General features: G+C 37.8%; 5 protein-coding genes and 1 non-coding gene across 9 annotated transcripts; 2 read left to right on the top strand and 4 right to left on the bottom strand.

Annotated features, from left to right (window-relative positions):
* Nucleotides 1–7,215: 7,215 nt before the first annotated feature.
* On the bottom strand, nt 7,216–71,914 carry LOC106904435 (slit homolog 1 protein-like). 2 transcript variants are annotated; one of them, XM_088005817.1, is made up of 38 exons: nt 71,210–71,914; nt 60,060–60,131; nt 56,614–56,685; nt 56,422–56,493; nt 40,557–40,628; nt 40,420–40,491; nt 39,461–39,532; nt 39,220–39,383; nt 38,061–38,208; nt 37,723–37,794; nt 36,526–36,597; nt 35,607–35,678; nt 34,208–34,351; nt 33,250–33,413; nt 32,739–32,762; nt 32,514–32,658; nt 31,847–31,921; nt 31,426–31,569; nt 29,786–29,929; nt 29,538–29,704; nt 29,035–29,173; nt 28,167–28,235; nt 27,495–27,566; nt 25,957–26,028; nt 25,651–25,722; nt 24,537–24,700; nt 21,218–21,342; nt 20,198–20,292; nt 19,248–19,387; nt 19,040–19,133; nt 14,964–15,101; nt 13,742–13,970; nt 13,510–13,640; nt 10,989–11,143; nt 10,676–10,887; nt 9,135–9,259; nt 8,169–8,377; nt 7,216–7,652 (listed from the first exon to the last, which is right to left on the bottom strand). In XM_088005817.1, the coding sequence occupies exons 1-38, from the start codon at nt 71,404–71,406 to the stop codon at nt 7,390–7,392; spliced, it is 4,668 nt and encodes a 1,555-aa protein (XP_087861943.1). In that variant the 5' UTR covers nt 71,407–71,914; the 3' UTR covers nt 7,216–7,389. The 2 variants fall into 2 exon arrangements, with proteins under 2 accessions (XP_087861943.1, XP_087861942.1); XM_088005816.1 differs by having other exon boundaries at nt 10,980–11,143.
* trnav-cac (transfer RNA valine (anticodon CAC)) lies at nt 17,612–17,684 on the top strand. Its single transcript has one exon. It is a non-coding gene; the product is annotated as a tRNA-Val (tRNA).
* Nucleotides 71,915–74,894: 2,980 nt separating the features above from the next.
* Nucleotides 74,895–86,731, bottom strand: arhgap19 (Rho GTPase activating protein 19). Its single transcript, XM_014972482.2, has 12 exons — nt 86,651–86,731; nt 85,281–85,543; nt 85,016–85,096; nt 83,689–83,898; nt 82,669–82,895; nt 81,921–82,007; nt 81,472–81,537; nt 80,794–81,003; nt 79,927–80,031; nt 78,867–78,959; nt 78,619–78,720; nt 74,895–77,503 (listed from the first exon to the last, which is right to left on the bottom strand). The coding sequence occupies exons 1-12, from the start codon at nt 86,692–86,694 to the stop codon at nt 77,447–77,449; spliced, it is 1,545 nt and encodes a 514-aa protein (XP_014827968.2). The 5' UTR covers nt 86,695–86,731; the 3' UTR covers nt 74,895–77,446.
* Nucleotides 86,732–88,230: 1,499 nt separating this feature from the next.
* On the bottom strand, nt 88,231–98,752 carry LOC106906982 (rho-related GTP-binding protein RhoU-like). 2 transcript variants are annotated; one of them, XM_014972477.2, is made up of 5 exons: nt 98,683–98,752; nt 92,002–92,584; nt 91,776–91,834; nt 91,636–91,665; nt 88,231–89,257 (listed from the first exon to the last, which is right to left on the bottom strand). In XM_014972477.2, the coding sequence occupies exons 1-5, from the start codon at nt 98,701–98,703 to the stop codon at nt 88,769–88,771; spliced, it is 1,182 nt and encodes a 393-aa protein (XP_014827963.1). In that variant the 5' UTR covers nt 98,704–98,752; the 3' UTR covers nt 88,231–88,768. The 2 variants fall into 2 exon arrangements, with proteins under 2 accessions (XP_014827963.1, XP_087861966.1); XM_088005840.1 differs by lacking the exon at nt 91,636–91,665.
* Nucleotides 98,753–110,363: 11,611 nt separating this feature from the next.
* dla (deltaA) lies at nt 110,364–118,814 on the top strand. Its single transcript, XM_014972481.2, has 10 exons — nt 110,364–110,969; nt 111,063–111,365; nt 111,594–111,654; nt 111,735–111,992; nt 113,401–113,461; nt 113,547–113,677; nt 115,222–115,391; nt 115,546–115,762; nt 117,761–118,541; nt 118,633–118,814. The coding sequence occupies exons 1-10, from the start codon at nt 110,901–110,903 to the stop codon at nt 118,808–118,810; spliced, it is 2,229 nt and encodes a 742-aa protein (XP_014827967.2). The 5' UTR covers nt 110,364–110,900; the 3' UTR covers nt 118,811–118,814.
* A 5,529-nt stretch (nt 118,815–124,343) lies between these two features.
* On the bottom strand, nt 124,344–142,592 carry zbtb45 (zinc finger and BTB domain containing 45). 2 transcript variants are annotated; one of them, XM_015007674.2, is made up of 6 exons: nt 142,143–142,592; nt 139,251–140,597; nt 138,753–138,887; nt 134,046–134,186; nt 133,016–133,289; nt 124,344–131,803 (listed from the first exon to the last, which is right to left on the bottom strand). In XM_015007674.2, the coding sequence occupies exons 2-6, from the start codon at nt 140,322–140,324 to the stop codon at nt 131,385–131,387; spliced, it is 2,043 nt and encodes a 680-aa protein (XP_014863160.1). In that variant the 5' UTR covers nt 140,325–140,597; nt 142,143–142,592; the 3' UTR covers nt 124,344–131,384. The 2 variants fall into 2 exon arrangements, with proteins under 2 accessions (XP_014863160.1, XP_014863161.1); XM_015007675.2 differs by having other exon boundaries at nt 141,931–142,592.
* Between the last annotated feature and the right edge of the window lie 1,587 nt (nt 142,593–144,179).

The raw sequence follows: 144,179 nt of genomic DNA on the forward strand, positions 1-144,179 counted from the left end.
TAAATTTTTCAAACTCAGAAATATTAAATTCTTTAAAGAAAATTTCTAAGATTAATCTCAAAATTTCAGATTTTTCAACTTTTCAACTCAGAAATTTCCTTAATTTTTTTCTAGGCGTTTTTCTAGATGTTTGGCAGAGATTTTTCTTTTTTTCTATAGTACAGTCATTACATTAGACAGTTCCCACAGCTGCTAAAATCTGCCATTTATTATGTTATTTTGATCTTTAAAATTTAGCACAGATCTTAAATCTTTCTTTCTTTACTCCTGTCTCTCACTTTCTCTGTTTTTCTCTCCTTTTTATTTACTTGCATGAGGAAAAGAGTTAAATATAACCTAAAACATAACATTTACAGCCTTGGGTAATTTACGACCTTTAACAACATAAAACAATTTAAAAACAATCAAACTTTTCCTCGTCTTCTGACCTGATGTCTCATCGTGGTTCTAACTTGATTTTAAAACTTTTCTAATCTGAAAAAAATCAGAAACGCTGCAGAGGCCTGATGTTTATCAAACAGAAAACCAAAAGTTTTTCAGTGAAAACACAGAGAGCATCAACCTGCATCGTTTCTGTCTGGTGATTTTTAGACTTTCAGACTTTAGTTTCTTTTTTTTGAGCCGACGCAGCAGAATTTCCAGCAGAACCTGCTGAAGGCTAAATTTGGGAGGTGTGCGGTTTATATTAACACAGTATGTGTGAGCATACATTAAGAGGTGATGAAGCCAGCTTGATTTATTTATTATTTTAACTTAAAGCTCCCTGGACTCATTTGCTCTTTGAAGCTGTTGAAGCTGTGATTCTCTACGTCAAAATGAGACAAACTGGATTTAATTTGCTTTTCAAAACCCTCCTGCAGAATGGCATCTGACGGAGAGGAAGGCAGATGCTGTATTTATGTTTGAATATTTTGTTTTGGTTCTTTGTGTGCAGCAGATCGTCACAGTGAAGCGTTATTAGAGTCGGGGGGTTGGGTCGGCGCTGCTGTCATGAATTTATCCTTCTAAAGCTCAGAGAGACGAGGGGGAAGGGGAAACATGGTGGAGGAGGAAGGTTTGCAAAGGTGGAGGTGGGGTGATGGAAAGATGCTGCAGCTTTCACTGAAGAGCCAGCTGGACGGTGTGTGTGTGTGTGTGTGTGTGTGTGTGTGGTGGGGGAGGAACGTCGCAGCCGATGGGGGAATATTTTATGTTTTATGGTTATGGAGCGATGCATAAATCACTGTTTCATTAAACGGCTTCAGCCTCAGAGAGCCGCCCCCACCGCAGGACATCCCCCTCTTCCTCCTCTTCTTCACACATCCTCTCTTTCTGTCTTTGATCTCACATGTCTTTAGTTTCCTCCTCTTTCCCATTCCCCCTTTTCTACTCGTTCTCTCCATCACTCTCTCACTACAACTCCAGGGTTCCTGCTAAGATTGGGAAAAAGTATGAATATAATTTAAAGATGTACAACTTTTATAAAATATGAAGCAGTTTTCTGAAAAAATTGTTTTAATTTAAGTCCAGTTATTTCACTGAAAAAGAGAAATGCTGTAAAAAAATTTATATTTGTTAAAACTGTCACTATTCTGACAGTTTAGTTATAACATGGTGTTTCAGGATGATAGTTGATAGAAAAAAGGGAGTAAATTTCAGCCAAAAAAGTCAGAAATTTTAAGATCTCAGAAAATTTCTAGAAGAAACAAGGACATTTCTGAGATCCAAAAGTGAAAAAATTGCTAGAAAATTTTGAGTTTCATCTCAGAAATATTCTAGAAAAAACTTGGAAATCTTTGAGTTTCAAAAGTTGAACATTTTTTGTCCTTTGAAACTCAGAACAAAAACTTAACAGTTCAGTTTCTGTGTCTGTGGGCTGGTTTTATACAAGTACGTTTTATATTTAAAAAAATATCTTTAAGTTTTTAGCTGTTTGTGTCAGTTTCACATTATTTCAGAAATAAATCAAAACAGACGTTGTCTTTAATGTGACAGCAAACATCAATATTTAGCCAACATCTCGGAAATATCACTACAATTACTGCGATTTATGGTAGTGCTTTTATTTTGAAATGTAAGTAGACGTTCTCTGTTTTCCATTTATACTTAAAAAAATGTTCAAAAGGATCGGGAACTCTGGAAACTGCCTCCCAGGATGCATAGAGGTCAAAGGTCAGACAGATAAGAAGCCAGTGGTCGAGGTAAAAACAGAAAAATGAGCAACAAAGGATAAACAACCATTTATTTAAATAAATATGAAACAGAAACAGCAACTGTTGCCTCCCAATCAGAGACTAAACACACAAATGTTGACAAATCGCTGACATTTTTTTAATATGTTGACATTTCCTTCAACATGTAAAAACCCTTAATGACAAAAAAATCACCCTAAGCTTAAAACAACACAATCAGTTAGGATGTTACTGTGTGTACAGATACTACAGTTAATTACAAACACTAACATTAGTTTGATTTCAGCTCATGATAAGTGGATAAAAAACAAGTTAAACCTTCATTTTACTTTTTTTTTTTAGTTTGACATCCATATAAATACCATAACATTATGTATATAAAAGCTACAGTTTAATGTGGCATTTGGCATGATTATCCACAGGCTTTACTCACACGTCAGAGAGAAAAATCAACAGTGGTTTACAGTGGAGCTGCACGTTGCTCTCAGATGGATGTGATGGAGTCGATTTATTTCATGAATCAAGATCTAAGAAGTCACATCCGCCATCAGTTAAAGAAAATCTGATCAATCAGAAATGAAGTTCAGCGGTCCCAGTAGGATTTGAGACACTTTGCAGACAGCAATCAAGCTCCAAATGCTGTATAAAGGTATCAGTAAGGAGAAGGTACAAAAAAAAGTTAGGAAAATCTGATATTTCTGTAAGACTGGTGAGAAGATAAGTAAGGAGTCTGACATTAACTCCAAATGAATACTGTTTTCAGCATCTGACGACAGCCTACAACTGGGCCTTTGTAACATAGAAATGCACTGCAAAAACACAAAATATTACCAAGTAGTTTGGTCTAGAATCTTAGTACACTTGAAATAAGAGAAACTAATTTAGAAGTAACATCTCAGCAAGATATAAGAGCTTGTTTTAAGTCAATATTCCTCAGTATTTATAAAGAAAAATACTAGTTATGAAAGAAATACTCGACCAGTGGAACAGGACATTTTTCCCACACAAGATAAAAAGTACTAGTTTCATTTACCATTTTATTTCTCTTATAACATGGTAAAAATATCTTGTTATAAGTGAATTATTGGCTAATTATTAATGAATTATTGACTTAAAACAAGCTAGTTAGTTTTGTTATTTCAAGTGTACTAGATATTTTCACTAAAAACTAGACCAAAAATACTTGGTAACATTTTTGTGTTTTTGCAGGGCATATGGTAACAAAATGTCAGTTTTGGTGTGTGCAGATTTTTATTATCTTTTTACAGGTTATCTTTTTACAAGCCCGTTGACACAAGGCTCTGATGGCCGCCGTCCCTCAGAGCTGCTGTTGATTCATTAATATATTAATTCATTAATATATGATGACCTGCTGATAGGCTGACAGCTGCAGATGGTTACTCACTTTGCTGACATTCAGAAAACTCTGTTAGTACAGTGAAGTCAGGTTTATCCCCAGAAAAGTCTGGAAATATTTGTTTTATTTATGGCTGTGGGTCGCTGAGGATTTGGAAACTCCTTTGATGATTTTATCTGTCAGCTTGAAGGAAGACACTTTTTTACAGTGCACCAGTAAAAAAGCTAGAAGGCTCTACGGAGATAAACAAGATAAAGTTTCTTGTTAAACTTAAATTTTTGTTTCACTAACGGATCTTCACTGACACTTAACTGCTTTTGAATATTTAAATTACTGAGTCTATATTTTAGCTTCATGTTAATGAGGGACAAATAGAGATTCACAGGAAACTACGGAAGCCCAGAGGGGACGTTTCCCGCGTATCCTTTTTCCTGATGGTTTTCTTGAGGCAGCCATAATCTTGAATCAGGTTTAAGACACACCAATCATCGTGATCTCGAGGAAACCACTGGGAAAAAGTATATGCGGAAAATGGGAAATTAACTCGTTATCTTGAGAAAACCATCAGAAAATTAACTTGTTTTGAGAAAACCATTGGGAAGAAGTACATGTGGGAAATGGGAAATTAACTCGTTATCTTGAGAAAACCATCAGAAAATTAACTTGTTTTGAGAAAACCATTGGGAAGAAGTATATGCGGGAACTCTCAGCTTCTGTAGGAAACTCTACAATCCAATCCAACCTTTTCCAAGCGTCTCATATGTAATCGCTAGCAGATTTTGATGTCAACACCAAATTTAAGGCATTTTGTCAACGTAGATATTCTGTGTTGGTTGGAAAAGTAAAACCCTGTTTTATAGGAACTGCTCTCATAGAGGAGGCCTCTTCTGCTTAAATAACTAATCGATGTTCACAGCTGTAAAACTGAAAAAACAAACTTTGAATAAAGAAGGGAAACTGAGTTCAATCTGCACAACTTTTAGATAAACAATAGTGCTCAGCAAGCGGCTGAGTGAACATTTACTTATGCTAATATGCAAACAATCAGTACTCAGTCATACACATGATGGCGTTACTTACTGTTAGGGAGAAAAAATGTATTTGTATAACCGTTCTCCGTGTAAAAAGTCTAACATGTGACCTTGGAAAATCACCGGGGGTGCACTTAAGCAGCAGAATCTTAATCGTAAACTAGCGACTGTATAATTAAGATGGACGCAGTCACCATCTTGTGCAGTGACACTTGGAAACCTCAAGGTCAGCATATGGCCGAGGCGATGCTGAATGCATTACTAGCATGATCCTTCGTTCAGGTGTGTTACTTAAGAACCTGGCATCTCCTGTTCTGCTGCCACACAAGGACAGAATAATCACCAGCACAACAGTTGACACACCAGGCTGTAAGCAGGTTTATTTCTACTGAAAAGGCAGGCTATGAAAAAAGAAACCTGTGCGTTTAGTTCTTCCCAGTTTCACATTTCTCTCCCCTGGGAGGTCTGTGCAGAAAATGGGAATCTGGTTCATTTCTTATTCAGCCAGACCAAATGGCTCAGTGCAGAACACATGGGCTCGGAATAAAAGACACAGATTTACAGGGTGAGACATTTTTACACCACTATATCTCCACATAATTGACTGAAGAGTGGAGAGAAAGAGAGAGCGCATGTTTTGAGCAGAAGACAGATGTTGGAAGCATCTCTAGGTAACACGTCGCGTTTTTCCCACAGCGCGTTCTGTCTGATAATTTCACCAGATAATGTGAGGCAGATGCCAGGAATCAGATTTCAGTGTTACATAAACTCCTCTTTTTTCAGATATGTAGGACCAAAGGAAACCTGCTGCTGATTAGCATATTCGCTAACATCTTGAAGGGTAACAAGCTGGACACTTGATGCCTGGCGATACTGGAAAGTATCGCCAGGCATTAGATTTTCGTATTTTCTTGTGAAAACCTGATGAATAAACTTGGTTTTGACAAGAAAATACGAAAATCTAAAAGTACTGAATACTTTTTGTTGCAGCAAACATTTCCTATTGTAAGATTTTAATTTATCTGGATAATTTTGTCCTGGTTTGAAATAAAAAAAAAAAATCTCAACCACCTGTGCTTAGCAATACTCCACTGTACTACAGGGATCAATTGTATCATCTTGGAGTCGTGGGCCAAAAAATCACTACATGGACTGCAAATGGCCCGCGGGCCACACTTTGGACACCTCTGCACTAAGGGGTTCTGCAGGTGAGGAGGACGAGGTCGACTTGTTGATGAAGAAACGTCTCAAAACAGCTGGTGAGGCAAATACCGAAAAACAGAAAGCAAGTTTCCTCCTGTGGCGATCGTACCTGGAGCCGGGTTCGGTTCTGGCTTGAGACGGTCTACCTGCTGGTATTGGGTTCTGGGTTTGAGACGGTCTACCTGCTGGCGTTGGGTTCTGGTTTGAGACGGTCTACCTGCTGGCGTTGGGTTCTGGGTTTGAGACGATCTACCTGCAAGCGTTGGGTTCTGGTTTGAGACGGTCTACCTGCTGGCGTTGGGTTCTGGTTTGAGACGGTCTACCTGCTGGCGTTGGGTTCTGGTTTGAGACGGTCTACCTGCTGGTATTGGGTTCTGGTTTGAGACGGTCTACCTGCTGGTTTTGGGTTCTGGTTTGAGACGGTCTACCTCCTGGTTTTGGGTTCTGGTTTGAGACGGTCTACCTGCTGGTATTGGGTTCTGGGTTTGAGACGATCTACCTGCTAGCGTTGGGTTCTGGTTTGAGATGGTCTACCTGCTGGCGTTGGGTTCTGGGTTTGAGACGGTCTACCTGCTGGCGTTGGGTTCTGGGTTTGAGACGGTCTACCTGCTGGCGTTGGGTTCTGGTTTGAGACGGTCTACCTGCTGGTTTTGGGTTCTGGTTTGAGACGGTCTACCTGCTGGCGTTGGGTTCTGGTTTGAGACGGTCTACCTGCTGGTTTTGGGTTCTGGTTTGAGACGGTCTACGGTCTACCTGCTGGTTTTGGGTTCTGGTTGGAAACGGTCTACCTGCTGGTTTTGGGTTCTGGTTTGAGACGGTCTACCTGCTGGTTTTGGGTTCTGGTTTGAGACGGTCTTCCTGCTGGTTTTGGGTTCTGGTTTGAGACGGTCTACCTGCTGGTTTTGGGTTCTGGTTTGAGACGGTCTTCCTGCTGGTTTTGGGTTCTGGTTTGAGACGGTCTTCCTGCTGGTTTTGGGTTCTGGTTTGAGACGGTCTACCTGCTGGTTTTGGGTTCTGGTTTGAGACGGTCTACCTGCTGGTTTTGGGTTCTGGTTTGAGACGGTCTACCTGCTGGTTTTGGGTTCTGGTTTGAGACGGTCTACCTGCTGGTTTTGGGTTCTGGGTTGAGACGGTCTACCTGCTGGTTTTGGGTTCTGGTTTGAGACGGTCTACCTCCTGGTTTTGGGTTCTGGTTTGAGACGGTCTACCTGCTGGTTTTGGGTTCTGGTTTGAGACGGTCTACCTGCTGGTGGTGGGTTCTGGTTTGAGACGGTGTACCTGCTGGTTTTGGGTTCTGGTTTGGGATGGTCTACCTGCTGGTTTTGGGTTCTGGTTTGAGACGGTCTACCTGCTGGTGTTGGGTTCTGGTTTGAGACGGTCTACCTGCTGGTTTTGGGTTCTGGTTTGGGATGGTCTACCTGCTGGTTTTGGGTTCTGGTTTGAGACGGTCTACCTGCTGGCGTTGGGTTCTGGTTTGAGACGGTCTACCTGCTGGCGTTGGGTTCTGGTTTGAGACGGTCTACCTGCTGGTATTGGGTTCTGGTTTGAGACGGTGTACCTGCTGGTTTTGGGTTCTGGTTTGAGACGGTCTACCTGTGGGAAAGTGTTCATCTTCCCGTCCTCAGAGTTACACACACTCCTTGCAGCCACATTCCACAGGCTTCTCCACATCCTGCGTAAACGAAGTCCCGTCGTCACATTCGAAGGTGATCCTCCGCCGCCGGACCCTCAGAGGGGCGCAGCAGGAAACGGCAGCGGCTCCCCGCTCGGCTTCAGCCCGGCAGTGGCCCCGACAGTCGACCCAGGAGAACGGTTTTGATGTCTGGCAGAGAACGGAGCCGCGCTGCAGCCGGTGGTAGTCTCTGACCGGCTCACCTCGACATGGGGTCTCTGCAGGCGGCAGCACAGCGACACGGTTAGGAAATGTTTTCTAAAACCAGATAGAGAAGAGTAACTTTTTGGAAAAAACAAAAAAAAAAAAAAAAAAAAACATGATTTTACTATGCTGTACTTGTTTAACCAAAAATTCACCAGACACTGCTGCAGGTTTTTTTTTTTTTTTTTTTTTTTTTGAAAGAATCGGATTTAAAAACAATTTTCTTTTTCCTCAGTTTGTTATTTTATGTTACTCAAAGCAATCTAGTTGAGGACCGGATTCTTTACTATTTTTAATATTGCATTGATTAAAAAGTATTAGTTCCCTGGCAGATAAAACAAGACATTTTCCCACATCGTAAGTGAATAAATCTGCCAGTGGAAGTTGTATATTTGTCTTGTTTTGTCTGCTACTTTAAAACAAATGTGCATTTCAGTGCATGAAGGAAAATTATAGATCAGTTTGGATGAGGAGTTGAAAAGAATCCTCTAACAGACCAACATTGGTTCTGATCCGTGTGTTATTTTCACCTGTAGCGCAGCTCTCTCCAGTGTATCCCTGGTCGCACACACAGCTCTCTCCGTCCTCCGTCTTTTGACAGCGGCCGTGAAGACACTGCAGCCTCTGGCAGGAGCCAGCGGGCTCCTCCTGCAGGTTGCACAGCGCTCCTCTGAGCCCCTTCTCACACTCACAGCGGTAGGTCTGAGCATCCAGCGCCACGCAGGCGCCCTTCACACACCTGGAAGAGGGAGATCAGTGGAGGATTCTCTTTTAAAACGGATAAACATCAATAACACATCGATGTGACATGATGAGTATATGGACATCTGACAAAAAGATCTGAAATTAGGGCTGCAACTAATCGATTATTTAGTAATCAATTATTCTGACAATTAATCGATTAATCAGATAAAAATGTGCACATTCTTCAGAGTTTTTATGAAAACACTTAAGGTTATTTTAACAATATTAGAAATAGAGTAAATGCAAACAAAAATTATTCAATTCCATTTTTAAATAAGAAAATAAATATTTTATTTTCTGAAATGTAATAAAATAGCATTCCTCTATTGAACGCTTTGTAACAAATACTTTAAACATAAAAATGAGAAAAGCTCAGCCCATAGCCTCAACACATTGTATGGCTGATCTGATTATTATTTGGATAAACTGATCAAAATCTGTGTAGCAGAAAGTGAATTATAGGAGACTTTTTCTTTGTTTAAACAGCATTTGAACCACATAAATCTAAAACTATGCTGCTTGAGGAACTTTGGGTAGAATAAATTTACAGTTAAAGTTTTGTTTTTTCTCTTTAATCCAAAATGTATTCATATTTTGTTTAGTTCTGACTTAATTCCTGCTCTGCTTGTGTTGTTTTTTCAGCAAATGGCCTTTTTTGTGTCTGCATACACCACTTAATCAATTACTAAATTAGTTGAGGATCATTTGAACACTTGATTCAGTCCTATCTGAAATACATGTTAGTGCCTTACTTGTTTCCCTCACATGGGTTGATACCATTCGCCATGGTGACGACGTTGCCTCCACTGAGGCCTACAGTGATTGGCTGGTCACAGTGTTGACCTGTCCAACTTGGCTGGCAGTGGCACTGGGGGCCCTGTGAGAAAAGACAAATTCACTTCATCAATCATCTGGAAAACAAAGCTTCAGTTTAAAATCGGGCTGCGCAATAAATCAACAATATACTGTATATCACAATGTACATGTATCAATGTCAACCGAAAATACATCTGATAGAATATTCAATAAGTTCTCTAAACTCTGATCCAGAACCACAAAGCATTCTGGGAGATGTAGGCAAAGGAAAGACATTAGCTGCTCAACCTCTCATAGTTAGCTAAGCAAAATTGGTGGGATCATCACTGTATGATGTGGACCATCATTTTCCCATGTGCTAAAAGAAATACTTCCAAGGAGGGTGTTTTTAGTTATTTTTTCCGTTTGTATGTCATTGTAATCGTAAAAAAGTATAAAATGTAAAGAAAATGAGAAGTAAAGATAAAATCGGGAAATAGCCTTGTGCAGTCCCACAAAACCTTTACTTAATCTCATAAAAGACGTGATTATCGTAAAAATAAAGGTCGTTTCTTTGGTCCATGATGATTCCATCATCCAACACTTTGTAGATGTACATTTTAAGAATAATCCAGAAGTATTTCTTCACCGCATGAGCAAAGGAGCCAACTGTACAGACCGAGCTTCCAGAACAAACTACACAGTGACAGCGACTAGCTCACTCACTCTTTGGTTGCCAGGCAACTCACTCATTCTTTGGTCACCTAGCAACAAGCTGTTGAGAAACTTCCACAGCTGCAGTTTAAGTTTGGCCTCTGTGCCTCATAACTGCTTAAAAATAAAAACAACAGCGCAGAGTGAAAACTGTGGATAAAACCTGAAAGGTCACACCACCTGGTGGACAGTATTTTAAATATTTAAAACAAAAAAATAATCAATAATTATCTACTAACTGATATGAAACCCTTACATCATGATTTGTGTTGCAGACATTTTATGTTGAATTTTTATAAATCTTAAGTTCTATCAGGTTAGTTTTTGTTTGGGCAGATAGAAAATACTTACGTTATTGTAAAACCAAAATCTGTAATAAATTTTTATATCTGGAATTGTTCAGATTACTTTGGTAACTTTTAGACACTCCCATTAATTTAAGTGATTTCAGTCACTGGAGGGCGTGGTGGAGGTCCTTTGGTTTGGCAAATATCTGGTGTGATGATGGGAGGTTTGTGTAAAATTATATTTTTAACCAATTTTTGAACTTGAAACATCAGATTAGGTTAACTTTCATTTTCAGATAAATTGTAAGAGATTTTTAGTTATCGTTTTATCTATATTTTTGCATATAATTTTTTCAAACCATCAAGTCAGAAGTGTGTGTGAGAACCAAACCGCCTATGGCCTTTTTTGGAACTTTTTGGTTTAGGAACTTTGAGTTCCATGACATCTGGTTTAGCACGTTTATGAGGAATACTGTCACAGCTCTGTGTGTTGCTACCTGTGCACTGTTGGGTTGGCATATGCCATGCAGGCAGTAAAGTTTGCGGCAGGGTTGGCAGCCCGGTACAACCCCTGGCTTCATTTGGCTGCGGGTAAAGTCCTGCAGCTCATGGTTTATGTAGAGGTTCCTGATGCAGCCGTGGAAACTGGACGTGTTGAGGCTCTGAGAGGAGAGGCCTCGAGAAGACGGTATAACCTCCTCAGGCATACCTGGCCAGACAAACCACAGCAGCTCTATATGTGGACCTGCACTGGCTTCAGCAGAGATATTTATGTCTGAGCTGAGGCATGAAGCCGCCCACCGCTCCTACCTCCCACATAAAGAGGCGTCTCTCCAGTCAGTGGCTGGCCACGTCCTTGGCTGTCCAGAGTCGTTGGCTCTCCTCCATCCACAGACAGGTTCACCATCTGATTAAAGGTCACCAGCTCAACCGTGTGGAAATTACCATCGTTTACCGTCTCAGAGCTGCAGAGAAAACCAAACATTTATTTTTTTTTTACCCCCAATGTACAACATGATAATCAAAATGATAATCATGCAAATGGTAAAGACATGTAGCTAACAGGAAAATTTCAGACCTATCGTTATGATTCTTGTGGTTAATGTCACTTTTCTATAAATATATAGAATCAACATGTAAACAGCTGTAAATAACAGCAGATCAGACCTGTCAGGATTACAGATTTTGCTTGAGCATAAATTTTCAATTAATATAACGACAATAATGGCACAACAATGCAAAAACACATTCTGAAAGCTCAGTGAACTTTAAATTCTATCTGACATTTAACACTGGAACTGGACAAGATTTTAAATATCCAAAATAAATAAGCAAAAGAACAGAAACAACAAATAATATAATTAATTCTTTAAACAAAATTGTCCTTCAAAAAAAGGGCTATTTGAGACCAAAACACCAGACTGAAAACTTCTATCTTTCAGTTTTTGGCAGAAAGAGAAAGAGAAAAAAAGATAAATATTGCAAATTAAAACTATTGATTACCAGTTTTTTAAATACATTTTTGGTAAGTTCCTGCTCAATAACTCATTGATCATTGTAAAAATGTTTCCTTAGAGACAGGTACAATGTTAAACTTCCCTACTGCTTTTGGCCTTGTCAGTGTGACCAGAGATATTCTGCTTGTACTTTACTGAAAAATAAGTGAGTCCCAGTGTTTGCTCTTCACCATAAAAATGTAGCACAGTCAGACATGAAGCTGGCCTTAAACAGAGTGAAAATCCTCATAATTATGCAATATTGGGAAAAGATAATATTTGTATGAGTTTGATGAAAGCGGAAAAGAGCTACAAAGTCACAGGAAAAAGTCTTTGTTATTGGAACAAGAAGTTCACAACCAAGTCCAGGTTATGCAAAATTCAATTTCTCACACCTCTATAGAAGGAGGATCAGACAAAGACATTCCTGGCTAAAAGGCAAAGAGCTCTCGGGAGAGAACAGAAACAGACGCGGTGATATTAGCATCATTCAGTGGAAATGTTTCTCTATAACTCGATGATCCTAAATGAAAAACCTTTCTAAAAGGACAAGAAAACACGATTGTGAATGTCCTCAAATGATCTGAAAGCGCAATTAGTAAAGCAGATTTTATCCTTGACGCTGCTTTAATAGAATTTATTCTGTATCCTTAGTAAGATTATGAGTGTGAGAATGTGCCAGGTGGACACGTCTCTTCCTCCTCGTCTGAACATATAGGCTCTCCGCATCTGATTGAGTGGTCTCTTTATCTCAAGTGTCTTTGGCAGCATCTGCCATTTTATTCAGATGACAAAGGCTGTGAGTTCATCTGCTCCTCCCCAAGGAACACAGGATTCTTGCTCTAAGCTACAATATATAGATCATGAATCAACACAAAATGAACTGCTCCAAACTGAGATGATGCTTAAAACTCCATATAAATCCTCTAAATGGGCCCAAAATATGACATTTAGCTTTCTTACAATGAGAATATTATCACCAATGTCCTGATTGAAGGTAAATATGCTTAAAGACAATATAATCTGCTGTTAAGTTTAAACTCCACGACTGTCCAGTCCTCCCAGTGCAGAATTTGGCAGGCCACCCACATGTATTTGGTGACTTCTTTACACATAAAGCAGGTCTTATTTAGATGTGTTTAGCAAAGGTGATATCTATAAGAGACTGCTGGAGAATTTCTTCTCACTTATAATATATTCACTGATTTACAGCAGTACTGTCCTTTACAGGTGTTATCATTGTCCCTTCCTAATGCTATCAGTGTCTCCTGTGTTGTTCTATATATTCTATTGGAACTTTTGATAAATATCTTTAGATGCGTTAGAAGTGCCCAAACCTTTTGGTAGGTAAAGGTAAGGCTGAAAGGGCCACAAACATTTTAGTATTTTTGTTTTTAATCATAATTACAAAAACTATCTTATGCTTTCATTTTTACTTGAAACTAAACATGATGGCAGTCACATTTCTCCAGGCAAAAGATTGATAACACAAAAATGTTTTGCAGGTTTGCCAGATTTAAAAAAAAAGCAAACAACTATATTCTAATGTTTTCAGGTTAATCATATTTTTCTTTTCTTTTTTTGTCTTTTTGGCAACAGGTGCAGTATATAGCTAACTCAAATTGTGTCTTTTTTTGAAAGGCTGCACCTTAACATTGTTTTTAATTCTGTATCCACTTCCTGAACTGGCAAGCCAAATTTAGGCTGTTCTTGAGTTCAGATCAAAGGCCACCCAAAGTCGTTTCCGAGCCACACTTTGGACTCCCTGCCTCATATGGATGGTCACTCAGGGTTGGATTATTGTATTCATCTGTCTGTGTGTTACTTGTACCTACCTGTAAATAGCGGTGGCAGGCTGGTTCCCAGGGTCATAGGTGACCCTTACATGACCCTGATGGAGCTCTACAGCGATCGGCTCATGATCTCCATTATATAGCAAGATGCCATTATCTTCTGCAGTTGACACCTGAAGCAGAAAAGAAGAGAAACGCACCAAAATGTCCATGTGATAGAATGTAAGATGCTAAATATCTGAAGCGTTGTGTTTCCTGACATTGCAGGCTCTACCTGCAACGTGATATTGGACTGAGGCCAGTTTTTCACATCCTGAAGTTCGACGTAAGAATCTCTGTCCACGAAGTTGACGCTAACCAGCTTCTCGCAACTCTGGCCCTCAAAGCCGGGCGGACACTGACAGATTGCGGTCCCCAACTTGTCGTTACAGGGAGCGCCATTCTGACACTTGGCCATCTGGCAGGGTGTCTGCTGAAGATCTGTCACCTCACAAAACTCGCCACTGAGGAGCCAAAATACATCAGAAAGATATTTGTTGCAACAGAAAAATATAGTTGGAAAATTAGAAATGTATTTATTAATAAAAAAAGCATAAGGGGTTGTGTTACTATTGCTCATAACTGTTGTTTATAAGCTTGTACTCATATCAAGAGATGCTTATTTTGTTATCCAATGCAGACAAAAACCTGAGTTTGACTGAAAGGAAATCTGTGATAATAGTCTTTTAGTATCCTATAATATTGAAAAATGTAACAATACCAATATGACTTTTACTCAGTTTATTAGATGATGGGACTAATGTGTGAGAGGTGGGTGTAATAATAAATTTATACTCCTACCCAGTCTTCTGAACATGTAAATATTGTTCACTGTTCTCCTTTTGCTTGCTTTTGTTTAAAATGTATTTTCTTTGTATATAACTTTGTTTATTCTTTTATTACACAATGTTCCAACTCAAAGTGTTACTGTTTTTATGCTTTGGGTTCATTGAAAACATCGATTCCAAATAATATAATAAATAGGTTATGTAGCTACTGGAAAAATAATTACATTGTGTTTCAGTTGAAGCGCTGACAAATTAAATTAAATGTTAATTAGAATTTGAGGTTTATTGATCTTTGAGAATTTGTTCTTACATTATTTTTCTAATACCATTATATTATTTCAAAATAGTCTGAAAACAACAATATTACCATTTAATGCAACTTCAGGGATAATTTATTGCCCAGCAAAATTTGTTATTGTTACTGTTAGCTAGTTTGCAATGAACATCTCCAGATGGGACTTTAATAACATAAATCAATTTAAAAGACTATAAACAGAAAGATAAAATGTCATACAAAACATAAATCCTAAAATTAACTGTAATCATGAATACCATATTTATTTGGAAGATGTCCATACTTAATTTAAAAACAAAACAAACATTAATGTTTCCTTGGAACATTACTGGCTGAGCTTTCATGAGTTCCCCGTCTCCCAGTGCTCCCAGTACCTGAATCCCTGCGGGCAGACGCAGCTGTAACCATCCAGATGGTCGATGCACTGAGCTGAGTTTTGACAGCGGTGATCCGCGCACTCGTTGTAGTCGATGCCGCAGTCCGGTCCCACCCAGCCGGGGATACACACACACCTGGAGAAAAAAACAACAAAAAGAACACACACACAGTCATGTTTTTGTGTCTTGTGGGGACTTCATATTGACTTCACTGATTTTCTACAGTTTAACCTTAACCCGAGCGCTGACCATCACAAACCTAACCCCAACCCAAAAACAGCATTTCAATCATGGGAATCAAGAAAATGTCCCCACAAGGAGCAGTGGTCCCCACAACCCCACATTGTAGAGCACATGTGTCAAACTCAAGGCCCGCGGGCCACATGTGGCCCACCATGTCATTTTATGTGGCCCCGCAGCATTTTATAGGCCGACATTGACTTACAATAGGTTTTGAGCACGAATTGACTACAAACTACATCTCCCACAGTGCATTCCGATTGTTACCAGCTAACATTACGGCTTCTCGCCACTAGAGAGCAGCAGAGTCACCTCAAGCTGCTTATTGATTTTCCCAGCGAATAAAACTGAGACATGGACAAGCTAACATGAAAACGTCCAAGAAAAGAAAAATCGATTTACAAGTAAGACTGTGAATGAAGATGTGTGAGTTGGTGTCAGGGCGGCAGGTCGCGCTAGACGTTATCTTGACCGACAACATAAAAAAAAATCAGTCATGTACTATTTTTATCCTGAAATTACAATCATATTAACATCGACTATTTAGTCGCATTTTATGCAGTTTAGTTAATATTCACCGTGAATCCAGATCCCATCACAAATTAAGCAGATAAATGCATCTACATTTTTCTCGTAGTAACAAAAACCGCCCCAATAACTTTTAATAAATTAAATTAAGCGACTTCACTTAAATTAGCATCACTTCACCCGCTGGGGTCTGAACGCACTTCCTCCTGGTTCCCATCAGCAGAAAAATCTGCGCTCAGTTGGATCTGTCTGATCCAAACAGATCAACTGAACTCTGTGAGTGTTTTACCCTGTGAGGTCCGGTGTGAGCTTTTACCAGGATATTTATTTATTTATTTTGCGTGGTTTCGCTTCTCCGAAACGGACAGATGTTACGTCTGCAGCTCCTCCAGAGCGCCGCTCTCCTGGATTGAACCCAGAAGGCTCCATTTGTTAAATCCGCTGGATGAGTTTCTCCCAGCGGTTTCTAAGTCTTCGCAGCGGTGGAGCCTCGTCCGCAGTGGTTGAGCTGCGGACTGCGCATGTTACAGTCTAATTAACTTTTGCATCGTCATTTATTTCCTCCAGATAAACTACCGGCTCCTCAAATGGATTAACACAACGTTGCATTCTCTTTAGTTTTCTCTGGTCTGTAATGGAGACTTGAATTTAACACGCCATTTCAACCAAAGGTTTGTAATGCGCTTCCTAACCATTTTTTATTTGTAAGTATTGATTTTATTTTTTAGCCAAGCCTCTGTCTCTGCTAATGACATCTTCAATACATTTTTTGATCCCAGGCTTAGTTTATGGACTGAACAGACAGAAACAGTTACCATTATACAGTTTGAACTGTTGATTTTATTTTTGAACCATTTTTTTTATTGTAAAGTATTGATTTTATTTTTGAACCATTTTTTATTTTAAAGTGTTGATTTTATTTTTTTACCATTTTTTTAATTGTAAAATGTTGATTTTATTTTTGAACCATTTTTTCATTGTAAAGTATTGATTTTATTTTTGAACCATTTTTTTAATTGTAAAGTATTGATTTTGAACCATTTTTTTAATTGTAAAGTGCTGATGTTATTTTGGAACCATTTTTTATTTTAAAGTGTTGATTTTATTTTTGAACCATTTTTTTGATTGTAAAGTGTTGATGTTATTTTTGAAACCTTATTTATTTTATTTTTGAACCCTTATTTATTTTGAAGTGTTGATTTTATTTTTGAACCCTTATTTATTTTGAAGTGTTAATTTTATTTTTGAAGTGTTGATTGTCTGAAAGACCTTACACATGAGTTGCCCCATATGGGGTTTGAACCGACAACCTCAGCATTACCAGCACGGTGCTCTAACCTGCTGAGCTAACTCACCTACCTTACAAACTGTTGAGTTTCCATGGATTTAAGAATAACTAACATTATCTTACAATGGAGATTTGATAAAAGTGCTTATATTCCAATGTTTTTCAAAACAACATACATAATATTTTATTTTCCAGAGATTTTGTATTTTGAAGTGTTGATATTATTTTTGAACCATTTTTAATTTTCAAGTGATTGTATTTCAGAGATATTTTTTTATTTAATGTCTTAATTTTATTTTTGAACCATCTTTTATTTGTAAGTATTGATTTTATGTTTTAGCCATTTAACCAATTCTCTGTAGAACCATTTGTCTCTGCTAATGACATCTTTAATACATTTTTTTGATCCCAGGCTGTTTATGGACTGTAATGTGAAATTAGGCACAAGTATAAGTCTGACAGTTTGTTCACCAAGTTACTGTGCTCTCTGAGAGGATCTGTAAGTATTTGACATCGTTCCATGCCCATCATTGACATTAGTCTCTAACAAAATGTGGATCATCTACCAGGAACACTCTAAAGAGCATGAGTTTCTGTAGTGTAGTGGTTATCACGTTTGCTTCACACGCAAAAGGTCTCTGGTTCGAAACCAGACAGAAACAGATTTTGCATGTTCTATTCATCACAGGTGTTTACTAAAGGTCAACAAGGGTTCTGTGGTGTCATGGTCTGTACTCAGAATCCAGGCATCTGAGTGCAAGCCTTAGTTGAAATTTTCATGCGTTGCATCTCACATCATCAACTTTGGAACCTCAAACTGAAACAAAGCAGAGAAGTTCAGTTCCTGTAGTGTAGTGGTTGTCATGTTTGCTTTACACGCAAAAGGTCTCTGGTTCAAAACCAGACAGAAACAATTTTTGTAGGTTATGCATCTCTTGGGGTGCAGTGAGACAACAAGAGCCTTCCTCTTTTGTGATGGTTCATTTGCCAATCGACTTCAATGTAGGCTTCTTTGAAATCGAAGCTACTTTACTTCAATTACCAATTGGCAGTTCTATGGCATAATGCATATTTGTCAAACTAAAGGCCACATGTGGCCCCACAGCATTTTATAGGCCAATGATTGACTTAAAATAGATTTTGAGCACGAATTGACTACAAACCACATTTCAACCAAAGGTTTGTAATGCGCTTCCTAACCAGACGCTCCACAGCGTCCGGTCCATAACTCTTCAACACGCTGTCAGCTCCCGGTCAGAAAGACGCATTTAGTTCAGAGACCATGAGATGATATTCAGAAAGGATTTTTTAAATTAATTGATTTCAGTTGCCTCTGAGACTAAATCTTTGCGTAAAGTCTATAATGTCTGCCCATGTGACTTTTTATTATTTGTTTGCTCACCTTTAAACACTGATTTAAATATTGTAATTTTTAAACTGAGCAGTAATTTTACATCCATGGAAACTCAAATGTAATATTTAAAACTTCAATACATAAAATCAGTTATTTAACAATATGAGGTGGTGTTTCATTTATTTTTAACATTGTATTTTTATACATTTTCCAGAGCTACTATCTGCAGCTTTAGATGCATTCCTTCTCTAACACACCTGGACCATTGACTCATTATAAGCCTCTACAGAACTGAATGAGGGAAGTCAACCTTTTGTCTGGGGTGTTTTAGCAGGGATGCACTCCTGATTTGTACCGTCAATGTGGCCCTTTGAGGGTGGCCAATATGCTGAAGTGGCCCTCGGGGAAATTGAGTTTGACACCCCTGTACAACATTGTGGGGACCCACTGCTCCTTTGGGGACCGAAGTCTGGTCCTCACGAGGGGAAACACTGTTTTTGGGTCAGGGGTTAGATTTAGGACTAAGGTGTGAATTGAGTTTTGGTTAGGATTAAGGTTAGGTATGTGATGGTTAGTTAGGCTATAGAAAATGAATGGAAGTCAATGTAAAGTTCCCACAAGACATGAAAACACGACTGTGTGTGTGCATATGTGTTTTTTTACCTGGGGCCTGTAGGACTGCTGATGCAGGTGGACTGATGCTGACAAGGATTTCTACCTGGAGAACAAACATCATCCTCCTCTTCACAAAGCAGACCTTGGAACAAGAAGCAACAAACAAGGATTAATTAAAAAACAGAGTGCAGATCTTTTTTCAGACATCCAGATTACTTTTCTCTGACTAGTTGATTTGAAAGGTACTACGGCGTACCTCTGTAGTTAGGAGGACACAAGCAGGTGTAGTTGCCTACTCCATCTACACAGGTGGCGCCATTGTCACATCCGTGATCCTCGCAGTCGTCCACGTTGACCTCGCAAAATGTGCCATGGAAACCAAATGCACACGCGCAGCTAAGAGGGTAAAAAGCAAATACAAGTTAAAAAAATAATAACTTGTACAAAATGTAAAAAAAAAAAAAAAAAATTCATCTGGTTGGGCAGTGCATGCCTCCTCTGACCCTTGAAAAATATTTCTCACCATTATCATAAATTTAATTAAATAAGCAAATATGCAAAAGTTTTAAATTGTACTTATTTTACTAAACAAATGCCTTATGATATCTACAGTAACTGGACATAGTTATTATAAAGTTTTATGGTTCTCAAGTAGTGCTTAAAATGCAAAACCACAAAAAATACATAGTGAATACAGATGGCTGAGTAAAAAACGGATTGATGACAAGAAAGGAAGAGTTTTGGAAGAAAATTAAGCAGTTGAACATTTTTTAGATAAGGAAATTCGGCATAACATCCATACAGAAAGCACTATTAATATTATATATATATATATATATATATATATATATATATATATATATATATATATATATATATATATATATATATATATATATATATATATATATATATATATATATATATGTATAGATAGATAGATAGATAGATAGATAGATAGATAGATAGATAGATAGATAGATAGATAGATAGATAGATAGATAGATAGATAGATAGATAGATAGATAGATAGATAGATAGATAGATAGATAGATAGTGGCTTTGCTATCTATCTATCTGGAGAATAGATAGATAGATACGTCTGGCTTAGGGTCTGGGTTCTAACCCAGACCCTAACCCAGACGTTAGGGTCTAGGTTCTAACGTTGTGGTTAGCAGTGTTTACTGCTAACCACAACGATGCTACCTGAAGCCTCCTGTCTGCTCGTCTCTCAGGCAGCTTCCTCCGTTGGTGCAGGGATTGCTGACACAAGCATCGACTGGAGTCTCGCAGTGTTTACCCTGTACGCCCGGAAAACACAGTAAGTATGAAAGATCAGCCCATCTGAAGAACGGGTTAGTAAGAAAGACAGGTAACCGCTAAAAACAATATCCAAGACCTGTACAGGTCCAGGGGTGTCAAACTTGTTTTCGTTTTGACCCGTATTAACACAATTAATGTATTGATAAAACCCATTTACAAGTTGTTAAAATATTAAAAAATAGCTGTCTCTACATTCAATCAGTACTTATTGAAATAAAAAATATGGAACATCTTTTCAAACTGAAAGAAAAATGTGCAAAGATGCAGCAGCGTATTAGGGCCTCTGCAGATGGCAAAAAATGAATCTCCGCCAAAACATTTCGAGATTAAACTCAGAAATATTCTAGAAACTCAGAAAATTTCAGAAATTTCTGACTTTAAAAAGTCACAAATGTTTTAGAAAAATTAATTTTGACATTAATCTCAAAATGTCTTAATTTTTTTTCAGCAAATATTTGACTTTTGAAGTTCAGAAATGTCTTCTTTTTTTCTGGTTTTCAAACTTACATTTCTGAGTTTTTGGACAGATATTCACTCTTTCTCTTCTGTCTAACTACAATTCTGCTTTGTCATAAAAAGCAGCTTTAATTTCACTGATTTACAATTTCTTTTAAACACAAGGGTTTTTTAAAGGCTATTTTGACGCCTCCCTCAGCGTCAACAGGGCCACATAGACAGCTGCGGCAGGCCGGATTTGGCCCCCGGACCTTAAGTTTGATATATATACTCTAAAGTTTACACTTAATGTCATGAAACTAAAGTCAGATTCCTTGTTTGTGAACAATCTTCACCAAAACAGCTGATTCTGACAGTCAGGAAACATGCACATGCAAGATGGCGGATGTTGGGTTGATTATATCCCATCATTTCCTCTAAATCCCACCTTTACGTTTAGATTCATACCGTAAAACCTGACTTGCAGGCGCAGGTGTACTGCTGGGATTGGTGGATTTGGCAGGTTCCCTGGTTCTGGCAAGGGGAGGAAACGCATGGAGTGCATTTGGCCTGAACAGAAATGTCCACTGGACCTGTACACACACATAGGCAGAATTTGGTTTGCTAGCATAGCACCTTTCAACGCACTCAAGTGGCATTACAGTATGAGAGAAACATAACAACCACTCCAAAGAAAATTGTGCATCAAAATATGCAGACCTATCATTGTTCAGTTAATCAGGCGTTTTATTTTTTGATATGCAAATCTTGCTGAAATTATTATTTTAGCGTAACAAGAACCCTATGATTTGGATTCTTGTTGTTTCTCTGGTATATTATTTAAATTTATAAAGTGATTTCCCCCCTCTTTCCACATGTGATTGCTCTCCTCCTCCTTATTTTTGTTTTTCAGGTTTTGGCTCAGAGGCAACCCTCATCTGACGAGTGCCTGAAACTGACAGACGGCGCAATCACTTCATAGCTCTGCTGCTTGTGGATCTGAGGAACACGTCAGTCACAGGAAGAAGTGACTGGCAGGTATGCAATATAGGCTAATGGAAGAAAAACAGAATACAAATGCTTCCTGTAAGGCGATGTGTGGTTGAGGTGGACAGATGACAGGCTGATCCTTTGAAACATAAATAATCATAAAACACAAACAATGGCATAGATGGAAAATAGTGGAGGCAGGAAAACCTGGATCTCATGATTATAATGCTATGGATGAAATTTATTAGAGTGATAATTAGTCAGTTAGTAATGTTATGATTCGCTTTGTTATTGTTTACAATAATTTGACAAATTAAATTGCTGCTTGACTGCAAATTACCAAAGGCAGCAACGTTTCCAACTGTGTTTGAAACTCTGAAGACCAGATCACTAGAGGGCGTTGTGACTGATGAACAGTGGAAAGCCACTGGCATAAACGTGGCCACATATGAAAAGAAAAGTGATTATGGTTAGAAAAGAGCATTACAAAAGAAAACTGAGAATAAATGACTAATTCTTTTCTCTTTTTGTCAGCTGCTACCATTAGGGGGCGCCACAGTAGAACATCTACTCCCTCTCGCTCTGTTTCAAGAACCCCGTCCAAAACGTTCTCTATTTCAGACTTTAAACTGACCTTCTGATAATCTAATTTATAATCCCATGTGTTTGTTCAATCCCAATGAAAATCTTAATATCTGCATGTTCCTCCAAATCAGTCATATTTGTATTATCTCTGACTAGATAATTTTTTTAAAAATTCTAATTATTTCTTCTCCAAATGATCACAAATATAATGTAATGAATAAAAATACATTTAGTGTTTTCAACAAAAAATACAAAAATATCTAAAAATGACTAAGGGAGATTTTTAAATCCTGTACTTTAACTGTACATAAATATAAACTATTCTGCTAACTAAGTAATGAATAAAAAAATGGCAATATACTTAAATGGAGTCCTGTAATTTGGTATGAATATTAGAGATTATATTTCAAGGTCATTTTAAAACATTTCAGAAGGGCATATTATGTAAAAAAAAAAAATAAAAAAAAATAATATATATATATATATATATATATATATATATATATATATATATATATATATATATATATATATATATATATATATATATATTATCAGAATTATTTAAACATGATGGGAAACAGGTAGAAAAATAAGGGATATTTTCAATGAAATATGTGATATTTGTTAAATTAGTTAATTTGCTAATAATTTGTTTGTATACTAGAAAAAATGGCTAAACATAGAACAAGGTAAAACAGAAATAAATAAATTTTGCTCTCCGGGTCCAAAAACTAAAGTGCTTAAAACTCATAAATCAATCATGATGAGTAATCCTGAATTTAAAAATGACAAAAATAAGCAGCCATTATGATTTTTGCTGCACTTGAGCTGCTGTAAAATACCCATTTTTTCTTTCACTGCCATTTTCTTTGGCCAAATAGCCTGGATGTTGTGTTGAATGTTAAAACTTGGTACAGAACAAACACAAAAAGCTTTTTTAAGAATAACACAGAGGCACGAGGAAACTATTCAAATCTAAGGCAAATTATTGAGCAGATCATACATCATTCAGTTTCAAGTTACTTAAAAAAAGGTTGAATGGATGTACATGTTGGATAAATTAAACAGCATAGCAGTGTTTCAATGTTTTAGGAGAATACATACAGCATATGTAAAGAAGGATCAAATAGCTTCTCAAAAGAGCTGGTTTTGTTAGTAAAACCTCATTGCACTGCATGTCGTTTTAAATGTTTTATAAAAAAAAATAGCTTGCAGAGCAGTGCCGCATAACATCCACCTCCAGTAAATTCTGGTTTAATGTGTGTACATAGGCGATTTTCTGCAGATTTCTGTAGATTAGATCTGTCTGCACTGCGGTGTCTGGAGCTGAGAGTGTGTGGGAGTAGCAGCCACCAACTCCTCTACTGAGCCACACCAACTAAAAACATTTCATTAGATTGTTCATTAGGAGGCGTTTCCACATGCATGATCTGTCTCATTCATCCACCAAAAGTGGTCTAGGAAGTTAACCTTTGATTTGGTTCTGCTGAACAAGAATGAGACTTTTAGGTGATGTGGATATGTTTAAAACAATACGTTTGGTCAAACAGTCCAAATCAGGCTGGAAGAAAATGCACAGAGGAAGGAAGATAAAAACAAATGTGTGGTATAAAACACACAGAGGTGGGCAGAGGACCCAAATACCACTCAAGTAAAAGCAGTACTACTTCAACATATGTTTACTCAAGTAAAAGTAAAAAGTGTTTGGTAAAAAGTCTACTGAAGTACTGTGTAACATTTCAAATGATCAATCATTTAATATTTAAAAATTACATAATCAGACGGACCAAAATGTAAAGTTATGTTGAAACCTCTGAGCATCTTGGGATGAAAAGAACCAAAATGACAATAACTTATATAAGTAACAAAAACTAACAAAATCATGCAAAAGAAAAATGTTCCAAATAAGTTTCATTCAATATAATATTTATGAAACTTTAACAAAAACTGCAGCTGTGTCTCTGTGGTGAATTTTTGTTTTTCATTCAGTGGGCAGAGAATCCAAACATTTTACTGAAGAGTAGAAATACTTCATAATAAAATTACTCAAGTAAAGTAAAATCTACAGCGCAGTAAAAATGCTCCTAAAAGTAAAATGTTTCAATCAAATTGTAACGAGCTCCTACCAAACTTTGAAAACATGTATTTAATCACTCCTGGTTTAATTGCAGCCTTCACATGCATGCAGAGGCGCTTCCTGTTCGCTCACCCAGACACTGGAACTTGTCAGCAGGTGTGGTGAGCAGCAGCTTGCCCTCCAGGCCCCGGGGGCCGGCGCAGCGCGCGATGCCCGGCTCCTTATAGCCGCTCTTCACCCAGTCTGACAGCCAGAGCAGCCGGCAGTCACAGTACAGAGGGTTGGCTCCGATTGCTCTGAACAAACAGTAAGACAAGAAGGATGATGAGACACTAATACGAGAAGGAGGTCAAAAAGGAAGCAGGGTTTTCTTTGTCTGCACTGATATGAAGGTTAATTTAAGCTCCATCTGCACAGACAAAGATACAAAACAGATCTGCTGCGAACACTGAAGGAGCTAAGCATGCTCAAGCATTCAAGGCCTCTTGAATCAAAAATGGAAGCTCCTGATTTTTGGCATTTTAATTCTCCCATAGACCTTATTGTTGAAGTTAAATTTCTAACACTGACTTCACTGCAAAAACACAGAATCTTACCACCCAATTTTGGTCTAGTTTCTAGAGAAAATTTCTCAATATTTTAAATAAGATAAACTAACTTAAAAGCAACTTTTCAGCGAAATATAGTCGCTTGTTTTAAGTAAATAATTCCGTAATATTGATGAAAATGTTCCATTGGCAGATTATTTCACTTGTAATGTTGGAAAAAAGTCTAAGGTGAAATAAACTGCCAATGGAACAAATACTGAATTATTTACTTAAAACAAGTCTCGACGTCTTGCTTAAAAGTTACTTTTAAGTCAGTTTTGCACCTTTTAAGGTTATTTCAACCTTTAAAAAAACGGTTGAAATAAGACTTTTGTTGTACAGCTGGATGTAAATTCAGGCACTGGTGTGATATACGAGATAAAACATAGATCCTCTGTTGTCTGCAGAGATATTGGTATTATATTCCATTGCAAACAAATTTTCAAAAATAAATATTTTGCAGTTTTACCAAGTTGTAATTATTGGAGCCTTTGGGTTTATTAGCTCAGTCTCAGCTGGCTTTCAAAAACCGTAATAACGAAAAAGTTCCCCACTCCTGATCTACAGAGACTGAGAAAGGACCAATAGTGAAAATCCTGCTAGACATCTTTACAGGCGGCTCAACAACTGAATGCATGTGCAACATGTGCAGCACTTACAGGTGAGACAGGGAGGCCAGGTCACTGAAGATTCCCTGCTGCAGCTCAGAGATGTCATTGCCATGGAGAGAGCTGGGAGACAGAAACAGTTATAGGCCAGAAAAGGTTCTGAGCATTCAAAGTGAACTCTCGCTGAGCACAATGACTCTGACGGGCAGGAGGTCTCACGCAGCACAAAAAACAAATGACAGCTTGGAATAAAGGAAAGGCGCTGCATACTGATGCTGTGTGTGTGTGTGTGTGTGTGTGTGTGTGTGTGTGTGTGTGTGTGTGTGTGTGTGTGTGTGTGTGTGTGTGTGTGCTCACAGCAGTCTTAGGGAGCGCAGGCCGGCCAGAGCTAGAGGAGGGATACATTGTAACGAGTTGTAGCTGAGGATCCTGAGAAAATGAAATTCAGAATTAAAAAAACTGAAGACACACTTTTATTACAAAATATATTTTATTACACAGAATGAGACAGATAGTCTCTGGGGAAAACAATATATATATATATATATATATATATATATATATATTCAGCCAGTGCTCAACAGAAATGACCAATCAGAGCCAGAAGGCGGGTCTTAGCGCTGTCAATCATAGCAGAGTGCGCACTGCTCACTCCCTTCCCTCACCTCGTTACCATGGCCGTCTATGACAGCAGATTAACGGTTTTCCTGTAACGCTGAGTTGTTTCTCTGCCAATAGCACATTTAGCAGCCCATTCATGAGGTTGATTGGCAGCGCTATGCCCCTCCTTCTGGCTCTGATTGTCACAACATGGTGATAGTTTCAACAATTATGTAAAAAAAACATATTTTTCATAAAAGTTGCAAAGCATGGGTACAAACAGGTCTCTGGAATGAACAATGAACCTAACCCAGGGGTGTTCAACATGCGGCCCGGGGGCCATTTGTGGCCCTTGAACTGATTGTTTGTGGCCCTCTGACATGATTCAACTTTGTCCCGTCCAGTGGTTGATGCAGATGACTGTTTTCAATCAGGCTAAAACTATTAACGACATAATTTTCCTACAATGGAAACTGTTGAGTGCAACATAAAGTATTAATCTTTTTATATAAAAGCTTTTATGAGCAGAACCACATTTATACAGAGACTTTTACTGAAAAGCTGACTTTGCCTCATAAAAATCATCAGCTTTTATTTAATTTATTAAATTTGGCTAAATACAGCAAATGTTTTAAAAGAAAGAGACTCAAATCCTGTTCTTACAACTGAGAATAAATGTTGTTCAATCAAGCCCAAAAGAATTTGATTAGTGTGTAGAATCCTTTCAAGATTTGGATCTATGATGAACAACTTTCATTTCCTACAAAGAAAATTAGAATACTTTATTTGCTTCATTTTAATTGTTTTTATTTTATTTTCTCGGCCCAGAAGTAGTTTTGGCCACCCCAGATCTAACCATAAGTAATAACAAATTGACTTAGGAACCACAAACTCTGTATTTTACAACGGCCATCACAAAATAATGACCTCGAGTCAATTTAGTAGAAACATCGTGGGTAGATTATGAAACAAAGCGGTCCAAAAGCTTGACTCAGATCCACCAGTTCTCAGGAGGAATGGGACAAAGTTTTGGCAAACTGGTGAAAAGTTTGTGGTTGGAAACAATACAGCTTGAAATTCAGTTCCAACAAATACTAAAAAAAACACATGAAAACCTCCAGATTAAAAGTCTCTTGAACAGATTTTACCGACAGTCTTAACTCTTCTGACTTTAGACTGAAATGTCATTTTCAGCACACAGAGCATTTCAACTTTAATCTCTTTATTTATAACTTACTGTTAGAAAAATGATAAAACTAGCTAAGTTCTTAGTGTTTGACTGGGTGTGTACTCACAGAGTTGTGAGTTGGCTCATGTTGGAGAAGGAGTCATTGGACAGCGAGTTGATTTTATTGTTGCTCAGATCGCTGCGGAGGCAAAGGTCAGGAGGGATCAATACGCATTAATGCAACATGCAAGTCTAAAACAAACTTCTTGGAACAACACACACAAACAAAAGCATAAAGAGTTAAACAATGTTTAAATTATTTTTTGAAAATCCTAGCATCTCCTGAAACAACAAAAAAATCTAAGTTAACTCAGTTTTTGATCTGATCACATGAAGGATTCTTCTGGATGTTTGTCATATTATCTAAATATGAAACGTCTCAGCATTGAATCGAGTCTACAGCCAACAGCTCCACCCAGTGGATGTTTGTGGAAGGACATTCACGTCTTCCAACACACGTTACTGTTAAATAACGGCTAATCCTAAGAATAAACTTCTGACTTTCAGAGCACTGATCCGCTTTAGTTTGAAGGTACACTTCTTGAAAACAAAATGCTAAAAATAAAAATAAAAAATAAAGGTCATATTACGTTGGGTCAAAAAAATATAATATTTTCAAAAAGAGCTGCTGTTTACTCAGTTTGTGCCTCCATAAATGCTGCATCAGCAGAGCAGGATAAAAGTCAGTATTATTTTTGTCAAAGTGAATTCAGAACGTGTTCAGTGAGGTTTCTCTTACACAAGCTGCAGGTACTTGAAGGTGGCTAACTCCTTAGGAACGCTGGTGAACTGGTTTCCATCCAGGTACCTAACAAGAGAAAATATTTGTTCTGAAAAACTCTGACTCTGTTCAAAACATTTGCATGTTGCTAAAATCCTATTCACATAAATTCAATGAGAGAAATGATGTCAGAAACATTATTCAATCAGGAACTGTAAAAATGAATGGCAAGTTAATAACTGTTAAACTTCTACTCCAACCAATTAAACACCTGAACCGTTTTCATCTGCAGCCTACTAATGAAACACTGTACTGCATGTGTTTTTCTCGCTTTAACTTTTCAATATATTTTATTCTCAAACCTGCCAATTATCTGTACAATAGATGAACAATAATGTGTGAAGTGATTGATTTAATCTAACAAACTTATGGAAGCTGGTTTTAGAGTAATTACTGGAAAATACACCAGGAAACAGGAAATGGGCTGAAATCAGACAATTTTCTTCATCAACCCTTCCTGGTGATTGGTCTAGCAGAAAGTCAAAAAAGAATATACTTTTCTGGTCAGTGAACATATCACACATAAGTAATAACACAACAATCACACTGAGAGCTGGTCAGTATCAATCGCTCATAGCAGAAAGGCTTCCTAAATACTGACCCATAAAGATATAAAATCTGTAAGGTCAAAGCCTCACCACTAAATTCTGCTTGGTAAATCACTTTTAACTTTATTATCATTATTATTGATCAGGTTATAGGTCTAAAATGCACCCGATCAAACTTTAAGAGCAGCCATGGATGTAATACTGACCAGACAACTGACACATTTCTTATTTTCCCACTTGCTTTGTTTCCCCAGAGGTCTTAAAAGGCGTTTGCTCACAGTTCGGTGATGTTACGTGGTAATCCTCTGGGCAGAGCCTGCAGGTGTTTGTTGCTGCAGCGAACCACTGTGTCCATGCAGGAACACTGACTGGGACACTGAGGCCCCGCTACGCAGCTCCTGTCCTCCAGCACAGAACCTGGACAAACAATTTCACTTTGGAGTCACTCAGTTTAAATTATTCACATTGCATTTGCTAGGGATGTAAGCTAAAAAAAAATTATCCAAAAGGTCATTGAAATTTGCCACTTTGTTTCATTAAAAAATATGTTCAATTTCTTGCTGAGCAAATAAAACAAAACACAATATTTTGTTTTTATAAGCTAGAAAACAAGATTCCCCCTGAGTTATTTCAACTTTAGTATTCTGGTCCATTTTGCAGAAAGTTTGGACACCACTGACCTTAGCTAATTCATTTTGATCTAGTAAACAACTAATTGTTTTCATCTCTAATATTCTCTGATATTTCTCTCCACATTTCAGCGAGTATTAAGAGAAACTACCATCCTCGCAGCGGAAATCAGGGACCGCTACGTCCTGCAGAGGAATCCCTCGCAGGAAAGCCGGGCTCTGGCACCGAGGGTTCCCCGTCACGATCCGGCGGCTCCGGAGCCACGCCCCGAACCAGGACAGGTGGCAGTCGCAGGTAAAGGGGTTGGCCAGCAGGTTTCTGACACACAACAGACAAACCATGAGGGAGGGAATAACATGCAAGGCGAGACACACACTTTGATGCACAAGAGTCACTGACAGAGTGGAGAGGTTGGGCAGAGTGTCGAAGGCTCCAGGCAGGATGGTGGTGAGCTGGTTGTCGTAGAGGGAGAGCAGCCTGACGTTGGGCAGCCCTGTGAAGCTGCTGTTATGGATGCAGCTGATCCTGTTGTTCCTCAGCATCCTACACACACACACACACGCACACACACACACACCCACACACACACACACACACACACACATCCAAAAATACAAACATTACCTATTAAACTCCAACATCTGGTACAATCATTTTCTAAAAGATGAATTATGAATATCAGTTTACAGTTTTACAGTGTGTTACTCTTGTCTGGGTTCTTTCTTTTTATGTGGCTGAAGAGACTAAAAATCCATAATATATTTGTAAAGAGAGTAAAAGAAAATCAAAGGAAAAATAAAGGACATGAGGATTCGGGTCATACTAGGGTCATAGGGTCATATTAATAAAAATTAAAAAATAAAAATAATAAAATTATGAGAATAAAGTTATAATAATGCTAGAATAAAGTTGTAATTAAATCAGAATATGAGAATAAAGTTGTAGTATTATGAGAATACAGTCAGATGAGAATAAATATGAGAATAAACTTGTACAAAAATAAAGTTGTATGAGAATAATCCAATAAATCATGAGAATAAAATCGTACAGGACATTCTTTTTCACTTTTAATGCATAAACTTTATCAACAAAATTTAAATTTCCTCTAAATGCCAGCAGCATTTAGAGGAAATGCTGCTGGCAGTCGTATTAAACCTGCCGCCAGGTGGCGGTGTTTGAATATTTAAGGTTTATAGCAGGACATGCAGAGGTTAAGACTCTTGTTCTTTCAACAACATAACTTTTTATGTTTTGGAAAATGCTGCAGCTGCATTTTGCAGCCTAAAAAATAGTCAAACTCGTCATCCACACACGTAAGAGCAGAGTTTTAAAAGATTAAAAGAAAAACCTCCTTGCAACTTAATACATTTTGATATAAACAAGACAATAAGTGAGATACTATTTACTGTTCATATGACAGATTTATTCTATAAATCAAAATGTTACATTAACAACAATTTTTAAACATTAATTGGCAAGAAAAGATTTTAAACACATATGGTTGCTACCTGATTAATGGAAGCTGCTGTTGTTTACTCAGTTTTGTAGTAAAGAGACTTTGTTTGAGTCCTTGTGTTTTTGTTCATGCGGTGAGTTTTCTCTTTAACCAAGAGTTTAAGGTGTTGTTATATTTCTTTACATTTATTTAAAAAATACTGTGAAAATCGATTGTGACATGTAAACAAATTTATATCTGATTTAAAAGTAACTTTTTGTCTTTGAGTCCAAATTGTTTGAAACATGTTGAATTCCTGTAACGTCTGTAATGACTTGAAAAATGATTAAAAACCAATGAAAACATCAGTTGGCTTGTTGGTACAGAATAAAACAAACAAGAAAAAACAAGTTTTCCTCATTTTTATGACAAAACTTTAAGAAAAGTATCTATATCACAATCAGATTATCTTAACTTCTCTAGTTATTTGATGTACAAAATGCAGGGCTTAATAGAAACACACAGGATGTTTAGCTGGTTTACATGAATAACCACATCATTTCCACATTTAAATGCTAATAAAACTACTGGATTTTGAACTCACAGCATGCGCAGCCCCTCCATGCCTCTGAACATGCTCCCTCGCACCGACTCCAGGTGGTTGGCTGTCAGGTGAAGTTCCCCCACTGACGAGGCGCCCTCAAACGCACCGTCCTCGATCTCCGAAATCTTGTTGTTGCTCAGGTTACTAAAAGGAAAAAGCAAAAAATAAATAAAGCTTTTTGCCATGTGGGTGAAAATTGTTGACTCCAAAAAAATTTAAAAAATAAATAAAATCAATCAAATATTTATTGTTGATTCAAAACTTGAAAGAAACTTTTACAGCAGTCTGCTAGGGCCACTGAAGGTAGAAAAAATGAGTAAATTTCTGCAAAAAAGTCAGAAAATTTTGTGATAGATCTTCCAATTTTCCAAAAATTTCAAAAAGAAAATTTAAAAGAAAATTTTTGGCATTTGGCACTTACATTTTCTTTAGATGAGAAAGACCCTTGAAGGCGCCGGTGGCCTCCAGCATAGACAGGTCATTGTTGTTAAGACGCCTGGAGAAATTATAGGAGACATAAAGATGGAGACGAATTCATTAATATCAAATCCAACAAAAAGACCGATTCAGATGTTTGGACCTGCATCAATGTGTCTTAATGCACCTGTAATGTTTTATCAGTGTGGAAATGAAGGATTTTTCTCACTGTCTCATGAAATCAGGCTAAACCTTTCCTGATTTTTGTCACTTTTCTTTATGAATAGTGAGTTAGATGTCTTAGACAAAGTTTAAAGTTTTCTTCAAATTCATAAGTTAAATAATTTTATGACTAATTTGGTGGTATTCTGACGGTCATTGTCCATTTAGAAGATCCATTTGTGCTCAAAATGTTTCTACGTTATTTGACATTCCTATGCAAATGTGGTCATTTTTACCAAATACTTCAAATCTATTTTTATCTTTATCTGACATGTATCCACAAATTAAGATTTTTATTGTCAAAAATAAGCTGGACCCAAACGGAAGTACAAAAATGTGCAAAAAAGTTAATTTGCATGATAGGTCCCCTTTAAGTGTGGAGGGTGAACCTAAAAGTTACTGTGACAGGACGTAGTGTCTGTGCAATTTTGCACATGAGCGTGACTCACAGCTCTTCGGTGGAGGGCGGCAGGTGCTCTGGGAACTTGGTGAGGCGCAGATTGGAGCAGTCCACCACATTGGCCTCACAGCGACATTTAGCAGGACATACAGGCTTACTGTTACAATCGTAGCTCAGGCGTCGATCTTCAGTGCCTGTATGCAAACACAGGATGCAAATTTCTCCTATTGTTTCTGTGACTGCAAAAATAAAGCTAAATAAAAAACATATTCACCTGGGATGTGGTACTGCTCCTTGGCTGTAAAGAAAAACAATCAAAGAGAAATATGTCAATCAATAAATATGCTTACTTTAGTATAATTTCTGAATGAAAAACAAACCAATGTTTAAACCCAAAATTCACCAGACAAAGACACACACCTGCAGATTTTGTTAAAGTTTCATAAGTTTATAATTAAACAAAACTGCTTTGGAAAAATTTCTTTTGCCTGATTTTATTTTTTTTATTTATATTTTCGTCCGTACAAAAGCCAAAATTTCCTCTTAACTTTATATTTTGTTTTGCCTGATTTTTAAATATTAAATTATTAATTTACTCAGACTTATTACCAAATACTTTTTTTTACTCTTGAGTAATTTCTTAGACGACTACTTTTTTACTTTTACTTGAGTAAAAATATGTTAGTGCTACTCTTCCTCAGTATAATTTTTGTGCACTCCACCCACCACTTCTGTTCATACTTTCAAAACAATCATTATCAACTGAATGGCCGGTAGAGACTTACCGGAGCATCTGAACTTGTGGCTCTTGATCTGAGCGATGCGTTTGTTGGCGAGCCGACGAGGGCTGGCGCAGCGAGCTCCGCTGGTCTCGATGGGGTTTGAACCCAGGAAGTCAGCCAGCCACTTCACATGACAGTCACAGACAAACGGGTTCTGGGCCAGGTGGCTGAGAAGACATCACAAAACGGCAACCCGATCAAACACTAGCTTCTGTTCTGGATTGTCCACATTCGGTGGTCGCCATGGCGACTCGGCCGTCTCCCGACCAGATCAAACTCGACGTCACGTTGCGTCAGCAGCCAAGCTACTGCGCATGTCGCCTTCAGAATGCAGGCAAGAATACATTATTCTAACTTTTTAACTATGTACAGGTTGGCTAACAAAATAATTTACAACTCGTAGCCAGCGCAGATCACCTTACGGGCGCAGGCTGTTTTGAGAGATTTTACTTTTAGCACACTGCGTACCGTTCAACGGCATTTTTAATTTCCGAAGGCTTAGTTTATTACTTGCCTTGATGGAAGCAACTACATCCTCATATTCCCTCTAATTATTGCATTTTATTTGTCCTATTCTGACGCCCTTATTGCTCACCATATATATTATATATGTTCGTCTTATTTAGGGGACTCTACGTATATCATTGAGAGATGATCTTATCGTGAACAAATAGCTAATATTATTTAGTTTTGGTCATCTTCTCTCGTCAATTATCAACTCACCTGTAATTAATGTCAATTTGGTAAAGTAACTTAAAATTACACTGCCATAAACATTTGTAGTATGCTGACAACATGCTAGCTAATGCTAAAACAGCAAGACGAAAGCGAGTAACCATGGTAACCAGTGAGCCCGGTGTTCCAGCGCTTTCTGTAGCCAAGTTGCGCGCGCATCCGCTGCGTTTACAACTAAAAATTCCCTCTAAAGCCCAAACAGAAATGTGCTTATTTCTTTACTCACAGTGTCTGGATGCTGTGCAGTGAGCTAAAGGTTCCCTTAGCCAGACTTTGGATCTTATTGTCGTACAGAGAAAGAAGGGCAAGGTTTTCCAGGTCTTTGAACGCTGCTGCACGGATACAGTGGATTTTATTTGCATTCAGCAATCTGCAGGATGTTAAGAAACCAGGATCAGAAAAGAATAAATCACAGGTTCACTGACATCATCATCTGACTGCTAAGGCATATCAGAGGAACTGTAGATAGGAGAAAAGGAGAAGTAAATTTCCACCAAAACTCAGAAAATTTTCAAAGGTCAAATATTTTCAACTTTTGAAACTCAGAAATGTCCATGTTTTGTTAAGAACATTTCATAGAATAATCTGAAAATTTCTGATTTTTTTTTCTGGCAAATTTTAAACTATTTAAACTCACAAATTTATGTGTCTTTTCTGGAAAAAATCTGAGATTACTCTCAAAATTTCTGAGTATTTTGGTAGAAATGTACCCCTTTTTTCTATATACAATGGCCCTAATATGGTGATGTATCTGACAAGTGTGGGTTTCAAACAGATATCTTTTTTTCTTTCTTTTTTTTCCACAAACAGCCTAAATTTTTTAAGCCTAAATTGTCAACTTCTTGTGACCCCCATTTGGGAATCCCTACAGAACAATTAAGGCTATTTGTACCACACCAAATCACCACAAGAGACCAGAGGGGGAGTTACTGGCATGTTTTCTTGGACCAATTCTTCCATTTTCTTATTCCTCAAACAAAGATGAAGCCATAATGAAAATAAACACTTTCAATGCATTAAAAATAAATAAAACATTACAATTCACCACTACTTTAGAAGTAATGTTAAGCTATGGAAACTATGACAAAGTATTAGGGCCACACTAAAGAAAAATAAAAAACAAGAACAAAGTCATAAAATTATGACTCTAAAGTCATAATATTACAAAAAGAAACTCAAAATATGAGAATAAAGTACAATAAAGTTGTATGAGAATAAAGTCAAAATTATACAAGCATAAAGTTATAATAGTGTGAGAAAAAATCATATTACAAAAATAGAGTTGTATAAGAATAAAGTCATAAAATTACAAAAATAAAGTTGTAATTTTACAACTTTCTTTTCTTAACACTATAAAGTTGTTCTTGGGTTATTTCGACTTTATTCTTGTAATATTATTATTCTCAGTTGTTTTTTTAGTGTGGCCCTAATACTTCATTAATCAAAACTGATTTACGGTTAACAGCTTGGAATAAAATCATATTACGACATGTTTTATTTTCAATATTTTGAATGAAAGTTGCTTCTACTAAGCTAGAAAATCTAACATAAAATTAACTTATGATGCAAAACTTAGATGTCATCCCAGTTTTAACAGAAATAAATGTGAGTTTTTTCAGACTTACAGCAGCTCCAGAGAAACCAAGCCATCGAATACTCCACTGGGCAGCTCAGTGATTTTATTCCCATACAGAACGCTGCAGACAAGAAACAGCAGGATCACCCCGAATGCTTTTACTGCTGTTACTGATGCATTACTTTGATAAAACCACACACTTTATTGCACAGATACATGTTTACAAAAAAGCCATAAGAAGGCAGAAGTCTCCCGCAAGTTTAGATGCATTCCTTCACAAACACACCTGAATCTAACGAATGATTTGTTACCAAACCTCTGTGGAGGTAAATCACAGTGGAGTGCGTCGATCTTACATTAATATATCTTATACACACATGATCAAAATATGTTTTGATGTTACAACATAAATGTGTTATGTTGTAACATAATGTTAAAACATTATTTGTTTTAACTTTCTTGATGCTGATTTGCTAAGAAGATATTGCTTGTACAAATAACGATATGAATAACCTGGCTGGTTCCACAAATACCTGCACTATATAAAAAAAACGTCTCAAATTAACGCTACAGTACTGGCAGCTGTTACTGAATTTTAACGTATAAATATGGCATAAATACGTACAAATTCTGGCAACCACAGCTAGGTATTTTACTGTAAATTATGGTAATTTATGTTAAAATGTTACTGTATAATCTGTATCGTAAGACCTGTATATGGTAAAATATATCCGTAAAATTATTTCATACCATATAAAATAGTCCAGATTTTAAATGGTACTTTATATTTTACCATATAAAATTCAGATAATCACAGATTATGTATGGGTAACATACATTCACTCCTCTATAATCTGTCACTGTAACAGCCTATACATATATATGCTTGTTACTTTCAGTGGAAGGAAAAATAAGACATTTAAAAAAATAAATAAATAAAATAGTGAGAGGAAGCAAAGGAAACTCACAGTGAATTGAGCGCTCGGAGGCCATGAAATGCATCAGGAGCAATCTCAGATATCTGATTGTTGCTCAGGTCTCTGTGCAGGAAACAGATCAGAAACTACATATTCATCACAGATGTAAATGGAAAATACATTCATTCCCCTTACTTTGATTCAAAGCTTCAGTTATTTATTTACTTGAATCTCCAGCTTGATCTTCACCACCACATTCTGATATTTTAAACATTCAGCTCAACTCACATTTCTCTTCCCGCTTGTCTGGAAACCTACAAACTCAGAAACTCTCCTACAATATAAACACATGCAGCCAACCATCGTGTTGCCTTCGTGCTCCTGTAAGCCGTAAGCAACGCTGCAGAACATTTTGGAACTGAATTGTAACATAAAACATGCACAGGACTGCACATCTAGAATTAAATTCTCCACACTATGTCACCATGTTGAGCCATTGAGTATCAACATGGCTGATTTAGCACGTTAGCATTAGCTTCCACTAAATATCACAATGGTGTAGTGAAGAACTAATGTGAATTATTAGCGCTTTAATGTTAGCGCAGTGATTTTTTTTAGTTAACAGTGCCCAACTTGTGGTTTCACTGCAAAAACACAAAACCTTACAAAGCATTTTTGGTTTATTTTCTAGTGCAAATATCTTAGTACACTTGGAATAAGACAAAGCTTAACTTACAAGTAACTTTTCAGCAACATATAGGAGCTTTTTTAAATAAATAATTCCTTAGTATTGGTGAAAAAGTGCTAGTACCATTGGCAGATTATATAATATGGGAAAATGTGAAATAATTTTACAATGGAACTAACACTTTTTCATCAATATTTAGTTAACTATTTAGTTAAAAAGCTCCTATATATTGCTGAAACGTTACTTGTAAGTTTGTTTTGTCTTATTTCAAGTGTACTAAGATATTCGCATTAGAAACTAGACATAAAATACTTGGTAAGATTTTGTGATTTTGCAGTGCTGTGTTTATGAATATCACACTTTGCTTTTTGAATAGACACTGAAACAAAATGGGGCAAAAAAAGACACAAAAGATGTGCAAAAAACAGCCCAAGGTCAGTGCAACAGTAAAGGAAATGTCTGACATCAAGTAATCATTGAAATAAAGAGAACAGATTGTCTTAGCTGCAGTAACCTGTATGAAGGTAAAACAAAGTGGTGATAAAAAGGCTGTAACTCACATGCGGTGGAGCTTCTTGTAGGAGGTGAACGCACCAGGAGGAACTGACTTGATGCCGTTCTGCTCCAGACGACTGCAGGAAAATAAAAGACAAAATGAGACACAAAGATTAGTTGGTTTTTATTTTCATTTACATATTACTTGATTCACTTTTAGTGTCGAAATACAACATTTTTTATGTTAGAATAAGACATAGTTTTATATCTAAAGTATGCAAAAACACAAAATCATATCGAGTATTTTTGATCTAGTTTCTAGTGCAAATATTTTAGTACAGTTAAAATAAGACATTTTGCTTTCTTTCTATTAATCAAAGACGTATGGAGCAGTAGATCTTACATCTCCGTCATGGCCTCCGGCAGGTGGGCAGGTATGGCTGTGAGGCCCCTTCCTCTGCAGTTCACAATGTTGTTGCTGCAGGAACACATCGGAGGACAAGAACCGGACGCCAAACTGCACGGCTGAACGAAGGCGCTGCCGCTGTGGCCTAGCAGGAGGATCAGAGGGAACGGATCTATACTCAGATCTATTACCTGCATTTCTATGCAACAACACCTGCCACCTGAACAGAGTTCCCAAAAACTTTACTAAATTAAGAGCAGCACTACTTCAACATATTTTTACTCAAGGAAAAGTAAAAAAAAAATAGCAAGAAGTAAGAGTAAAAGTAAAACGTCGACTCAAGTACTGAGCAACTGATCAAATTATCAATCATTTAATATTTAAAAATTACATAAACAGGCAGATCAAAATTTTAATTTGTGGAATTAAATAAGTGGAAATTTTGGAATTTTAAAGACCAAAATGACAATAAATTATATTAGTAACAAAAAATAACAAATTAAGACAAAAGAATGTTTTTGGGGTTTTTTTCTAAATGAGTTTCTTTCGATAAAAACTTTAACAAAAACTGCAGGTCTGTGTCTGGTGAATTTTTGATTAAAACATGTTTGTTTCTCATCCAGTGGGTAAAAATTTCAGAAATTTTACTCAAGTAAGGGAAGAAATACTTTATAATAAAATTACTCAAGTAAAAATAAAAAGTATGACATAGTAAAAATAAAAAAGTAAATTTTTTCCAAAAATTACTCAAGTGTCACTGCAAAAGCACAAAATCTTACCAAGTAGTTTAGTCTAGTTTCTAGTGAAAACACTGTAATACACTCGAAATAAGACAATATTAATTTACAAGTAAGTTCTCAGCAAGATTTATAAACTTGTTTTAGGTCAATAATTCCTTAATATTGATGAAAAAGTTCTAGTTCCACCGGTAGATTATTTCACTTATACCAAGACATTACTCCCATGTTGGTAGTGAAATAATCTGCCAGTGAAACTAGAACCTTTTCATCAACATTAAGTTAAAACAAGCTCATATATCTTGCTGAGAACTCTGAGTTATTGTAAGACATTTACACTAGAAACTGGACCAGAAATACTTGGTAAGTTTTTCTGTTTTTGCAGTGTAAATGTAACTAGTTACTCCCCAACTCTGCACCTGAGCAGGCGAAGTCACTCTTGCGCAGCTCTGCGAGGTTGAGCCCCCGCAGAGCCGGAGGGGAACTGCACTGCGTGTAGAGGCCCAGCGCAGACCGCTGCCGTAGCCATGGCGACAGCCAGGCCAGGTGACAGTCACAGCGCAGCGCGTTGGAGTGGAGCCGGCTGGTGGGGGGAAGCAGAGAAAGAGAGAAAATGGTTCTCCGATAACGACATGCAGGAGGCAGGAGTGGCGTACTTACAAGGTTCGCAGTTTCGGCATGTGGTTGAAACTGGAGACCGGGATGCTGCTGATGTTGTTGTTGTTCATCGTGCTGGAGGGGACAAATAGAGATAGCAACAAGGAAAAAGGTCAGAGGATGTGAGGAAACAAAGGAGGAGGAAGAGAAACACGAGGAAACAGTAACAGAAGATATGCCGTTATGATCTGATTTAATACTACAACACTGGAAAAACAGCAAATCTACCAAGTATTTTTTGTCTAGTTTCTATTGTAAATATGTCAGTACACTTGTAATAAGACAAAACTAACTTAAAACATTTCAGCAAGATGAAGAAGCTTACATTAAGTCAATAAGTCCTTAAAATTGATGAAAAAGTTCAGCTGGCAGATTATTTCACTTGTAACATGGAAAATTGTCTTAAAATAATTTGTCAATGGAACTAAAACTTATCAATATTGAGGAATTATTGACTTTAAATAAGCTCCTTTATCTTTCTGAAAAGTTACTTATAACTTAGTTCTGTCTTATTTCAAGTGTACTAAGAAATTTGAACTAAAAACTGGACATTAAAATCGTAGTTTTATGTGTTTTTGAAGTGAACAAAGAAAAAAAATTAAAGTTACGCTGCAAAAACACAGAACCTTACAAAGTATTTTATGTCTATTTTTTAGTGCAAATATCTTAGTACACTTGAAATGAGACAAAATTAACTTACAAGTCACTTTTAAGCAAGATGTAGGATCTTTAAGTCAATATCCTTAATATTGATGAAAAACTTCTAGTTCCACTTGCAGATTGTTTAACTTAAAACAAGACATTTTTCTCATGTTATAAGTAAAATAATTTGCCACCAATTTCAAGGAATTATTACCTTAAAACACGCTCCTATATCTTGCTGAAAAGTTAGTTTTGTCTTATTTGAAGTGTACTTCCAGAACAGAAACATTCAAACTCCCAGGTCAGCGTTAGATACGTACAGCACTTCCAGGGACCGCAGAGCTCTGAACGCTCCCTCCTCAATACAGGTGATGTGGTTTTTATCCAGCTGACTGGAAATAAAAGCAGCATCAGTACTGGTCATCATCCTTTTAGCACGAGACAGAATTTTACTGACAGGTTTTTGATGTCTGTGGCTCCTCTGAACGCTCGCCGTGGGATGGCCTGGATGGCATTTTCACTCAGATCCCTGAAACACAGAACCGCCAGAGTCCATGATTGTTTCTGATTTTAATTTCTGGACTCATCGATGTACACCAGTGACAATCTATCCAAATATTAATGCTTAAAATTATGCGTTTGATGGGTGTAAATGTGAGGAACGCTGAAAAAACACAACATATTAGCAAGTGTTTTTATCTGGTTTCCAGTGGAAATATTTTAGTTCACTTAAAATAAGAAAACTAACTTATAAGTAACTTTTAAGCAACACGTAGAAGCTTGTTTTAGTAAATAATGGCATATAACAAATAAAGTTATGAACAAAATAAAATAAAATCATGGGCATAATTTGTCTGAATAGTATGCCTTCTGTACTTTTTATTTAATTTAATATTTTATTATTATTTTATTGATTATTCTTTTATGTGATTTGGACTTTGAGTCTGAAATAAAATCTATAAAATTACATATATATTGAGCCTTCATACAACAAATTTTTATGAAGGTTCATTTTCTTTGTTACAATAAATTAACAAATCGAATTACAATAATGTAATTTTTTTTTTCCGGGACACAAATCTGCAAATCATTTACCCAGTGAAATAACATGCAGATTATTTCACTTGTATCAATATTTTTCTAATATTATAGGTGAAATAAAACTAATTTGCAATTGTTGCCATTCTAAATATTTATATATAAATAGTATAATTTTTATTTTTGTATCAAATTGAAGGACAGACTTCAGTGTTGATGCAAAAATACTTAAGAGTTTTTTGCTGCTGCTGTTTTTCTTGATGATTATTGGACTTTTATTTTCTTGTTTGAACAATAATGTAATTTTATTTTTAAGACAACAGTCTTTAGCTGTCACACTAAACCGGTTTGAGTCATATCTGTTTTTTAATAATTACTTAACATTAAACCTTCTAGAAACAGTTTATTAATAAAATAGGGATTTATTTAAAAACAGATGAGAGATAAGACACAGATAAATAAAGCTTAACCTCGGTCATAAATTAACAGGGTTCCTGGCACTTAAAGTTCAGTAGGGTCAGGAACATAAAGCAACCGCAGGATGACAGATATACAGCGTGGGAGCATGTCTGCAACCAGGAGAGAGCGACTTGTAGGGCGTGGTGGTGGTGAGTGATGCAGGTTGTGGAAATATAAATTTCACAGATGGTTCAGCGTCATATTTCACATAACCTGGAGCTGGATGGAATTAAATATGAGTCTGTTTTAAGAAGAAACAAGAAAATAAACAGAGAAAATCAGAGTTTTTAAAATTCCTGTCTTAGTTTATTAGCACTAATCCAGTTTGGTGGAACTGGACATAATAAGGACTTTAATATATAAGAATAAAATATGAAAAAAATGTAAAAAGAGGGAGGGAGGAATGGATGGATGGATGGATGGATGGATGGATGGATGGATGGATAGATAGATAGATGCTAGCTAACTTTATTAAGTCCTTTGGGAGTTTCCTTCAGAGACATTGTCATCTCCATCTCCCACACAGCACTCTTAGACAAATTTACTTGAAAGTAATTATATCTTTTTAGATTTAAAGTTATTTTTATTCAAACCAGAATAAACAAGTATTTCTGTTTAATATGATACAGGAACCTTCTAGAAGGCATTAGAAATTAGATATAACCACTTCAGCATGTAGGAATAAAATATGAAAAGTAAAACAGGCTCTATAGACAGATAGGAACTAACTACCTAGGCGCTAGCTACCTAGCTAGCTAGGCGCTACCTAGCTAGTTAGCCAGTTACTAGCTAGCTTTAAGTCTTTTGGGATTTCCTTCGGGGAAATTGTCGTCTCCATCTTCCACACAGCACTCTTAGACATACATAAATGTAATTATTTATATCTTTATAGATTTACGGTTATTTTTATTCAAACAAAATATTTGTTTGTTTAGAAATTATGATTCCAAAAGAGGGCATGTACAAAGAGTAGTATTTATGAAAATAAATCAAAACATATTTACAATTGAATAAAAGATTAAAAGCTTTTTTTTTTTTTTGCCCCCTCATGTTTTTAATGCACATGTGTCAAACTCAAGGCCTGCGGGCCACATGTGGCCCGCCATGTCATTTTATGTGGCCCCCGCAGCATTTTATAGGCTGACATTGACTTACAATAGGTTTTGAGCACGAATTGACTACAAACTACATATCCCACAATGCATTCCGATTGTTACCAGCTAACATTACGGCTTCTCGCCACTAGAGAGCAGCAGAGTCACCTCAAGCTCCTTATTGATTTTCCCAGCGAATAAAACTGAGACATCAACAAGCTAACATCAAAACGTCCAAGAAAAGAAAAATCGATTTACAAGTAAGACTGTGAATGGAGATGTGTGTGAGTTGGTGTCAGGGCGGCAGGTCGCGCTAGACGTTATCTTGACCGACAACATAAAAAAAATCGGTCATGTACTATTTTATCCGTGAAATTACAATCATATTAACATCGGCTATTTAGCCGCATTTTATGCGGTTTAGTTAATATTCACCGTGAATCCAGATCCCATCACAAATTAAGCAGATAAATGTATCTACATTTTTCTCGTAGTGACAAAAACCACCCCAATAACTTATTAAATTAAATTAAGCGACTTCACTTAAATTAGCATCACTTCACCTGCTGGGGTCTGAACGCACTTCCTCCTGGTCCCCATCTGCAGAAAAATCTGCGCTAATTCATCAGTCAGTTGGATATGTCTGATCCAAACAGATCAACTGAACTCTGTGAGTGTTTTACCCGGTGAGGTCCGGTGTGAGCTTTTACCAGGTTTATTTATTTATTTATTTATTTATTTATTTATTTGACAGATGTTACATCCGCCGCTCTCCTGGGTAACATGAACCCAGAAGGCTCCATTTGTTAAATCCGCTGGATGAGTTTCTTCCAGCGGTTTCTAAGTCTTCGCAGTCCGCAGTGGTTGACAGCGGACTGCGCATGTTACCGTCTAAATAACTTTTGCATCGTCATTTATTTCCTCCAGATAAACTACTGGCTCCTCAAATGGATTAAAACAACGTTGCATTCTCTTTAGTTTTCTCTGGTCTGTAATGGAGACTTGAATTTAACACGCCATTTCAACCAAAGGTTTGTAATGTGCTTCCTAACCATTTTTTATTTGTAAGTATTGATTTTATTTTTTAGCCAAGCCTCTGTCTCTGCTAATGACATCTTCAATACATTTTTTGATCCCAGGCTTAGTTTATGGACTGAACAGACAGAAACAGTTACCATTATACATTTTGAACTGTTGATTTTATTTTTGAACCATTTTTTTAATAGTAAAATGATTTTATTTTTGAAACATTTTTTATTTTAAAGTGTTGATTTTATTTTTAAACCTTTTTTATTTTAAAGTGTTGATTTTATTTTTGAACCATTTTTCATTTTAAAGTGTTGATTTTATTTTGGAACCATTTTTTTATTGTAAAGTGTTGATTTTATTTTTGAACCCTTATTTATTTTGAAGTGTTGATTGTCTGAAAGACCGTACACATGAATTGCCCCATATGGGGTTTGAACCAATGACCTCAGGATTACCAGCACGGTGCTCTAACCTGCTGAGCTAACTCACCTACCTTACAAACTGTTGAGTTTCCATGGATTTAAGAATAACTTACATGATCTTACCACAATGGAGATTTGATAAAAGTGCTTATATTCCAATGTTTTTCAAAACAACATACATAATATTTTCCAGAGATTTTGTATTTTGAAGTGTTGATATTATTTTTGAACCATTTTTAATTTTCAAGTGACTGTATTTCAGAGATATTTTTTATTTAATGTCTTAATTTTATTTTTGAACCATCTTTTATTTGTAATTGTTGATTTTATTTTTTAGCCATTTAACCAATTCTCTGTAGAACCATTTGTCTCTGCTAATGACATCTTTAATACATTTCTTTGATCCCAGGCTTAGTTTATGGACTGTAATGTGAAATTAGGCACAATTATAAGTCTGACAGTTTGTTCACCAAGTTACTGTGCTCTCTGAGAGGATCTGTGGTTTAAGTATTTGTCATTGTTCCATGCCCATCGTTGACGTTAGTCTCTAACAAAATGTGGATCATCTACCAGGAACACTGCAGAGAGCATGAGTTTCTGTAGTGTAGTGGTTATCATGCTTGCTTCACACACAAAAGGTCTCTGGTTCAAAACCAGACAGAAACAGATTTTGCATGTTCTATTCATCACAGGTGTTTACTAAAGGTCAACAAGGGTTCTGTGGTGTCATGGTCTGTACTCTGAATCCAGTCATCTGAGTGCAAACCTCAGTTGACATTTTCATGCGTTGCATCTCACATCATCACCTTTGGAACCTCAAACTGAAACAAAGCAGAGAAGTTCAGTTCCTGTAGTGTAGTGGTTATCACGTTTGCTTTACACGCAAAAGGTCTCTGGTTCAAAACCAGACAGAAACGGTTTTTGTAGGTTATGCATCTCTTGGGGTGCAGTGAGACAACAAGAACCTTCCTCTTTTGTGATGGTTCATTTGCCAATCGACTTCAATGTAGGCTTCTTTGAAATCGAAGCTACTTTACTTCAATTACCAATTGGCAGTTCTATGGCATAATGCATATGTGTCAAACTAAAGGCCCGCCGGCCACATGTGGCCCCCCAGAATTTTAGGCCAATGATTGACTTAAAATAGCTTTTGAGCACGAAATGACTACAAACTACGGTCACACTTTATTTGAAGGGGGGTGAATAAGACTGTCATGACACTGTCATAAACATGACATAACACCTGTCATGAACATGAATAAGCCTTCATGAATATTTATCACTGTTGTCATAAAGCGTCATTCGGTAAATTATGACACTTTTAATACAAAGTTGACATTATTCAAAATATCTTTATGACAACTTGACATTAACCAAGAAATCATTACTGTTTAAACTTTACCTTTAATAACATAAAGTTACCTAATTTTTAAAGTGCAATCAGTAATACTTTTATAACAAATTTATGTCAGTAATGATTTCTTGGTTAATGTCAAGTTGTCATAACAAAGACATTTTGAATAATGTCAGCTTTGTATTAAAAGTGTCATAATTTACCGAGTGACGCTTTATGACAACAGTCATAAATATTCATGAAGGCTTATTCATGTTCATGACAGGTGTTATGACATGTTTATGACAGTGTCATGACAGTCTTATTCACCCCCCTTCAAATAAATGTTACCCAAACTACATTTCAACCAAAGGTTTGTAATGTTCTTCCTAACCAGACGCTCCAAAGCGTCCGGTCCATAACTCTTCAACACGCCGTCAGCTCCCGGTCAGAAAGACGCATTTAGTTCAGAGACCATGAGATGATATTCAGAAAGGATTTTTTAAATTAATAGATTTCAGTTGCCTCTGAGACTAAATCTTTGCATAAAGTCTATATTGTCTGCCCATGTGACTTGTTTTTATTATTTGTTTGCTTACCTTTAAACACTGATTTAAATATTGTAATTTTTAAACTGAGCAGTAATTTTACATCCATGGAAACTCAAATGTAATATTTAAAACTTCAATACATGAAATCAGTTCTTTAACAATATGAGGTGTTTAATTTATTTTTAACATTGTATTTTCATACATTTATGCTAGAGGTGCCCATGTCTAGTTTTCCAGAGCTACCATCTGCAGCTTTAGATGCATTCCTTCTCTAACACACCTGGACCATTGACTCATTATGAGCCTCTACAGAACTGAATGAGGGAAGTCAACCTTTTGTCTGGGGTGTTTTAGCAGGGATGCACTCCTGATTTGTACCGTCAATGTGGCCCTTTGAGGGTGGCCAATATGCTGAAGTGGCCCTCGGTGAAATTGAGTTTGACACCCCTGTTTTAATGGGTGCAGAGGAGTTTAAGATTTGACATTTTAGCAGCACGCTGTATTATTGGACTGCTTTGCCTCATCTCTCTGACAGAGTAATGAAGATGCTTTTCCTTCTGGTCGTCAGGATATCCGTTGCCGGGACACAGAGGATATTTACTGGACGGAGACTCGGAGAAGTCACAGCTGGACGTGTTTGAGTGCGTCTGGACAGTAGGTGATTTCATAATATTTGCTCTCTTTCCTGCCATCGCCTCTATTCATCTTCTGATCCATTCTGCCGGTGTTCATCACTGTTCTTCTTCCTCAGGCTGTGGCCTCTCCTGTTGTTTCAATAACCTCCTCCTCACAGCGGAGGGTGAGAAAGGCAAACTTTCCCACTTATTTAATCTTTTCATCACCTTTAGCCACCAGCCACCCCCAGCAAAATGTGTTAGTTTCAGCCACATCTGAACATGATGAAAGACTGTTTATGAGCAGGTTGTAAAACAGCCGCAGAAACAACAGAAATATGGCAGGATTTCCCAAAACACGTAACTGTGGTGGTAAAAAAAATAAAATAAAATACACCCACAGTGAATTCTGGATTTTATTGAGTAACCAATTGGGTCTTATTTAACTTGATTTCACCTTATGATTTATGAAGCAAAGATGATGCATTCATGGAAATGTTAGGAAAACTAAGAACACCCCAAAAATCCCAGATCGCGTGCATCTGGAAGGTATTCACAACGCTTCACTTTTTCCACATTTTATGTTACAGCCTGAATCCAAATAGCATTAAAATGCTCCTGCTGGTGCTCTTCTGGTTTGATTCTGGTTTTGTTGGTTCTGTGTTGCTTTGCTCTGCTTCTTTTCTTGTATTTACATGTTTCTATGTTCCTTTATATTCTTGATGCTGCAAAGCACTTTGGTCTTCTGGGCGTGTAAAGCAATACATAAATAAATGATTTACTGGTTGATGAAATTCATCTCTACTCTCTTTTTGTAAGGCTTGGCAAGAATTTCTTTTTGGACCAAATGAGGCCAATAACTTACAAAGATCCTGCATTTTTTTTTTTTTTTTTTACCAAAAATAAATACTGTAATAATTCTGTAATGTCGTCCTTGTTTACACAAAAGCCTCAGTTAAAACATTGTCTCTTAAAAATGCATAGAAAGGCTTAAAATAGATTAAATGCTTTATTTACAAATCAAAATGATGTATTATTGTTTGACTTTAAACTAGATTAACATTTTGCATAAGCAAAAATATTATTCAAAAGTTGAGGAAGTCGTCATGTCATTTCTGTACGACGGTGTATTAAAATAAAAAAAGTTGTTTGAGACTAAAGTCATAATAATACGATTCTCATATTACCTCTTTATTGTTGAAACAGTACAACTATATTCTTGTATTATTCAGACTTTTAACCTCGTACAACTCTATTATTGTTATATTATGACTTTATTCTCATATTTTTTTCTTATTATGGCCCTAATGCTCTATATCTGTAGTTTGCATGTCTATCTAGTAGAAATTATAAAATTTCTCACATTCCTTCGCTCCTTCATGTCTCGCTTCATAACCAAACCTCCGCTGCTCCACTGGGACTAGAGTAGCTAACCAAAGAAGAAGTCGTGTTACTTATTGGCTCTCATCATGCGTTTCCTGATCTTCTCAGTGTGTGAGCTTTACTTTGGATCCGAGGGAAGGGAAAAGGTCAAAGATTATACAGTGACCTTCCAGAAACACACACGTTTAGACAAACGCTGAGCAAAAATAAAACAGCTGAGTTCGTGTTTGTAGAGGGAGAGACGATGTTTGTCCATAACACAGATCTGGTTCTGCACACACAGAGGGGAGAAACCAGCCTCAGCATTAAGAAAACATCAACGTCTGGGAAAATACCTCAGCTGTGTGTGGTCAGTGATGACACATGTCAGTCCTGCAGATAAGGTAAATACAGAAATGGACGCATTTGCAAATGACCTGAACTCATAAACATAAATCTCCTGTCAGCAGGACACTTCTCATCTAAAAGCAGGAAGCAACGTTCTCCGAGGAGCTGAAGTTTCAGGATGAGTTTATAACTGAGTAAACATTTGGTCTGCAGCTACAGACGCTTTTAAACGTTTCACATTTAGTCACAATCCAACTTAAATATATTTTACTGGGATTTTATGAGGCTTTCCACTTGTGAAGTGGAAGGAAAATTTGGTAAAACTATTTGAAGGGGTGCGCATAAAACATGACACTGTGATAAGATAAAGATAAGATAAGATAAGATAAGATAATTGATAACTGGAAGTAGGGGCAAGGCTGCAGTACAACAATAAAAATTAAAACAATGCTTCAAAAAAGACAATAACCATATACATATAAAATAAATAAACACAATATAACACCTGTCATGAACATGAATTAGTCTTCATAAATGTTTAACTGTTGTCATGAAGTATCATTCAGTAAATAATGACACTTTTCATGCAAAGTTGACAGACCTCTGACACTTCAGAGGTCTGCACTCTACCCACCTCTGATTCTGCAAACTATAAGTATTTCAGATAACGTCGCAGATTTACAAGACAATGGTTGCAGACTTCCTATTTTTTAACTTTCACCCTTCCATTAGAAGCAGCAGCACTCCTGCAGCCGGTACTGCAGAGAACCAAAGTCAGTTAATTTCCCTAATCTACCATAAACATCAGACGTCAACAGCAAAGCGACAGAAATAAATAAACGGTACGGAGGAGAAGTAGCGGGGGGGAAAGCTTCAGGGTTGATGCACAGCTAAATGTTTCTGTGGAGAGATGAAACAAATTGGTCTCTGCAGGCAAATACTGAGAATAAGTGCTTACTGTGAAGTCCAGAGGAAAACATCTTCTATCTTCCTCACTCTCTCCCAGCAAGAAACTCAGAAACTACGGCGCCTGTCTCTGAACAATGGATTTGTTTCATTACTTCATCTTGTAAATCTGTCATATTATCTGAAATACTTATTGTTTGCAGACACAGAGGTGGGTAGAGTCCAAAAATATTACTCAAGTAAGAGTAAAAAAGTATTTGGTAAAATATGTACTCAAGTACTAATCAAAGTATCAATCATTTAATATTTAAGAGTTACAAAATCAGAGGGACCAAAATAATAAGTTTCGTGGAAATTTTGGTATTTTAAGGACCAAAATTACAACAATTCATATAAGCAACAAAAACTAACAAAATCAGGCAACAGAATGTTTTTTCCAAATCATTTTATTTCAATAAAAAACTCATTAAACTTTAATAAAACCTGCAGGTGTGTGTCTGTGTCTGGTGAATTTTTGGTTTAAACATGTTTGTTTTTCTTTCAGTGGGTAGAAAATCCAGAAATTTTACTAAAGAGTAGAAATACTTTGTAATAAAATTATTCAAGTGAAAGTAAAAAAAGTCCATTAAAACCGTTACTGAAGTAAAAGTAGTTGAGTAAATGTAACTAGTCACTACCCAACTCTCTATAAATGCGACAAGAATATGAATGAGATACACAGGATCTAAATAAATCTAACGAACTAAAAACACAAAATATTAAGTATTTTTGTTGTAGTTTCTGGTAAAGGACTGACATTAGTATCGTTTGATATTAGTCACTTTTTAACACATCTGGTAAATAAAACCGGGCTGATATAAACAACCAATATTTGTTTTGTTGCCATTTGTTTCCAGTCATTTTCTTTCCAAAGGTATCAAAACAGTGGAGAAATATATATAATACCGGTAAATATTGGCTATCGCCATAACAACAGTACACGTAATCAATTACCAATTGGCACTTGACTTTGAAATGCCTCGCTGCTGAAATGTGCTATACAAATAAAATTTGATTGATTGATCAGTATTAACACTGAATATGGATATCAGCCCATATCGGTACCTCTCTGATCCGAATCGGTAATATAAATCAAAGTGGCCGATATTAACAATCAATATTGATTTCCATCTCGTTGCTGTTTGTTTCTGGAGGGGAAAGGAGGAGTTTGGTCATGTGACACTCACAGTGATGCAGCAAAGGATTGTGGGTAGTTTAACTGAAGCTGAGAAGCAGTGATGAAGTTAATGGATTTTTTATGGTTGTCAGAATAGTGAAGTATATTTAATATTGGTAAATATCAGGAATTTTAACATCGGATATTGATATCGGTATAAATTTTCACATCAGTGCATTGTAGTAAATATCTTAGTGCATCTGAAATAAGACAAAAACTAACTTACAAGTAACTTTTCAGCGAGATATTGGAGCTTGTTTTAAGTCAATAATTCCTTAATATTGATGAAAAAAATGCTAGTCAAATTAGCAGATTATTTAACTTATAACAAAACATTTTCCCATATAATAAGTGAAATAATCTGCCAATGAAACTTGTAGTTTTTAAAATTAATATTGAGGAATTGTTTAACAATAATTCTCATATCTTATGGAAAAGTTACTTGTAAATTAGTTTTGTTTTATTTCAAGTCAACTAAGATATTTACAGGAACTAGACGAAAATACATTTTGTGTTTTTACAGTGTAGAACACAGTAAAACTACATCAAATCTGAAATTATTCAGTGTCTTACACACATATACATATTTTCCTATAGGAGTTGCAAATCATAGCAGCAGGAATACAAATCAGTACAAGAAAGTTACTGGGAGTCAGGGCAAAACGAAGAGTTATTCTGTGCTAATGGAAATGTGGAGATTTTTCCAGACATGCTTCCTTCCTGTTTCTCCTCATCATATTGATAAGATGCAGAGTAACTGTTGGAGTCGCCTCCAAACAGCCACAGCCAGGCGGCTGCTGTCACCACCTCTGCCAGATTCAGTCACCGTTAATTAGCCGCCATTACATGCCAGTCACCTGTTTTAATGAGAACAGCTCCGCTCTTCTGTCTAATGAGGGAAGCTCATAAAAACCCTCAGGGAAAGTTAAATGCACAAGGACACAGATGAAAACCTCTAAATGAAATCCACTGCACAAAGCTCCCTGAACGTTTAAAGCGTTCGTGTTTCTTCACTTCGTTTTAATTCCTGCATCCGAATGTTTCTGCACTATTCACAAATAAATAATTACTTCTGGGCTACAACTTAATAGCACATGTGATACCAACAATTCAAAGTATACGTTTCCTTTCTGCAGCTAAAACTGACCTGACCCACTAAGCCATAGACAGTAATTTGTTTCTTTACACCTTTCACTACATTGTAAATAGATTTAGTCCTTATAAAGTTTAGAGCTAACAGATGGCTCCAGTATTTTAATGAAGCCCTTTTCCCAGAATGTTGTTTCTGAGCTCGTGCAAAGCCGGTGCTTAAATCGGAGCCAATTTTCTGTTGTTCAACCAGCACCTCTGGCACCAGGCAAGGAGAGTCGGTGTTTCTGGACCACCAGCTCTCTAGCAGGGCGGGGTGTAGCTGGGTTTCCACCAGACCAACTACATTTAAGGATCCGGAGCTCAAATCTTTTAAATTCAAGAAAGAAACACCTAATAAAAACAAGTTGAAGCCCATTTGTGTTGCGGATTTAAGGTTGAAGAAATAAGGTGATGCTGGTGGATCATTAAGCCCTTCATGTCGTCGTTGAAGTGCCAGTGCTCCCACTTTGGACGTTGCATCAGTACTGGGATGGAAGGATGTGACGTTTTATTTTTTCCATGATTACAGGTGACCTGTTACGCTTAGTTGAACAGGTTAGGATAGGCCTACAAGCTACACAAACCATTTTCATTTCATATTTTGCACAAAAGTCATTCTTAGGTAATGAGAGTTTAGACTCCCCAGTTCTTTCAGAATGAGCTGTTTTAGGACGTCGTCTTCTTTAAATCCAAATAATCTGCTGCTGGCCACGCCCCAAACACAATGGCTGCAGACAAATGTGCCATTATCTAACTTCACGTCTTTGAAAAGCACAAGTAGAGCCTCCTGCACAACCAATAAGACTGCGACAAGCGGTTTCTAAATGGTTAAGTCAACAACAAATCACTTGTCTTTTCCAGCAGCCATTGTAGAGTGCGTAAAACCAGCTGACCGAACCCGAGCTCTGCTTAGGTTGCTAGGTAATGGGCTAAGGTTGCTAGGTAACGGGCTGGGGTTGCTAGGTGAAGGGCAGTTCATTCTGATTTGTCATTACATTTGGAATTATTTTGAAACGGCTCATTTTCCAGACACCAAAACAAAATGTACTTATTGCCAAATGTTTTGTTTTTGCTTTGTTTCGTTTTTATTTATGATTTTTGACATGTAGTTTAACTGATACAAGTGATATTTACCCAATTCAAGTCATTAGAGTGAAACATCAGCTTACGACCAATCCCTATCCCAAACAGAAATAAGACAAGAAAAAAACAAACAGAAAAAATATTTTTTTTAAAACATGGTGCTTATATTTAGTCCTGTGTAATTGTTTTCAAGGAGTTTAAGTAGTTGATAAAAGGTTTCCTGGATGCTTTTTAAGCGCTTGGTCTGCTGTTAAAAGCAGTAGAGACTCAGATGAAAATTGAAATAAATAATATGGAACATCTTTTCAAAGTGATGTAATTTGGCAATGTGTCGAGTTTTTTGGTCTCTTCAGCCACCTCAGCTTTTGCCCAAACTTGAAAAAGCTTTTCTTCCTCCAAAGAGACACAGGAACAACTCATCTCAGTGACATATTTTATTCATCTTTTCTTTTCTTTAGATCAGGGGTGTCAAACTCCAGTCCTCCAGGGCCGCTGTCCTGCAGTTTTAGATGTGCCACAGGTACAAAACACTGGAATTAAATGGTGTAATTACCTCCTTCTTGTGTAGATCAGTTCTCCAGAGCCTTAATGACCTAATTATTATATTCAGGTGTGGTGCAGCAGAAGCACGTCTAAACGTTGCAGGGCAGCGGCCCTCCAGGACTGGAGTTTGACACCTGTGCCTTACAGATTTGGCTGCTGAGTTTGAGCAGCGAAAGGGATGGGTGCGCTTGATTCTTTGCAAGGTTCGTGCCAGTTGGGTGGAGATAGTGAATACATTCAAAAGTGTTGAATCTGCTGATTTAACTTGGCAGTATGGATAAATCCACTTTGATTTGAATAATAAAAAAATATCTGGCTTTTTGAAGGTTCTTATTACATGCACCTTGAGAGTTTATAGGGCCTTATAAGAAGCTAAGGCGGGCCGGATTGGACCCCCGGGCCTTGAGTTTGACTCGTGGACCAGGGGTATCGATTTGAATTACGCTAGAGTTAAAACACAAGTTAGTTACACAAGAAAGAAGCAGAAACTAAAATATCTGTAGAAAGAAGACAGAAGGGGTTTTTCTGAAGAGCTCAAACATAAAGTAGCACACACACACACGCACACACACACACACACACACACACACACACGCATACACACGTTTGAGTGTGTTTGTGTGTTTCCCAGGGACATCAGCTTTTATAGAGTCCATCAACACAGCGGGAGGAAAAGAAATCACTTCTGCTGGAGGTAGTGCTAATGGCTCTAAACTGTGAGCATGTCGCTTTACGCGAGCGAGCGCGTGCTGACTGATCGAACGCGCCAGCTCCATTTCTGCTGTCGCTGCTGGAAGCCACAAAGTGAAACTGTCAAAACAAAAACGGTGAAGAAAAAAGAAAATCGGGACGAACACGCAATCCCTTCCAGAGAGCGAGACAGTCACACTTTTTCTGTTACTTCTCACCTATCATGTCCATCATTTCTATAACTGCTGTGAGATCTGTGCTATTTATTCTCTGCTGGATCCCAGGGAAGAGCAAGAAGGAGTTTCACTCACCAAATGAAATGCATCTACAGCAACATCTTGGATATTTCAGTTAATATAATTATGACATTAGAAACCGAAGAGTGAGATATGAAAGTCCTCCTGCTGCCATGAAAATTAAATTTAAATCGACAAGAAAATTGTTTTGGTTTTGACTCAAACTTCATGATTTAATTGTTAAATCATGAGTTTGATTTAACAACAGGAGACAAGTTGTCTAAACATTATTTTTAGTTCATTAATCTTGAATTGTGAGTTTTAACTTAATGCTGCAATTTAAACCAAATAATTATTTCAGAAAATGTAAGAAAAAAACCCAGTCCTCACCAGGTTAAAGAGCCACATTTCTCTACTATTTTACTCTCAATATCAAGTTAAAATATCTACTTATTTTACTTTAGAATAATTTAAATTCTTGTTTCAAATTGCATGAATTTTATTAAAAATCACAATGAATTCAGCTCAAACATTTAGTGTGAACAGGACTTTATCCTCAGGCTTTAAAATAAACATTTTCCTTAATAAAACACCAGAGTCGGATCAATGTGACGCACTTCCATCTCAGGATACAGAAACATGCCGCTAAGCATTCTGGGAAATAGTTCCCACTCCTGTCTTTTTCTCCTTTTAGTTTTTTAACCTAAAAACTCTAGTTTATTCAACTCCTGGAGGTTTGACTAAATTAATAAAAAGTTAACACAATTTACTGCTGTACGTTTATCTTTCACAAACTCACATTTAGGTTCAAAATCTAAAACTTTAAATTTATTTGACTAAAAGAGTAGAAGACAGTAGACACAACTAAATGCGGCTCAGTTGTTTTACAGTGCAGGTCAGTCTAAGACTGGGTGGAACATGAAATGAATCTTTAGTTGTGTTTTGGGAGAAGCCGTCCTCACTGACCTCAAACTGACCTCTGCATCACGCACTGAGGTGAAATAATGTCTGATGTGCTTTAGGCTGTTTTCACACCTGATACTCGATTCAATTTGGGACCAAAACTGCAACATTTGTCACATTTTCAGCTGCTGCGTTTCGCTTTCACACTGAAATATGTGAAACAAATCAAACCCTTTAAAAACCTGTTCCCCTCCTCGCCTGTGGTGGCGCTCCATTAAGAAACACTGAAGGAAATGACGGGAAAACCTCTGAAGAAGACACAGAGCGCAACTTCCTTCTTCATCAAATGTAAACAAAAATGGAGTCGTCAGATTTTAGTACTTGGAGGATTTCTCTCTTGTCGTTGGTAACAGATCATGAGCCATTTCTCTGTCTGGCACTAAACTAGCACCATCTTTGTTTCTGTATCAACGGCTATATTTAAAAATGATCAGCGGCGCCCTCTGGTGGATGATGGGAAAACTACAACATTTAAAGAAGGTCTGAGCCAGACGTGTCCTCAGCAGTTTGGTAGTAACTAGTTACTTTTACTCAATTACATTTATTTGAGTGACGTTTCTGAAAAAAATGACTTTCAGTTGTATTTTTACTACACTATACTTTTTACTTTTACTTGAATAATTTTATTATGAAGTGTTTCTACTCTTACTTGAGTAAAATTTCTGGATTCTCTACCCACTGAATGATAAACAAACATGTTTTAGCCAAACATTCACCAGACACACCTGCAGTTTCTGTGAACATTTCATAAGTTTTTATTGAAAGAAAATGATTTGGAAAAAAAATATTTTGTCTAATTTAGTTATTTTTATTACTTATGTGAATTATTGTCATTTTTATCCTTAAAATATCAACATTTCCATGTAAGTTTAATGATGTAATTTTTAAATATTAAATAATTTAATTTGATCAGTTGCTCAGTACTTGAGTAGATTTTTTATCAAATACTGTTTACTCTTACTTGAGTAATTTTCTGGATGGCTACTTTTTATTTTCACTTGAGTAAAATATGTTGAAGTAGTGCTACTCTTACTTGAGTTCAGTTTTTGGCTACTCTACCCACCTCTGATCGTAACTTTATGCTATCAAGCATTTTCTTCGGAGCAGAGCTTTAAAACATTTAAAATTATTTGCACTTTCTTCATTTGTCCAGAAATGGTCGAGAAAGAACTTAAGGTATTTATTTTGTTTGGTCATTCCTATATAATTGATCAATAATTAGTGTTGTCATTTCTTGTTTTGTATAAACTGTTACGGTGTTTGTTTCCAATAAGTGTTGCATAAAGACAGGAGTCTGTACTCACAGTCGAGACAGAGCTTCGTTCTTCTGAAAGAGCAGCTCTGGAAGCTGGCTGAGACGATTTCTGTTAAGACGCCTGAAGGAACAAAGACACATAAAACTGAAATAAGTAGGACATTAATGTTACAATGAGTTCAACAGGAATTACTGTCTTCAAGAGGACTTTGGAATCAGATTGTTTTTAAAATGTCCTCACAGTCTTTCCAGCTCCTTCAGCTCATCAAAGGCTCCTCTTTCAATGCTGCTGATCTTGTTCTCCATCAGGTGACTGAAAGAGGAAAACATGAATAAGAAAATGCAACTAACTAATCCTGGAAGGTTTAAATCTTCTGAATATGTTGCACCAAAATAAAGAAATATGCCACTCTGTATTATATGGTGTCATTGTGTTCACAGCATCATTTCAGGGCATCTTGTCATTTTAGATCCAAATAAGCAGCTGCTGGCCATGATCCTCCCAGCTCAACCTTTACACTCACACCCGTAAAAATGGCTGAAAACAGGTGCGCAATTATACAACCATACATCATTGAAAAGCAGAAGTAGAGCCTCCTGCACAACCAACAACAATGCAGCAAGTGGTTTCTGAATCGTAAGACAACAACAAAATATTTGCCTTTTCCAGCAGCCATTGTACAGCGAATGTGACATTACATCCCTGAAGTTTTTTTTTTTTTTTTTTTTTTCATTTTCCAGATGTCAATAATTTATTGCTAAAAACCAGCAGAGTGTCTTTTAAGCAGTTGGGCTGTTTTTAGAGACCTGAATGGAAGTAAGAACATGTGAATGTAGCATAAAGCGCCCCCTTTGACCTCAGGACCTGATGTGGACAAGAGAAAGAAAATGGCTGGATTATTCTTTTTTTCTGCCATTTTCAATTTGCTGAAGTGTAAGTAATATTCAGATACATCAATAATCAGAAGTAAAACTTTATTTATAGCTTAAACAATAAAGCGTGTTTTTTCATGCTGTTTTAGGGAAGTCATCGATAGGATGTACAGTGGGGAGAACAAGTATTTGATACACTGTTGATTTTTCAGGTTTTCCCACTTGCAAAGCTTGTAGAAGACTGTAATTTTTATCATAGGTACTCTTCAACTGTGAGTGATGGAATCTAAAACAAAAATCCAGAAAAATACAATATATGATTTTTAAATAATTAATTTCCATTTTATTGTGTGAAATAAGTATTTGATACACCAGAAAAATGAAACTTAATATTTGGTACAGAAACCTTTGTTTGCAATTACAGAGATCAGACGTTTCCTGTAGTTCTTGACCAGGTTTGCACACACTGCAGCAGGGATTTTGGCCCACTCCTCCATACAGATCTCCTCCAGAGCCTTCAGGTTTCGGGGCTGTCGCTGGGCCACACGGACTTTAAGCTCCCTCCAAAGATTTTCTATTGGATTCAGGTCTGGAGACTGGCTAGGCCACTCCAGGACCTTAAGATGTTTCCTAGGGAGCCACTCTTTAGTTGCCCTGGCTGTGTGTTTTGGGTCGTTATCATGCTGGAAGACCTAGCCACGACCCATCTTCAGTGCTCTTACTGAGGGAAGGAGGTTGTTGGCCAAAATCTCACGATACATGGCCCCATCCATCCTTCCCACAATATGGTGCAGTCGTCCTGTCCCCTTTGCAGAAAAGCATCCCCAAAGAATGATGTTTCCACCGCCATGCTTCACGGTTGGGATGGTGTTCTTGGGGTTGTACTCATCATTCTTCTTCCTCCAAACATGACGAGTGGAGTTTAAACCAAAAAGTTCTATTTTTGTCTCATCAGACCACATGACCTTCTCCCATTCCTCCTCTGGATCATTCAGATGGTCATTTGCAAACATCAGACGGGCTTTGACATGCGTTGGCTTGAGGAAGGGCACCTTGCGTGCACTGCAGGATTTTAATCCTTGACGGCGTAGAGTGTTACTGATTGTTTTCTTTGAGACTGTGGTCCCAGCTCTACTCAGGTCATTGACCAGGTCCTGCCGTGTAGTTCTGGGCTCATTCCTCACCTTCCTCAAGATCAATGATGCTCCACGAGGTGAGATCTTGCATGGCGCCCCAGACCGAGGGAGATTTTCCGTTATTTTGTATTTCTTCCATTTTCTAATAATTGCACCAACTGTTGTTGCCTTCTCACCAAGCTGCTTGCCTATTGTCCTGTAGCCCATCCCAGCCTTGTGCAGGTCTACAATTTTATCCCTGATGTCCTTACACAGCTCTCTGGTCTTGGGCATTGTGGAGATGCTGGAGTCTGATTGATTGAGTGTGGACAGGTGTCTTTTATACAGGTAAAAAGTTCAAACAGGTGCAGTTAATACAGGTAATGAGTGGAGAACAGGAGGGCTTCTTAAAGAAGAACTAACATGTCTGTGAGAGCCAAAATTCTTACTGGTTGATAGATGATCAAATACTTATTTCACGCAATAAAATGGAAATTAATTATTTAAAAATCATACATTGTATTTTTCTGGATTTTTGTTTTAGATTCCATCACTCACAGTTGAAGAGTACCTATGATAAAAATTACAGTCTTCTACAAGCTTTGCAAGTGGGAAAACCTGAAAAATCAACAGTGTATCAAATACTTGTTCTCCCCACTGTATGTTATTGAGAAATGGTTTTAATGGTCTCTGTTCTGCTCACCGCTGGTGAAACACGCTACACCCTTCTAAGAGTTACAAGTCCCAGGACTCCAAAAGCTTGTTAATCTTTTCCAAACAGGAGACGCCGTTTGTCCTGCTGTTAACTCCACGTCCATCACTAACATTTGACAGAGCTCTGATCCGCAGGTTAGCACAGGAAACACTAGTATTTCCCACAGGCCACAATGTTTTCAAGCTGAAAGGTAATGGATAAGCTTGTTCTCTGTGTTTTAAATCTGGCTGACAGTGACACTAAACAAGCACCTCCAGTTGGCTCATGTGTCGCCACAGAGCCTGGACATTTTTCCATGCCCTCCGGCTTTCGAGGGTTAAGAAATGTGTGTTCCCTCACATCCCTACTTGACCTGATGCTACTGAAGACATGTGGGAAAGAATTTCTCAGATATTTTCAGTCACTCTGTCCACACTGAGCTTAAATCCAGAGGACTGCTTAAAGTTAGGGCATATTTATTGAGAGTGTTCTTAACAGCAGCTTTTATTGTTCTATAGTTGGGCTGGACGATACGGCTGAAAAATGTACCAAAGCATTTAATATCAATCGATATAGATATTTATTCAGTTTTTTGTTTTAAATATCTGAAGTACTGCACGACATTTCTTGTTTAGCCACAGTTTTCACTCCACGAAATATATTTTTTTATTTTTAAGCAGTTATGAGGCACGGTGGCAAAAACTGAAACCTCTGCTGCGCCAGTTACCCAACAGGCTGTTGCTAGGTAACCAAAGAGTGAGTTGCTAGGTAACCAAAGAGTGAGTTGCTAGGTAACCAAAGAGTGACTTGCTAGGTAACCAAAGAGTGAGTTGATTCCACCAACTTTGCTTAGCTAGTTGTGAGAGGTTGAAGGTCCTTCCTCTGCCTAAATCTCCCAGAATGCTTTGTGGTTCTGGACCAGAGTTTGGTGAAATTATCGAACATTCTGTCAGATGTTTTATTTATCAATATTGATCCAATAGGAGAAAAGTCAGTGGTACTCACAGAACTCTGAGGTGTTTAAGTCCAGAGAAATCTGTCTTGGTTATGACCGTCAGGTTGTTCTCGTTCAGATCGCTGAAAAACAAACAAAAACAAAAGACAACAGAATCTTTTAACAACTGCGAGGAAAAAACACATTAATACAAAGCATTATCCAAACGGGCATTTTAAAAATGGACAAATTGTGAGAGAAATTGGTAATGTAATGGTTTGGAGATCATATTTTTGAAGCCTCCACTCTAAGATGCAGTGTTGTCATGTTACAATGTCTCTATTTCAAACAATAAAAAAGTGATTTTTTTTTCACACAAGCTTAGAAATTGAACAATATTGTTCAATCTCAGAAAGTTGTTTGTGACCTTTTTCTACTTGGAAAAGGTTTGGCTTAGCAAGATTTCTGTGGTTTATTGAACCAGATTATTAATGAAAAGTGAGAGCAAAATATCTTCAGATTGTTCTGGGTAATCATTGCACTGTCTAAAATTCATACATGATGAAAAACTCGTGCAAATATACAAAACACAATATATTTTCTATTACAATAAACATTAAGACATTTTCATAAAACCTTACAAAATAAATCTGAAAATATATTTTAATGTCCAGCATTCTTACAGAACCATGTAAAAAGTTGAACCTTTTTATTTTTGTTTATGTTTTTCTGTCTGGATCTTCCAGGGTTACGTAATTGGCCTGATTATGTCTTGCCCAGTTTTCTACAGCAATCTGTACCTCCAATTTAAATTACATTGATTTTGTTTTGTAGCTGGTTTATAAATCCTAAACATTTGCTACTTGTTGGCGTAATTACAGATGCAGCTTGCGGCCTCATTGTTTGGACCGGCTGATGATGTCACTTTTCCCACAAGCTCCTCTGGTAGGTGAGTAAAATGAGCGCAGTGTGTTTATGCATGGAGTGTCGTGTTTCTGTCCTACTGGAGCAGGCTGACCTTGTCCTGTCCGCCATTTAAATGAGGCTGAGAGAAATAGGAACAAAAATATAAAGAAAACACCTGCTGAGGAAATACAGAGACCTCAGTTAAAGGTTTCATTATTCTGGCCTCAGATTGAGATTTTAATCACACTGCAAAAACATAAATCTTACCAAGTAATTTTGGTTTCTAATGGAAATATCTGAGTTCACTTGAAATAAGACAAAACTAACTTACAATTAACTTTTCAACAAGAAATATGAGCTTGTTTTAAGTAAATAATTTCTTAATATTGAATAAAAAAAGTGTTGGTTACATTGGCAGATTACTTCACTTATAGCAATAATCTGCCAGTGGAACAAGTAGGGTTTTTATGTCAATATTAAGGAAATATTTTCATAAAACAAGTCCCTATATCCTGCTGAAAAGTTACTAGTAAGTTAGATTTGTATTATTTCAAGTGTATTAAGATATTTCCATTAGAAACGTGACCAAAATTACTTGGTAAGATTTTGTGTTTTTGCAGTGCATTTTTCCCTCCCCATAATTTAAGAAGAAAATGTATGAAATGTCCCTCAGTATGAGAATTAGAAGGAAAATAATTAAAGTTGGGTAGGCTGAAGAAAGAAAGAAAGATAGAAAGAAAGAAAGAAAGAAAGAAAGAAAGAAAGAAAGAAAGAAAGAAAGAAAGAAAGAAAGAAAGAAAGAAAGAAAGAAAGAAAGAAAGAAAGAAAGAAAGAAAGAAAGAAAGAAAGAAAGAAAGAAAGAAAGAAAGAAAGAAAGAAAGAAAGAGAGAAAGAAAGAAAGAAAGAAACAAACAAACAAACAAACAAACAAACAAACAAACAAACAAACGCAGATATTTTATTATCCCATAGTGGAAATTTGCGCTAAACGAAGTTGCTACCATGATTAAATACACAATAAAATATCTAGCTTATTTATCATTCCAATCTACCTCTGCTTCCATTAATCACAGAACTGCGAAAATATATTTGCTTAATGGAAACACGCCAATCACACAACAATAAATCATGTTTTTTATAAGTTTTATCAGATTTATTTCTCAAACTCCAATGGAAACACTTTTTTCTGCATCACACAAGTCACATGATCAAAAGCCGGATGTTGCTACTGACAGAAATGCCAAAGAAGTCAACAGGAAGTGGTAATAGGATGATGGGTTGTTTTTGTTCTTTTCTGGCTCTCACAGCATCACACAGTTCCTAAAAGGTTTTGTGTCATTCAAACATGATGAATCCAAAGCCCTTCTGTAAAATCTCAGACTACAATTTCCCCACAACGTCTAATACATAGCAGATCCCAGGTATAACAGGTTTGTCTCCTAAATAACCTAAATAAGCTATTAGTTGCAAGAAAAATATATTTTTTATCTGAAATACCAAAGATGGAGAGCTTAGTTGGAGGAGAGATGTCTGAAGCAGGGGATTGGCTGCAGAGGAGGGAGTGAACAGCATGGTGGGGGGTCCAGAATAACTCCCTAGATGGGTGTGAAATTACCCTGACAATTAAAGTGCACAAGCAAAACCAGAATCAAGAGAGAATGCAGCATACAGTCAGTGTATTCTACATTATGAGAAAGAAAGAGGAAGATAGAAGAGAGAGAGAGAGAGAGAGAGAGAGAGAGAAAGAGAGAGAGAGAGAAACACCACATTCTGCTAATTGCAAATCGTCCCCAGTAGCTGAATTTCTGTGAGGAGGAGGAAGGAGAGGAACAATGGCGCGTGGTTAATTGATTTCTGTGCAGCAAGGCTGGGTCACGGGGTCAGCTAAGCGACAGACTCCACTTGATTGGCGACTCGGCCAAACAATAGCTCATTAAAGCAGAACGCGTCTCGCACATGCAAACACAATCGGCCGGCTCAGTTGGCGGTTAGCCCGCTCCGCTCTGCGCTGCACGGTAACATCTGACGGGGAAGGAGAGCAGCAGGAGGCCAGCTTACGAAAACCACATCCAGACCAGCTCAGATACGCAACGTACAGCAAACACAACTTCCTTTGGAGAAACGATGCAACAAAAAAACGCTAAACATTAGTGCTAGATTAGCAGTGAGATACTTATCCTCACTTGCAATTTGCAAACATCCCCAGTGCTTTTGGATACCAATGAGTTGCTGTGTGCAATTTTAATTTGCTTGCTTGCTAGCAGAGCCCCTGAACAATGCAGTGATCAATAAAGTATCAGGATACACAGACCCGGAGTAAAGAAGGTTTTGTTTCCCAGAAAACCACAGAAAACAAACAACAGAGGGGACAATACATCCATCAGAACGGCTCCTGAATCTCAATCTGTCTTGGCTTTTATATTAAACTCATCTTTCTTCTTCAGACTCTGCAACAATAACCCAGTATCATCATTTTTAAGTGTTTATACTTTAATTTATGCAGAGCCTTGAAGACGTTTTTCATATTTTTTCATTTTAGAATCTCAAACTTTAATGTTTTGTAGTTAGATTTGATGTAGCGAACAAAAAATGCAGTGCATAACCAAACTGGAAGAATTTCTATAAAATACAAATAAAATTTAAAAAGCTGTGGTCTGCATATAGTATCTCTTACCTATCTTTATACATCTGTACTTTGAGATTTTGGCCAATTCTTCATTGCAACTTGGCTGAATTTCAGTCAGACTGGATGAAGAGCATCTATGAAAATCAACTTTTGCACTGCAAAAACACAAAATCTTAAGTATTTTTGGTCTAGTTTCTAGTGGAAATAGCTCAGTACAGACAAAACTAACTCATAAGCAACTTTCAGCAAGATATAGGAGCTGATTTACAGTCAATAATTTCTTAAAACTGATGAAAAAGTGCTAGTTCTACTGGCAGATTATTTCAGTTATTATAACATGGGAAAAACTGGGGGGAAAAATCCTTAGAGTTTTCCAGATAATAGTGAAACACAAAAACATACAAATTACTAAAGTTACTGTTGTAACCATTAAACAATCTCCCCTTCAGTTCAACCTTATAAGTGGAAATATGTTGTTCATGTTACCATTATAAAATAACTTGCAATTAAGTACTGGCAAAGATCAATTTAATTTTCTCAGGTGGCGGAGAGTTGTTGTCAGCAGCTGCTGAAAGTAACTTAAAAAGTTACTTTTTATGTAACTTAGTTACTTTCCAAATCAAGTAGTCAGTAATCTAAGTTACTTTTTCAAGGAGTAATGAGTAATCCGATTAAAGTTACATTTTCAAAGTAACTATGCCATCACTGCCCAGTATCATACCGTTTGTTTCAGCGTTTTTACTTGCAGAAGTATTCACTTTACAACCTCAAATTTCAATGTTTTGTGATTTGATTTTACGCAGCGAACAAATACAAAGCAGTGCATAATGGAACCGGAACAAAATATTTTAACATAATACAAACACAAGTTTTTAAAAACAGATAAAAGATATTTTATAGTATCTGCTTTATCCACCTGTAGTCAGATTTTGGCCAGTTCTTCTTTGAAACATGGCCGACCTTCAGTCAGGCCGGTAAAAATATCCTAGTTTTGTCTCTTCTTTTCGTATTTGACAGAAGAACAGAATAATCTGTCTCAGAGCTGGAGATCTCTCTGGTTTTTAATTGACTCAGCTCTGCAAAGTCTGGGCTTTGTGATCAAAGTTTGAACCACTTTAAGAATGAAACAGTTCAGTAAAAATCTGAGCAGATCTGGTTCAGGAAATCAGTTAATAACTGAAGTAAACAGCTGAATGCAAACATAAAAATGCAACTTCATTTTTACTATTCTAGCTATTTTTACATCCCCCACCTCCATTATCATCCCTTCATTCTTTCACCTCTCTCCACACCAATTACCCCCCTCCATCTTTCCCCCTGTTTCCCATGAGGAACCATCTTCCTCCGTATTCCCACTCCACTTTCAGAGCCTTTTTTCTGTTTGCTTTTTGTTTCAGACTCATTCGTCTCATCCGTCATATTTCTCCCCTGTGGCAAAGCAGGAGATGCGACTAATATTAGCAGCATTACATGCACTCATATCTAATGACTCTTCATTAGCGGCATCTTTCCCGCTCACGGACCGCAGGGGACTCGGAAAAATGATTGGAAGAGATGAGCAGAGAGAGGCAGAGAACAAAGCGGCGATCGGTAATAAAACTCAGAAACGAGGTGTGTGTGTGGGGGGGGGGGGGTGTGTGTGTGTGTGTGCTTGGACAGTGAGAAACACAGACAGAGGCTACCTTCACACTGCAGCCTGAAGAGACCCAATTCCGATTTTTTTGACGTAATGCGACCTGTATTCGATCTTTTCATGGCAGTGTGAACAGCACAGGTCGGATTCTTTTTCGAATGTGACCCAAATCCGATACGTATCCAATTCAAATGCGACCTAACGTCCAGGTCGCATTCATCCGAACTGAACGTCACTGATTCTCAACAAATCTCACTATTCTGCGTCCTGATACGCGCAAGTGGGAAGAAAAACAACAAACATGACGGATTATATGAGGATTAAGTTGTTAATATGTTGCTCCGGCCGGACAACAACTTCAAATATGTAAGCTAAGCTCCACCGTTAGCCTCCATGTTTACTTCCGCAAACACTGAGCACTTCTTTTTATGGCGGTTGGCAGAACACTGAGAACGCTGACGCTATTGCGCCCTCTACTGCGCATGCGGGACACTTTCAGGTCTTTTGCCCGTTTACACTGCAGAACACATACAGGTCGCATTTACTGGCAGTGTGAACGGCCCGGCAAAAAAATCAGAATTGCCAAAAAAATCGGAATTGAGTCACTTCAGGCTGTAGTCTGAACGCACCCTTGGATATCCGATACCTAACCGATCTTTTCAAATCTGAACGTCATTTATACTCGACAAACGTCACTATTCTGCGTCCTGATTCGCGCAAGCGGTAAGAAAAACAACAAACATGGCGGACGATAATGAGGATTAAGTTGTTAATGTGCAGGCTCCGGTCGGACAACAACTTCAGAAACGTGAGACATGCTCCACCATTAGCATCTGTGTTTCCTGAGCACTACTTCTTCTTCTTTGTTATGGCGGTTGGCAAAACACTGAGCTCGCTCTCTGTGTGACGTCATTGCGCCCTCTACTGCGCATGCGGGACACTTTCAGGTCGTTTGAAGTTCACACTGGAGATCTTGTAAGTCGCATATATTTGGAAGCGTGAAGGACCACGGCAGAAAAAAAAGTGGTTTGACAAAAAGAAAATCTGATTTTTGGTTTTAAGTAGAGTTAGGTTATAAAATAAGACAAGTTTTATAACCTAATTCTACTTTAAACTACTCCACTACTTTCTCTGTTGTGTTCCTTGGTCTTTATGGTGCTGTTTTTCTCTAATGTTCTCTAGTAAACCTCTGAGGTATTTATAGAACAGCAAACTTAGATTAAATTACAAACAGTTACGACTCGGTTTGCTATACTTCTAAAGGACATTGGTTGTTTTGGATTTTCCTGAGGGGTATCAGTGTAAAGGGGGCAAGAGAACACACCACATTTTTTCCAACTTATTTGTAAAAGAAAATTTGTAGCACGATCAATTCACAACTACGTTTTTGCGCTCCTTTGTGTTTGTCAATCACGTAAAAGGTTGCATGCTGCATGTTGCATACTTAGAAGTAACTTTTTTAGTAAGAAATAGGAGTTTCTTTAAGACAATAATTCCTTATTGGTGATGAAAAATGACTAGTCTCACTGGCAGATTGTATTACTTATAGGGCTGAAACGATTCCTCGAATGATTCGAGTACCTCGATTACTAAAATTCCTCGAGGAAAATTTACCTGCCTCGAAGCTTCGTTAATTTATGTTTTATTAGTTAGCGCACCGTGTTCCGGCCGGGACTTCATTTGCGTTGCGCGGAGCTCTCACTTCCGCCTCTGAGTTGTTGACAAAAGCTAAGTCTCAGCGGCATAAAGTCCAATCTTCAAGATTGGCCCGTGGGGATTTTATTGATTGATGATAATGCCCGACTTTTTATCGTTTTTGGGGAACCAATAAGCATCCTTAAAATGACTGGGGAATGCCTGGAGTACGGCAGCATTTCTCCTCCGGGGCTGCTGGTTGAAAGCGAACGGCGGGAAGAGCGTTGAGGTGAGCGGATAGACTGAACAGGGCGGGCGGCTGAGTAGCTGATGCTTACCGTGTAAATGTAGCTTTACCGACGAACCGCACAATAAATTTCATATCCCGGTCTGAAGAAACGGGTGGCGGAGCGCATCGTACATGGCTGGTAGATGAGTTTCTGAGTGTGACCAGTGAAGGTGTCGTAAATATCCCGTATTGCTTCCCCCGTGTTCGTCCCCCGGTCTAACGGTTCGTCAGTCCGCTGGTCTATTTCCTCCCCTCCACCCCATGTTCGTTCATTCGCCCTCTCCTCCCACTCCAGGCGGCATTTCCCGTATTTTCAAACCCAAAGCGTGACAGGTTAGGTGGCAAGGTGAGTTTAATTAATCTATTAAACTCACTGAAGATGAATACATAAACTAAAAGCTGGATTGTAGACATTTTTTATAAGCATATTTGTGAGCCTGCCTCTTTGTTATTAAATTCAATATAATTTCAGATTTTTCTATAACTTTTCTTCTGGTTAACTTAGAAAGTGAGCTATTATTGTTACAGGTTAGTTTTCTAAACTACAAAAAAGCAACTGTTAGGGATGCTCAAATATGAAAAATTGGACTGATATTGATATCTGATAGTAACATCGGTATTATGCCAGATTTACCAATATTTCATTTTATAAATTTTTTTTATCCGATTACTCGATTAATCGTAAGAATAATCGATAGATTACTCGATTACTGAAATATTCGTTTACAACAGCCCTAATTACTTAGATCAAAAAATCATTTTTGTCATGTTAAATGTTTTAATTTTTGGTTGTGAAGAGGCTGTTTTTCAAATTTCTACACTGCAAAAACACAAAATCTTACCATATATTTGTGTCTAGTTCCTAGTAAATATCTTTGTACACTTGAGATACACTAGTACAATAAACACAGTAAACTGATGCAATAAACTAAACTTCAAGGAGCTTTACAGTAAGATTGGAGCTTGTTTTAAGTAACTAATTCAGAGTTCCACTGGCAGATTATTCACTTATAAGAAGACATTTTTATCATCTTATAAGTGAAATAATTTACCAGTGGAACTAGTACTTTTTAAAACAAGCTCCTATATCTTGCTGAAAGTTACTTTTGAGTTAATTTTTATCTTATTTCAGGTGTATTAAGTTACTTGCACTAGGATCTAGACAAAATTGGTTGGTAAGATTTTGTGTTTTTCCAGTGTAACATAAAATGTGAAAAATTCAAGGAGAACAAAACGATAAAAAAAGATTCATTTTTGATTTTTTGTTTATGTCAAGCACTTCTTTTGGTCAGATAAAACGTTGTTTTATAGATCGGCTCTTCAGTGCGACACTCATTCAGATGTCTCTCCTCTTTCCTCTTTTTTCTGCTACACTAACCCGACTCATCAGAGCCCAAAGGGCATTCAGCCCATTTTGCAGCATCGCTATGACAATCCAACAAGAAGGGGTGTTTAGTTTGACTGGTGCAGTCACCTTGATAAATGACCCTGTTATTGCTCTGACCGAGCAGCGTTCCCTGGGAATTCAGCGCTGGAGTAACTGAACACACACACACACACACACACACACACACACACACACACACCAGCCGACTCTCTGCCCCAGTCCAGCTGACACACACACTCAGATCACTTTACATGCTCACTGGGCGACAAGACTTTTAACAAATAGCTGCTTAATGAGTCTCTTTCTGCTGCAAGGCGAGCTAATTAAATCTCGGACTAGGAAACAGTTCAAAAGGTCACAGTGATATTGAGAGAGAGAGAGCAACAAACGATTGTTTCAGTTATTGATTAATCTGATGATTAATCGATGAGAACATGCACATTCAGCAGATTTTTCATTTATTTTATACAATATTAGAAATACATTAAAAGATATAAATAATTTAATCCTTTTTTAAATAAAAAAAACATTTTATTACAGTAAAACAACATTCCTTTAGTGATTGTAGCAAATGATGCATTTAAAGCTAAAAAATATACTTTCAATAATGTGAACAGCTCAGTTTGACTCAACATCAGAACAATGTAGGATAATCAAAAGGTGCTTAATGGGATATTTGTACAGAATTTGAACTGGGTGAAGCTAAAACTAGTATGTCAGTTTCTGGGTTGAACATATTTACAAAGAATGTTTCTTTTATCATAAAAACAAAATGTATATATTTTTTGTGACCACAAACTTTGATCTAAAAGCCTCTCTCCTGCGGAGGGTTACCTAGTTGACAACTGGTGAGCGCTGCAAAAACACAAAGTCTTACCAAGTATTTTTGTTCTAGTTTCTAATGCAAATATCTTTGTGCACCTGAAATAAGAAAAACATATCTTACAAGTAACTTTTCAGAAAGACAAATAAGTCAATAATTCATTAATATTGATGAAAAAATGTTAGTTTAATTCACTTATAACACAGGAAATAGTCTGACAGTAAACTAGAACTTTTTCATTAATATAAAGAAATGATTTACTTAAAAACAAGCTCCTGTTTCTTGCTGAAAAGCTAATTGTAAGCTAGTTTTTTTCTTTTTTCAAGTGCACCAAGATATTTCCACTAGAAACTAAACCAAAAATACTTGGTGAGGTTTTGAGTTTTTACAGTGTTTCCATTAATGTGGAGAGGTTTCCCAATAACAAGCTTCCACAAATGTTAAGATAAAGGTTAACAACTCCTGCATAAAATCACAACACAACCTTTAACATGCAGTTTCAGAATTACACTGAAAAACAACTTCTGATGTATTTAGACAGTTATGAAGCAGAAGTCATTAATCATACACATCACCAGGTCTGCAGACATGAAGGAAAGTTTCTAAAACACACAACATCACGTCTCTGTTGTTTACTCATGTAGAAAACTAGAGCTGAAGGTTCAGACCTTTGACTTGTGGCCCAAGCCGCCATCCAACCTCGTAAAGCTATCGGGCGTAAAGTGGAGACCTCCTTCATGCTACAGTAAACCAAAGGAGAGGCGGGATAATGTGTCTCCTCCAGCACCCCTGACAGCCATCAATAATTCATACACAAGCACTCTGGAACCTGAAATAAACACATAACCTCAACAGGTATAAACACAAACACGTCCAACATGGCTTCACGGGAGAACCACAGCTAACAGCTGGTTTCTGCAGAAACTACAAATATGAAACATAAAAATACAAGGTCAACATGTTGGTGACACATATTTCCATTAGAAATGTATCGATTTGAGCTGATATGAAGTTGGGATTTACATTTAAAGTTCATTAGGAGTTCAGCAGATTGAAGTAGAGCAAAGCTTGGAAATATGCACCAATATTGAGTCATCAGAAATGCAACATGACTTCAGTCTCAACATTTACAGTACAGAATATCACGTGTAAACAATTAATCTATTCAGAGGTAGATGGGCTGCAAAACAAAACAAACAAAAAAACAGGTTGCTGAAGTAAAATGATAAAATGTCATGTTTTAATGTCCAAAACCAGGAAGTTAAGTTACACAGAATGAAACTCCAACACGCACTACTCTCGAAAGTTTTAAAGTACTCACCTGAAAAGCTAAGGAAAGTTTGTTTTTATCTGATTAATCGATAATCAATAATCAATTCCTAAAATAACTGTTAACTGCAGCCGTAGCATCTTTTAATGTTTTTCTAATATTGTTTAAGAAGGCTTGAGTGGTTAAATGAAAAACCTGCAGAATAAGCTAATTTGATTAATCGATTAAACGTCAGAACAATCAATAGAATAATCTGTTACTAAAATAATTAATTGCAGCCGTAGCATTGTTTAATGTACTATTATGATTGTGTAATAAAACCTTTAAGTGGTTAAAAGAAATTCTGGAGAATGTGTCAAATCTTTTTTTATTTGATTTCCCAATTAATCGATTAATCATCAGAATAATTATTAGCTGCAGCCCTAATATTCATGCAGCTGTAAAATCCCAGATTTAGGAATCAACCTAAGCGCTGAGGTGTGGAGTAAACAGCAACATAACCAGGTAAACTGGTTGTTTCCCTTGAAGTGAAAGCAGCAACATGCCGTCACTTTGAAGGATTCCCCTCGCCTGCCTGTCTGTCTGTGTGAGACCATTTGGTCGTCAGAACCAACAGAAGAAGAAGAAAATACGTCTATGTGTGACAACTCACAGCCTCTCAGTCCCTCTGGGGATGTGTTTGGGGACGGAGTGGATTCCCCGGCCGTGGCAGTCCACCGTGTTCCCCAGGCAGCTGCAGGGAGCCGGACACGCTTCAGCGCCTCCTGGACCCAGCAGGACCGCCCACACCAGCATCGTCCACAGACCCGCCGCCGACCCGGCTCCATCCTTTCTTCTTCCCGCTGGCATCCTGCTGTCCTCCACGGCTCTCCAGGTTGATCCGGACCCGATTTCCTCCTCCTGTCGCCACACCAACACTTGTCTGCTTGTTTGTGAAAGTGGGCAGCAGCAGGAGGATGTGGGTGAAGTTCAGCTGGAGCTGAACAATCGCCACTTGATCCCAGACAGGAATCTCACTGAGATAAAGAGAGGGGAAAAGGACAAGCTCCTCCAGTTGGTTTCTTTTCCTCTGCTCCCCTGTGTGTCTCTCTCTCTCGCTCTGTTGCAGCTGTACAGTGCACTTGCCTCTCCCCTACACTTTTCATTGAGTCATTGTGCAGCGAACAGTGAGCCACTAGAAAAGAAAAAAGAAAAAGGGTGGGGGGGGTTCCCTCTATCCCTCTCTATCACACACACCCCAGAGTAATCATCTATCAAAAGCTTTTACAAATAACAGCACCCAGACTCCTCCTACACACACACACACACACACACACACCCAGAATGAACTCACATCTATTCAGTGTCAGCCGCCTCCAGTGACAGCAGCGGTCCACTCCTCTCCTCTTCCTCTCTCCTCTTCCTCCTTTCTCCCCTCCCCAGAGGAGGAAAAGAGCCCAGGGCTCCGACGACACGATGAGAAGTCGTGATCGCTCTGAAGTATCCGACTGGGAAACTCTGGGGAAGACACGAAAACGGAAAAGAGCCTGAGGAAGCTCCGCTCAGTGAAATGAACTTTTCAGCATTTAACCAATAAAACTTTGCTTTACGTTTGGACCAGTGCACTGAAAAAACACCAAGTCTTACCTGGTATTTTTCACCAATTTCTCATGAAAGTATCTTGTTACAGCTGAAGTAAGAAAATGTCTGCACAGGTTTCAGTTTTTTGCTGGTGCCAATTTTTTTGACTGAAAAGAAAGTTGCTGAGTCAGGAACAGTAGAGTGACTATTGTTAACTACAAACCTGCAGAAAACGACAGTGGTTGATTTTTAGACATTTCCTAATAAGATCGGCTTCACATTATGCAGTTACTTTCAAGTTCGCTTGTCTCATTTCAAGCAAAATAAAATATTTGCAGTAGAAACTAGACCAAAATTACTTGGTAAGATTTTGTGTTTTTGTAGTGAAAGGAGCGTTACCGTAGCTGTCAGACTTCAATCAATTAATCAATCAATAAAATGTATTTGTGTCACATTTAAGCAGCAAAGCAGTTCAAAGTGGTTCACATCATCAAAACACAAAATTCAACAATTTAATCATTACTTATGGCTGTCATTATAAATCAAAATGTTGATTAATGTTTCACTGGTTATGTTTCAAAAGCAACTCCAAACTGGGCGGTTTTGTCTAGATTTAAAGGAACTCAGTGTTTCTGCTGTGTTGCAGTTTTCTGGACATTTATTCCAGATTTGTGATGCATAGAAGCTGAATGCTGCTTCTCCATGTTTGGTCCTGGTTCTGGTTTTAGCAGAGCAGAACCAGAACCAGAAGACCTGAGAGATCTGAAAGGTTGACTTGATCAAATCATTAAATATTCACATCCACGCTAATCACACAATCACCTCCTCTGTTCCTGCTCACTTCTGTTGTTGTGCATCTTTTAACAAATTTAAATCATTATTAAAATAGACTAACAGCTAATTTAACCAACATAGTTGCATTTTAATTTAAAATAGAAATAAAAAACCTAATTTTAGAACTATTATTGAACATTACATTTCAGGGTTTTCCCCAGTGTATTGTAAGCCTGGCGGGCCACCAGGCTTAGCATTGCTGATTTATTAAAAATTGTTAAAATTTAGCGTTTTTAAGTTTTTATAGTTGGTGTTCAGGTATTAATCTTCCAATAACACATAATTACCAAGTGATATTTTCAAGTTTCCTGTCAACTTTAAACATTTTTTAACTCAGAAACACAGCAGGCTGCTGGATGAAGAACCCAACCACCAGGCTTAGCGGGTCTTCTGGGGAAACCTTGCATTTAAATTGTTTTACTGTGGTCATGTTTTCTTCATAATTCAGAGCCGAGGAAGAGCTTTGGTTAATTAAAGCGTTTCTGTTGATTCCAGCGGAGCTGAAATGCCGTCAGCTGCCACAGATCTTACTCAGAAGTCTATTACGAATCCGCTGACAAAGCTTTGAAATTCAAACTCAGTCGGGTTTGAAACCCGCCACCAAATCTCCACAGAAACCAAGACTTTTTTAAACTAAAGAATAAAAACTGAGGATGAGATGTGGTGGAGTGAATGCAGTAATGATTCACCTAAAACACAAAGATTTAAAGCTTGACCATTATCAACCGGGGTGGCACGGCATTTTTTATGCACATGTGATTATTTGTGATGGTTTCTCCTTGTTCCCGCCCTGAAGGCTTTCTATGATGGGTTCGTTTAACCAGGCAGGCCTCAGAAGTTTTGGAAAAACAAATTGGCTGCAGCCAGAGCCCAGCTGCTGCCTTTGTGAACAGAATGACTCATCTGGCCATAATCGGCCACAAAGCGAAGGGCAAAGACACCGACATCTCAGGGGTGGGACTCTGTTGTTTCTGGGGCAAAAGTAGCTGGTTAAGGACCAACGGATCCATTGGGGAGACGGGTTCCCACAGACATCTCAAATTATTTCTGGAAGAAAAGATGCTTTTAAATGACTGTTGTAGATAAAGGGAAAAAAAAGAAAAAATTCCACAAAAAGAGACTTTTTTTTTAGATTGTCAGGAAATTTCCTTAAAAAAAAAGGGATTTTTTTTTTTAAAGTTGAAGATTTGGTTAAAAAAAATTAACTCAGAATTTTTTACACTGATCTCAGAAATGTTCTAGAAATAAAAATAAGTAAATTTCTTTGTTTAAAAAAATCAAAACAGAAATTCAAAAACCTAACATTTTGAAATTGACCTCAGAATTGTTGTAGAAAAAAAAACATGGAAATTTCTCAATTTGATAAGTCAAAAATTTGCTTGAACAGAAAATAAAATTTAGGTTAATCTCCAAAATTTCTAGAGAAATAGAAAAATATTCCAGTTTGAAAAGTCAAAAATATGCTAGAAAAAAAACTTAAATTGTTAACTATTTTCAGAAATTATCTTTAAAAAAAGACATTTTTGAGTTTGACAAGTTGAAGATTTGCTAGAAAATAAATCAGAAATCTTTATCTCAGAAATTTTCTAGAAAAAAAAAACATGGAAAATTCTGAATCTGAAAAGTCAAAAAAATTGCTAGAAAATAAATCTGAAATTTTGAGACTAATCTCAAAATTTTCTGAAAGAAAAAATTTGAGTTTGAAAGTTGAAGATTTGCAAGTAAAAATCTCAACATTTTGAAATTAATCTAAAATTTTATAGAAAACATGAAAATTTCTGAATTTGAAAAGGCTTCATATTCAAGTCATTTTTTAAAAGAACTCGATGGTTTCTTATTTCTAACAATATGATGGCGTCCTCTAGTGGAGAAATAAAGTAATACATCACAAACAACTTAGAATCGATTCCTTCAGAAAATCTACATAAACTCACAAAACGCTGTTTGTTAGAAAATGAAGACATTTAATCCAAACAGATTCCTTACTAAGGAACACTCTGTACAAGGTTAGCTTACTTTACATTAAAAAAATACAAAAACAAGTAACCACAGTTAAAACCACTTAAGAGAAGTCACAGGTTCATTCAACACAATATTGGAGTGTTGTGCTTGGACAAACCAAACAGAATATTGTTAAAGTGACCTGTTAGCATCCCAACAACAAAAAATAGTGTAGAAATTTAATAAAAAACTGAAATAAAAATGTCACTTATCTCCACAGTCTAACTTTCCTCTGCAGGCCAGAGGAAATGTAACAGGTTTACTCTGAGTATTTATGTGTAACTTAAAAATAATGCTTCACAGCACAATGTAACAGTTTTAAAGACTGAACATGTTCCTCTTACTAAGAAATGATTCCAGAAATTAAATCCAAAGTGAATCTTCCAAACCCCAGCCTCTTCACAACCAAACAATCTTCAGACGACAGATAAATATCAGAAAATAAAACCGATGTACGTCTAAAAAGAAGAACAAGGCATCCAAACCAAGATAAATGAGGTATATTATTGTCCTTCTGTCAGGTTCAGCCCTTCATCACTTTCATCCATCCATCTTTCCTGCTTCCTCAGAGCGTCCAAAACCCAAACAAGAGGCAACAGCAGCACATTTCCGGCCCAGGTAAGAAAATCGATCTTAAAGGAGAAACGTCGCTCCATCACATGATGAATCACAGGTTACAGTAACACGGCCTCCACACAGAAATCAGAGCAAATTTCACATTTATTAAGGAAATACTACCAAGGAGAACTGAGGGGTTTAGAGGAGAGGCCGTGTCAGTATGTCCATCTACGTATTGGGGCAAATGTAGAATGAAAAAGTAAAGTAACTTTCCACCAAAAAAAAAAAAAAAATAATAATTAGTTTGAAACTAATGAAATTTCTCAGTTTCAAAAGTTAAAAATTTCCTAGAAAAAAATGTAAAAATTCAGTTACAAAATGTGAAAGTGAAAACTGTGGAATTTTATAGGAAAAACAAGGAAATTTCTGAATTTCAAAAGTTAATCTCAAATTTGTTTTAGAAAAAACTTTAAAATTTCAGAGTTTAACAGTTGAAAATTTGTTATAAAAAAAAACAACTCAGAAATTTATAGATTTTCTAGACAAAAATGTTTTAAATTCTGAGTTTGAAAAGTCAAATATTTGCTAGGGAACAAACTCCAAAATTTTGAGATTAATCTCAGAAATTGTCTAGAAAGATAATTGTGGAAATTCAAATTCAACAATTTTCAACTTTTGGAAATGTTCTTAGTGTCAAAGGTTCTCTCCAGAAAATTTATGAGATTGATCTAAGAATTTCAGATTTTTTTTCCCAGAAAATATTCATCTTTTCAAACTCAGACATTTTTAAGTTTTTGTTTTCTATAAAGTTTTAAGTTTTTTTTGGTGGAAATTGTGCTCCTCTTTGCTCTGCATATGATGGTCCAAATGCGCCATCATGTCATAAAGTCTGAACACACACAAAAAAACGCCTCATTTCAGAACAAAAAACCAAAGTGTTAATGGTTCTGCAAAGGTAAAAATCAACGATCTTGTGTTTGCTTTACCCAATCAGAAAGATTTCTCAGATTAAAGTCGTCACCTGTTGGGCTCTTTGTTGATTTCTGCTCAATCTGATGGGAAAAAATCCCTTCCTTCAACTTCCACTGAAACCATCAGCAAATCCTCCAAACTCCATGAGACAAAAATAACTTCCTGTCATCAATGAACCCAAATAAAAATAAATAAAACACCTCAAAATAAAGGTAATGTTACACTTGATATTCCATTAAAATGCAAAAGACTTGATGTTCTCATTTGAACAGCATTTAGGGAGAGCGTCATGAGCTCAGCTAAAACGTAAAAAAAGTACACTGAAAAAAGAGAACAGGTGATTCAACTTAAATATATTTAAACTAATTAGTCACAAATAATCAAATTAAGCTTAATCAAGTTAATTTATTAGGTTTATTATGCATTTTCAGGTTAAACAAATGTAAATAATGTAAGCTTGACAAACTTCATTCAATTATTGGTGACTAATTAACAATTTTTATTTTATGTTGGAGCTCCAGTCTCTTTTTTCAGTGTAGGATGTCCCAAAAAAAAAAAAAAAAAAAAAAAAAAAGTGTAAAACTCACTGACATTGGATCATCATCTCACTTTCACAAACGGCTCCCAAAATTACACGATTCCCATAAAAAAAGACACACACTGTATATATAAAACAATTTCTACAACATTTATACATATTCTGCATTTTTCAGAGTGTCAGTGGTTTTCCTTTATATAGCAGAACCCTGAAGCTAATCCGCTAGCTGCTGATATTATTACGACTCATCTGCAAGTATTCCTAAAATGTTGTCATTCTAAATACAACATGCAAACCTGTGAAACTATTTGTACCACTTTGTAACTCCGGTTCTGACGGCTCAATCTGACATTAGTCACAGCTGGATACAACCTAAATATTCACATGTGTAATGGCTGTTTAATACTGTCCTAGTCCAATCTTGGTTCATACTGACACTTCCTGAGTTGGAGAGAAGCACATCCTGGAGACGGAGGGAGAATCCTGCCGTGAAAAGAGAAGCAGGAGTTTAAATTCCACCTCAGGTTAAACTTTCAAACAGCATACGATCCACACAGGCACAAAACAATAGTTACAAACTGAACAAACAAACAATATAATGTTTGAGAATGTTTTTCCAAATATATGCTGTATTTAGGGTTCATTCTGCTTTAAACTAAATCCAGTTTATTTGTTTAGAAAATCTCAATCGAACTCTGATCGAGACTGAAACCGTAGGCCTCGGTTCGGTTGAAGCGAACTTTGGTGCGGTTTGAATGCAAAGTATACCGGAGACCACTCCAAAAGCAGGAAGTGGACTATAGAGCAGAGCATTCTGGGTAAATACAATCAAAACGAGCACAAGAGTCTAAAGCTAGAAGGAGAAATGGCTCATGGTCTTTTATCAGACAAAAAAAAAAAAAAAATCACTGAAACACTGAAAGTCTGATGCTACTCCATTTCTGTTTACATTTTGCAAAGTAAGAAGTTGTGCTAATGTCTTCTTCAGAGGTTTTTATGTCGTTTCCTTCAGTGCAGCGCCACCACAGGCGAGGAGGGGAACAGGTTGTTCAATGAGTTTAGATCATGTGGGACGGAGCAGCTGAAAATGTCAAATGTTGCAATTTTAGCCACAAATCAAACTGATTCTATCGGCTTGAAGGTGTTGTAGGGAACGGAGGAGCAGCTAATTTTAATCCACTCTGTCTTATCTGATAAATCTTCATACTCCAGGGTTACCTGCGGAGAAAAAAGTTAATCTCTTCCTTCTGATTGTTTGGGATTTATAGTGAGTCATTTTTTTTCCAAGAGAAGAAAAACTGAGTGTCCAAATTTTCCCAGAAAATTCATCAGAACTGAAGAAGAAACTGAAGCCAAAAGCTCGACATCTTTATGGCTGTAGCTTTAACTTTTACAACAGAGTAAATCAAACGTTTTGCTCCATTTGCAGAAATGTAGATAAAAATTGCAATTTTAAAAACTCAAGCAATGAAAATCCAGTCTGATTAGGAAAAACCTAAACGTACTTCTTCCTTTCTGAGTGTGTCAAACTAAAGAAACCATGAAAACATCAAAGGTTTCTGTGTTTCACAGCACAAACAGGTTTGAGTTTGTCATACCTTAGAAACCTTCAGAGGTTTGTTTTTGTGAAAGATAAAGTCTGGATTTTTAACTACAAGTCCTGCTTTCCCCATGACAGGACCGGCTGGCGGACTGCTCACCTGTAAAACATGAACGCACAAAACGAAAAGAAAAAAGCAAAGGTAAGGGCATGTAGAGATGCTGTCACAGTGCCCCCTGGTGGATGATGAACTACAACGCTTCACATTATTACAGAGCGGTAAACATTTGGAAACTCAAAGCTCACCGACTGGACGAGGACATTTTCTTTTCCTAGTTTTTTTCCAACAGCTTCGGGTGAGATGTGTCTCTCTCTCATCTGCTCGCCTCGAGCTTTTCGCTAGTAACACAGAAACGGGTAAAAGAAAAGCAAATAACATCAGAATTTATGATTAAAAAGGAAATATATTTGTAAAGTAAGTCAACTATTTAGTAAAATTATATTCTTTACATTATAACTGAATGTGTATTGCTTCTTTAGCGCAATACAACGAAGCATGTAGAATGTTTCTACATTTTGGCACATTACAAACACAACTATGAATACACAATGTATTTTATACCAACATGAAATACAGAAAAATTGCAAAGAAGGGGGAAAAAAAACATTAAATAAATATTTGAAAAGTGTGGTATTCATTTATATTAAATACTGAACCAAAATGCAACTTTTTGCCTTCAGAATTAATCTAAATGTAGGGCTGGACAATATGGCTGAAAAGTGTATTAGGCGAATTATATCAATAATTATAGTCTTTTCTTTTTAAATATGTGAAATACTACCAAACTGGTGATGTGATCTTTCCAGTTTTACCCACAATGTTCACTCAACGCCGTTATATTTCATCTTCAAGCAGTTATGAGGCACAGTGGAGAAACCTGAAACTGCTGCTGCACCAGTTACTCAACAAGGTGTTGCTAGGTAACCAAAGAATGAGTGAGTTGCTAGGTAACCAAACAGTATTTCCACACACTTTGCTTAGCTAGCAGAGAGAAGTTGAGCAGCTAAAGTCTTTCCTCTGCCTACATCTCCCAGAATGCCGTGTGGTTCTGGATCGGAGTTCAGTGAACTTACCAGATGTTATTGATATTTATTATGTGTCTATCGCGATATATATCGTTATTGATTTATTGTCCAGCCTTATTCTCAGCATAAAGGCAGCTGTTCTCATTGGTTTGTTAGAGAAAAATCAGAGAACAAACAGCATCATGAAGGATAAGGAACACATCAAACTTTGTGTTTATCCAGTAGTAAAAATACATCCTGGGATTTATGGTTGCAAAAAGACAAGATGCACATTTCTTACCTTGATGAGGCCACCAAAGGAGCGGGAACGAGGACGCTTCTTACTGGCGGCTGGAGGGAGCAGATGATCCTCGCTGGATGTTTCTGACTGAGTCTGCTTGACGAGCTGGACAGAAACACAAAGGTCAGAAACATCCAAACGGACAAAGTTTGGCTCCATGATGAGCAGCCAGGTTTATGTTTCCATTCTGGGCCTGCGGCCCTTTGGACCTTTCACAGTGGACATTAATAACTCTGGCAAAAAGGAATAAAACAGTAAAGGTATAACAAATGCAGGTTTGAGCATTATTTTCATTTTTCTGGAGTATTTGCAGTAAATATTCACAAAAGAATGGCACTAAAATAACCAGTAAAATGTATTTGTTTATTTTTTTGTCTTTAGGTTGGAAACTGTTAATTTTCCAAATCGGAAATCAGCTTTACATTCGGGCATTAGTTACTGAAACTAACAATTATTGTAATAATAATAATAATACCACCAATTATTTTGACGATTAATCAGATTTAAAAATTGGCACAACCTACTTTTTTTTTTAGCCGCAATCATTTTTATACAATATTAGAAATACATTAAATTATGCAAAAAAAACAAATAGTTTAATTCCTTTTTTATACTCTAGTTAATGATTGATTACTAAATGAGTTAACAATTTCTACAATAATCGATTAATCACGATAAATCGTTTCAACCCTCCTTCATATAGCAACATTTTGGTCTTTTTGGAACTCCGTAAGCCAGAAACCCACGGTGCATCAAGAGGCTGTTTGAGTTGAATTCACTTTTGCTTTGATCACCTTGAAGTCTTAAGTTTTTTAAATGTTGTGTTCTTGGACAAATAGTCACACCACAAAGTTTTCCGAACTCAACCTGTCGGACGAGTTTCTTCTTCTTCGCGGAGTCGGGCATGTTCTGGTGAACGTGCCTGAAGAGCTCCTTCAGCGCCTCCTCTGTGTACTGCTGAGCAGGCGACTGACTCTGCTCCTGCACGGCGCGGCCCGGACCGGCTGTCCGCTTCAGAGGCGGCGCCGTCCGCTGGGCAGGAGAGCTGCTGCTGACTGCCAGCAGCTCCAGGTCATCCTGAAGCCAAACAGAGAAACTTCAAAAAGGAATATCAAGTTTTACGTTTAAAAACAAACGAACATTTTTGCTGTTCTGATGGATCAGCATACAAACGCTTTTATTTAGACGGCCAAGTTAGATCGTCATTAACAGCTGTATGACATCCTGACTTGGTGTTAATACACTTTTAAACCACCACAATCCATGTGTAGCCATATAGTGGCATTAGAAACAATTAATTGACGTATTTTTTTATTTTTACTACTTTTACCCTTAAAAAAAAACAGGCAAAGTGCAAAGTCTGAAGAGGAAATCTCTCGTCTTTCCTCCATTTGGTAAAATGTACATTTATATTTCAGCAGAACGGATAATTACTTCTGTTGATGACAAAATAAAAAGAATAAGAGAAAAATGTGGCTCTTCAAAACACTGACATTGATGCTGAAACTCGTTTAAAGCAGTAAAACTAAGAAACGTTTAGCTCACCTTACTCTGCAGAACCTTGGTTCCGTTAAAATGGACCTTGGCATATTCCCTCAAATAGACTGGAGCCTGAAAAAGCGACAATAATCAGGAAGTTAGTCATGAGAGGAACAGATAAGCAACCCGCCACACGTTTCTGATAAAGTCTGTTTGCAACTTGTTAATGGATCACTGATTCACTCAGGGCAGGAACTATCAATTATGTAAGTAATCGATTATTCTACTGATTATTTTATAGATTATTCTGATGATTCATGAGATTAAAAAAATGTAAATTCTCCAGGTTTTTCCATTTAACCACTTAAGTCTTTTAATATTCTTTCAGAAATGCATTAAAAGATGCAAATAACTCTGTGGCTTTTCAAAATTATGAATTAAAATGTCATTTCTAATGTTATTTAGTGAACACTTGATCATTTAGTTATTTTGCAGAGTGTGTAGAAAGCAATCACCCTGAAGAGCTTCTGTGAATGCTTGATGAGGAAGGCCATGCTGTTGTTCAGGTTCTTCAGATTGTCTTTAAGGTCGCCGGCTGTCATCTGGAGGCAGGAGAAACAGTCTAAACACAACAAACTGCAGCGCTACAGAGAACCTGTCAATGTTTTAATGCCAAATGTGCAGAAATGTGACATATAGGCCTTATGCATATGTAACCCGGTCTTTAAATAGACAAATATCGCTGTCAAATAGTTTACAAAGTAAGTCAGTACGCACAGGATCCATTTCAGGAAGGTTTTCATTCATATAAACTTGCACAAATCCATCTCCGAGTGTTGTTTTAAACATGCCAAACCCATAGGGGGCAGTGTAGCACAAAGCTAAAACGTGTCAGCCAATCAGACTGCTTCAAAACGACCACCACTTCCTGTTAGGAATTAAACATGGAAGTTAATTTATGTGGATAGATGTATATATATCGAACTATGTTTAAAAGTTTAACATATAAAGTTATTAAAACACTAGAAGATGTCGATGGGGAATCATGTATGTGGATATATTGGTGCATTATTTGGCGCCAAATCTCAATTTTCCACAAATAAACACATAAATATAGAGTTTTTAGAAACAATCATTTTTAGGGACATCAAACTGGGTTTTTGTGTGGATGAAAGCCAAAACAAATAAAAACTTATTTATCTGTCCAAATGTGGACTTAATGGGTTAGAGGATGGAAATGATTTGGATATTTATCCATCTTACATGTCTGGGCCAGAGGACGTGCGGGGCAAACATGAGCGCCAGGTTGTAGGCAGACATCTTGTTCTTGTCCTGCTGCTTGGCGGTGTGGTAGAGCAGGTCCAGCAGCAGTTTGAGCAGCGAGCGGTTGGCCTGCGGCAGCAACAGGAAGAGGAGCTGCAGGGCCTCGATCTGACGCTCCTTGTTTGGAACCACTGTTTTATTTCCTTTTTCATCAAACAGAGTCATGTCTGGAAGAAAATTTGTTTAAAATGTAAACGCCCATCCTTTCTTTATGACAGCGTATCATTGAAGATAAAATAAAAGAAATAGAATTAAAACACTCAGATGTTTTCTAGAAAACCCCCAGAAATTTTTTGATTAATCTCAGAATTTTTTTAGAGAAAACCTTGGAAATTTCTGACTTTGGAAAGGCAAAGACTTGCTTCAAAAATTTACAAATTTTCTAGAAAAAAAAAATTAAAATTTCTGACTTTGAACAGTTGAATATTTGCTTTAAAAAAAAATCAGAAAATCTCTAGAAAAAACCTTGGAAATTTCTGACTTTGGAAAGTCAAGAATATGCTGCAGAAAAACTCAGTAATTTTTAGATTAATCTCAGAAATTGTCTAGAAAATAATTTGGGACTTTCTGAGTTTGGAAAGTCAAAATTTTGCTTAAAATTTTCAGAAATTTTGAAATTAGTCTCAGAAATGTTAAGAGAAAAAACAAAGACATTTCCAAGTTTAAATATGCTTCAGAAAACCTCAGAAATTTTGGGAAAGTCTCAGACATTTTTAGAAAAAAAAAACACATGGACATTTCAGACGTTGAAAAGTCAAAATTTGATTAAAAATGAAAAAATTATGAAAATAGCCATGTTTTTTGAGATTTCAGAGATTAATATCAAAACTTCTTAGTTTTTTTAATGACTTAGTTCTTTAAAAATGGCCTTAGTACGTCGTCGTATTTCTGTGGCTGAAACCACGGGAATCATATTTCTAAATATTTCTTCCACAGCTTTACATGCACAGCTTTTCCTACCGGCTATCTTCAGGTGCACGTGGAAGTGCCGGTGTGTCAGCAGAGGCTCCGGCAGCTCTCCCAGAAAAGTCTTAAGCAGAGAGGCAACGTCGTTGGGGTGAAACTCTCCGGCCTCAAGGTCGACGTCCGCCCCGCCGTTCAGCAGCTCCTTCAAGGCGTGCTGCCGGACGCTGTTCCCCGGCACCCGGAACAAACCCTCCACATGCAGATCTGAGCAGAAAAATATTTTGAGCAGAGCAAATAAATATAATGAAATGAATATTTTAATTGTCTGAGACGTCACGTCTGGTATTTGGTCAGAATCTGAATGTTTGGATCTATGATATTAGATAACACCTTTAGATTATAAGAACTGAATGCAAGTCTGTCGTTATTAGATTCCTGCACATTTTGCATGTCAAAATTTTCCAAAACTTTCCAATTATTTTAGTTGATTTACAAAGTTTAAAAAAAATAGAGTTGGGTAGTAACTAACTGCACTTAGTTACATTTACTTCAGCAACATTTTGGAAAAAATTTAGTTTTATAAGTATTTTTACTAAGCTGCACTTTTTACTTTTACTTGAGTAATTTTATCATGAAGTATTTCTACTCTTGCTTGAATAAAATTTCTGGATGTTTTACCCACCGAACGAAAAACAAACATGTTTTTAACCAAACATTCACCAGACACACCTGCAGTTTCTGTTAAAGTTTCATAAATTTTTTCTTGAAAGAAACTGATTTGGAAAAATGTTTCTTTTGCCTGATTTTATTCTTTTGTAATTATGTTATTATTTTCATTTTGCTCTTTAAAATACCTAAATTTCCACTTAACTTTATATTTTGGCCTGTCTAATACTGTGATTTTTAAATAATAAATGATGTTTTAATCAGTTACTCAGTACTTGAGCAGACTTTTTACCACATACCGTTTTATTCGTATTTGAGGCCTTTTTACCTTTACTGGAGTAAACATATATTGCAGCAGAGCTACTCTTACTTCAGTGCAATTTTTGGGTACTCTGCTCACCTCAGACTTCTACAGCGCTCATGCTTTATATTTAAAACACTCAAAATATGGAAGGAAAACAGATTAACCGATACTTGGGATTAAAAAAAACATTTGCAGTGAAACATTTAGACAGAATGCAAAGTTCAACACCAATATCCACAATCTCATCACTAACTGCTTAGGGGTGAAAGTACATAAGAACACAAATGATCATACCAATAAAACAAAAGCTCCTTTTTATTTATCTGTTTTGAAGTAATTTTTTACTCCAGAGAAAGACGAGGTTGTCCAAAGCTGGGGTGAAAGAACTAGCAGAGTTTTATGATGTCTTACTTTTGCTGAGGAACTCAATGAGCTGATAGATCTGTGCGATGGAGCTCTCAGTCAGCGTGGTTCCAAAGACGGCGCCTTTATCTGTTAAAGCATGGAGACGCATGAATTAATCATACAGTCAACGTTTAATTTATTAATTATTTTATCTCTAATGCATTCAGTTTTTTAGAACTCATTCCATATTCATTATTTTTTTCACTTTAATCAATCAACTATTCAGGTGGGAAGACGGTAATCATGACCACGTGATGCAAGTGATTTTTACCTTTTCGCTTAAGGAAGTTGAAAGAGCGGAAAAAGCCTCCATTTCCACTTGTCGGGGTTTTGGGACAATCCTCACCGAGGAGCTGGGCGAACTCGATCCCAGGAAGGTCGATAAGCCGAGTTATGTTACTGAGCACAAGCTCCAGGAATGCGTCGGGGCTCTCGTGGCGGAGTTTCTCAACAAAAAAATCTGGGTTGAAGATGACGGGCGGTCTGACAGAACAAGAGGAGCCGGGCGACTCCTCACAGTGGGTCACCATGCTTCTGAGAAGGAGACACACAACAATCAGGCAGGAAGTTAACTGAAGGTGAAAATGAGATGTGTGTGATTGCGACATCTTTATCAAAAATAATTTTTACATTTCCAATTTCACAAAAAGAAAGTGGAAAGACACTAGAGACAAAACAGGGATAAGATCCTACGGAACCCAGTGGTGTCCAAACTTTTCCCAAAATGGACCAGAATCCTGAAGATGAAAGTAAGTAAGTCACTTACTTACTTTTAAATTTATATCTCTATTTAAAATGGAGTTAAAATTAAAACAAAAAACACTTTTTGCCTAAGACTTTCCATCAAATAATTAAATTTGTCATTGAAATTCTTGTGCTAAAAAATAACAAAAGTGCCTAAAGGAGGGGCAAATTTCTAACATTCTGGACCTGCAGTCAAGAGACACAAATTATCCCCAGGTCCACAAATGGTCCCTTGGACACCCTGACCTAACCTGTAGTCTGTTGATTATTCCAATGCACAAACATGAACATCTTGTACGTGTTTTCAAATTATCCGACTCAATTACACTTTTTTTAAATATCTGCACTGTATTATTTTTTTCTACAGTAAATTTGCTTTGAATGTACAGCTGTTATTGTTTTTCTTAACCATTTTGTAATTCCAGGTCACAAACTGTATTTCAGAAGAATTTGTTCAGTTTGGAATTATTTGATTCTGTTTTAGTCATTTAATTTATCTTACATAGAAAACTGTAGCACTATCAAAGAGTGTTTTGGACCCCTTAAATAAAATACTGCCCATCACACACACAAGAACCAAATGCTAACCTAAAACTGACATGACCTGCATTTTCTTATTTACGTATTTTGATAGCAGTAAACATTAAGATAAACCCCAAACTGTATCCGGTCTCGCGTTTTATTGATAAAAGTCAGGCAAAGTCAACGTTAGCAAGCTAACCGCAACGTCATGCAATTAGCTTCTCTTGAAACCTGTTATTGCTAATCGTAAGACATACTGCGCAAAAAAAAACTGCCATAAGAAACAGCTAACGTTCAACGTAAGACCTCGGAAATGTCTCTTCTCCAGTGTTGGAACTGACAAACAACCTAATGACGGTAATATTGTTGATTTACCTTCTAATTTGCGTGCTTTCATCAACATCGTTCCCCGCAGCCATGTTCAGTTTGAATCCTGCGCTGTTGTCCCTAAAACTCCGCCCACTTCAACAGCCATTGGTCAGTTCTTCAACGTAGGTGGTACGTAGCGACTCTGATTTGAATGTACCTTCCTGTGATTGGTCTGTTTGAATTTACTGTTTGTCAATACAAAAGCGTGAAGCTGGTTATAAAAATTCGGGCATTAATACTATTATCAATGCTCCTTGTTTACAAATAACGTCAAAGTAAACTATATAAATCACATTTTGTCATTGACTCCCTTTATTTAGCAGGATATGCTTTCAGTACTGTCAAATTGTGAAATGTTTTCAGTTCAGATAACACACTACAAACGTATTCGCGAAAATGCAAATCAATATTTTTGGCAAATAAGTATGACGAATTGTTAATGCTAAATACGTACTTACTGACCACGCAAGCCGATAAAGTTGACATGCAAGTCATAGCTATACAACAAAAACTTGAATGTAGCTTAAAAACAAGAATATGGTGAGCAAATTTTAATTTATCGAGGGTTATTTTACACAGTTCACACAGGTTCTAAATTATATACACCGAATCAAACCGTGGAAAATATATTCAAATAAGAACTGCGTTTTTATTTCATACACAGATTATGGTTGTAATATTTCCTTGTAACACGTTTTTCTTTTTTCAGACAGCATCATCAATAAATGTGAGTAAAAATAAAATTGGATCCAATTACTGGGTACTGTTTAGTGGTACATTTGTACTACTTAAAAAACAGTGATGAATCTTTGAAGATCATAATTTTATTGTTATCACCTCAAATAATGTGATACCTACATACACCCTCACTAATATTCAATTAAATGTTCCTTCACACATTGGAAAGAAACCACACAAACAGTACATTTATGAATCAGGAATGGAGCTCTTTTGGACCTATAGCTGTTATCCACCTTTACTCATTTATGTCAAACAAAAAAACAAAAAAAAAAAGCTAAGTTCAGTCCATTTCTGCAAAATGTATTTTGGTTTGTAATATTTTAGCCTGTATGTGAATTAGAGAAGATCCACTTTTAAAATTCACCTCTGAATATCTCTAAAAGTGGAGCAAACAGCTTGTCTTTCTCCTGGAGGCGTGATGTCTCTGTGGTGAGGAAATTGGGCTCCATATGCTGGTCTAATCCAGCCCAGGTGGTCCTGTCCGCTTCTATTAGACGAGGTTCCTGCAGGCCAAATCTGAATCGGAGAGCAAAGCCAAGCCACGGTGTAATCTTAAGCTTTCCTCCAGATCACAGCAGAACAGCGAAGGGAAAGCTCTGGCTCTCATTCTGAGACCTGTGCCCCGAGTTAGAGACACTTTTTGTTCTTTCAATAAATGTGTGTGGAGAGAATAATTGCAGAAATTAATGCCTCTAAAACCTTTTGTTTGTCAAATGAAAAATAAATGCACAAGTCACAACAGAAATTCACTGAATGAACCGGTAACAGAATTAAATGCAGAATTTTCTTTTACTGTTTCAAAGTTCAATTAAAGTGAAAAATAAATCGTTTTTTGAACAGAGTGAATCAGTTTTTATTAAGAATTCTGAGAAACGACACAGTTAATGCTGGCAATATAAAAATAAATAATATCCAATAAATAAATTAATAAATATTTTATTTTTAAGGTTTCCTATGTGTCTGTTCAAGTCTAACTTTTATCCAGACTTAAATTCATACAAATGTAAAAACATACAAATTATGAATCATATTTTTCTGTTGTGGATGTATGTATGTGTGAGTGCACTGTAAAAACACAATCTTACTAAATATTTTGGTCTAGGTTCTCAAGCAAATATATGACTACACTTGAAAAAAGGCAAAACTAACTTGCAAGTAACTTTTCAGCAGATTATAGTGCCATCCTACAGCACAATCAAGTTACCACGTTAACTTGAAAAAATGATATATATATCAAAAAATGACAAGTGTACAAGTGTACTGAGATATTTGCAACAGAAACCAGATCAAAAATACTTTTTAAGATTTGTGTTTTTGCAGAGTGAGATGCCTTCACTGCCCTGCTGGCCAAATTAAAAGCTAACAACGTCTAACTGCAGCTCCTCATTTTAATTCGCAGCTCCCCTCTGCGATCAGACAGTTGAGTTTCTTCCACCACGCCTCCGACAGGCTCTTAATCTTATCGGGGGTTTTCTTCCTCAGAGTCATCCTCTGCTGCTGGACCACGTTACTGTCCATCTGCTGGAAGCTAGCTAGGATAGCGCCATCAAACGTGTCCTTCAGGTTCTTCTGGGTCAGCGCTGAGCACTCTGTGAAGCCCACCGCCCCGAGCTCCAGCGCCAGCCTGCGGCCTTCCTCGGTGCTCACTGGCCGCTGCTGGTTCTGCGCCAGGTGGATCAGAACCTGCACGTCTTCTCTCAGGTCCAGCTGGGTGCCGACCAGGACCAGGGGGACGCCGGGGCAGAGCTGCTGGATCTCAGGGGTCCATTTGTTGGTGAGGTTTCGGAAGGAGCAGGGGCGCACCACGCTGTAGCAGAGGAGGAAGACGTCGGCGTTTCTGTAGCAGAGCGGCCGGAGGCTCTCCAGCTCATCCTGCAGGGAGAAGAAACAGAGGCGACCGACGTCTCACATCAAACTTCTACTAAAGACGTCTTTAAAAAAGCTGTAATTCCCCTAAAAATCCTTAAAACTGTGTTTGGTAGGGAATATCTACAGCTGAAGACTTAAACTTCTGCATTTTGGGGCCTCCATGTAAGGTAATTTATTGACTAGAACCACTTTATTTAAAAAAATATATACATATTTTTATCTATGCACAAGATTTACTGAAACTGAGTCAAACCAAAGTGAGTTTTCATTTGGACCTGTTGGTCTAAAACACAGGTTTTCTCCATTTTCACATGTGGAGTAATCTGAATAAATGTTGACAGGATAAAACAAATGTAGCACATTATAACCACTTATTAATCCAAACATGAAGACTCAATAAGAAAATATTCCACATTTGAGGTTTTTCAGCAGAAATTGGGTGTTCAGTCATTTAATAAACATCAGGTACGTTTAGAAATTCATATGTCGACTTATATTTGAAGTTCTTGCAGATTTAGAATATGCAACATGACAAACCGACACATAATGATAATATGAAGTAAACTGGAAATAATGCATTGTTCTTGTATTTTTTTTTACATATAAAACTCTGACACCCCTAAATAAAATCCAATGCAGTCAATTAAATTCAGAAGTCCCTTTAATTTTTCTCATTTAGCAATTCAGCAATTATTACTAAATTATGTGAAGTTATGAATACTTCAGTGTTTCAAAATAAATATTTACCCATTTTTAACTTTTGCCACATTTTGTCATGTTCCAACTAAAAACTTCAAAGTCTTTGAGTGGAATATTATCTAGTAATATAATATTGCGTGATATAAACATATATACCAATATAAAGTGTGCCATGCATTTTTGCTTGGATGCCTTTAGTCTCACAGTAAAGAAAAGAAAAGCTGCAAGAAGCTGTAAAAGATTTGAAACTGAGTTTCACCTTCCTGAAGGAAGGTACGTTAAACGTACAGTAAGAGCTAAAATTGTATTTCAAAGGCAGATCAGGTGTTAGAATGGCCCAGTCAAAGTAGAAACCTTAATCAAATTTAGGGTAAACTTGAAAATTAATAAAAACAATACATAACAAATCCTTTCTCCACTGATGGGCTAATAGAGTTAAATCAAAACAACTTGTTTTATCAGCGTTTTCATGCAAAATTTAAAACATGATCAATCTTAAAGAAATATAAAATGAATTTAATATTTAGTTCAGCTCAGGGATAATAAGATCATTAATAAAATGAGAGTAGGAAAGGTGAATTATTCAATAAATCATCTACTTAATGTTTGGTAAGGAGGTTGCTGAATTAATTTCCTCCTGTATTTCACATCTAATCCAGTGGTGTCCAAAGTGTGGCCAGGGGGCCATTTGTGGCCCTTGAAATGATTTTGTTCGGCCCCTGATCGGAAGTCAACAATAGTAAGAATTTGTTGACCAAATTGGCAAAAATTTGTCCGAAATCTTACGAAGTATTTATATATTTTTTTGTACTCATTTTGATCTAAATAACTGCAGTATTGGTTACAAATGCAGGAGCCCAACGTTAAATCTGCCGTTTAGCCTGCGGCAATAAGCAAACACTCAATTAATTGCATCATATATTAAAATGAGCACTATAATTTATATTCTGATTAAATAATTTTTGAAGGGCAATTTTCTTTAAAAGACTTCATAATCAATTTTGTTTATGGTTTTGGTTGTGTGTGGTTTTCATTCCTTTATATTTGTTATTTTTGTTTGTTGTGTTTTATTTTGTAAATTTAAAATATGTTCCAGTTCCAGTGTGAGGTGTTCTTGCATTATTACGGCATTATCATTATATTAGCTGAAAATGGCCTCAGAACGACAATATTATCATTTATTGCAATAATTTCTGGGACAATTTATCGTCCAGTAAAGCTTGTAATTGTGACAAATTTTAATTATTGTAAAAAAAGGGATTAAAATGTAAAATAAAACAATATGTGTATAGTTATTGGATATATTGGCACCACCATGTTACATCAGGATTTTCTGAACCCTGTCAAAGTCTGTTTTATTGTAAAGTCTTCATCTTTTCCCCTCAAATCTTTTTATATGTAAAAAGCACTAAATAAATGGTACAATTAACATTATCACAACAAGAATAGTTATTACCTTTCTTAATAAAAACATCTTAATTAGCAGATTCTTATGTTACTGCATCTGTGGGATGTTTTACAGGGAAATAAGGGTAAAACTGGAAGACTGTAGTTTTATTTTTATCCTGTAGGGGGCGATGCGGAGCTACCACACAGGTTCAGACCAGGACAGCAAGGTGAAGACAACAGAGAGAAAACGATCTACCAACAGAGGAACCAAACAGAGATCAGGAACGACTTACATTAACTGATCCATCAACTGGGCCCCATTTCTACCATGGCGACGCAGGGAAGAAATGATCGGAGTTTAAACTTACAGCTGCCAAACACTGCAGAGAGAACTCACACATGTCCGGTATTCATTTAACAAGCACAAACTCACCTGTCCAGCGGTGTCACACAGCTGCAGTCTGACTGGTTTCCCATCAACCACAACCATCACTGCAATAAAAATCCAAAAACACCAAACAATGTTTCCCAGTTTCACACGTTAACATTAAATCGATTCTTTGTCAGAAAACGTCGCTAAAAATGATAAACCTCTGCAGATCAGACAGCCCACACTGTGCGTAATTCCCACACCGCGCCACGCTGACAGTGGAGCTCACCGGTGAAGTTGTCGAACGCCGTGGGGACGTACTCCGTGGGATACCCGTTGGTGGTGTAGCTCACGATGAGGCTGGTCTTGCCCACGGCTCCGTCTCCGACCAGGACGCAGTTCACTTTGCGCTCAGGAGTTGAACCGGACCAGCGGCGCTTTGCGCTCTGTGGGAAGTCACGGTTCTTTAAGCGCCGCGGCGGGACGGTGGGTCGGTCTCCACCGTCAAACGGCTCTGAAACGCGGCAGGGCTTCTGGTTCCCCACGTCGAGGGGTAACATGCCTCTCTCTATCGATTTGGTCCTAAATAGTGCTCGGTTTAGTCGCGCAGCTCCATCTTCCTCACGCAGCTCCGTTGACGCTTGAGTTGGCAGCAGCAGGTCGGTAAGCGGGTTTACTGTGAAGTGTGTCAGTGGTGTAAAGCAGACTGAAGTTTCTCTGCGCAGCGGGAGCAGCTGATTGGCATTCCCTACATCTGTCATGGTCGTGCGTCTTAAGAGGCTTACTGAGCAGAACACCATCTGAACCTCCAGGGCTTTCCAGTGAAACCAACCCAGCTTACTGGAATCCTCTGACCCAAACACACTGCCTACCTATTTAAAAAATATATATATATTATTTAAACATTTAAACTTTGCTCACATTTATTATTTTATTATATGTTACACAAATATGAAAGTTTGTAAAAGTAGATTTTTTCCCCCTAGATTATGAGTTAGAAAAAAATAATATAAACGCAGATACATTTCACAGCTTTGAAAACATTTATTTTCAATCTGCCTTTTAAAACTTTAAAGATAAGAGTTCTGTCGCCCTCTACAGGTCAACACACTAACTGCAACAACAAACTTAGTCTAGGACAGTTCCAGTCCTGTAAAGCCAAAGTTTATTTATTTACAACGACCTTCCCAATAATTACATCATAAGATAAATTATAAAATAAATAAAGTTTGACTAAGAAAAATATATTAAAATTGGCAGTGAAATATCAGATTTCCTTAGGTGAGCTGTGGATCATATGCAGCTCCTAATTGTATGAGTAAATAGTGCATTATTGTGAAGTGGGAATAAAATGATACTCTTAGGTTTTTTAAAATAATTGTTTTTAGATAATCTGAAAAGTGTGGCACGGATTTGCCTTTTGGACAGTGTAGTATGACTATAGTATCATATCTGTAGCAGTCCTTAACAACATTAGCATGTTGTAGAGTCTATAACATAAGATCCCAACAATTAAGGCTGAAACAATTAATCAGATTAATCATTATGAATTGATTAATCAAATAGTCATCAACTAGTTTAGTAATCGATTAATCAATAAGTAAAGTAAAAAGACTCAAAAAAAGCAATTTTCTGAAAAACAAGATTCACAAGTTATGGAAGTTAAACCAAAAATGTACAAAAATATTCATTTAGCTTTTGAGATTATAAAAAACTTCTTTTCGTGTAAATATGTTCTACCCAGAACTTCCCACGTGGCAAAGATTTGGCTTCACCTGGTCCAAATTCTGTAAAAATCTCCTATTAATCACCTACTATCCAGTTATTGATTTAAAATATCAACCCATCAGCCCTAAACTGCATTGAAAGGGCTGAGCTTCACACATGTTGCTGTTAGAAGAATATTTGCATTTTAGCTGCAGATGCATCCTTTTCTACAAATGATCAGGCGTACACTACAGGAAAGCTGTTTCTGCATTTTAGGTTATAAATTATTCATTTAAAAAAAACAAAGGAATGTACTTATTTGTTTGCATATTTTTAATATTTTTAAACTATCATATATAAAATGAAAAATATCTGCATAATTTGACAAATGTAACACGTGACAAATGACAAATCAGAACTAAAAGAAAATTAAAAAAATCTATGAATAAGTACAAGTTACAAAGATAAATTCTATACCTTATCTTTTATTTTTGTAGCCATTTTGTTGTTTGGGTCCGAGACTGAAACAAGATGCATTACAAAGAGGTCAAAATTGGTTCCCTCTATATTTTTTACTTTTATGAATGTGGAACTTTGCAAAAAAAAAAAAAAAGACCAGGTTGATAATAAATGTGGCAGAGGAGTTTTCATCTTTAAATCTGTGATACAAAACAAAACAAAAAGAGGAAGAAATCTGGTTTGACGTTACTGGAGATCAGAGCAGCGATGTGTCATGAGCATTTCAAAAAATAAAAAATATACATGTACAGAAGACTCTGGATAAAGTTGGAAATATCAGGTTCGATGCAGAGGTGTATCCAAAAATTATATTCAAGTAGGAGTAGTGATACTTCAACATATTTATACTCAAGAAAAAGTAAAAAGTATTTGGTAAAAAGTATACTCAAGTACTGACTAACTGATCAAATTATCAATAATTTAATCTTTAAAAATGACAACAAACGGACCAAAACGGACAAAATATAAAACTTGGTTAAAACATGTTTGCTTTTTTTATTTTGCGATGCTTCATAATAAAATTACTAAAGTAAAAGTAAAAAGTATGGCGCAGTAAAAATACTCCTGAAAGTAAATGTTTTCCAAAAAGTAAATGTAATTGAGTAAATGTAACTAGTTACTACCCAACTCATGTTCAATGGGTGTGAATACTTTTGCATGCCACAGGCTCCCTTTCAGCATAATGCTCTACAACACAGAGGAACAAATTGTGTGAAGCATAAAATAATCTTTAACCAGCCGCTGACATCTCTGCTTAACAGGATTAAGGAGAAGTCAGTGGAAAACAGCACATTTCTGCCAGACCTGTGAAAGGATTGAGACGTCGTTTGGCTCCAGGAGTTGGCACAGAAATAAACCCATACACTGGTTAATACAAAGCTGCTACTGTTGGCCTCCACCTGCTCCAGCGTCTGATAAACTAGACACCTAATCAGGACCTTTAGGGAGTCTGGGAGTGAGAAAATACATTAACTCAATTTAGAGTTTGGGATTAAATACACACAACGGCATCCCTCTGCTTTTCCTCTCTGGTTCTGCAGGGATCAGCTTCATTCCCCTTCACCCTCTCCTTATCTCTGTGTTTACCCTCTCCCACTCTTTCTGTCACTCTCTCCCCCCCTCCACCCTCTCGGGAGGGGCTCTCAGACTCTATAGTTATGGGCCGGGGCCATCTGTCACCGTGCACATTCATACAACCACCAGAAGGCCACAACATGTGCCGGTTTAAATGGAGAACCCAACTTTCCCAGGACACACAGGCCTGACCCCAGCAGCCCTTCCTCCTCCTCCATCCTGCAACCATCAACACCATCCAGCATCCCCAAAAACCCCACCCAGCTGCCACACCCTCCTCCACCAGCACCTCCAAGAAATACTGTCTGCATGTGAATCGGTGAATTAGAGCCCCAGCCCCCCAAATCTACACCCAAATAAGTGTGTTTAAGACGGGGTGGGTTGGAGGAGAATCGGCTGATTGGTGAACCCGATGGAGGATGGATGGAAAAGGAGCGTGGGTTTTTGTCGCTGGGAGGACAATAGGGATCGCCGGGAGGGGGAGTATCACACGCTTTTGCTTTGTGGCTCGGTCAACAGGCGTGTGCCACGGGTGTCGTCTCGCCTCCCCTCGCCTGCTGTCCAACTCCTGGAATGGACCAGAAGCCATGAGAACCAGTGCCCCGGGCCCTTTAATGAGGGGCGTGCTGTTTCTTATCAAAGATGGACAAGCTATCATTACAATCATCATTAGAAGCTGCACAATGGAGCACGCCTTCCTCGGCTATGGATGGGAAAATCCTCCGACGGAGCCGGGACGCCGGGTCCTGCAGTGGGGGGCAGAAGGTTTTTGTTTTGTTTTTTTAAAGCCTGGAGCTGTGTCAGTTTATTAAACGCTTGTTCAGGACAAATAAACCCAGAAATAATTTGTACTAAACTCTGCAAACAAACTAACAGACCTTTTCCCACTGGTGATGGCGTTCCATCTAGGCCTGTCGTCATAAGCCATTAATCAATTAATTTCTCAATAATTTCCATTTGCACGACTCTTCGTTTGTCTCTTTCTATCAAAAACTGGATGATAAAAGTCTTCAAAATGGTGCATTGGTCTCAACTACCCTTAATTCTGTTTAAAGAGACTTTATAGCTCATTTTATTTGTTCTTTCTGTTGTTTTCTTCTATTTTGGATATTTAAAATGTTTTCCAGAGCTTTCTCTGTCGAGTGCTTCCCTTTTAAATGTTGGCTACAAGGTGAAATACAGTTTTAAAGTAAAAAATGAAAAGTACTTGGTAACTGTAGTCAAGTGGATTTTTCAGATGTCTGTACTTCAGTATTTATCAACTTTTTACTTGTACTTCCTACATTTTAAGATAAATACCTTTACAAAGTACAATTAGTGACGAATATGCCAGTGTTTAATGCATCATAATCCTAATTGAGATTTGAAGAAAAACTAGACTGTTATGTTATATCTGAACCAACACAGAGCATGTTGTGAACAAAAATAAAGTGATTAGAACTTTTTAAGTATTTTTAAATTATGTAAAGTGACTTTATATTCTTGAAAATTTAAATTACTTTTTACGTTTTTGTGCTTTAGTACATGTCAAAATTTGTATTTTTTTTTTTTACTTTTACTTGAGTAAAACAGTCCAACCAGCACAGAAGAAGATCAGGGCCACTGAAAAAATAATAATTCTGGCTTTAATCTCAGAATTGTGAGATTATTTTTTTCAGTGGCCCTGATTGTCTTCCGTAAACTTGTACTTTTGGTTTTACTGGAGTACTTTTCATAAGTATCTGTACTTCTAGAGAATGTGAGACGTTTTGACGCCTCTGAGTGAAATGAGGCTTGAATGAGGATCTTGATTCGGTCTGTTTCTGGTCCGTTTGGCCCTCTGGGTTAAAATGTCATGCACTGTAACTCTGCCTTCAGTTTGTCATCATTATTGTGGGCTCAGAAAACATGTTGCCGCTCCGTGGCCTTTCTCGAGAGCCTCCTCCAAATTCATTTTAATTCTGTCCGCCGACCTGCGGCCAAGGCCACAAAAAGCATTGTCATGCCGCTGAAGACGGGAGGATGTAAGGGTGAAGTGTGCGTGTGTTTTCGGGAGGATGGGGTGGGGCATGACACTGCAGCAGCGGCAGCTGGCAGCCCAGCTTGCAGGGGCCATCTCATCACAATGGACAGCCTTCCCCTTGGGGCCAGTGATTTAGGACAGGCCTCTCCGGACAGGAGAGGGACACTGGCTTTGCAGCCTCTTCTCCCCTCCTTCTCCACCGGTTCCCGTGCTCCCGCCCCAGCGCCTCCACTTACACTCTCCTCATCCAACTGTGACAAAGCTCTCTCCTGGGATGGGGAGGCGGGCCTGTAGATGGGAGCATTCCTAAGGTGTAGCAGGCTAACTCACGCCAGACACAGGAGGGGGAAGACAACAGGTGCATGTGGATCCGCTGACGTCCAGCAGCAGCTGAGAGATAGGGACACGGGGGTATTATAGCACCATTATGCGCCGCTGCTGCACCGGTGGGCTGCTGGACCTGCTTTTTTTTTTAAACAAAACAAGGCTTTTTATGTGTAACCTAGTCTTACTCCAACAAGCCTGTTTGTCGTCCTGCTACCTCGGCCAACACCTGCCACCGCAGCAACATCCAAAACAAGAGCTAGAGATGGCAATTACTGACTAATGAGTTAAGCTAAAGTCAGACTGAGTCGGGTACTAACTACTTACATTTACGCAATTACATTAACATTTTTGAAGAAGATCTACTTTTAGGAGTATTTTTACTACACTGTACTTTTTACTTTTACGTTATTAGGAAGTATTTCTACTCTTACTTGAATAAAATTTCTGGATTTTCAAACATGTTTTAACCAAAAATTCACCAGACTCAGAGACACACCAGCAGATTTTGTTAATGTTTCGTAAGTTTTATTTAGAAAGAAACTGATTTGCCTGATTTTGTTATATTTTCTTACTTATATCATAAATTATTGTCATCTTGGTCCTTAAAATACCAAAATTTCCACTTAGCTTCATATTTTGGTCTGATTATGTGATTTTTAAATATTATGATGTACTTGAGAAGATTGTTTACCAAATACTTTTTTACCCTTACTTGAATAATTTGGATGGCTACTTTTTACTTTTATTTGAGTAAAAATATGTTGAAGTAATCTTAATCTTACATGAGCACAATTTTTGTGTACTCTACCCACCTGTGGCTAAAGTTGATTGATCATTTCGATCAACTAACAATTATTTTTCTTAAAAACCTGAGTTTACTCCAAGTATCAAGAGAAGGGGGTCTTTTCATGGGTACATTTTTCATCCTGAATTTAAAAAACAAACATTATGTTAACATTATTATTTATCAGCTGCATTTTATACTGACTACACAAACAAAAAATTGTGTTTTGTTTTATAAACTTAGGAACCTCTTAGTTTGCTAAATAGAAAAATAAAAGATTAAGAGAATAAAATATGTGAAACACTTAACTCCCCATGGGCACATTCATACACAAGGAATGTTTTAAAATTTCGCCATGATGCGCTTTAACTTACAGCCGCTGTGCTTATTAGCGCCATATTTCTTCCCCATCATGTAAAATTTTTCTCCGTCTTCGTAGCACTTAACGCAACTCCGTCATACAACACGGCTGAATGAGCGCTGCGGCGAAACCTCTTCTATATTTGCACAGTGCAGTTCGTAACTGCACTGTGCGGTTCTGCACCGAAAACTCTTACCTGTTTTCGCACTGCCGCCATGTTTGTTTCTGACTCCGCTTCAGAATGACCAGCGGCGCCCTCTGCTGGATGGCGGCCAAACTACAACACCGAAAGAAGGTCTGTAGTAGTTAATTGGTAATCGAGTTGAAAAATTTGTTTTAAAAACAAACCATTAGTCGACAATTAATAGTAAGTTGATTAATTGCTTGTATAATCTGGACCTCTGGTCTGACTCACTCTAAATCCAACCCAGTGGAAAGAAAACTTGAGCTGACAGGTCTGGAGAAATCCCACCACTTCAAACCGGAGCCCTGAAATGCCCTTTTTGCACCTCGGCCCCCTGCCTCCTCCTCCTCTGTCCCTCTGAATTATGTTATATCTCAAATGAGCAGTCATACAGCAGATTGTTTGGTGTGGCCGCATTGACATAACTGGTGACAAAGCCTCTAACAGAGCGAGTGTCCTGAGGGGATAGGCAGTATTTGGTTACTGGATCGTTGATCGCTCCCCATTGTGATCCACTCTGGGTCCCATAGAAGGTTGAAAGGAGGTTTGGGGAGGGGGGATGTGTGTGCATATGTGGGCCCACAACGCAGGTGTCTGCATCTGTTCATTTCTGGGCAGATGCTCAAGGCTGGAAAGATACAGAGGGAGAGTTAGGGACAGGGGAGGGGAGGAGAAGAGGGACTTCTTCCGTTTACTGTTGTCTTTTAATGATTAAGCAACAATGAAAAAAATAAATAAAGTGTTTAAGACACATAGGGATCTAAATAAATTAGAATCCAATCAAAGAGCTTATTTATTTGAGTATATAATTTCAAAAAGTCACAGGGTGATGTTTTTCACATGTTGATTTCTGTCCATTCAATCTAACATAATTTTTTTAGTTATCCTTTATTTATTTAATTATTTATTCTGTATTCTGGCATATACTTTTATTTACCGTCTTTCTCTCCAGAATGAATGTTTTAAAAATAATTTCTAAAAATCTATTATTTTAGTAATTGATTATTCTATCAATTATCCTTACGATTTAATTGACACATTCTACAGATTTTTCATTTAACCGCTTATGCCCTTTTATGCTGTTACAGAAACACATTAAAAGATGCAAGTAAACAAATAACTCAGTTCTGTCTTTGAATGAGAAAATAAACATTTTATTGACTAAAATGCAATAACAAAGCATTCCTGTAGTGAATTTGTAGCAGGTTAAGCTAAATCAAAGCCACTTCAGATGTTTTGGGTAAAACATATTTTCATACAAATGTACCTACATTTTGTACAGTTTTGGCTAGTTGCTGCTCTGACTGCGTTGTTCTTTCTGCAGCTGGTCTTTATTGAGCCTGTACAAAGTTAACAATTAATCGATTACAAAATAAGTTAACGATTAATCAATAACTTCATCAGTTAAAGATTTTTCTATAATCAATTCATCAGAATTAATTGTTTCAGCCATAATTTTATTTATTTTTTCTTATAGACAATGAAACCCAAACAAAGATTTATCTGAAAATGAAATGCCATCTTGGACAAATAAAATGCTGTTTATATGTTTTTTAGGTTATGTGCAAACAACTCGGTTATTTATTTTGTAGATCAAATAATGTGAAAATAACAGTAGGGATGCTATGTGACATGAGGAAAACTGATAACAGCAGGAATGTAAACATTTATTGACTCCTTTGGGAGCACTGATGGTTATAAAGTCCTTTGTGCACCAAGGATGCAGCAGTCTGTCACTGAAGGAGCTTTTAGTTTGTAACAGCTTCATGCATGAAGGGGGACAAAACTGTCCAACAGTGGTTACTCAGAGTCCTTATGTCTTCCACTAGGACTATAGCTAAAATAAGCTTCCTGTAAAAATAAAAGTCTTGCACTGGAACCAGAGTAACTAATTTTGCTCCACATCATGTTTTTAGCATGAGCTGAAATGACAACTCCTTGAGCCATGAAAATACTTTTTATCGATGAGGGTAGGAAACTGATCACTTGGTATGCTAAAAATTAAATTAATAATGTTAATTAATTGACAATGCGAGTAGTGTTACGACCACTTATAGTGCAATAAAAACAACCAGTATAAAAGGGACAATATTTATTATTACAAAATAAGAGGATGTGTATTTGCAAAAAAACAATAGATAAACAAAAATAAATGAAAAACAATGGAAAAAGAAAATCAAACTAAAAGAACAGCAGTGTGCAGCGACAACTGCAAAAAACAAACAAAAAAAATTACCAAACGCCTATTAAATCTTTGCAATAAAACCATTCAATTCAATCCAGTTAAAAAATATACAGCGTCGTCCAACCACACGCCCAGGTCGGAATCGTCAGCTCAAAACATGAAGTGTGGCCCTATATAAAAACATCACACAAACACTGACTAAATATAATCAAATTAAAAGAGTTTTTTCATTACAACAAAAAAACTGACACAAACCTGATTGCAAACAGTGGGACGTGTGGGCCAACACACCTGGTCGAACACAGAGGAGATTGACAATTGCCCACCATCTTCTTCTTCTTCTTTTGGTTTTTACGGCAGCTTGCATCCGTTTATGTTGCATTACTGCCCTCTATTTACTCCTATCAACTACGCCTCAAATTCTCTCAAATAACCCAGTATTCTTTAAAAAACGAAATACCTTCTTTTTCCCCTCACTATTACTCAGCTGAAAGATCACCTTCTCAAATTCCAATTCCCTATTAACACCTAGTTCCCCTTTTAATAATCTTCTTTGGCTTGCATATTTCCCACATTTAATCAAAACGTGTTCCACTGTCTCTACCTCCTCACACCATCTACATAAACCAGTGAGGTGTTTCCCCATCTTAAAAAGATTCCCATTTAAGAAACTATGCCCGGTTCTTATTCTATTTATGATTATCTCTTCCCTCCTGTTTATTCCTCTACTCCTTTCTACTTTGACTGTATTTTGAATCCTAAATAAGTGTCTTCCCTTTATTTCACTTTTCCACCTACCTTCCCATATTTCCTTGCTTTCTTTCCAGATTATACTTTTCCCTTCTGATTTGGATAATTTAACTTTCATATTAATATCATCATTTTTGATCGCCTCCTTAGCCAGCCTATCTGCTCTTTCATTCCCTGGAACACCTACATGAGCAGGAGTCCACAATAATATAACATTTTTATTTTGTTCACATAACCTATGATGAACCATCATAATCTCATATAAAATATTTTGATGATTTTTTTGTACGTCCCTTTCCGATACTTGTTAATGCAGATAGAGAGTCACTACAAACTATTATTTTATTCCTATTACTTTCTTCCACCCACTCTAAAGCTACTAAAATAGCACAAAGTTCTACTGCAAATACACTCAAATAATCAGATGTTCTTTTTGAAATACAAATTTTTAATTCAGGAATCACTACAGCTATACTGGTTGCTTCACTTTGAGGTTCTTTCGACCCATCAGTATAAATTTGCAAATAGTCATTATATTTATTCTGCATATGATTATAAAATTCTTGGTAAATATCTAGCGTGTTCCTTTTCTTAATATGTGTAAGTGATCTGTCTACATTAATATATTGCCAAGTCCATGTAGGTCTCATAGGCCACAATACAGTTGGACTAAATTCCTTACTATGTACATTAAAAATTTTTGCTTTGTCATCCCCAACCCACCCAAAGCTATCAATTTGTTTCTTTCCTCTTTCCCAACACTTTTCTAATACTTTCTTAACCGGATGATCTGAATCATGTCCTTTTAAACTTATCCAATAATTAACCATTAGCTGCTGTCTTCTAATGCATAATGGCATTTCCCCTGACTCTACTTGTAAAGCACAGATTGGTGTCGATTTAACTGCCCCTAAACAAATTCTCATTGCTCTGGCTTGAATAACATCTAACTTTTCTAACCTGGTTTTGGCTGCTGATCCATACACCACACTCCCGTAATCTATTCTTGACCTAATTAGTGACACATATATATTTTTTAGTGAATCAAAACTTACACCCCATGTCATTCCTGCTAAACACCTCATAATGTTTAAAACTTTTTTACTTTTCTCTACAATATGTTCAATGTGATTTCCCCAAGTTAGTTTCTTATCAAAAACTACCCCCAAAAACCGAAACCAATCAACCCTTTCTAACTCTTTCCCATATAAATACACCTTTTTATCAACCCCTATTTTTTTATTTGTGAAAAACATTACTTTTGTCTTTCCTATAGAAAATTTAAAACCCCACTCTACCCCCCAATTACTCACTTTATCTATTCCTTCCTGGAGTTTAACAGTAAGATGTTCCACATTTCTTCCCCTTTTCCATAATGCTCCATCATCAGCAAACAGTGACTTACCAAAACTGCTAGATAATTCTTTAAAAATGTCATTAATCATGACTGAAAATAGAGTTGGACTTACCACACTTCCTTGAGGGGTCAATTGCCCACCAGCCTGACAGCTTCCCTTTTATGGGAGCTCAAAATGTGGAGGAAGCGACCCCTGGTGGTTCCACCTGTTACAGTAGTGTTAATAGTCGTGTGATATGAATGTATTGGTGTTACGTATAGCTTCTGATGTTAGTTCTTGTCTTTTTCGTGGTTAAAAAAAAAAGACAAGAACTAAACAGGTTTAAACGTTGTTAGCATCACTACTTAGTGACGGTTTTTGCCGCTAGCATGATGATCGTGATTTAGCGTTAAAGTTAACTTAGCCGTTAGCCTTGAACCGTTAGCCATATTACTTCCATAATACATTGTTCAGGTTAAAACTTTATGACAAAAGGGATTAATACTTAAGAAATGGAAATGATTATATGTTTAGCATAATTATTTTAATCAGTCTGAGTTGTGTTTATTTGACGCTTAGCCGTTAGCCTTAAACCATTAGCATCGAGCCGTTAGCCAGATTACTTCCAGATAATATACACTGTTTAGGTGAAAACAATATTTATGACAAAAGGGATACCTAAATATAGTTTTTCTTTCACTCGTGCCTAATTAACCGCTACAGTCAGAAAGCACACTGGGTTTATGACGCTTTACTGGTTCCCTCTAAATGAAAGCATAAATATGAAAACATAACTGCTTGAATAATTATGGTATCCTGTTTTTATTTTTGTACATAAACTCATGCATAGAAGGAAACATTTTTAATGCATCCTTGTTTTGTGCTGTCAGTTTTCTTTGAAACTCTAGTTCACTGTATGAATGGAAATTATTTAGCATTGTTATTTTATTCAGTCTGTGAGTTGTGTTTATTTGACCCTCTGTCTATTTACCATAACAGTTGGCATGTCGTTGCGCTAACAGGAATATTTGCTGTGGGTAAACTTGTTGCGCACATTATCAGTTGTTGAATTATCGATTTTTCTTCCTAGGGACCCACGTGCTCCGGTGCGTCACCCCCTCGCGCGGCAGATGTGTTTTCATAAACACTGGCACGCGACTCACAGCTCACTGTCTGCCACTCCCTGCGGACCCCAGTGTGCCTCTGCGCACGCGTGTGCGTGTACACAACCCACCCCCATGCACACACACATCACTGCAAAGGGCGTCTCTGGCCCACCAACGTAATTACAGGGGCACTCTTTACAGAAATTTAATGCACGTCATGTCTCCAGTAGCAGCAACGTATGCAAATGAGGCGGCGGTCCGCACTGGGAGGCTGTGAGGAGTCGTGGGAAGCCGCGTGGAGCCCCAGCGGAACCCCGAAGAGCCCAGGGGGAAACGCGGGTCTGGCCCGTGGCCCCTGCTCCCGCAGCAGCTGGCCGCAGTAATCTGATCTGGACACAAAAGAAGCTGTTGATTTCGTTTTCAGCTGATAAAACACGCCAAGCAACACGCAGCTCTGTTCTGGTCCTTTGGAACTGTTATGTTGTGCAAGTTATGAGTTTTACGTTTTGTTTTTACGGACGCAAAATGGCGCGTCTCCATCCCAATTCCTGAAGCTTTTGTACTCATTTAGTAGTTAAATTTACTCAGAAGTAGGCAGAGTATGCAAAAATTGTGCTGAAGTAAGAGTAGCAATACTTCAACATATTTCTACTAAAGTGAAAGTAAAACGTAGCCGTCCAAGAAATTACTCAAGAGCAAAAAAGTATTCTGTAAAGTCTACTTAAGCACTGAGTAACTGATCAAATTATCAATCATTTAATGTTTAAACATTACATCATCAGATGGACCAAAATATAAAGTTAAGTGGAAATGTTGATATTTTAAGGACAGAAATGACGATAATTTATATAAATAACAAAAAACAACAAAATCAGGCAAAAGAAATGTTTCCAAATCAGTTTATTTCAATAAAAAAAAAAACTTATTAAACTTTAACAAAAACTGCAGGGTTGTGTCTGTGTCTGGTGAATTTTTGGTTAAAACATGTGTGTTTTTCATTCATTGGGTAGAAAATCCAGAAATTTTACTCAAGTAAGAGTAAAAATACTTCATAATAAAATTTTTACTTTTACTTGAATAAAATTTCTGGATTTTCTACCCACTGAATGAAAAATAACCAAAAACTCACCACAGACAGACCTGCAGGTTTTTTTGTTTTTTTTTACCCAATATTTTTTTTACTCTTGAGTAATTTCTTGGCTGTTTTTTACTTTTACTTGAGTATAAACATGTTGAAGTAGCGCTACTCTTACTTGAGTACAATATTTGGTGGGTACCTCTGCCGGTGGCATCATGGTGGGTGCGCTTTATTCTGTGGGAGGAGGTAAAAAAAAAAATAAAAAAAAAGCATCAATATTGGGTAAAAAAAAGTCAATTGATGACCACAGTTTGGCACTCTCACCCTCCCCTTCCCCAATCAACGCCTCTTATGATCAATATCGTGTGATGCGCGCTGTGTTTACGTTCCCACGAGTCACCATGTGGTGTCTCCTCCTAAGGGACCAGGAAAAAAAAATCTTCCTGCTTGCCCCTCACCATATGGCCCCGGAGGGCCCATACCGTTACAGGTCCTTAAACATGCTTCCAGTTTAGTGTAGACGGTGGACAGGGCCGCATAGAGACGTGCGCTTCGGTCCGAAGGAGGGAGGGAGACACGAAAATAAACGTCGCGCATATGGGGTGGGTAGCGGGGGAGTAAGTGGTTTAGTGGCAGATGGCTTGTAAGGGTCTGTCCGCGTCTGAAGGCGTGTCGTGGTCCTTCAGTGAAGACTCCCCCTCTGCAACCTCTCCCCCCTCCAGGCATTCTCAATCAATGGAAATTAAAGCGCAGAGAGAATGGATGAATAGCCAGACCCCGAGTCACCCTTTTTTTTTTTTTTTACTCGCAGCTACTGGCAGGAGTTAAACTACCGGAGGACCTTACTGTAGCACCCTGGTTAATTAAACAGTCAGAGCTCAGAGGAGAAAAACATTGTGCAAAACTGGGGCTTCCGGTTTGATGACAACTAAACAGCGAGCCCCATTTTGTTTTAATTTTAGCTCCTGGATTACGGTACGGTATGGAGCCCCCTAGTGGACATGGAGGATTTTTTTTTCTTTAGCGTTCGCTCGCAATAAATGTTTAAATATTGCGTTCCCTAGCATTAAGTTTTGTGTTTCCTCGCAATGAATTAGCAAAGACCCTAATTGATCTATTTTTTCCCTAGAGGACATGGAGGATTTTTTTTCCGTTTGCGTTTCCTCGTAATAATTTACTGGTTGGTTCATGCAGCATAAATGAATACTGAAAGTCTTTGTGCTATAATGAGGTTTTCGTAAGGTTTCTCTATGTATGTTAATATCTCGTTAGTGACATATCTGAAGTTTTATATCTTTTTCTTAAGATTACAAACCGCAAAACAGGTTGAAAATGGGGTTTCCATCTCTTTCCGTCCCTTCTAAGACATAACAGAAACTTTCTGTAAGACAGAAAGAGAGAAAAAATACATCCAAACTATTTAGACTATTTTTGAGTTATTTTCACAGGATAATAAAGTCATCTAACTGTCTGACAGTCCCATCTCAACGATCAATGCAGGAATTGATCGATTTTCAATCCGTCTTTTTGAACCAAAGAGTTAAAAAAGCATAAATACATTTCACCAAAGCTCTTTAATGATGTATATATGTGCAATTTTATATTGACATTTGAGTAGAAAATAGACCAGGGTGTATTTGCTAATTTATTGCGAAGAAATTAGTCTATAGACCAAAAATACCAGGTAAGATTCTGTGTGTGCAGTGAGTACAGCTGCCATCAAAGAGCTGCCAAATTGTTCAACATGACAATTTCTAGTTGCTCATTCTGTGATTATTTATTTTGTTAAGTTGGTCTGACATGACAAAGCCATTATTCAGAGAAAGTCAGAAGATGTTCCAGCTTCAGTTTCATGTAGGGAACATTTAACAACACCTGGGAGAAAATGGAAACTTTTTGGTTTAGTCAGGAACGTATCTGTTAAAACACAAAATTAAAATCAACCACTTCAACAGTTAAACATTATGAAAGGACATTAATTGTTACTGCACAATTTCAGCAATACCAAACAAATACCAAAACTAAATTAAAAACTCAAATAATTAAAAACAAATTGTAACAGATTTCAATTACAGATTTAGCCATTCCATTCATTCATTCTCTGTTATAGATTTTTTAAGTTTCTTTTTAAAATTTAAAGTTTTTCTCTTTTTCGGGAGCCGGTCCTGAGGAAAAGTAGAGTCCGACCTCCTGGCCTGACATGTGAGGCATTTGAGCTGCTGACCTTTGACCCCCAGCATGCTAACTGAGACCTACAGAGTCTAACACAGCGATCTCTGGTGTTCAGGAATTTTTCTGAAATTTTCATGGTCTGACGTTGGGCTGAACCAGCTTCCCCAGATGAAGGGTAAGAATGATCTGCTTCTCTGAGGTCACTGCTGATGTCCTTCCATCTTGGCTTTGTGTTAACGCTCACCAGAACACTCCACGACAGCAAATTACCAAAACCAACAGGTGATGATCAGCAAATCAATAAAGTGCATTTAATTATCAACACCTGGCTGTAACTTTCCCTTTATTTGGAAGCAGCAGGAGTGTTTTTTATTTTATTTATTTATTTTTTTGTCATTATGTCTGTTCTTATTGTCTGTGTGGCTGCACAGCAGAATTTTGATTTATTAATTAATTATTAAGTTTACGTCATTCATTCACACACAAATGCACACACACACACACCCACACACACACACACGCACACACACACACACACACACACACACATATTAGAATATATATATATGAGAATAAAGTCATAATATGACTTAATTCTTGTAACACTACAACTTTATTCTCAAATTATTTTGGCTTTATTCTCGTAATTTATTATTATTTTTTATTATTACGGCCTTAATATGTTTGTGCCGCTAACACTTTAAAGACATTAATAAATGTTTCCAAAGGTCACCAGAGGTTAAGCATCCCTACCAAACATTTACAAAATCAAAAAGTCAACTCTAATAAGATATTTGCTCAAGAAAATACTTGGTAAGATTTTGTGTTTTTGCAGTGTACTTTTGCTGTTTTGGGTTTTATGTCTTTTTCACACAGCATCTTGCCAAGTATTTTCTATCTAATTTTAGTGTAAATACATTAGTTCACTTGAAATAAGAGAAGACATGTAACTTTTAAGTACAGCAGGAGTTTAAGTGAAACATTCCTTAAAACTGATGAGAAAATATTTGCTCCACTGCCAGATTCATTCACTTCCAACAAGATGTTTTCCTGTGTTTCCCATTTCTTGCTGGAAAGTTAATTATAAGTTAGTTTTGTCTTGTTTCTACTAAGATATTTGCACTAGAATAGGCTGAAAACACTTGGTAAGATTTTGTGTTTTTGCAGTTTTGAATTTGCAGGAGACTGGCTGCTATGTATTCAACCTAAGCAGCCTGGCGACAGAAATCATTATACAGCAGAAAAACCACCTAATGAACGACCTAATTAATCCCCGACCCCCCACCTTCCTGCGTCTTATTATGGAGCCACGCGCGAATGTGCGCGAGCACACGTCACTTTCACGACACAAACACGGCTTAGCTTAACAATCGCTTGGTCTTAAACTTCTGTCCCCGCAGTTTCCCGTCAGTATTTAGAGATGATAGACGAACAAGGCTGCATAAAGGAGGCTGCTCTGTTTGGTGTGACATGAAAGCGTGTGAGCGCGCGCTGGTGCGGGGGGTGGCGGCGCGCGCAGCCCAGAGATGCTGTTTCTGAGGGAGAGCAGGTGTTCCCTGAATTACCATACAGCTGAGGACAGAGGGAGCACAATGACCAAACTACTGCCTCATGCAGAGCGGGGCAGTAACTAGTTACATTTACTCTGTTACATTCACTTCAGTAACTTATTTAAAAAATAAACTTTTCGGAGCATTTTTACTGCGCTGTACTTTTTATTTGTACTCAACTTAGAGTAGCGCATATTTTTATTCAAGTAAAAGTAAAAAGTAGTCGTCCAAGAAATTACTCAAGGAAGAGTAAGAAAGTATTGGGTAAAAAGTTTACTGAGTAAATGATCAAATTATCAGTCATTTAATATTTAAAAAATAAACAATCCACAGACCAAAATGTAAAATTAAGTGGAAAATTTGGTATTTTAAGGACTGAAATGACAATAATTTATATGAATAACAAAAAATAACAAAATCAGGCAAAATCAATTTTTCCAAATCAGTTTATTTCAATAAGAAACTAACAAAAACCACAGGTGTGTGTCTGAGTCTGGTGGATTTTTGGTTAAAACATGTTTGTTTTTCATTCAGTATTCACTGAGTAAATGTAGAGTTAGCTAGTAACTAGCTACATTCACTTGAGCAACTTTTTTGAGTAAAAAGTATACTTTTTACTTGTACTTGAGTACAAATATACTGAAGTAGTGCAACTCTTACTTGAGTAATATTTCGAGGATCTGCCCACCTCTGCGCCCATGTTGGCCGCGCGAGCGACCCAACTGCGCGCGCACGTTGGTTTTGGTGAGAAACTTTGAGCAAAACAGAAGTGGAGAAAAAAAAGTCCCTCAAGTCATGTAGCTCTCTGCCAAGGAATGCTTTCTTTAGTCCTTTTCAAAGCGTGAAATTCTTCCCACTAGCAAAATTTAGAGCTTGTTTATCCCGAAGAAGGAGAAGAAGAAGAAGAAGCTGAGATGGAGAAAGAGGGAGGGGGGATAAAAACAATTAGCTTCCCCTAACTGAGTCAGGGTTTGATCAGGAAACGGTTTTCCTTCCTTTTTTGTGATGGGAAACTTTAGAAATCAGCGCTCTTCAAACAAAGGCGCTTGTGCAGCGAGGCAACAGCTGGGCGGATCAATGCGACCACGTGCCATCCACCACGTGTGCAGCCACTTTTACCCCCCTGTTGTCTTTTAATGGTGGGCGGGGGGTACAGATTGAGGGAGCAGGGGGGAATTTTATCCCAAATATCCCGGAAAGTTGAATTGAACCTGATTTTAAATTCCTATTCAACCTCTGAACTATGTAGGAGGAATTCATACTGCAGAGTGAAGATGTAGACAGTTAAGCAGACAGGTGGTGTTTTTATCATATTTACTGGTTCTGTAACGGAATTTCAGTCTGTTTATATTGAACAGCGTTTTCTAGATAACTTAAAATATAAATATACACTGAAAGTAGAGATTTAATGAGTGATTTTTAGGTTAAAACTGCAGATTGACGCCTATTTTTTACGCAGATGTCTATTTATTTAACGCGTAAATCTGTTTTATATTTTTTACCTTTGGAGGATTTTACTCTAGTAAACATCTTGAAGCTGGTTTGGACTTCTTTTCAGTCCAGAGACTGCTCAGTGGGAGGTAAGGGTCGGGCAAGAAGAGCAGGAGGAGGAGGGGCCCATTTGCATGTAATTACCATAGCATGTGTCAGGCCGTATAAAACAGGCTGCAGGCGGCCGAGGCCGGAGACAGACGCGCAGTTCACGGTGACAAAACACACTGGGAGGGAGGCTGAGGGAAGCATGGACCAGTAACTAACATCACCATTACGCACTGGATTTACGCTTTACGTCGGACCAGAGGAGGAGTTTTTGTTTTATTTTCTTTTTTATCTGTGCTATAAACTCCCACAAGTTCAGTTTTTTTGCGTTCAAGTTCAGAGTTTTGGGATTTATCCTCTTTGGTTCCTCGGGAGATGAATCCCAGCAGCGGGGCCAGCAACGGCAGCAGTTGACTGAGACAACACAAACGAGCTCAATGCATCTTCCTCAAGGGGACTGAACAGGAGCCAACAAGTCCCCATACGTTTTACTTTATTTATTCCTTATTTATTATGTATTTATTAAACATGGGGCGCGTTATTCTGCTGACTCTCACCGTCATGTTCATGTTGCTGTGCCAGGTTGGTCTTCAAATCTTTATCTCCAACATTAACACATGATTTATCCACTCCATCCATCAGTGGGTGACGATAACAAGCTTATTTCCTTCCCAGGGGTTCTGTTCGGGGGTTTTTGAACTGAAGCTGCAGGAGTTTCTAAACAAGAAGGGGGCGCAGGGGAACAAGAACTGCTGCAAAGGAGGCCTGACCTCCTCCTTCCAGCAGCAGTGCGAATGCAAGACTTTCTTCAGGATCTGCCTCAAGCACTACCAGCCCAACGCCTCGCCGGAGCCGCCGTGCACCTACGGCGGCGCCGTGACGCCCGTCCTGGGCTCCAACTCCTTCCAGGTCCCCGAAGTCATCCCGGAGAGCGCGTTCACCAACCCGGTCAGGATTAACTTCGGCTTCACGTGGCCGGTAAATTCCGATTCACTCTCGAAAACAATGCGATTCGCGCCATTTTAATTGAATCTCTGTGCGTAAAAGTGAGCGCGACGGCTGAGCGCGCATGAAGTTGAGGGCAGGGGTGTTTGGTTTCAGCAGCTTTCAGAGCAGAGAGTGTCGCCTTGGGGTTTTTTTAGCTGCTTGGTGTTTTCACCACGCTTCCGCTGGCCACCTGTCTCACCAAGCCATTTGTGTTCCCAGGGGACCTTCTCCCTGATCATCGAAGCGTTACACACCGACTCCAAAGACGACCTCTCCACAGGTAGGAACCAAATCCTCCCTCTCCAGCTCAGGCACTCACCTGCTTTTTGTTACATCCTTTTTATTATGTTACTTTTTTAGAGAATCCAGAACGCGTCATCAGCACAATGACCACCCAGAGGCATCTGACGGTGGGAGACGACTGGTCCCAGGACCTGCACACCGCAGGCAGGACCGAGCTGAAGTACTCGTACCGCTTTGTGTGCGACGAGCACTACTACGGGGACGGCTGCTCGGTGTTCTGCCGGCCCAGAGACGACGCTTTTGGGCACTTCACCTGCGGAGAACGGGGGGAGATCGTGTGTGACGCCGGCTGGAAGGGCCAATACTGCACGGAGCGTGAGTTTAAGAAACTTTTATTACTGGCATGAGGTGGAGGAAGCATCAAATATGACTTTTAAACAGATTTTAATACAGATGTGGACGTTATCGTAACGTTTTTGACATGATACCTGAAAACGAACATCACCTTCCTAAAATAATTTGCCAAAAATTGTTTTCTTTATTGTCAAAAATTGACTTTTAAAAAAACAACAAAAAAACAAAATTGAATTTAAAAATGACGATATTTGATTTAGAACTAAAATTTAGTATTATACTTAAAAAATGTCTGGTTTGTAGTCAGAGGGTCTAAGTGCCGTTAGAAGGGATCTTGTGGGTAAACACCACGCGTCCCCCGCCCCCCCTGCTTCTCCCCACACACACACACACACACACACACACACACACACACAGTCACACACGACTACTTGATTTATTCTAAGGAAAGTTTTTTTGGAATAATCTCACGCGTGCCATAAATTTACATGCTGCCTTCCGATTGGCTGCTGCCGGAGTGGGCCGGACGCTGATTGGCTGAGGCGGGGGAGGTATTGTTTGAAGTGGGCAGCTGCCGGCAGAGAGGAAACAATGGGGCAGCTGTCGAGCACTGGCAACACACTCGCCAGCTGTCCACTCTTATCTGCCCCAATCTGAGACATTAAGGGGAGTGTGTGTGTGTGTGTGTGTGTGTGTGTGTGTGTGTGTGTGTGTGTGTGTGTGTGTGTGTGTGTGTGTGTGTGTGTGTGTGTGTGTGTGTGTGTGTGCAGGGAGAATGAATAAAAGAGTTTTGACCTGCAGCAAAGGAGGAGAAGAAAAAAGGGAGGGTTGTGGGGTGGCTTTGGGGGTCTGTGTGAGAGTGTGTGCACTTTGAGGTACACACACATTCACACAGACTCTTTCTTTGTCTCTGCAGTATGTTGAACAGAAAGTTTTAGGGATGAAATTAAGGACACTAAGTTTGAAGAAACAGTTTACACTGCAAAAACACAAAATCTTACCAAGTGTTTTTGGTCTGATTACTAACGAAATATCTTAGTACACTTCAAATAAGACAAAACTAATTTACAAATAAGTTTTCACCAACATAAATGTTCTTGTTTTAAGTAAATAATTACTTAATATTGATAAAAAAAATAGTAAAAATCATCATTAATTGCTTATTTACTTTAAACAAACTTCCATATTTTACTGAAAATTTACTTGAAAGTTTGTCTTGCCTTATTTAAAGTTTGTTAAAATATTTGCACTATAACCTAGACCAAAGACTTGGTAAGATTTTGTGTTTTTGCAGTGTAGGGGCAACTCATCGTTTTGTTTTAGTTACAAGTTTGGCTTTTAAGTCTGTAAAAATAAAAATCAGTGATAAACCTGCGTTTCTGTTTACACATTCCTCTAAGTGCAACTTTCACTTTCTCCTGCGGCGCAGCGATCTGTCTGCCGGGATGCGACGAGGAGCACGGCTTCTGCGAGAAACCCGGCGAGTGCAAGTAAGTCGCCTTTGATTACTGAGACGGCAGCGGAGTAACACGAGTGGACTGATCGGTGTTCTCCCTCTTAATTGGACGACAACAGGTGCAGAGTGGGATTCAAGGGGCGCTACTGCGACGAGTGCATTCGCTACCCGGGCTGCCTCCACGGGACCTGCCAGCAGCCCTGGCAGTGCAACTGTCAGGAGGGCTGGGGGGGGCTTTTCTGTAACCAAGGTGAGGACCGGGCCTCCTGAGAGCGCCGCGGTGAGGAGAGAGGAGGACGGGGGGGGAAACGGGACCGCTTGTTGGGTTTTAGAGGTTCTGGCATTTTGGGATTGATTTGGACTCTTAGACCAGGAGAAGTTTCAGCTTTATTCAGAGTTTGCAACAAATGATTTGGTTCCTCCCTAAAAATCTAATCAGATATCAGTTTAATCATTTATTGTGATTAGGGATACTGATACAGATATCTGAGATTTTGTATCGATTTGATACAGAACAACAATGTTCAACTGACTTTAAACACATTTATTTGATAAGTTTGCACCAGTGCAGCACACTTAGTTGCACCAATAGCATCTCGCGATGCTATTGGTGTTCTTGTATGCTATCACAAGAACAAAGAGTGCACTGCAAAAACACAAAGACTAACCAAGTAATCTGGTCTAGTTTCTAGTGCAAATATCTTAGTACACTTAAAATAACATAAAACTAACTTATAAGTAACTTTTCAGCAAGATATAAGTTTGTTTAGAGTCAATAATTCCTTCATAATGATGAAAAAGTTCTTGTTTCATTGACAGAATATTTCACTTCTGACATGGGAAAATATCTTATAAGTGAAATAATCTGCAGATGGATCTAGTACTTTTTCATCAATATGAAGGAATTGTTGACTCTAAACAAGCTCTTACGTCTTCTTGATAAGTTAGCTGTAAGTTACTTTCGTCTTATTTCAAGCATGCTAACATATTTGCACTAAAAACTAAACCAGAATGGAGTAAGCTTTAGTTTTTTTGCAGTGTAAAATAAATAATAAGGAAACTGAAACTGACAGGATTAGCTAAACTTCCTCAGTCAAACATGTAAAATAAACCACAACAAACCTGTAAAAATGTTCAGAAAGTGCAATTTGGAACGCTAAATATCATGTAAGATAAATAAAAAAAAAACAATATGTTGCCAAGCTGAATAGATCTGCACATTGCCAATAACACCAGATCTAGATTTTTTTAAAATATCGGAACCGATACAGATATTAATATCACATCGTTGCATCTCAAATTTGTTATCACGATAAGTATGAATTATGTTTAAAATCCCCCAAACCTGACTGTGATGCTTAGATTGTTAGTTTTACTATTTTCTCCTCTGTTTTTAATTGAGAGTATCGATAAATATAAATAAATCTGAACACATATGTGCAGTTTAGTGATTAAAAAATACACTTTTTATATGACTGGTGTCCTAAAGAAACACATATTACAAATGGGAATGTTTTGGTGCCACACATAGAAACAGCCTTACAGTTACCTAAAAAACAGTAACAAATAGTTATTTTTGTCACTTTTATCACAATAGTACCACAAAACACCAGAATAAAGCCCATACGTGTCATGGCTGAAACAAGAAAAACAACCAAAGTGTGAAGATAGGTGGCAGAGACGGGGAGCCAGAGATCCAGTGAAATGTAGTGGAAGACAAAAGGCATTCTGTCACTCTGGTGGTGCCATATGTTGCACTGAGCCTAATCCACATGTTCTGCTGCGTGCTTCCAGATCTGAACTACTGCACTCATCACAAGCCGTGCATGAATGGAGCCACATGCAGCAACACCGGCCAGGGCAGCTACACCTGTTCCTGCAGGCCCGGCTTCACTGGGGCCAGCTGTGAGATCAAGGTCAACGAATGTGCTGGAAACCCCTGCCGCAACGGGGGAAGCTGCACTGTAAGTGTGGAAAAAAATTAATGTCTAAATGTAGCCTGGCACCTGCTGCACTTATTCAGACGAAACCAAAGAAGCCTCTAAAAAAATATCTGATGTATAGCTGCAGATGCAGCAGCGACGTCAACCCGGTGTGATTATTATTCTCCCCACTCAGGATTCAGAAAACACATATAAGTGCAGTTGCCCTCATGGTTTCTATGGCAACAACTGCGAGTTAAGTGCCATGACGTGTGCGGATGGGCCTTGCTCCAACGGAGGCCGCTGCGCCGACAACCCTGATGGAGGCTATTTCTGCCAGTGTCCCACTGGATACGCAGGATTCAACTGTGAGAAAAAGATTGACCACTGCACCTCCAGTCCCTGCTCCAACGGTAAGAGACGCTGAGTAGTTTATGTTCTGCTGCAAAGCTCTGCTTTACAAATGACTGCAAGACTTTGTCGGTGTTCCTCTAATATCGAAAAAAAAAAACCCATACAATTTTACGATTGTGGTGTTTCCATTAAATAAGAAATGTAATTAAAGTCACATAAATCACGATAAATCATTAAAAAACAGACCGTGTCTTCATCATCCAACCACTTCCTGTTTTCTTCTTTGTCTTTTCTGGCAGTAGTAACATCCGGTTGTTGATTACATGACGTGTGATGCGTAAGAAGTGTTTCCACTACAGTTTTATGAAAAGCAACCTAATTCTAGAACATTTTTATGTTTCCATTAGGCAAATTTGTTTTCCTAAATCCAATATGTGCAGTTATCTGGTCACTGGCTGAGTTTCCATTAACCATAAAATTTCACCAATTGAAATTGCAAAAATAAATTTGCTTAATGGAAACACGGGACTTTTGAAAAACAGAAATTTTTTGATAGGATGAAGTTTTTCTTCACTCTTGTATTCTGCAAAACTGCAACAGAAACACTTTTTTGCATCACACGAGTCACATGATCAACAGTGACTCAAATCTTTTTCTTAGAATAAATTTGTTCAACCAAGCCCAAAACAATTTGAAAACTAAATTAAATTTCTTTTAATACAGAAGATGTGCAAAAACCATTTAAAATTTGGGATTGTTTCTACAAAAAGCAACAAAACGAGGTAATTGTAATTGCTTGATTTTATTTTAATCTTAAATTATTTTACTATTTTTTGCTATTGACTTGTCGATTTTGGCCCACATGACAAAAAGTTTGGACACCCTGGTATATGGGGTTTGTTGCTCCAACGCCTGAATAAAACATCTCTTCTGATTGGCTGACGGATGATGACCAACATGGCTGATTTATGTCTATGTCTCATGTAACTGTAAAATCATGGCCACGCTCCGGCGTGGCCATGATTTTTAATGATTTATCACATTTAATTTAATGGAAACACCGTAATTGGGAAATTGTGTTTTTTTGACATTAGCTGAATATCGACAAACGTTTGCGAACATTTGTAATGGAAACGCAGCTACTGCAGGACCTGAAGGTCCTGAAGGTCCTGAAGGTCCTGAAGGCCCTGAAGGTCCTGAAGGCCCTGAAGGTCCTGAAGGTCCTGAATGTCCTGAAGGTCCTGAAGGTCCTGAAGGCCCTGAAGGCCCTGAATGTCCTGAAGGTCCTGAAGGCCCTGAAGGTCCTGAAGGTCCTGAATGTCCTGAAGGCCCTGAAGGTCCTGAAGGTCCTGAAGGTCCTGAAGGCCCTGAAGGTCCTGAAGGCCCTGAAGGCCCTGAATGTCCTGAAGGTCCTGAAGGCCCTGAAGGTCCTGAAGGTCCTGAAGGCCCTGAAGGTCCTGAAGGTCCTGAAGGCCCTGAATGTCCTGAAGGCCCTGAAGGTCCTGAAGGCCCTGAAGGCCCTGAATGTCCTGAAGGCCCTGAAGGCCCTGAATGTCCTGAAGGTCCTGAAGGCCCTGAAGGCCCTGAATGTCCTGAAGGCCCTGAAGGTCCTGAATGTCCTGAAGGTCCTGAAGGTCCTGAAGGCCCTGAAGGCCCTGAATGTCCTGAAGGTCCTGAAGGTCCTGAAGACCCTGAAGGTCCTGAAGGCCCTGAATGTCCTGAAGGTCCTGAAGGCCCTGAAGGCCCTGAATGTCCTGAAGGCCCTGAAGGTCCTGAAGGCCCTGAAGGCCCTGAATGTCCTGAAGGTCCGGAAGGCCCTGAATGTCCTGAAGGCCCTGAAGGTCCTGAAGGTCCTGAAGGTCCTGAAGGCCCTGAAGGTCCTGAAGGTCCTGAAGGTCCTGAAGGCCCTGAAGGCCCTGAATGTCCTGAAGGTCCTGAAGGCCCTGAATGTCCTGAAGGCCCTGAAGGTCCTGAAGGTCCTGAAGGCCCTGAAGGTCCTGAAGGCTGTCGTTTCTTTGAAGAACAAACAGTAAAATGAGACTTTGTTTCTGTTTCAGGCGCCCGCTGTGTGGATCTGGTCAACTCCTACCTGTGCCAATGCCCAGAGGGTTTTGCTGGTATGAACTGCGACCAGACAGGTGACGTTTGTTCTGCCTATCCTTGTCAAAATGGCGGGACGTGCCAGGAAGGTCCGACCGGCTATACCTGCACCTGCCCACCCGGATACACCGGCCGCAACTGCAGCTCCCCCATCAGCCGCTGTGAGCACAACCCCTGCCACAACGGCGCCACCTGCCACGAGAGAAACAACCGCTACGTCTGCGCGTGTGTGCCCGGCTACGGAGGCAGAAACTGCCAGTTCCTGCTTCCGGAGCACGCCGCGATTCGAGGGACCGAGGTCCCCTGGATGGCCATCGGCTCCGGCGTGGCCATGGTGCTGCTGCTGCTGGCCGGCTGCGCCGTGCTGGTTGGGTTTTTACGATCGAAAGCTCAGCACAGCGTACAGGCGGAGACGGCGGGCGAAGGAGAGACAATAAACAACCTCACCAACAACTGTCACCGCGGCGACAGGGACCTTGCTATCAGCGTGATGCCGATGCCCGGCGTCAAAAACATCAATAAAAAGATGGACTTCAGCAGCGGCGACCCGGATGAAGATTCTTCGCCAGGAAGGAGCAGCTGCAAGAGCCGACATCCACCTTCAGACTACAACCTGGTGCGGGAGGTGAACTACGAGCAGGCGGCCAAGGAGGCCATGCTGGAGGCGGCCTGCGAGGACAAGTATCAATCCTTGGACTCGTTGGAGTTTGAAGAGAAACACAGCAAACGTTTAAAATGGTAAATACTTAAAGCAGGAAGCTGGCAGTCAAAATGACCCCCGGCAGCCAAAATAGTAACGCTAACGTTGTGTTTTTGTTTCCTCTCAAAGCGATGCATCAGAAAAGAGAGCCCCAGAACTGTCTGCATGTGCGGACACCAAGTACAAATCTGTGTTTGTGATGTCAGAGGAGAAAGACGAATGTATAATTGCAACCGAGGTGAGTTTATCGATGTTTCACAGGAAAAACATCCAAAATCTTACCAGGTATCCTTGTTTTAGTTTCTAGTGCAAATACCTTAGTACACTTGAAATAAGACAAAAGTGACTTACAAGACACTTTTTAGCAAGATATAGGAGATTTTTCTAAGTCAGTTATGCATTAATATTTATGAAAAAGATTATTTCACTTACAAGACATTTCCCATGTTTTAAGTGAAATAATCTGCCAATCGAATTAGTACTTTTTCATCAACATTAAGACATTTTTAACTTAAAACAAGCTCATATATATTGCTGAAAAGTTACATCCCAGCCAGGATACCTGGTTGGGCCCCATATGGGATAAATGAGAAGGTTTTGTCCCGGTGGCCCTACATGAATTTATCCAGATGGATTTTATATCGGAGCAAATTTAATATCTAAATTTTCTTTCTGGGTAAATTGACATGGGGCCAAAACCTTCTCATTTATCCCAGATGGGGCCCAACTAGGTGTCCTGGCTGGGAAATAACCTTTCAGTAATATACAGCTCTGGAAAAATTAAGAGACCACTTAAAAAGTGATTACTTTTTATAGGTAAATGTTTGAGTAAAATGAACATTATTCTTTTATTCTATGAACTACTAACAGCATGTCTCTGAAATTATGAGCAAATATTTATTATTTATTAGCAGAAGATGAGAAATGGTCAAAATAAAAAGGATGCAGAGCTTTCAGATCTCAAATAAATCAAAGGAAACAAGTTCATATTCATTTAGAAACAACAACACTAATGTTTTAATCAGGAAGAGTTCAGGAATCAGGGTTTGGTGGAAAAACCGGGAGGTTTTCAACGCGGTTCAGGGCAGTGGGCTCTTAGTTTTGTCCAGAGATGAATTTCAGATTGTTTCAAGTCAATAATTTGTTAATACTGATGAAAAAATACTTGTTTAATTGGCAGATATTTCACTCTTAATGTGAAAAATCTCTTGTTATAAGTGAAATAATCTGTCAAGTAGTTTTTCATCAATATGAACAAATTATTGACTTAAAACAAGCTCCTGTATCTTACTAAAAAATTACTGGTAAGACAGTTTTGTCTTATTTCAAGTGTGTTAAGATATTTGCTCTAGAAACTAAATCAAAATGACTTGTTAAGATTTTGTGTTTTTGCAGTGTTCACATTTCACTGATCTGAATAAAATCTAATTCCTGTTTCTTTTCCCACCTGTGCGTCTCCAGGTGTAAGAAGCCACCAATGGGCTGCCGGTTGCTCATTTGCTCTATGGGAGAGTTTTTATGCTCCTTCAGATGCTGCTCTAACCCTAGGGGGCGATGTCCCGCCTTGAGACTGCTGCTGATACAGAGACGTTTAACTGATATTCAGAGTGAGCTGGTTCTCTACTGGTAACTAAGTGTAGGCAGCGGCGGCCTGTGGGATAAGAACTGGCACGGTAAAAAAATTTAAAATAAAAGGGATGTAAATGAGGTTTACAGTTGAAGGTAAACTGTCAGTAAACTTTTCACTCTGCCTTTCATTGGAGATTAAATATAAGCAACCATTGCCTCTCTGGCAGTAGAGCAGGGGTGTCCAAACTTTTTGCTACATCGTCCAAAATTGTAGACTCAAAAGTAGCAAAAAAACCCCAAAAGACTCAACCTAGAATCAGTCAAATAAAACAGCCTGATCCGAAACCTGTAAGGGATTTTTACCACAGTGTATTATGGCCTTTGGAGATTAAAAAATGAGTAAATTTCTGCCAAAAACTCAGACATTTTTTTAGAAAATTTTTAACATTTGAAATTCAAAAATTTTCGTTTTTTTTTTTTTTTTTGTAGAAAATTTCTAATATTAATCTAAACATTTTATTATTTTTTCTAGTAATGTCCTTGTTTTTTCTAGAAAAATTCAGAAATGTACTACTTTTTGTTTTTTCCTAATTTGGCCCCAATACAACATAGTAGATTTTGCATATTTGTAGTAAAAGAAAGTCATCTAGTTTTCAGTTTCTTTTGGGCTCAATTGAATAAATTTATTTTCAGTAATAAGAACAGGATTTGGGTCACTTTGTTTCAAACCGTTTGCTAATTTTAGCCAAGTTTAAGAAAGAATAAAAGCTGATTTTTTTGTTAAAACTTGGTCCTAAAAACACAAAAACTTTGTGTTACTTTACATTTTCCTGTGTAAGAAGATTTAAGTGGTAACCATTTTCTCCCTGGCTACAAATTAAAAGTCTCCATCTGCATCTACGGGTCAAATTTGTATCATTTTCGAATTGCAGTTGGGGGCTGCACAAAATCAGTCGAAAGGCCACAAACGGCCCCCGGGGCCGCAGTTTGGACACCCCTGCAATAGAGCATGCTACGAGTTTTATTTTATGCAACATTTGCAGCCGGGCCTTTTCTGCACCCCACAGGCTGCTGCTGAGCGCAGGAACTGCATCAAACGGTGGATGTTTGGCCATACTGGCCTGCTCTTCACAGGGCGCTTCATGGGCTGTGCTCCCATCGCTGCCATAGTGAAGACTGTATGTATACTTGATGTCTGTACTAACTGAAGTGCGTTTTCTCCCCCCAAGCCCTCCAAACCATTTATGATATAGTATTCTTTCAAAAAACAAAACAAAAAAAAGTTTTTTTTTTATAAAAAAGAAAAAGAGGAAATTTCCTTTTGATACAGATTGTCCTTTGTGTAAAATAAACCCAAGAAAATGTTATGATTTAAAATTATGATTTAATTTATGTTAATTTAAAAACTTTGTGTTATTTTTATTTTCTAATGTATATTTGCGATGTTTGTTATAATTATTTAAGTTTTTTTAAAAGATATTTGCAAAGGCACTTCATGTGAATGTTTGTTTTGTTTTTTTTTTACTTCTTTTGCTTTCTTTTGTTTTAAGAAAATGTTATTTAAAATGAATAATGTAACAGTTTACTGGTTGTGAATGAAGGAATTAGCCAAGACTATTTTTCCAATAAATATTGCTAAACATGATGTCTCATTGCGTCCATGTGTGAATACTCCCAGCAAACGCCTCGTTGAAGGCGAGCAAAGTTAATCACCAACATCTGCTGCCTTCCCCGGGCCGCCCCATGGCGGGCCTTTTTCTGGAAAGTGTCGCCGTGGAGACGGACGAGGGGGTCTATTCATGAAAAACAATGTCCTCACACCAGATTTACCACTTTTAGTGCGACTTCCACCGACACCAGGTAAATCATGGCTTTGAAATTTAGATCAATGGAGAGTAGTTTCACACACTTCCTGTTTTTTCCAAACTATATCTTGAACTGGAGGCTTTGATGCCTGAATTTTATTTATTCAGCTGGAAACCTCATTGGAGAGATCAGAAAATCCAAAACAACTTAACAAAAAAGTGAAACATTTCCATTTTAACGTAACTCACTGCAGGTATTTTTGGTTTAGTTTCTACTGTACTCAAAAAGAGACAAAAACTAAAACTTTTCAGCAAGCTATAGGAGCTTGTTTTTAGTCAATAATTCCTTAATATTGATGAAAAAGTACTGGTTTCGTTGGCATATTATTTTATTTATAACAAGATATTTTCCCCATGTTTTTAGTAAAATAATCTGCCAGTGGAACTAGTAGTTTTTCATCAAAATTCAGTAATTATTGACTGAAAACAAGCTCATATCTTGCTGAAAAGTTCCTCATGAGATAATTTATGTCAAGTGTATCAACATATTTGCACAAGAAGCTAGACAAAAAAATAACTTGTTTGTGGTTTTTGGCAGTGTTTTAGTTCCCTACAAAGTTTATTGCAAAACCACAAAATCTTACCAAGTATTTTTTGGTCTAGTTTTAGCTTAGCACAACTTGAAAAGACAAAAACTAATACAAAAGTATTGTGAAGGAAAGAAAAACAAATGTCCACTAGAGGGCTCAGTATGTATCTATTCACATGCTTTACACATTTTTTTAAATTAAATATATTGTTACTTTTATTATTTTTAATAATCTTTCAGGGGTTTTTATTTTTTGGGCCCCCAATCCTCCAGCCCCTCAGTGCCCATTGAACGCAGCAGCGGCCCTGGAAGCGAGTGACTGTAAATCATCGACCTGGCATCGGGGGCCTCTGGTTCGGCTTACAACGCCGCGCCATTAGTGGAACAGGCTTCAGCAGACAATGATGGAATTGACAATGAAGCACACAAAAGACCACCCTAGGGAGAGTCTGCATGTCCCTCGGCATGCTGGGAGAAAGAGAGCAGCGGGAACAGATGTTGTTGAGTAACAGATGCCTTCTGGCCGGAGTTCAGCCACAGACAGCCACCACCTCCGAGGCGAAAGCCTGAGGACGGCACCTGGGACGGACCATCATGGAAACATGGACCATCACATGAATCAGCGCTACAGCTGCTTATGCACTGCAAAAACACAAAACCCACCACGTAGATTTGGTTTAGTTTCTACTACAAATATCTTAGCACACTTGGAAATAAGACAAAACTAACGTACATTTCAGCAAGATAAAGAAGCTTACTTTAAGTCAATAATTTCTTAATATTGATGAAAACGTACTAGTTCCACTTTCAGATTAATTAACATAACATGTGCGAAGTGTCTTGTTATAAGAGAGTTTAGTACATTTTCATCAATATTACTTAAAATAATCTTCTATATTTTGGTGAAACATTACTTGTAAGTTAGTTTTGTCTTATCTCAAGTGTACTAAGATATTTGGACTAGAAACTAGACCAAAAATATTTGGCAAGTTTTTGTTTTTGCAGGAAGAAAAATGTATATTTTAAAACAAGCTAACCATTAATAAGAGAAAAACTCTCTCTCTTGGTATCTGATATGCATTTATTGAAGAAACTTGAGTTCATTCTGTGAGCAATGAAAGAAAACATAAAAAAGCTACTATACGCTGTAAAAACACAATCTTACAAGAATTTGGTTTAGTTTTAAAATATGTTAGCATGCTTGAAATAAATAACTTTTCAGCAAGATATATGAACTTGTTTGAGGTCAATAATTCATTAATGTTGATGAAAAAGTTCTAGATCACTGGCAGGTTATTTCTCTTATGACATTTTTTCTGTGTATAAGTTAAATAATCTTCCAGTAGGACTAGAACTTATCAACTTTAAGGAATTATTTGCAAGTTATTACGCATGAAATAAGACAAAACTAAGATATTTGCACTGGAAACGACACTAAAAATACACTGAAAGATTTTGTGGTTTTGCAGTGAAATTGTCTTCATTCTGAGAACAATTAAAGAAAAGGCCAAATAACAGTTTCACTGCAAAAACACAAAAACCTTACCAAGTGTTTGTGGTCAAGTTTTCAGTGCAAACATCTGAGCACACAGGAAATAAGACAAAACAAACTTACAAGTAATTTTCAGCTAACAATATTTGAACTTGTTTTAAGTCAATAATTCCTAAATATTGTTGAACTACTGATTTCACCGTCACATTATTTCACTTATAACTGGTGAGATATTTGCCTTCTGTATTTTTAAAATATTTTTGAATAACATTGTTTTTAAGTTTCTTACAGACTTTTGACTCAAAATAACTTAGATCCCGATATTCAAACCTTCAGTTTCATTGATGAAATAATTAATATTTTAATAAGAGAACAAACAAACAACCAGAGTGAACTCTTTATTTGGAGAAAAATCTTTGAAATCACTCAATTTTTCAAAGTCAATGAATTCATCAAGAACAACATCTAAGTTCTAGGAAAAAGTTAAAATCATGCCATTAGTCTTTTCATACATAAAGATGTAGCTGTAAGATGACAGTTTTTTCTACTTTTTTTGTTTATAAAATGACTTTTTCTGACATATTTCACCTCCGTTAAAGAAATATTCATGTAGAAAAACAGTTGTCGTCCCTCTCAACAAAGCAAAAATACAGAAATAAAAGGCGTAATAATAATACACTACGTTACAATGCGCTGACATGGCTTCAAAGCACACATATTACACTACTGTACAAGGGTTTCCCCCCACAGACACAATGCAACAAAAGCACATCCACTGCTGAGGATAGATCAAACCTGTGAAACAGCTTAACACTGCTTATTTACTGAACCCTGACCACAGAGTGGCGTTGGCAACTGGCAAATGAGGTAAATGTTTCTTAAAAAAAAAGCACCAAAAGTTTGGCTTAAAATGTGCTTAAAATGTAGATATTTATATTTATATATATATATATATAGCTTATACAGAACGGCAAATTGAAAGAATTTCAGTCCAGCTTCTCCAAACGGTTTTCCTTTATGTTTATTTGATTTTTTTTCCTTTCAGATACACAAGACTGGAGAAACAGAGCACTGAATCTGCAGTTTTGGTTGAGAAGCCGCTGAATTCATACCGCCAGTTCTGCTCTGAGTAAAGTAAGCAGCATTCTTCCATGTCTGAGTGGGACATTAAATATCAATGTTTAGAGTGAAATCCAAGCAGAAAAAAGGAAAAAAAAAAGTTACAGATTTGTCTTACATGGATTCACTTTTACATAAAAATCTTAATTAAAGGGAATATTTTATTTTTTTAAAACATATATAATTGCTTGGAAAGTTCTCAAGCACAAAGTTTGTCACTTGTTGAGAATATCTACATAAATGTCAGTAAGAATAGTTCCTACACTGTAAAAACAAAATCTTACCAAGTATTTTTGGTCTATTTTTTAGTGTAAATATCTTATTACGTTTGAAATCAGACAAAATTAACTCATAAGGAACTTTTCAGCAACATAGAGGAGCTTGTTTTAAGTAAATCTCCTAATTTTGATTTTAAAATATACTAGTTCCACTGGCAGATTATTTCACTTATAACATTTTTCCCATATTTTATCAATATTAAGTAATTATTAACTTAGAACAGGCTAATTTATCTTGCTCAAAAGTTATCTATAAGTTGATTTTGTCTTATTTCAAGTGTACTAACTTACAAATAAGTTTTCAACAAGATAGGTGAGCTTGTCTTAAGTATTCATTAATACTGATTTTAAAAAACCGCACTAGTTCCACTGGCAGATTATTTCACCACTAATGGGGCATTTTCACCATCTTTTATTAATATTAGTTATTTACTTAAAACAAGCTTTTCAGTGAGATCTAACAGCTTATTTTAAGCCAATAACTTCTTAAAATTGAAGAAAAAGTACTACCGTAATTTCCAGACTATCAGGTGCATTTAAGCCTTTAATTTGATCAGAAACCGACAGTGCGCCTTTATCTGGAGTAAAACAGCGCCGTCTAATGAATTAGTATGGATTAACTTTACCTGTTTTTTAGTGACCTCGAAGCGATTTTGTGCGGTACACGGCATGTCGAAATGTTTTGGCTACACTACTTTACGGCTACCATAGTCAGGAGCATCGCGGAGTAATACGTACCGTGCTTTCACCGACTAACTGTCAAGTTTTGGAGTTGAGAATACGAGAAATCTGTATCCGTCCGCTGCTGCCGTGGAAGCGGGTGGGGTGGTGGTGGGTATATTGATCTGGCGGCGAAAACCACCGTAAGAGGTGAGAGCTGGGCGGAGGAAGTCAATCGACGGCCGTAAGAACCGGGGTTGACTACGTAATTACGTCATCACGTAGTAATTACTCTAATACGGGAGCACAACAGGACTGCTATCTCAGTTTTGTTTTGCTTAATGCGCCGCATAGACCAGTGCCCTTTATTATGAAAAAATACCATTCATTCCAATGCGCCCTATAGTGCGAAAAATACGGTAATTCTATTGCATATTAAAAAATCATTTACTTAAAGCTCATATTTCCTGCTGAAAAGATACTTGAGTTAGTTTTGTCTTATTTCAAACGTAATAAGATTTTTGCCTTAAAAGTAGAGCAAAAATTCTTGATAAGATTTTATGTTTTTGTTGTGTACAAAGCTTAACCTGCGCATCATGAAATGTTTTTATTAAGAAACATCAAGGGAAAGTGAGCGAAAAACTGGGAAACTAAGGGTCTTTTAAAGATCACCTTCAATGCGTTAAAAAATAATAATAATAATAAAAACAACCTTAGGCCAAATACTTCAAGGGGACACCGATATCTAGAGCTAAGCGATGTGCAAACATAATTGTGCATAGAGATCAAATTGTAATAAATATTAATGTGGTACTAGCATTATGACATGTTTTGTCAAAACATGTATGGGTGATTGTACATTTTTATTTAAAATTTAACTTTACTAAAACATTAAAAAGTTTTTTTTGTTTGTTTTTCTTTTACATATATAGTGCTGTTGGAAAAGTGTATTTTTTTTAAAACAATCATTTCCCATGAAATGTTAGCCAGAGTCTCCGAAGAAACAGCCACTCGACAAAACAAATAAAATAAAACCTGATAAGATTCGGAGATTTTTCAATTATTTCTCCAAGTTGAAAATCTTCTAAAACTTTTCTTTTTTTTCCAAATTGCTCTACACCAAAGAAGCACATGAGCAACAAGCAAACGGGGTTTTATAATAAGCAAGAATCTTTACATAGAAGAACGTTCGAAGCGTTCAGAAAGAAGAAGAAGAAGAAGAAAGGAAAGGCAAATGGCTCTATTTTAGCTTTAGTTTTCACCGTTTCTTCGTTTGATGTAGCTTAAAGATGCGAAGCATAATGCCTGTCTTTGGACCACTGAGGTAATTGTTGGTGTGTGTGTGTGTGTGTAAAACATGCTGAAATGTTTCCTTAAACAATGTAAAAGAGAAACTAGTGTTCCTCTGAGCTTTTCAGAGGTTCCGTCTTAATTCGAGGTATATGATGCCGGGGCTGACTGCTGGCGCCTGTGGAAAATCTTACCAAGCATTCAGACAGATCAAGGTGAATTTCATTCACTCTGCTGTGCTGCGTCTTACAGTGTAACCCCCCCACTAATCCCACCCACCCACTTCAATGATTTCCTGTAGTCTCACTGCTTCATCTGCATCAACACATCCCTAAAAAAGCACCATGTGTCGCCCTGGTTTGTTCCTGAATAATCCCAGGTTCCATTCACCTTCAACTCAGTTCTTTCAGGAGTCGCTTTTTATTATTTACATATTTATATACATTATTTATGCGTGGAGTAATAGAGTTGCAGGTGGGGTTGGCGGTTATTTCACCACTTTGCCGTTTCGCCTTACAGTTTTGGTCGCTTCCTACCTGAATGTTTTCGGTACAAGCACAGCTTTCCTCCATACCAAGAATGAATTGATTAATAAATACAACCAGTAAATGATCATTTAGATTTTCTATTGTCTGTTCTGTTTTGTTACCCCGTAAGGGAGTGTGCTTATTTGATGCCGATGCTGAGCTGGCCCAAGGCACAAGTGAACTAAGCCACTGCACAGGGCCTCCAGGCCAGGAGGGGGCCCCAGAAAAAGTAAAATAAATGAGTACAGAGAAGAGAACGTTCTGCGTTGGCTTGTAAACACCAACTTTCCTTACTAGCTGCGTTTCCATTTACCTTAAAATTGCGAAAATTGGAATTAAGAAAGTAAAGTTGCTTAATGGAAACATGCTAATTAAAAAAAACAAGTTTTTCACTAGAATGAAGTGGTTTTTCAGCTGCACCAAAATTTGTGTTTTTCCACAAAACTGCAATGGAAAGACGTTTTTTAGCATTACACGGGTCACATGATGAACAACCGGATGTTACTACTGGTGGAAATGACAAAGAAGACGACAGGAAGTGGCTGGATGATGATGATGTAGCATTTATTAGTCGCGTGTTAAATTAAAATGAGCTCAATAATTTCCATTTGTCTGATTTATCTTTTTTCTCTTTTTCTACCAAAGACTGGATGACAAAATTCTTCAGTCTGGTGTTTGGGTCTCAACTAGCCCTTTTTTGACAAAAAATTTTTTTACAGAGACTTCACAATTAATATTATTTGTTGTGTTTATTTATTTTTGATATTTAAAATGTCTTCCAGTTCATTTGAATTTTCATTAGAATTTAAAGTTTATTGATCTTTGAGAATGTCTTCTTGCATTATTATTTCATTACCATTATATTACTTGAAAATGGTCTCAAAACAATATTTTTGTTTATCGCAACAATTTCTGGACAATTTATCATCCAGCAAAATTTATTGTGACAGACCTACTAATATGTTTTTTGTAATGATTTATCATGCAAACAAACTTTTTCAAGTGTGATTTTAATTTCGTTTCCATACCAAATGTGTGCCAAACTTTGTCACTAATCCATTTAAGTCAAAAACACACAACTTTGCAGTAGCTGTTTCCATTTAATAAGAAACAAAATTAAAATCAAATGTAAAAATGTTTGTTAAATCCTTAAAAAAAACGATGTGCCATAATCCTCCTGTGACTTCCTATCGTCGTCTTCTTTATGGTTTCTACCAGTAGTAATATCCGGTTGTTGATCATTTGACTCGCGTGATGCAAAAAAAGTGAAATAAACCAATTTTGATCCGACTGAAAAAAAAAAACACTATCAAAGTGCCAAAATATATGTTTTTTAAATTTGTTTTTCGAAGCTGGCGTGTTTCCATTAAGCAGATTTATTTTCAAAGTATCAAATTGCGCATTTTGTCAATTTAAACGCAGCTAGTAACTCTTTCAAGTTCATATAAATCTGCTGCACACATTTTAAAGATAAAGCTGCTTAATCATGTGAACAGATCTTCAAATTCATTGTCAACTCACAAGTTAACACTTCATTACCGCACAGATGATTAAGTTTGAACAATTTATCTGAGACGTTAGTGATGCCGAGGTGATAATTCAAATTTCCTGCTTCAATAAATATTACCCATAATCATAAATTCATCAAAAACAAACTAAATACCAAGAGAAATAAAATTATCTAAAACTATTAAGTAAAGGGATATGAAATAGTTTCTTTATGGGTATGAAATCGAAACAGGAAGTTTAAAGTTTGCACGTTTAAAATTATATTAATTGCTTTCATTTAAAAATTAATTATATTACTATTAATGCTGCTCCTACATGTAATATATGGCCGTTTTATTATTATCGCTAATGTAAGGAAGGTGTAATAAGCTTCCATTGTGTTGTTTATCATCTGTGTTAGCTTCCCTGGTTGCTAGCCTGCACAAGGCTGTTTATTTTACCAACAGACATCTAACCGCTTGTTGCATATATTAGCTTCTAAAACAGTGTTATCCAAACAGAAAAACTAATTTGTGTATGGGAGTTTCATTAACTTTTCTAGAATATCATTAGAAAGACTTCTTAGATCAGAAAAGAACAAACTTTAAGAGGTTTCTGTGATGGTGAGCTTTTAAAAACATAGCACCCACTCATTCCCAGTCAGTTTTATGTAATTCATTCAACTCCGCCACCAAAATAACAAAATAACAATCCCAACAGTTATATTTCACTTGAAACATCCAACTGGTCCAGTTCAGGGTTTGCTCACCGACTAGAAATGGCTTTAAACAGATAGAAGAGAACCGGTCCTGAATGAAACCCATCGAAGGTGAATGGAACTCATAATCTCTCTGGACTTTATGAAACAGGGTTTCTGCACTATTCTACAAAAATGTTTTTAATTCGATACTTTTCGAAGCGCTGCCTATACGTGTGTTGGATTTACCACTTTGCTCTTAGCAATACATCACAACACAGGAAACAAATAAAAAATTAAAATAAAAAATAATAATCAGGCTACAACTATTATTATAGCTTTCTGGGAACTGAACATCTTTTTCTCCTAAACCCTCAAACCCTGACTGAAGGTGGAGTTAAGCTAATGCAATAAGACATGTAAGCCTGAAGGCCAGGGGTGTCCAACGTGAGGCCCGGGGGCCATTTGTGGTCCTTGGACTTATTTTGTGCGGCCCCCAACTGCAGTTCAAATATGATTGAAATTTGACCCGTTTATGCAGACAGAGACTTTCAATTCGTAACCAAGGTGAAAATGTTTCCTACACAGGAAATTTAAAGTACAACACAAAGTATTTGTGGTTTTAGAACCAAGTTTTAACAAAAGGTAAAACCAAGAGACTTTTACTGAAAAGCCAACTTTGCTGCACCCAGAATTATCTTTTATTCTTTCTTAAACTCGGCTAAAAATAGCAAACGGTTTGAAACAAAGTAACCCAGTTTCTGTTCTTATTACTGAAAATTTATTAAATTGAGCCCAAAGAAATTGAAAACTGGACTTTGTTGTTTTAATACAAACATGCAAAATCTACTAAGGAGTATTAGGGCCTTATAAAATAAAAAAGTAGCAGATTTCTGGCAAAAACCTTAAAACATTTGAGGGTAATCTCAGAAATTTTCTAGAAAAAGAAAATATTAATAAAACTTTTAGATTAATATCAGGAACTTTCTACAAAATTTCTTAAATTCAAATGTCAAAACTTTTCTTTTGAGAATTTTTAAGTTTTCTAGAAAATTAATGACAACATTTCTGAGTTTTTGGCAAAAATGGGATCTTTTTTTTCTATCTACAAAGGTCCTGATACTGCCAAGTTTTGGATCTATAATATGTGAAGGCTACTTTATTTGACTGATTTTAGCTTGGGTGTTTTTGGCCTTTTGAATCTATATTTTCGGCCTACGTGACGGTACGTTTGGACACCCCTGCTGTAAGTGCTGTTACCACCAAATAATGAAAAAAAAAAGTGTTAAGCGTTGGTTTGAGGAATGAGCTAACTAATCTCCTCCTCCTCTCCCCTGGATTTCCCTTTCTCCCATTTCCTCCTGTATTTAGGTGGAGGAAGCTCCATGGCTGGCCATGCTCGGCATGCTGCCAACCATAGCGGCTGAGCCAGCCATACCTGAGGTTCCTCCCATACCTGGAGGACTGTGCTTGGTAGGTGAGGTCATGTCGGCTCCACGCCCCTGACCCGGGCCGAGGGTCTGCGGGGCGTGGTGGGCGTGCTGCAAGGCGTGGCGGTCCAGCAAGGTGCGGTGGGTGAATGCCCGGTGGCAAACATTGCACTGGAAGGTGCGCTCGGCACGGTGGGTGCGCATGTGCACGTTCAGGGAGCTTTTCTGCGTGAAGCGTTTGCCGCACATGGTGCACTGGAAGGCCCGGACGCCAGTATGCACCACCATGTGTTTGAGGAGGTAGTCCCGCAGGGAGAAGGAGCGCCAGCAGATGGAGCACTGATGAGGTTTCTGACCTAAAAGACAAACAAAATAAACGTTTACTCAGTTCAAAAGGAATGCATGTGTAAATTAGCAGAGTTGGGTAGTAATTAGTTACTACGTCTGTCACAATAACAAATTCTGCTGGACGATAAATTGTCCCAGAAGTTATCGCAATAAATGATAACATTGATCTTTTGAGACCATTTTTATGTAATATAATGGTACATAAAACTGGAACAAACTTCCAGAAAACTGTAAAACAGCCAAAACACTGAGTTCCTGTGAATCCAGACTAAAAACCCAGCTGTTTAGAGTTTCTTTAAAACACTAATCAACATTTTTGATGGGTAAATGACGAAAAACATAATGTTTTAATTGTTGATTTTTGAGTTTTTATGATAAAGCACTTTGAAAAGCCTTGTTGATGAAATGTGCTGTACAAATACAATTTGATAACAATAATGCAAGAACACATTTAGCAACACTTTATTTGAATGTGTGTTCATAAGACTGACGTAACACCTGCTATGAACATGAAGGAATCTTCATGAATGTTTATGACTGCTGTCATGACGTGTAATTTTCTAAATAATGACACTTTTATTGCAAAATTTCACTAAAAGCTGCATTAAAATTAAATTAAAAGTGTCAACTTTGCATTATTCTGTAGATTTTTAATGCAAAGTTACAATATAACTGTCATTATTTACCAAATGATGTATCATGACAACAGTCATAAACATTGATGGTAATCACAGCTGTTCTGTCATGTTCATGTCAGTTTTATGCAAACCTCTTCAAATAAAGTGTTACCACAGATTCTGAGATCAAAAACCTCTAATGAACATTTTACACTGGATGTGGAAGACATTTTAAATATCCTAAGTAAATGAATAAAATGACAGAAACAACAATTAAACTGAATTATAAATTCAGTAATCAAAACTGTCCTTCAAAAACAGGTCTAGTTGAGACCAGTGAACCAGACTGAAAACTTTTATCATCCAGTTTTAGTAGAAATAGAGAAAAGAGAACAATAAATTGCACAAATGGAAATTATTGAGCAATAAATTGATTTAGTATTTGCGTCTACATTACCTGAAATCAATCAAAGGGTTCTAGAATTAAGTCAGATCATTGTGTAATCAAAAGTTTTTTCAGTTTTCCACTTTGTGCATTTTAATTTGAAAAACTTTTGGGACAATTTATCATCCAGCAAAGTTTGGTTTTAGTACAGAACTCACCCGAGTGGATAAACATGTGCTTGCTGTAGTTCTTCCTGGATCGCAAAGATTTGCCACAGTGCGTGCAGTCGAACGAGGTCTCAGATCCCTGGGAGGAAGGAGAGGGCCCTGCCGAACAGGAGGACGCTGAAGAAGTGGGGACGGGGGTCATCGGCGCTGGGGGCGGAGCCTGTTGGGACGGCTCACTTCCCGCCATGTTGTCCATCCCTCCCATGGGTCCTCCCACGTAGAACGGGGGAGGCTGCGAGTGGCTCACTGGGTACTGGAAAAGAAGCTATGGAGGAATACGGACAGATCATCGTAAGACAGGGTTTATGGCTGAAAAACCTGCCACGATATAAGCATTTCATATCGATAATGATCATTTTATTGTTTTAAATATATGAAACACTGACAGCGACGTGACTTTTCCTCTTCTATCCACTGTTTTCACTCCTTGCCCATTGTTTTTATACATTTTTAAGCAGTTACGGCAGCGAAACCTTAAACTGCTGCTGTGCCAGTCACTCAACTGTTCTGTTGTTGCTAGGTAACCAAAGAATGAGTGAGTTGCTAGGGAACCAAAGAGTGAGTGAGTTGCTAGGTGTATTTTCTGTTGATATTGATCATATGTTTATCTCAGTATATATTGTTATTTGATTTACTGTCTAACACATGAGTAAAAGCTCAGCACAAACTATTAGCTTTGGTCTCTAGAGACAAAAGCTACAGCAGGGGTGTCCAAAGTGCGGCACGGGGACGATTTACAGCCGTCTGAAGGACTCTGAGCGGCCGCCCTGAGCTCATCTCTAGATTTTAATGCAGATTAACACTTTTAAATGTTATAGGAAAACATTTTCTTTTACAGATAAATCAGGATCAGAGTAACTTTATTGATCCCCAAGGTTAGATTGTTGATTTGTTGACAAGCTACTCCCATCCAAAGTGTTATATCTTCAACCAGATTTTTAAAATTTTCAAACTTTAGTAAGATTTTCTTCAGTCATATTTGTCTTTGCGGTATTGCCAGTGTGTGACAGGAGGCACTGACCTGGTTGTTGATGGACTGCGAGGACGGAGGCGGAGTCAGCGGCTTGTTGACCCTTCCTCTGGGGTTAAACGCCATGGCTTGAGGAGGTTCACTCTGAGGCCAGAAACTCTCTGAGAAAACCCCATGGTCATCGTAGAAATCCTAAAATCCACACAAAAAGGTCACATAAATTATCTGCAAAACAAACAGATGAATATATAAAAATCAAAGATTTAATGGTTTTCATAGTTTAGCTTCAGCTCCTGGATTAAAACAGATCTACTGGATTTCATTTAAGGGCATCAAAGTAAAAGGGGCCGAATGCAAATTAACTCAGGTTCTGATGATTAATTGAAGGATTCAATACATAAAAATAAAAAAAAAATAAAAAATTCTTTGCCCTGATTCTTCAGTTGTTTCTTCGTTACGCTGCCTCATGATTTCAGCTGTTTCAAGGGGAAGATTATTGCGGTTGCACAAAATGAAGTTTTTCATTTCAAAATGAACATAATGAACTTAAAAAAAACAAACTGTTATACTGTTAGGTCTCCATCAAAAAAGAAATAAGTGGATATTTCATACAGTAAACTAAGTTTGCTTACATAATAAAAAATAAAAATATAATCAGAACACCAAGTAGAGAACATATTTGCAGATTTGATATTTAACTCCATAAGAAATGCAATAATGATGAAGAACATAATTCAACTTTAGTGATGGTTCTTATCATATTCCAATCTAAATGTACCGTATTTTCCGCACTATAAGACGCACCGGATTATAAGGCGCATCTTCAATGAATGGCCTATTTTAAAACTTTTTTCATATATAAGGCGCACCCCATTATAAGGCGCATAGAATAGACGCTACAGTAGAGGCTGGAGTTACATTATGCATCCACTAGATGGAGCTGCACTACAGGGAATATCAACAAAACAGTCCGACTCCAGTCGTTAGGAGAGCCTCCTGCGATTGGGCCGGGGCGTGGCCGGACAATGGTCACCCTTCTCCGTTCTCGCACAGCATGTTGGTGGAGAAAGTGGTGCTAAATTACCTGCAGACGACCTGATTATAGACGGTTGGTAGGTAGATGGGTCAGTCAAACTTTATTAACAAACCAGCATCCTGACAACTATCCCTGCATGCACCGCGCGCTTCTTCTTCGATGGGCGAAAATGAAGTCGGCGGCTGCTTCCCGTAGTTGCTAGACCTGTTGTGGCTCAATATTGGTCCATATATAAGGCGCACCGGATTATAAGGCGCACTGTCGGCTTTTGAGGAAATTTAAGGTTTTTAGGTGCGCCTTATAGTGCGGAAAATACGGTAATAAATATTCTAAATATACACAAAGTGACATTTTTATTTACCAATAATTACATTTTAAAATGCAATTAGGAAAATAAATGATGCTTCATAATAATTTGATAAATTTATTAGTCATTTTTGTTCTTAAAATAACCAAATTTCCACTAAACTTCATATTTTGGTCCGTCTGATTATGTCATTTTTAAATATTAAGTGATTGATAATTTGATCAGTTACTCAGTACTTGAGTAAACTTTTTATAATACTTTTTAACTCTTATTTGAGTCATTTCTTGGATGGCTACTTTTTACTTTTACTTGAGTGAAAATATGTTGAAGTAGTGCTACTCTGACTTGAGTACAATTATTGTACTCACCTCTGCATATTACACAACAATTAGAAATAAAAAACCCAAACAGGTTTTTTTTGTCAACCGATACCTTTTTTCTGTTTATGGCAATAAAAACCGACACAAACGAAGGAGAAAATCAGCCCGTCAAGACTCGTCTCCCACACAATATGAATGCAAATTGTGTTGATGAACCCTGCTTTTTCTCTTTCTAATTATCATTTCTAATTATGCATGTTAAACTAATTATCATCCCATTTACAATCTCTGCAGTTAATCATATCTATCGCCTTTGGCACCAACTGATTACAAAAAAGAAAGTAAAAAAAAAAGATTTTATTAAGATGTTAATATTTCGTATATTCCACTTCCCAACTGATGCAAGGTTACAGCCATTTTCAAAGACCGAACCAGGTAAAGATGGCAGAAGGTCCGTCTGGCTCATATAAACAATCCATCGACAAAGTCAGGTAGAAAACAACTACAACTGCAAATGTACCACATATGCAAGGGAACAAATGATTCACTACACAAAAAACTAAAAATCTTGCCACACATTTTTGGTCTAATTTCTAGAGAAAATATCTTAGTACATTTGAAATAAGACAAAACTAACTTTTCAGCAAGAAATATTAACTTATTCTAAGTAAATATTTTCTTAATTTTGATGAAAAATTAATGTCAGATTATTTCACTTGTAGGAAGACATTTTTCCCATGTTATAAGTGAAATAATCTGCAAGTGGAGCCAGTATTTTTTTTAAATCAATAATAAGGAATTGTTGACCCATTTCTTGCTCTAACATTAGTTTTGTCTTATTCTGAGTGTAGATATTCACACTAGGACCAAGACCAAAAATCCTCGGTCAGACTTGGTGTTTTTGCAGTCTAAGCATCAACGTTTGCACCATTAGCAAAGAAAAAAAACCTTCAGTGCTTTCCATTCAAAGTCACAAACACAAGCCGATCAAAACTGATGATTTTCAGCCCAACTGAAACAGACTAAACTAAAACATCTGATTTTTTTTACCTTTCCTGCTCTATCCACAGTTTTCACTCCACTGCATTGTTTTTTATTTTTTAAGTAGTTATGAGGCACAGTGCTGCAACCTTAAACTGCGACTGCACCAGTTACTCCACAGGTTGTTGCTAGGTAACCAAAGAGTGAGTGAGTTGCTAGGTAACCAAAGAGTGAGTGAGTCAGTTGATTCCACCAACTTTTCTTCAGTGAATATATTCTAAATATTTAATATTCTATCAAATGTATTATCTACTGACATTGATCACATGTCTATCATGATATATATTATTGATTTATTGTCAATAACAAGGCCTGAGGTGTCAAATTCCAGTTCTCCAGAGTCTGCATGTTTTTTGGTCCAACACACCTGAATCTAATCACTGAATTAGCTCCTCGATATGCAAACAAATGCTCGAGTCCTGCTAATGACCTAATTATTTGATGCAAAGGCTGCAATTAACTACTATTTTAGTAATTGATTATCCTGACAGTTAATAGGATAAAAAAGTGGCATATTCCACAGATTTTTCATTTAACTACTTCAGTCTTTTTATACAGTATAAAAAATACATCTAAAAATACAAATAATTAAATTAATTTTTTAAAATAAAAAACAAACATGTTTATTGCTTAAAGTACAGTAACATTAGTGAATTTGAACCAGGTGAAGCTGAAACTATTCCACTTCAGAAATTTTGAGTAAAACGTATTTACAAATAAAATGTTTTTTTTCAATTTATAATTGTTATATTTCGTTGTTACATAATACAGAACAAAAAAGAACATATGTTTAAAATGAATAAAATCAGAACACAGTGACAACTTTTATTCCAACCTTATGGTGTTTAGTTCCTGCAAAGATTTCTAATCTAATCTGTATTAGATTAGCTATTAGATCTAATCTAAAATCTAATCCTCCATCAGAAGCTTCTTCAGATTAGCTGTAATACAGACCAGAGCTTTCCTGCCAACAGCCATCACCATCTCCAGTAACACTTTGAAAAATATGAATGAATGAGTTACAACATATAATTTTCCTTTGGGATCAATAAAGTATTTTTGAATTTAAACAACATCCATTTTTCCCACAGTTGTTCAGCTTTTGATTGTCGTTTTCTGAGAATGGAAATAAATCCCTCCATCAAAGGTGTTTTTATCTTAAGTACAAAATGTATAGATATTTTGTGCAGCTTTGGCTTAATTACTGCCCTTAATATGTTGTTTTTTCAGCAGTTGTCTTTATTTGAGTCTAAATTAGTAAATTACTAAATTAGTAGACACTTAATTTGATTGTTTCAGCCTCATTTGATTTGGGTTTCTTGAGGCAGAGACACATCTAAAAGTTTCAGGACATCGACCCTCGAGGACTGGGAGTCATAAAATGAGATAAAACTGGTTTCTTTCTTTCAAACTGCTAGTTATTAACCACGCTATTCCCCAATTTGAGATGCAAAAAACTGCCTAAAATGCGAACTCTAAAAATAATTTTCTTTTTTTTTTCCTTCTACGTACTAATAAGCCACAACTTCCTTTACTTGATAAGACATCGTGCTGGCTCATTTGCATAAAAAAAACATTTAAATGAGCCCTAAGAGATCTTAACCTATGGGGATTATAGTTCAAGTAGCATAGAGATGAGTCAGAATGAACTTTGCTTTCCACCACGTCCTGTCTTGTAAAGAGAAAAGAAAAACTGCTGAAAAAAAAAAATTCTGTGAAGATGTGCCAGTTTGTGCACTTTACTTCATTTCTAATTAAGACTTGGTGCAGTGCTTCACAGAAAACTGAAGGCAGAGCTGAAACCTTTTGACAGAGTGGCAGCTCTTCTTTGTGTAGGCTGCAGTGTTCAGCACCATGCACCATAAATAAGAAGATTCTTGGTAAAAAATAAATACAAAAGCCCTTTTTATGTATACATTTTCTGCAAAAATCCATGCTCCATATTTTAAATGCAGAAGGAATAGCCTTCTTCATGTAGCAGATGCTGAATTATTAATAAAAATCTCAAATTTTAGCCTTCAACTGCTGCTTTTCCTCATTAAAAATCAGCATACCTGTCCGAAGCTGGCCATGGAGTCCTGGGCGCCCTCCTGCTCTTGGTCCCGCCTCCCGTCCTCCAGGGAATAGACGGTCCCGTCCGAGTCCTGCACGCCTTCATCTTTAACCACGACTCCCTCTCCTCCCAGCACCTGAAAACAGGAAGGTCCACGTCAATCCATGCAACAACTGACGACAGAGCTAAAAAAAAAGGCAGCAGAAAAAAAAAAAAAAAAACAAGTCAGTAAGGACAGTGGCACTGTCCAGGCTGCAAGCGGCTCCTAATGAGCGCCAGGCACTTACAGCTAATATGCAGAAGTCCATAGATTACCAAGGCTGCTGCTACTGGAGTTGAGACAATAGATACAATTGTGCAAAGTGGAGAAACATCTCTGCGATATACGCCAATGCAGTGCGAGAAGAGGGAAAAGCATATAAAGAAAGCAAAGGAAAACGTTGCAGCTCTGCATGCCTGATAGCTGTAACCATAGCAACCCTTTCCCTTATCCCCCTACCTGGAGTCTTAGCGGCTGCCTCTGCTTGCGGCTGTGGCTCGCCCCCCTGTCTCTGTCTCCGTCTCTTCCCCGCTCCCTCCCGTCCAGGTCCTCCTCCTCGCTGTAGCGGTCCATCCCCACCAGGTCGTCGGAGAGGTCGGCAGCGTTGCCACGGAGGCTGTCCCTGCCGACGCTGTCCACGCTGCCCACCCCGGAGCTGCAGCCCGCAGACAGGCTTCCCGTGCTACTGGTGCCGGCTCCGTTGGCAGTCTGCGCCAGCAGGTCTCGCAGCTTGTACCGGACGTCCTGAGTGCAGCTGGAGGTCTGCTTCATGAGGACCGGGCCGGCACCGGGGGGCATCCCGTCTCCGCCGCACATGGAGCCGGGCCCCATCTCCCCCAGCGCCATCAGGCTAACAGTGCTACTTTGATCTATGGGGCCCGGCCCACTGTCACTGACGCTGGAGCCCCCCAAACCCCCGGCCATGTTGCTAGCCCCACATTCTGTCATGAAATTAGAGAAGTTTGCATAACCTCCAACCCCGCCTGCGCTACCAACAGAGCAGCTCCCACTGCTGCCGCTCTCCCTCCCTTTGCCCAGGCCACGCTCTTCCTGTTTTGGAAGAACTCCAGCAAGCATCCCTCCTCCGGCTCCTGTCCCTGCAGCTGCTGCTGCGGCTGCCGCTGCAGCTGCACTCGCCGCCTCCGCCGCCGCCTTCCTCTGAGAGATGATCTGGGTGCATTCATCAATGACCGTCTTGATCTGCAGGATGCTGGCAGCTGTCAGGATGCAGAGGGCCTGCGACTGCAGCACCACCAGGGAGCCGCTGTACATGAAATCCACGAGCTGCTTCACGGTTTCCGCGGGTACCAGCGGCGGCACTGAGATCTCCGAGTGACCCAGCAGGAGCTTGTCCTGGAAAAACGGGCTGCCGGCCGCCAGGACGCAGGCGTGGGCACGCAGGGAGGCGTCGTGTATCCGGACGGTCACGTCGCAGAAGAGGCCTTCGCGCCGCTGCGTCCGCAGGGCCTCCAGCACCGACTGGCTGGAGTTGTGCAGGTGGATGTAGTGCACGGTTTCCGTGCCGGACACCATGGCCGGGGGCGGAGAGTCGCTGGGGACTGGGTGGGAGTGGGAGTGGGGCTGGGGGAGGGGGGTCAGGTGCCTCGGGTTTTGCGTCAGCTTGAGGTGTGAGGAGGACGGAGAGGGAAACGGATGCGGTGCGTGGGGCCACAGAGCGGCGGCCGCTTCGGCTCAAAACGTCATGAGTGCGATGGAGGATCTGGGCGGTGAAGCGTAGGAGGAGCTGCGTCTGTTAACGTGAAGTCAGGCGGTCGTTCCAAACAGCTTCACTGTCATCTGGAAAATCTATTAAAACACAGTCAAAATTTACATTAATGCATAAAGAGCATGACCGTTTACATTTCATAAACAGAAAAAAATTATCTGCATCTTTGAACAGAGTTGGGTTCAAAGATGAATAGTTACATTTATTCAATTACTTTTACTTTTTTTAAATTTACTTTTAGGAGAATATTTAGTTCTGTCTCAGTAATTTTATTAAGTATCTCTACTCTTACTTGAGTAAAATTTCTGGATTCTCTATTCACTGATTGAAAAACAAATGTTTTAACCAAAAATTCACCGGACATAGGCACACACCTGCAGTTTTTGTTAAAGTCTCATACATTTTTTGTTGAAAGAAACTTATTTGGAATTTTTTTCTTTTGCCTGACTGTTATTTTTCATTACTTATACGAATTATTGTATTTTTGCCCTTAAAATACTAAAATTTCAACTTAAATTTATATTTTGGTCCATCTGATTATCCAGTTTTTAAATATTAAATGATTAATTATTTGATAGTTTACTCAGTATTTGAGTAGACTTTTGACTCTTACTTTAGTAATTTCTTGGACGGCTACTTTCTACTTTTACTTCAGGTAAAAATATGTTGAAGTAGTGCTACTTTTACTCGAGTACAATTTTTGGGTACACTTCCCACAAAAGGCCTCATAAATCCACTAGTGAGGAAAAAAAATTGTGACTCATTGAGCTTCAGGCTTTAATGACACATAAAAACATAAATTTTAAACATATCAAACAATTAACATAAAAAACAAAACAAAAATCCAAACAAATACTCGTATATGTCTCTTTTTCTGTCTGGTTACTGCGGATACGCCTGAAGGTTGAAAAGGTGAGCACCTGAGCTGCTCCGGGTTAATCATCAAATTAGTCGCGTGCATCCTCAGTGAACACCTGTTTTGGACAAATGACAGCACGTGCGGTGCGCGAGTCCGGCGGCTCTTCGGGTCAGCAAACTTGGCGGTTCCGCACAGCGGGTGGCCGGTGCCGAAACGCAAAGACGGGGAAAGGGAAAAAAACATAAAAAACGACCGTTAGCTGTGAAAAGAAAAGCTCGAGGACCGAGGTGGTAGTTTGTAACAAATGGCAAGCCGTCGTTGATGCAGTCTGAAGGTTTTGTCTGTTGGAAATGTTAATAATTGCCAACCGTCAGCGCCTGAAGTCAGCAAACAGGTTATCGGTAACGGGCTAACACTGGCTAGCGCTAGCTGTTGACATTAGCCGTGTAGTTCTGGCACGGAAATTTGCAGAAAATCTACACGCAAACCGCGATTTTGTAGTTTTTATAACACAAATCGAAGCATTAGACGTACAACTACAAATGGCACCTTACCTAGTATCACCAAACTGCCTACTGAAGGTTGCTCCCACGCTTTAACCAATGCTAACCAAGCTAGACTACTAGCCCAAAGACACAACTAGTAAAGTTAGCCTGCCGACGGCTAACGCAGCCTGCGTTCTCCAATGTTTGAAGCGCGTCAACAACACACTGGAGTTGAATATATTCCAGGTGTCATGGCGTGTCGTTAAATCCCAGCTACTCACCGGGGAAATGGACGGTGACAGTTCGGCGCGTGTTAGTTTGGTGTCAGATGGATGCAGCAGGAAGCCCTCATGTAACGCACCCAGTCTGGTTGGAGCTCAAACAAACACCAATGCACATGCACATTCAGCTTCACACAGGCAGACGCATAGAGACACAGAAAATGAGTTTTCTTTTGAACAACGTCAACTAAACCACAGCTGTAGGTGTTTCTATGTAATCAAAGAAACTATAAGCAGACTGTCTTTCTGCACAAAGTGGAACAATACCTTTTTTTTCCTTTACAAACCCTCACACACTTTAAGATAAGAATGCGTGGAAATGCAAAGAAACACACCTATACACCCACACACCTTCAAGTAAGCATACCTGAAAGACAAGAAAAACGTGTAGGGTTTATAAGATTAATACTTAATCTTATTTAAGACTTTAGACTGGGGTTTACATATGTAGCCGGGGCATATTGTTTCACACTGAATGTGTGCTGCTGCGCCCTCTTCCTCTTGCCCATATATGGAAGATGCTGTGACAGAGCGCAGCTGGCTTGTTAGGGAGACAGGTGATCAGCATTTGCATTTAAAAGCAGGTAGATCGCTGAGATGATCAGATGCAGGCTGAGAACTTGTGCACAGGTATGTTTAACATCAATCATGGAGTGAGTTTAGAATTTGTCTGATTCTGCCACTGATTGTTGTAGGAAACGCACTTTAGAGAGTGACGTCAAGAGCAACATTTACTGGTTTCACTGTAGAAAAGGTAAGGGCCGTTTCTTATGATTTATCTGGCTGGTTAATGTTCTTGTCTAACTTGATTTCTTTTGTGTGTAGGTTGGCCTGCTACTGTTTCAGTTTTTGATTTGTTTTGATTTCAATTTACTTATTTTTAGAGGTTGTTGATTAAAAATAACTTTTCTTTTTTTGGGGGGTTTGTTTAGGGAAAGGGACTTTCTATTTTAGCCCGCTGACTTGTTTTAAACTGGGACCTATGCTGTCCCTGGGTCCTAGGCTGTTTTATTTAGATTGAGGAGACTAGTGGAAGGGGAGTTTCTTTGTTTCTTTTCCTTTGTATTCACTAGGGATTTTTGTGTGAGTGTGCTTTTGTTGGAACACTTAGGTGTATTTGGTTATACTTTTGTTTTCTTATTATTCCTCCCCCAAACAGTCAAATTTTTATCTAGTTTTTAATTATTCAGCTTTAAGGATCCCAGGGCCAGCATAGACTTCCACCTTTAGTGTGGTCATTTGGTATAATAAAATAAGTTGACTATTATTGCACATGAAACATTTGTGAATTCAATAAACTGTTTGTAATCTGCAGCAGTGCCTCTGTCCATTTTTACAAACTTACCTGAGTGATCTGGTAAAAAGAAGATCTAAAGCTGTACCCAAGGTCACAATCTGGCGTTGTTGGCAGGATTTTGTAAGGCACTGGCACATGCTTGCAGGGTTTGTTTCATTGAGTTGGATAGGGCTAGGTAGGAGTAGTTGACTTTCCCATTTTTTTTTTAACTGAAACAGTAGCAGGTTCAGCGGGGGACAGAGTCCAGTTGATCCGTGGTGGAACGCGAGAGGAACTCTGCGTTGTGGAGCCATGGAAGAGCAACTTCAGGAGCTGAAGGACATGATTCACCACCTTCGAGCGGAGAACCAAGAACTTAAGGAAAAGTTTATGACTGATCAAGACTCTTTACCATCTACCTCTAGTGGTGTGAGAGGGAACTGTCCCCAACCTGTCTCTGCAGCGGAAGTACCTGTAATGGAGCGGCTCTTTTACATCCCAAGGGAACGTAAATGTCCTGTTTTCAGAGGTAATGTTGGGATTGGGGTTATGGATTGGATAGAGGAGGTTCGATCCAGTGTACGGGCCAGACATCTATCTCCTCTAGACCAAGCCTATTTTGTATTTGATCACCTGGAAGGTGAAGCCAAGGAGGAGATTCGATATAGACCCCGGGCTGAAAGAGAGGACCCTGAACGCATTTTTGCCATTTTGCAAGAATTGTATGGTTGTGCTAAGTCTTATGTAACTTTGCAGGAAGA

The sequence above is a fragment of the Poecilia mexicana genome, unplaced genomic scaffold (assembly GCF_051168715.1).
Source record: "Poecilia mexicana isolate PSO_F unplaced genomic scaffold, ASM5116871v1 scaffold_1, whole genome shotgun sequence".
Taxonomy (NCBI): Eukaryota; Metazoa; Chordata; class Actinopteri; order Cyprinodontiformes; family Poeciliidae; genus Poecilia; species Poecilia mexicana.

Coding starts and splice junctions, on each gene's coding strand:
- LOC106904435 (XM_088005816.1), bottom strand. CDS start 71,406: ATGCCAGCGGGAAGAAGAAAGGATGGAGCCGGGTCGGCGGCGGGTCTG. Junction 37,795..38,060: donor CCGGAGGCCATGACGGAGAT/GTAAGATCTACT, acceptor ATTTTCCTGCAG/TCGTCTGGAGCAGAACGGCA. Junction 15,102..19,039: donor AGCAGTCCTACAGGCCCCAG/GTAAAAAAACAC, acceptor TTTTTTCTCCAG/GTGTGTGTGTATCCCCGGCT.
- arhgap19 (XM_014972482.2), bottom strand. CDS start 86,694: ATGGCTGCGGGGAACGATGTTGATGAAAGCACGCAAATTAGAAG. Junction 82,008..82,668: donor ACGTCCTCTGGCCCAGACAT/GTAAGATGGATA, acceptor TCCTGCCTCCAG/ATGACAGCCGGCGACCTTAA. Junction 78,721..78,866: donor AAAATGTCCTCGTCCAGTCG/GTGAGCTTTGAG, acceptor CATGTTTTACAG/GTGAGCAGTCCGCCAGCCGG.
- LOC106906982 (XM_014972477.2), bottom strand. CDS start 98,703: ATGGCGGCAGTGCGAAAACAG. Junction 91,835..92,001: donor GGCGTTCGACAACTTCACCG/GTGAGCTCCACT, acceptor TTTTTATTGCAG/TGATGGTTGTGGTTGATGGG. Junction 91,666..91,775: donor TGTGTGACACCGCTGGACAG/GTGAGTTTGTGC, acceptor TCGCCATGGTAG/AAATGGGGCCCAGTTGATGG.
- dla (XM_014972481.2), top strand. CDS start 110,901: ATGTATTTATTAAACATGGGGCGCGTTATTCTGCTGACTCTCACCGTC. Junction 111,993..113,400: donor GGGCCAATACTGCACGGAGC/GTGAGTTTAAGA, acceptor CCTGCGGCGCAG/CGATCTGTCTGCCGGGATGC. Junction 115,763..117,760: donor CTCCAGTCCCTGCTCCAACG/GTAAGAGACGCT, acceptor TTTCTGTTTCAG/GCGCCCGCTGTGTGGATCTG.
- zbtb45 (XM_015007674.2), bottom strand. CDS start 140,324: ATGGTGTCCGGCACGGAAACCGTGCACTACATCCACCTGCACAACTCC. Junction 134,187..138,752: donor CCATGGCCAGCTTCGGACAG/GTATGCTGATTT, acceptor TGTGGATTTTAG/GATTTCTACGATGACCATGG. Junction 131,804..133,015: donor GCACATGTTTATCCACTCGG/GTGAGTTCTGTA, acceptor TTTGTCTTTTAG/GTCAGAAACCTCATCAGTGC.